Below are 102,325 nucleotides of genomic sequence, written 5' to 3'. Positions count from 1 at the left end.
GGACCGACCCCTGGGTATTTGCTGAGTTTTCAGGATAGGGCCTGGCCTCTTCCATAGACAGGGCAAATCCTTAACAGGACCAGGAGAGAAGGGTTGAGAAGAGATAAGGGTAGTTATGAGTGGGAGGCAAATGGCAGCCGGGGGCCCAGGGTGGGGAGCCCCTTGGTGCCACCTGGAACCCTAGGTCGGGGAGGTTTCACTGGAAGAGGGGCCAGGGCTCAAGTGAGAAGCGAGACACGAGCGTGAGTTTCCTGTGAAACGAAACACACCTCTGTTTGCTGCTCAGATGAGGTGTCAGAAAACACTGCAAGTCACCTCAGGGGTTTCTCTGAGGCTGGCCCCTGCAGGCTCAGGATGAGGAGGAGCAGGACCAGGGGACTAGGCCAGCATCTGTGTCCTGTGGCAGAGGATCAGCCTGAAGGCTGGGGTTATCAGTCTATCAGCTTATCACGTTTTCATTATGGTCAATGGGGAGGTGTCTTCGGCTCAGTCTCTCCAGTCAGTGAGCCGGTCAGTTGTAACAAACCCAAACCCTGCTCCTCCCTCAGCCTGGCCCCCTTCTGGGATGGCCATCGGTGGAGGCTGACGGTGCTCCAGGAGGTATGCCCAGCCTGGACACTAGGGCCATGTCAAGCTCCCGGAGATCCAGGCTGGCCAGGACAAGGCGTATGTCCACAGTCGGCCTCCCACACAATGCCCTCTCTACCCTGAAAAATAAAAGTCATGAGGCATCATTATCTTCATTCATTTCTCAGCTCCACCCAAAAGCGACAGGGTACATGGTTTGCAACGAACTTTCCCAGATCAACTGATTTCTCAGCAGCCAGGGAGGGCCCCATGACGAAGCCATTTGAAATCCCAGAAGCAATTTTCTACTTACGACCTCACTTTCTGTTGCGCTCTCTCCCTTCCCTTCCCCGGGGCCTTTTCTTGTGGAAAGTGGTTCTCTCTCAGTGTAGCTCAGAAACGCCTCCAGCCCAGTGCACTGCCTCGGCTGCTGTGTGGTCAGAGGTGACGCAGACACCCAAATTAAATATAGCAACTCTCGTCAGCTCGTCCTCTACATCACTATGGACAAGACTGCGGGGGCCACACGGCTTTTCCTGAAACCCACGTGGGGAGGAAGGCCCAAGTCAGCCATGGTGGCCCCTATGACCCATTGGCTGCCCAGACCAGAAGATCTATGAACCCTTGCCCAGCCCCAGGCCTACACCAGAGGACCCAAAGTGAACATCACACCAGGAAAAGCAATTTCTCATTGATTTACTCTTCTTTCTTCTACTCTTTGTTTCCCACAAGTTCTATAATAAGCATACATTTATTTCCCAATGGGGAACAAAGAAATTTAAATTTAAAAAAGTGACAAGAACCTGAGATTGGTATCTGATCCCTGGAGAAGCTGATTAGGACTGGGGCAGGTGAAGGGCCCAGCAGGATTCTCCTGACCCTTGGCTCTCCCAGGAGAGGGGCTGGGGACCTGCAGGGGCCTGAGAGGCAGCACCTACAGCCTGGCAAGGGGCCCACCACTTCTACCTGGGCTGGGCCTCTTGGGCCAGTCATAACCCTTCATTGACCTAGAGAGAGAGGAGGGTACTCTATTCCTGGGGATCTTCTCCTGGCCCTGGCCTGCCAGGCTGGGTCAGAGGAGCCAATGGGAGGGAGATGGGAAAGGGTCGGTGGCCAGTCCAGCTCTGAGAGTGATCCTGGGACAGACAGAAGATTTCTGCTGACTCTTCAGCAGACTCCCCTCTCAGGAGAAAGACTTCCACCTGCTTCTCAAAGAACAGAGGACGGCAGCCTGCGAAGCTATGTGTCCACCTGCTCACCGAACCCAGAGGCCAACTGTATCCACCTTAGCTCCTGTGCCCTCGAGCAGGGTCCTCCCTGCATCTGTGCTCAGGGTTCCTTCCCCTGCATTCTTAGGGATGTGGGCAGAACATGCAGCCCAGGGCTTGCAGCAGGGACTCCCCAGTAAAACCAGCCCTGTCTTGGAGTCCCACTGTGACCCTGACTTCTGCTGTTGTCTCTTGGGCCACATCTCAGTTGCCCCTCTGTGAATCGGAGCTCCATCCACTCACTCATTCAACAAGAACTGACTGAGACCTTGCTAGATGGAAGACACTGTTCTAGGTGCTGGGATCCACGATGAACAAAGCAAGGTTACTTCTAGTGGGGGACAGAATACATGAACCAGCAGCACAGGGCGTGTCAGGTGGCCCAAGTGTGCTCCAGAGGCGGCCAGGACGGTCTGGGAGATCCTCCCCCATGAGAAGGATGAGAATAGAGGCCCAGGGAGAGGGAGGGAGGCTGGGAGAGATCCATTTGCATATGGGAGGAAAAGCATCCAGCGAGAGGGCACTGCAAATGGCACCCGTTTCTTCCACGTGGCTGCAGCCCAGGAAGGTGGCCGGCAAGGGCCAGGAGACCCGCCAGGCCTCCCCCCCCCCCCCCCCCCCCCCCCCCCCCCCGTTAGGAATCCCTCTGACTCAGGTTTTGACAGAACCATTCTGGCTGCTGTGAGAAGTAAGGAAGGTGGGCCATGAGGCTCCCAAAGAAATCCAGGCAGGAAATGAGAGGAGACATGGCGGTGGGGGAGTGAGAGGTAGGAACATTCTGGAAGATGTGTGTGTGAGAGTATGTATGGATTAATGTAAATATCAACACACATATTTACATAAATATGTAAGATATTATGGACATAAATACATACAAAGGTGTACATGACATTAAGAAATATTAAATACATTTAAGTTTGCTCTCCATAGAAGTTTTTGTTGTTATTGTTGTTTTGCTTTTTGGGGTGCTGAGGATTGAACCCAGGGCCCGGCCCATGCTCAGCAAGCACACTATCACTGAGCTATGCTCCCAGCCCCTTTAAGGCTTTAAAGTCTCTTATTATAGAAAAGTTGAAGGATTTAAGCCAGGCATGGTGGTGCACGCCTATAATCCCAGGAACTTGGGAGCCTGAGGCGGAAGGATCACAAGTGCGAAGCCAGCCTCAGCATCTTAGCGAGACCCTGCCTCAAAAATTAAAAAGGTTTGGGGATGTGGCTTAGTGGTTAAGCTCCGCTGGGTTTGAGTCCTGGTACCAAAAAAAGAAAGGAAAAAAGAAAAGTTAAAACATTTACAAAAGTAACTTCCTGGCGTCCATTGTCCTACCTCATCAGTTAGTGACTGAAGGCCAATTTCGTCTCATCCCTCCACCCTCATATCCCTCCAACAATATTATATCATTAAGTCTGAACACAGTGCAGAGGCTGTGAGGAGGTTGGATGTGGGTGCGTGAGATTTTTAGGAGCAACTTGAAGGATAGAGTTGCCATTTGCTGAGCTGGGGAGGCCTGTGTTCCAGAGGATTCCATCGAAATGCAACTATAAACCAGGCCTCCATCCCCCTTGCTGCCTGAACCCCAGCAAAGTCTGCCTTTCACACACCACAGGCTCCTTCCAGCCTGCATCTGTTCCCACTGCACTCGGAAACCATCTCACAGATGTCACCACTTATCAGTTCATCGCTGAATCCAGCTGACAGTCTTGTGCCTTATCTTGCCTCACCTATGAGGACCATCTGATGTGCTGACCACTTGCTTCTCCTTTCTGAGACTCTCATATCTGGGTTCTTAGCCTGCCCTGCCCAGGGCCTCTTGTCAGGTCTCCTGCCCCCTCTTCTGCCTCGTTACCTCCCAGTGTTCTGGTGTATCTTACGTCATTTCTTGTCCTGCTCTTCCCTTGACCCCTGACGATACATTTTCCCCCTGTAGCTTAGTCTATAGACTAAGAATTTCCTCCATGCTCAGATCTGTGGTCACACCTCAATTTACCATTCCAAACCACCACCTGCCCTCCTAAACCACCATCTTTTTGAAGGGCAGCTCCCAGAGCCAGGAACCTGGGGCCCCATGATTCTCCACTCTTCCTCACCCTGGGTGAATCTGGATTCAGCTGATTCCAAATGCTGCTGCTTATATCAACAGCTGGCTTTTTTGATTCGCCAGGCACCATGCAAATAGTTTCTATGTCTTACCTCACACAATCGCCCCATACCCCAATAATTAGGCCAGGTTATTTATTTATTTATTTATTTATTTATTTTTTAATACCAGAGATTAGGTACCCAGGGGTGTTTAACTACTGACCCACACCCCCAGCCCTATTTTGTATTTTTCTTAGAGATAGGGTCTCACTGAGTTGCTTAGGGCCTCGATAAATTGCTGGGGCTGGTTCTGAACTTGTGATCCTCCTGCCTCAGCCTCCTGAGCCACTGGGATTATAGCCCAGTTTTATAGAGATGCTTGGACGGGGTAGCTTTTCCAAGGACAGAACTAGCTGGGTGCCCTCAATCCTAGACACTATATAACTGCTCATTGACAAATCCACAGTATTCTTTCCTACAGCGCTTTTTCCAGTCCGGCCATGCCAGCTTCTCTGTCCAGGGATGACTCCCTGCCATGGCTCCAGTCCCCACCCTGCCAGCCCTCTACTTCTAACAGAAATACATTTATTCCAATCTCCACTTAAACATCATTCATGCACAGAATTATCATTTCTTCAATAAGCCTGTTAGGAGCTGAACAGGGTTCTTGCCACCTAAGTAAGGGAAGAGGAAGGAAGGTGAGAGCCACAGGGCACAGGTTGGGCAGGGGCTGTGGGGATGGCTGCCTAGGCAAGCCTGAGCCGCCCAGGTGCAGGGAAACAGCTGCCTTGCTGAACCTCAGTTCTTCTCCCCTTCTAGGGTGCCTTCCAATACTGCAGACTTGAATGAGCACAGTGACATTTCTCAGACTCCCTGAAGCGAGGGTCTGGATGCAAACTGGCTTCTCTAACGAGCTGTGGATGGGAGAGGAGAGGTCATCACCATCTTCCTTTTCCTTTGGGCTGTGGGGAGATAAGATTTTCTCCTGGAGCAGTTTTGTAGGTGATGGGAGGCTGTTGGGGCAGCATCCCCACATTGCAGCCCTGTAGGGTGGGGTAAATGACATAGCCTCAGAGGCAGGGCACCCCCCGTGGGTCAGCTCTTTAGAATCCAGAGCCCAGGCTGGAGACTGCTCCTTTCCCTCCCAACACAGTTATAGCACCTGCTTAAGTCCTGTTCTGACTAAAGCATCCATGGCAGTGTCTATTTCCTGTCTGGAATCCAGCAACAAGAGTCTGAGGGCTGCAGAGTAACAATCATAACTCACCAGAAACAAGGACAGGGATCCACAGGCTAACAAGGAGACACCTGGGAGGGACAAGTGTGGGTAGCATCCATGAGGCTCCGTTGCCCAGTCCAGCCTTGGATTTGCTAACATCTGGCCAACCAAGAGAGGACTAATGATAACAATCTTGCCACTCCTGGAGGGCTCACGTATGTGGGCACTTTTCTAAGTACTTTAAGTTTTAACTTATTTATTCTTCATAACAACCTCAAGAGCCAAGTACAGCTGCCCCTCCCCCACACTGTACAGAAGATGCTGAGGGCATGCTCAAGGTCATCTTGGGAGGACACAGTGCAATCAGGCCTGATGGGCTGTGGAGCTGAGTCCCCTCTCTTAGCCATGTGAGCTGGGGCAGCCTCTGGGAACAGCCACCCTTTAAAGAGTGACCTGTGCCAAGTGCTAATCTTTCCTTCACTCCTCAAAGGAATCCAAAAGGAAGAGCGAAACCATTCCTGAGGAAACTGAGGCCCAAGGTTAGTGATCCGCCCATGTCACAGAATCAATAACTGACTGCTGTTTCAGGGTCTGAGTGGAAAGTTCTTTGGCCAGGGAGAGGCTAGTGCTGGTTCTCAGCTTGTCTGAAGGGCAAGGGCAAGGGCAAGGGTCTGAGATGGATACTGCCAGAGCCCAGGAGCGTCTTTCCGCTTCTCTCCTAAACTTTGGTGCCCACCTGCCCACCAGTCACTGCCCACAACTCCCGCTGGCGTGGTGGTTCCTTCATGGTGATAGCTGCTGCTGTCCTCTCTGTCTGTGATGGTGCAGACATCCATCTTCCCAACCTCTGCCTGGCCGGCCACACTCACAGGTGCCATGGTGCTGTCACTGCAGGGCAGGACAGCCACTTTCTTCCCTTTGAGAAGGGAAACTTCTGGTTACTTTCCAAAGTTCATCCTTTTTTCTCTTGCCTCATTCAACAAACAGAACAGTCAGTATTCTGCTTCTGAGCTAAAGGCTCCCATATTATATTCCTTTTCTGACTCACCTCCCACTGCCTCTGAGATGCTCCAGAACCCAGACTGCCTCCAGCTCTGGCTCTGCCGCCTGGCCTTTCCTTGAGAATCTGAGTTATTTAGCAGGACTCCTCCAGCGTGGCAGTGCTCTGAACAGACTTCCTCTGCTCACTCTGAGCCGCTACCCTGCCTCACTCCACACAAGGGTTAATCTGAGCTGATGTCCCCACCTGTCCTGCAAGAAACCTCATGTTCTTCTCACAGACTCTCCCCTGACTTCACTCAGAGAGGTCTGGCTCTTGGTCCAATGGCTACGCCCCTTGGAATAAGGAATGCAGTTATTCTTTTTCACTAGTGCCTGGAAAAAATCCTAAATCCATGGGATTTCCTGAGCAATAGGCATATCTTTGTTATTCATGGTGGGACCTGATCATTTGCACCAGTCAAGAGACTCCTGATGGACCCCGAGATACTTTTTGCTAATGAGACGAATCAGGATGAGGTTGGCCACACCACTGAGAGACTATGGTCTTGGTCTGGCCTCTGCCAGTGGAGGGGGCCCAGAGAATGGGTTCAACTGAGTGACCAGTGGTCCAATCAACCATGCCTGCACAGCACAACCCCAGGAAAAACTCTGGACACCAACACTCAGGGAAGTCTCCCTGATTCAGAAATACTCTGAATTCTGTCACACACTGAGGAGCTGAGAAAGTGGGGCTCTGGGACTTCATGGGGGAGAAGATAACGGAAGCTGAGTTTGGGTTCCTCCCAGACTTCACCCTCCACTTCTCCTCTTTGGGCTTGTTCTCATTTACATTTTTGTTCTAAAGGAAAAAAAATTGTGCCAGATGCAGTGGTGCACACCTGTAATCCCAGCAGCTCGGAGGGTGAGGCAGGAGGATTGCAAGTTCAAAGCCAGCTTCAGCAACTTAGGACCTAAACAACTCAGTGAGACCCTGTCTCAAAATAAAAATTAAAAAGTGCTGGGAGGTAGCCTGTGGTAGAGTGCTTGCCTTGCATGTGCAAGGCACTGGGTTTGGTCTCTAGCATCAAAAAAAAAAAAAAAAAAAAAATCGAAACAACAACAATTTCATATGCCATAAATACACAATTTTTGTCTTTAGGCTGACTAACAGTGTGAGGCAATGTTCACCTCACCAGAGCCACAAGAATTAGATTAAGACAGCATGTGGGTGACGGGGTATTCACAAAGAGAACTGATGGGTGACTTGGAAGATGGTAGTCCCTTTTCCTAAGTAGCTGGGAATGTGTTCAAGTTTCTCTTAAAAAGTGGTCACTCCTGAAGCCTCAGGATAGACAACCTTCAACCTTGCCCAGGGCCTTCTTCTTGGTATAGACCTTAAAGGACCTGGTGGGACCCAACCTGGGCCCCACCTGATGTTACTTGTCCCTCACTGAAGACATCCACTTGCAAAAACAGCAGGTCCTGTACTAGGACAGGAGAAGGCCTGGGCCTGTTATTCTTCCACTCAGAGAAGAACCCAGGTCAGCTTTCCCATGACAGGAGAGTTTCCAAGATTCCCCCCATACCTGGAAGAAGCCAGGTAGAAATACCATGCAAGTCAAACTTTCCTGACATTACTCGATCTTTCCCCAGGAGGATGGCACTAACACAAATTCGGACACCTGTGGCCTCTTCCTTCTATGCAAAGTAAAAAGCCAGCAACAACCCCAAGCTGATAAGATTAATCTACAGAGCAAATTATGGTGTAATTTCCTATGCTGAAACTTTGTAGTTAATTTTAAAAAAAGGTTTCATTTTCCTACTGGTCTGATTTCACAGGAACATTTTACCTGTTTTTATGAAGTATTTTTTCTCCTGGAAGAGAGGCGCTGATTGGCCTCAAATAACTGACAATCTGGTGTAACGAAAATTTCCAATGTAAACTTATTTTCCTTTGGTTTCAGCAATTTTAAATCTATATATAGAGATATCTTTGTCAGAATTGCATTGTTAGCCTCCCCTGATAAACTAATCGTCTCACATTGTCACTGCCAAAAGACACCTATTGATGGGTCTCACCCCCCTGCTGATTGCCACTCTCTTCTGTCTCCTAGTATGCCCTGGCAACTTCACCCACGGATGCAACGTTACCTTAGAAGAGATCATCAAAACTTTGAACACACTCTCAGGGAAAAAGGTGAGTAGCCTATCTGGTACCATCTCTCCAGATGTTCTGGTGATGCCGTGGGTAGTTCCAGATTATGAGAAAGACATAGTTTGTGGGAGAAATTGATAGTGGATGTTGGTGGCCAGGCAGGGAGCATAGCAAGACTTTTCCCTGGCACTTTCTTCTGGGGAAGTCTGGGAAGTTTTCCCAATGTGAGGGAGTAGGAAATGCTTATCAGGGATTTCTCTGTCCTGTTGGAGGCTAACTCTGTCTCTTGCTCTCTCGTTCCTGCTTGTGCCAAAGACTACATGCATGGAGGTGATGGTAGCAGACGTCTTTGCTGTCCCCAAGGTAAGAAGCTGTTCTATGGTCTGCTTTGGCAGATGAGTGACTTGGGAGAGGAGGGCTATCCACAAAAGTTTGAATGGAACATTTCTTTAATGAAAAATGAACAGACGCAAATTAATTATAGGGTGTTAAATGTTTTCATATAATCGGAATTCTGATTTTTTACTCTTAAGCGTGTTTTGAAGTTTTCGGTTTCACTTGATTTAGAAGATACCTAATAGAAAACTTGGAGTTTGTAATCCTAATTTAGATCTTGTCAAAGAAAAGCTCTCTAGGGTTTAACTCAGCATTGGGTATAATACCTGGAACACAGGAGGCACTCAATACATGCCTGCTGAATGGGAGAATTTTTTTTGGCCCATGCAGTTTTGAGAACCAAATACTCTCACAAAAACAGATATTGAGATTACAGGTTGAGGGCGCTTTCACTTTGTCTAAGAGACTTCCTATGGCAACAGAGAAGGTATTGCCAGAGCCCCTTCTCTCTCACAGCCTGGTCACCTAGCAGTCTGCTGGGATCTGGGGCTGGCTCTCCAAAGACCTCAGCTTACTTGGTAACCTGCCAAAGCTCCTGCAGCCTGGTCTACCGCCATCCTGCCAGATAGAGTCCAACATATTCCTGCTTCTTACTGCTTGGGCATCTCGCCTTTCTGCCTCCTGCAGTCTCACCACCCCCCATCTGTAGTGGGAGGAGATAGATGTGACAGCTGATAGTGCATTTTCTCTGACAAACACATGACTACAGCCATATCAATAGCTTTGTGCACTTCAGTTCCTGTTTTCATGGAAACACACAACTGAGAAGGAAAGCCCCAAAGCCTCAATTCACCAGTGGTCCCTTAGCTACCTGCTTGCCATGTGAACTAAGGGCTGACTTGGCCAGCACGGAAGCCCCTGTTCAGCACCCAGGCCATGAACAGGGCCCATCCTACTCCACAAGGAAAACTCTTCTTCAGCCTTTTATCTGGACTATCTCATTTCACTAAAGATTATTCTGAACTCTGATGCAGGATAAGATTCTGAAGGATAATACACACACACACACACACACACACATATATATATATAATTTTATATATATATAAAATCTCTAAGTCCTTCCAACCCATATGGTACCCACTGGAAGCCAAGAGTCCCTGGATTGTGCCTTGGGTTCTCCCATGGCTTGCTGCATGTGGAGAGGGCTGTACCAAAGCCAAGGAAAGGGACCAGCTCATCAGCATCTGGCCCTCATGGAGGTAGGAGGGTCTAGAAGTAAGAGAGCCTGAGATTTTAGCCTCAGTTCTGCCATTAACTATTTGTATGGTCTGTGATAAGTCTTCACACCTCTCAGAGCCTCAGCTTCCACATTTAAGGATATGAAAGTGATCTTGAAGGTGATTTGAAGGTTGATTGGAATGTAGCTCTTGAGTTAGTGGAGAGTGTTAATATAAGATAATATAACCATGATTAAAGTCACAGATTGGATTGTAGAGAAGTGATGATTCTGAGGAGGCCCAGCAGTTGGAAAAAAACTTAAAATATAATCTGCACTTCTGAGGAGGTCCAGCAGTCACAGGAGGTCCCCCTGTGACTCTGGGCTGCATCTAGATGACCCCTCCCCACCTGCTGACTCCTAGTTCTCACACACAGGGTGTCCTGTGTGGCTGCTTTCATGCTCACCCATCTCACAACCTTACCCCAGACTGTGTCTCGTCCTGCTGGAATTGACAACCTCACTTTTCCATTCTTTTCTTTCCCTCAAACACTCAGCACTGCCTACTTATATATTAAGATGTTTCTAAATGGAGAAAGAGTGTTATTTTCAAAATCCCACAAAGTGGTATATGGTAGGAAAAGCTACTTCTTTGTGTTCCCCAAACACAATATCTTTCTAAAACCAAGCATATTCATTTGATTTCTTTTGGGAATCAAGAATTCCAGTAGCTTGGCCAGGTATGATGGTGCACACCTGTAATTCCAGCAACTCAAAAGGCTAAGGCAAGAGGATCGGAAGTTCAAAGTCAAACTCAGCAACTTAGTGAGGTGCTAAGCAACTTAGAGAGACCATATCTCAAAATAAATAAATAAAAGGACTGAAGATGTAGCTCAGTGGAAAAGTGCCCTTGGGGCCAGTGGTCACATTTTGAGTCTCTTTTTTAGCAGATCTGAGCTACAAAGTGTGCTGGGTTGTCAAAGTATGCTCTGTGAGCCACTGCCAGACCCACTGAGGCAGAAAGTGCCACAGGCAGATGACAAGAAGTCAGGGATGGGGTGGAGTGTTGTTCTTTGGCGGCAAAACCAATAAGCTAAAATTTAAGGTCTTTAACCAAAACTGCCTTTAGAATTAGTTCCTTTAAAATTTTTCCATTTGATGCAGATTCTTTTCAATTACAATTTTATCTTAATTACTTTTAGAAAGTTCTTTGAAAACATATTGTTAGAGGGTTTTTTTTTTTTCCTATATGATGTAGCTATAGACTGGTTTAAACTAATAGGCAATTTAATTCCCAGGTTCCAAGCCAAAGTTCCAGAAAAGTCTCACTAGGTTTTGATGAGGAAATAAGCAGAGGGGCTCTTCTTTCTGCCCTCTCGGATCTCAGGTTCTCTCTCCAGCAGCAAGGGTGTTGCCCCTCTTTGCTCACCACACAGCCCTGAGCCCCTGGCACTGCTCTCAGTTTGCAACTAGAGTCAGAGACCAGGAGTGACTTGCAGCTGGTTCACTAAGTGTTCTTCCATCTGCCTGGCCCTGGGACCCCAACCCCCACATGGCAAAGGAGAAGCCTGTGTAGTCTGGGGTTCTGGTGCCTCAGTCTGGGTCTAAGTCTTCTTGGAAAAACCTTAAAATATAATCTGCACTTCTAGAATTTAGTCTTCAGAAATGAGATGAACGCAGAATCACTCACTGCTACATTATTTACAGAAGCAAAAAACCTGCTACCTTAGAAGATTGACAAATCATGGTACAAATACATGGGAACAGTGGGTTCCTATGTAGTTCTCGGTCCCACTTATTATTATTATTTTTTTTAGCAGTACTGGGGTTTGAATCTGGGAGTTCTTCACCAATGAGATTCATCTCGAGTCCTTTTTGTTTTTATATTTTAAATTTTGAGACAGGGCCTCACTAAGTTGCTCAGGCTGATCTCGGTCTTTCTATCCTCTTGCTTTGGCCTCCCAAATCGCGGGTATTACAGGCATGTGTCAGCGCACCCTTCCTAATCCCACTTTCTTAAAAGACTTAAATGGCTTTAGAAAATGTTTTTAGTGTATATTGTGTGAAAAGATTATGAAACAGTTAGTTCCTGTTTGGGGAAAAATGTGTTTAAAAAAAACCTGGGAAGATATTTACCAAAATATATTAGTAGTTATATCTGGCTGGTGGGTTGAATGAATTTAATTTTGTTAATGAATGAGGTAATGTTACATTACCTTGATAATTAGGGGGGTAAACACAACTGTAAGAACTCAGATGCTTCTCATGTAAATTCCGAGGGGATCTTGTCATCGCACACTCTGACTCAGTGGGTCCAGGATAGGGGACGGGGAGTTGTGTTTCTAAAAAGTTCCCAGATGATGTTCATGCTGCTGGTTCATGGACCGCACTTTGAGTAACAGGGGCCCCAGGCATGTCCTGGCAGAGGCTAGAAGCAGCTTTTCATCAGACTCGGTTAAAGAAACTGGGCCCAAGCTAAGACCACTCTGGGTTCTGTGCCTGTGTTCTTTAATGGAAAATGGGAGAACACTCAGGCCTGGTATAGACTAAAACACAGTTCCTCTCCCAGGTTCCCAGCAAGAGCTTCTCTAGCTTCTCTGCTGCTTGTACATTCCCTTTTCTAAGGCTCAATGTCCCCAAGAAGAGCCATGTGGCCAGACCCACATCAGCACTGCCAGCATCCACTCTATACCATTTTATGTCCAAGCCTTGTTATAGCAACTCTTTCCAAGGCCTAGCTCAATGGTGTCTTTCCAAGAAGCCTCCCTGATCTCCCCAGACCAGACTCCTGGGCACCTTTCCCAGAACTGGGCACCTACCTCATGCTGCATGGGGACATGCCTGAACTCCTCACTTGGACCATGCCTTTTACACACACACACTCTATCTCACAGGGAGGGTCACGTGGAAAAGGCTATGCAGTGCAGGCCAAGGACCAGGCATTTGTTTATCCAACAAGTATGTTGGGTTCCAGGGAAAGCTGGATTTTAACCCCTTGTAAGAATGAAAGCACCTAAGAACTCACGTGGGCATCTCTCATGGTGCATAGACGCCGCACCAGATGGCCCTGCATTCAAATCCCCACTGCCATATACCTACTTGGTGACTTTATTCAGGTACCCCTTCAGCAAAACTCTCCAAGGGAAGAGAAACTTGGAGGTTCAGAGGAGAAGGTTGCTGCATTTCCAGGTAATAAATAGAGGTTATTTATAGAGATTTATGACTGATACCAGCCTTTATTCATGTCACAGAAAGACTTGAATGTAGCTCCACAGTTGAGCAAATTCATCTCCATGTGTTTTCCTAGGAGGAGGAAACAAGGAGGAAAAATCTCTCTCCCATGCTCAAAATAGTGTAGCACATGGCTCATCTAGGCCATTTCTCGTCCTAGAACACAACTGAGAAGGAAATCCTCTGCACGGCTACAACTGTGCTTCGGCAGACCTATCAAGACCACCCGGTGTCTAGGTGTTTGAACAAAAATGGAAAACTTGACATTCTCAAACTCCTGAGAGGACTCTACAGGAACCTCCGAAGCATGGCCCAGTTGGTAAGCTACACTGTCCTACTGGTGGGTTGAGATTGTGGCTGCTGGTGGACAGCAGCCTCTCTTGTAAATGACTCTCCTTATTAGTTGTAATGCCCTTGATCAATGAACCCATTCATTCAGCAAGTATTTGTTGAGGCTTTACAAGTGCCAGGTGCTGGCCTAGGCATTGGGGATGCAGCATTAAAGATTGGGGGGCAGAGTAGGGACTCATGAAATATTCTAGTGGGGGAATTAGACAAAAGAATCAGATGTCTGGTTGTAACACTGGCTATGAACTAAAATATAGGAATAAAGAACGTAGGTCATAGGAGCAGGGGGGTTAATTTAGGAGTCAGTGATATATTCTGAGCAGATACTTGAATTAAGTGCGGGAACAGGCCACATGACTTACATGCAGAAGGAATAGCTATGCAAAGGCCCTAAGGTGAAAATAAGCTTCAAGTGTGGCTGGAGCAGAGCAAGTGAGGGGAGGTTTACTAGATCAGCTCACACAGGCCTTTGGATCCTGCCCCAGGTATGGTGGAAACACCTGTACGGGTTCAGGCAGGTCACTCTGGCTCCCATGTGAATACACTGAGTAGGAAGTGAAGAGCCAAGGGCCTGCTGGGAGGCTGCCACAGTAGACCAGGCTGGAGATAACAGTGGCCTAGTGAGGCTGAGACCAGGGAGGTGGTTCAATGTGGGGTATAATGAAAAATAGACCCCAAAGGATTTGCTGACAGGTCAATTGTGAGGGTTGAGGGAAAGAAATAAAAGGTACCCCCTTGGTTCCCACCTGAACTCCTTTGGGGATGGCTGGGACTGTTTACAGAGACATGGAAGACCTGGGGCAAAGCAGGGTTGGAGACTGAGCAGAGAAAGAGTTCAACATTGTTCATAATGAATGCAAGGTACCGAGTAGAGAATATGGCTCAGAGGTAGAGTACTTGCCTAGCATGTGCAGGGTCCTGGGTTCAAACCCCAGTACTATGCCTCATCCCCCCAAAACTGAGTGGATAACAAAGTGGAAATGGTTAAAAAGGCTGGAGCTTAGGGGAGAAGTCAGAGCTCATAACATAAAATGGAGAGTCCTCTGATAAGTGCTAAAGTACAAATGAAAGAAAATAGAGAAAGCAAGAGATCCAAGGCCCCATCCCAGAGGCATATATAGAGTTCAGGGAAGAGGAGGACTGAAGATTATTACCAGTGAAGTGGGAGAAAATCAGAGTGTGGTTTCATCCCTGAAGGGAAATGAAAAAACCCCTGGGCAGGGGATGGACCTTGTCCAACATCCTGACAAATCAAGTGAGATGGAGGGAGAGTGATGGCCACAGGTCTGGCGTGATGGAGGCCATCAGTGATGCTTATGTAAATGGAGAGGAGGGATGAAAGCCCACCTGGAGTAAGCTCAGTAGAGGATGGGTGGGCAGAGGTAATAAAGAAGTCACAGTGTGTATGGAAAACTCTTTTGGGGTGTTTTGCTATAAGGTTGCAGAGAAATGGAATCGCAGTTGAAGGGCAGTTGCAGAATGAGGAAAGTTCTTGAAGGTGGGGTCTGTTCAGCATGTTAGTATCCCAATGGGAATAATCCAGTAAGAAGAGAGAATGGATGCCACAGGAAAGAGGGAGAGTGGGACCAGAAGTCTTGCAGCCACGGTGGGTGTTGTCTAATGCCAAGTGGAGGACCTGACTTTCGAGAAGGGCAGGGACATTCATCCCCACCCTGCCTACTGCTGCATTTAAAAGGAAAGCTAATGAATAGGAGCTGGCACAACACACATTTTCTTTTAATCCTCTTAATTAACTTATGAAGTAAGCACTATTGTCTCCACCTTACAAAAAGAGGAACTGAAGCTTTTATAAATTAAGTCGTTTGTCCTAAGCTATGCAATTAATAAGTGGTAGAGCTGAGATTCATACTGGACTGGAGGCCGAGCGGTAGTGGCTGCAGCTGTTCCGTGGGCAGGAGGGTAACATGACTTGTCTTGTCACCATCCAGGTGGCCAGGCAGTGGCACCGGGCAGGTCTGAGCCTGCACATCACATTACTCTCTCTGAGCCTCTGCTAGCTGTGACACACTGTTCAGAGACTGTAGCACACCCTGAAGGCAGGCAGGGGTTGGTGCTACAGTAACCAGCTCTGGAAGTGGAAGTAGCATCCTGCTGGACTCCCAATCAAGCTAGACGACGGGAGGTCCCAGTTTGCCAATTGTTCAGGCCACGTGAGCTTGACCAAGCAGACAGACGTAGTGGAGAGACTTGGATGCCTACTCATGCAAGCTAATGCAATGTTTCTTTTGTAGCACAACTGTCCCGTGAGTGAATCCAAGCAGAGAACATTGAAAGACTTCTTGGAAAGCCTAAAAAACACCATGCAAAAGAAATATTCACAGTGTGGAAGGTCCAAGTTTTAATTTATAAGTTTTTAATGGCTTTATTTTTTTAAATATTTATATATTTATAATTCATTATAAAATAAAGTATATGTAGAACCTAAAATGACGTTTAATGGTATTGGCTATGTTTACTCAGCAAATGAAGTTATGGTTTGCAACTTTTAGGGAAACTGATTTAATTTTTACTGAGAAGCAACAAATGGTGTAGCAACAAAACAGACCACTTTCTTTTCAAGGAGTTCTCTGTCTAGTTGGGGACATAAGGCACAAGATAGCTAAAGAATAAAAGGTCACACGAGATATAAGTGATTAGAGTGAGTCCATGATTCCTCCTAACTACCACATTTTTCTGAGTCACAAAAGTATCAAAGGGATGCTTAGAACATTCTTCTCCCATTGGGACAAGAAGCATTTTATTGAATCTGTAGGAAAAACAAGTAATCCTTACACAACATATGGCTCTGAGGTGAATAATAGTTAAAGTCATAATAACGCACTCTCTTGATTTTCAAATCCAAGAACCAACCAACAGACAAAGCCCAGAAGACTTACGGTTAGAGAACAGGCTCTACCTGACAACACAAAAGGCATAGCCCAACATGGTCAGAGCAGAAGCAAAGAAAGAGGTGCAGCACTAACACCCCCAGCCTCAGCAGGGAGGAGCTCAGTTAAACAATAAAGTTGATGAAACCAGACCAAGAGATTAAGGTGCTCAAAACTGCAGAGATAATAGAACTAAAAATAATTTACTCAAAAAAATTTGGAAAGGAAGTCAGGCATGGTGGTGCATCCCTGTGGTTCAGCTCCTCAAAGTCTGAAGAGGGATGATCACTTGAGCCCAGCCTGGGCAACACGGTGAGATCCCATCTCAAAAACAAAACAAAAGCAAACAGAAAAATACTTGGAAGAGGTAAATTAGGGGTAAAGCCTCATTCTTTCAATGGGGGAAATATATAATATTTGAAGTTGACAAAAATAGAAAGAGTGGTCCTGGGTTGACAATTGTCGTAGCTGGGGATGGGGATATGGGTCTGCTTTTAAATCTACTTGAAATTTTTGTTTAAAAAAGTGAAAAAAAAATGAATCAAGAAATCTTTGGATTATGATGATAACCACTAGAACAAAAACAAAGGTAGGATGATGGTTCGCTTGGAAAGCTATTTAGATGGGAGAATATTGCCTTTCTTGTGTGTGTGTGTGTGTGTGTGTGTGTGTGTGTGTATGTGCACGCATATACATAAATGATTGCATGTATTTTAAAATAAAAGAAGAAATAAAAACCTAACAATAACTAGTATGGGTGAAAATGTGGAAAAACTGGAACACATAGCTGGTGTGATTGGAAAGTGGTGTGGCCACTTTGGAAAAACAGTTTGGCAGTTCATCAAATGCTTAAACCTAGTTGATGGGCTAGCAATTTCAATCCTATACCTCCCCCAGAGACCTGAAAACATATGTCCACACAAATTCCTCTACACAAATATTCACGGTAACATTATTAACAGCAGCAAAAGGGTAGAAGTAACCCAAATGCCATCAACTGAGGAATGGATAAGCAAAATGTGATATATCCATACAATGGAAGATTATTTGATGATAAAAAGAAATGAAGTACTGAGACATGCCCAAAATGGATAAACCCTGGAAACATTACGTCAAGTGAAAGTTGCCCAGGTCCAGAAGGCCATGCCTGGTAAGATTCTATTTATACAGAACAGGAAAATACACAGTGGCAAATAGGAGGTGGAGCAGTAGATGGAAGAAGGGGGAGTGACTGCTAACAGGTATGGAGTTTCTCTGGGGGGTGATGATGATGTTCTGATATAAGACAGTGGTATAGGATGTACAATTCTATAATAGAATAAAAACCACTGAGAATGTGAGTTATATCCCAACAAAATTCTTTATTTAAAGAAATTAAAGGGAGAGAAAAACAAAATCAAGTGTCAAGACATCAAAATTTTCCTTTTGATGCATTCTTTGCAAGAGTATGGATCTTTTAACAGTGATTGAGCGCTTTTCATCCTCGCTTACACATGTGACAAAATTAATACTAGTTCTAAAATTACACCAAAATATACAACATCTTTTTAACCCTTTCAAAATAAGGGGAAAAAAATCAAAAGCTTAAAGTCTCACCCTGACCACAGCCAGTTTCACCCTGCCCACATAAAATACCAGCATGCCAAGGGCAATAAGTAATAGAGAGAGTCATGGAGGCTTGTAAGGCCAATCGGAGAAGATACACGCTGAAAATTTTAATTTCCTTTCTCCTTTGATTGAGGCTCATTTGCATTCAATGGCTAATGTGAGCTGTAGTCTGCCACAGGATATGAATTGTGGGTTACACTTTGGGTATGAGGCCAGGATGATAAAGGAGAGGCTGTCAAAAAGAAAGAATTAGAATAGGCCACAGAAAGGACACGAGCGCTCGAGCCAGGGCTGTGATAAGATGAACTTGGATGGTCAAGGCGTAACTAACATTCCTATTTACTTCCGGACAGGAAGTCCTGGAATCTGGATTTAAACATCCAACAATGTCTTTCAATTTACCAAGAATACGAATCAAGGATACACATTTTTTAAAAAGTGAGTGAAGACAAATTGGATTAAGATGGCATTTGAGTAGTTACTTAGGCAACTTAGTGGCAGCCAGTGCCTGCTCCATGGGACGAACCTCTTGTCTGTGCAGTCTGTGACATTGACAGCAAAGACCAAACTCCATCCCCGACTGGGCTACCTCTACCTTTGGCCCAGGAAGTATTTACCTCTGAAGTCTGGCAGTAAGTATTTATTGAATGAATGAATGAAAAAAAACCATCGGGATCATATCTATAACTACATGTCTCCCTGAAATATTCTTGAGTTACAATTAGAAATGCTGTCCTCTAATAAAAATGCCACAGGGACTTTGTTTTGGATCTGTCCATTCCATGGACTCTGACTTTGGTTTTCCTCTGCCCTCTGCCAAGAGTCTTAGCTAGCTGCCAGAGAAGAACACTGAAAATTCACCTTCCTTTACCTCAGCCCTCAATGTGTTCATTCTCCAGTTTTGAGGCCACCTGCCCTCTGAGGGAGGCTGAGTTTTGCAAGGGCTGGCATTCCTGTGTTCACAAAGACATTCTACTCAGCATAGGGCAGGTGCCTAGTAAGTAAAGAGGAGATGTACATGTACAACATAATGGGCCAAAGCAGAAGAGACACATTAAAAAGAGGACAACTTTTAAGTAGAAATCAAGGCAATACATACTTGTAAAGCAAAACACAGTTTGTAAGGCAATACACAGTTTCTGTAATGACTCTGGCACTTTTGGATTGGATTAAGCAATATCCTCTTGCTAAGATACGTATCGACCCTGAGAAATTTTATTCAGTTTGTAAAGTCCCAGTTAAATTCTTTTGTACAATTGGAGAAATAAAAGCCTTTGATTACAAACTAAAATTTCCCCAGCCCTCTTAAAAAGGGATGGGGGAGGGGAACAGGTGTGGAAGAATGTCTGATCTGTCATATTCTGTAGTCAGAGCCATAAACGTGTTTGGGCAAGGCAATCTGATGTTCTGATAACGTTGATAGAAGTAACATGAAGATTGGGTCACAGGAAGCCCAAGATAAATGCTGAGAGGAAACAGGTTCTTTTTGAAGTAGCCTCTTCATAATCATTTTCCCACACATTTGTTCAACTTCCGAAGGAAGAATGAATACCTGATTTGCTTTGCAAATCAAAGAGCTTAAGAACAAGATATTCAGCTAATATTATAACAAGTGTGTTTGGAGGCTGCTCCAGCTCCCTTTGAATTCAGGCTGGGGCTTCAGAGCTGTGCTAACTGTTCCCATAAGACAAAGGCTGTGGTCTTCATTTATTTGGATATACTTGTTTGATAGTTGGATTCAAAATGACTTATTGAAAAAGATTAGAGCAGAAAAATAACAAAAATGTTATTAGGGGAGTAGAAGTAGAAAGGGAGTAGAAGTGATGATCCAGGGTGACACAGATGGTACAAGAGGCTACCAAATTTTATTGTCCCATCAGCCAAAGCAAAATTCTCATCATTTTACCTAATTCTTGCTTTTACCTAATACTTAGCTTTTAGAGATATTAATTTAATGAGATGACACGATGGACAATGTGCTCAGCCACCGCCCAACGAAACTGGCAGTTGCAGAAAGGAGCACCTTCGTGGTATTGCATGAAGCTCTGAAATTGAGGGAGGGGCAAAGCTGCAAAGGTGGCCCTACTTTTTACCTTGCTAAGGCCATGGCAAGCTTTTAATTTATTGTCATGTTCTGCATGCATCTAGGAGTTTTATGTAAGCTGACCATTGTGAAAAGAAAGAGAGCAAGCTCTAGAAAGGCCAGAGGAATCTCCTCCTCTACATGCAAAAAAAAAAAAAAAAAAATACACTTAAAAAAATCCTTTGATACTAGCCATGGGAGGCTCAGGAGTCTGAGGCAGGAGGATCACGAATTCTAAGCCAGCCTTAACAACTTAATGAGGCCCTAAACAATTCAGTGAGACCCTGTCTCTAAATAAAACACAAAAAAGGGATGGGGATGTGACTCAGTGGTTAAGCGCCCTTGAGTTCAATACCAGGTACCAAAAAAAAAAAAAGTCCTCCTTTGAAACTAGTCCACAAATCCAAAATTTCTCCAGACCCACTTTGAATTTCTGATAGCTGCCTGGCACAGTGCCTAGTAATTGGTGTTTGTCAAAAGAACATGTGATTGATAATATAATTGATAATATATAATCCAAGAACTATGATTATTTTGGAGATGCTCTAAGCTTATGAAGAGTTTTGAAATGAGATCATGGTCTTGTTACCAGTAGGTAACACTGCCCCTGACTTTCCATGGGATACTTTCTACATACACATTTCTTTACGTTATGACCTAAAAACTGGTTTTTGTTCTCCATAACCTAATGAAAAGGATAACAAAAATTGGCTAAAATATTTTTGGTGAAAAGGAAATTTTATCAATGAGAAAAAGTACATTTAAAAATACTTCTGCCAGGTGTGGTGGCGTATTCCTATAGTCCCAGTGGCTCAGGAGGCTGAGGAAGAAGGAAGGATCACGAGTTCAAAGCCAGCCTCAGCAAAAGCAAGATGCTAAGCAACTCAGTGAGACCCTGCCCCTAAATAAAATACAAAATAGGGCTGGGCATGTGGTTCAGTGGCCAAGTGCCCCTGAGTTCAACCCCAGTATTCCTCCCCCCAAAAAATTTCTTCCTAATTTGTTTCATGACTTCTGTTTAAAAGACCTACAACATTAAGAATTTCTGGGTGTGAAATTAAAAACACAGGCCTCTTTTAACCACACAAAATTGAGATGTTAAGCACAAAGAAACTGCTCATTAATATCAGGCTCAAAGTAAACATAAAAGTAGTTCAGAAAAAAAGACCATCACTACAGGCTTTATAAAGGTAAAAGATTTTATTTCTTATCTAACCATGCTGCATGTGTACATACAATATTGATATATACAACTTGAACAAATACAATTTATACATGAAATACCATGAAAGTGTGGCTTTTAAATTTAACACAACAAACTTGTACAATTTGTAATTTTGGCCAGTATACAGTATTGTTAGTAATGCTATTGAAGTTATTAAGGATTTAAATTACACTAAAGTTAAGTTCAAAGGCACTAGAAAAGATCTATGTTTTCTTGTAGTATTTTACGAAAAAAGAAAAGTTAAAAAGGAAAATAAATGCATACATTAAGAAATTGGGCAGACACTGGCGTGCTTAAATGTAAACTCTACCCATTCCTTAATTCACAGCCCTGTAGGAAAGAGAGGGACTTTCCTTAAAAATTAAGGGGAACACATGTGCCACTACATAATGACTATATACTGTATAATTACTTATGTTCTAATTTTAAAAAAGGAATTAAGGGGAAAGATATTAAAACAGACTAAAAAAAGAAGCAAAAACAAAACCCCCAAGCTATAATAATTTAAGAAACATGTTACAGATGATATTATAACACTTCCTTCCCCCAAAGTAATGTTAAATTTTTTAAAGAAAAAATTCTTCTTTTTCTAAAAAGTACATGAAATAGCTTATCAAATGAATTCTTACTAGTGCAATAAATGTGTAGATGCAGAAGTCCCCCACCCCCCTTAAGGAATCTTACACTTCACAAGAATCTAAGCACAAATGGGGAATACCATTTTATATTTTAAATTACAACTATCTATATATATATAATTACAAGGTTTACTGAAGACCATACTTAAACTAAACATGGTAGCAAGGCCCCTTTTAATAAATAAATATTACTTTTTAAATTAAAGGGAAAGAGAATATTTGTTCAATAACCTATTATATATTTGTGATATTTTAAATCTGCACATTTACTTCAAATAATGAGCAAATTTTGTTCGTGTATATTCTTTTAGGAAATTAACACTGAATTTATAAAATATTTCATTTGTGAAATAAAACACAGTAAATGTGAAAAAAACAGAACTACTGTGACTGGAGCTAAATGAATACCTCTGAAGTCAGTGTCCTATATATTCAAATGGATATTCAGACCTGGCTTGAATATTTGATTTTGGTATATTTAAATATTTAATGTCCATCTAGCAGAATCAGTTCTAGCATTAATTCCTTTTTTAATAAATTGCTAAAGCAGGCTGCTCAAGAATTTCTCAACATTTGACACTTCATAGATTTCTTTTTGTTCTTGTGTTGGGGTGGGATAGAAAAAATATTTTACACACTGTGGCTTAAATTTCTATAATGTTTTAAGCTTAATTCAAAAGGTATTCCTTTCCTATTAAATAAACTGTTGAAGGCTAGAAACATGGACTTTTAAAAAGAAAGAGCACTGGTCACTTTTTTCCTACAGGTAAAGATATCTGTAGACTAATTACTAAAGTTAAGTGTGCATCATCAAAAACATTTTACAATTACCAAGATATTCTACTCACATAAAGTCTTGACAAGACATACTCACCTCAAGTCTTCACAGTACCTAAACAATGCCCCTCGGAGCAAAGTTATATACTTCTAACTCTCTCATACACTACAAAGAAAATGCTGCCAAGTGAAATGCAGTTCTCATTACCTAGCAAATACCACACAGGACATTCAGGACTCCACTTCCAAAAAGTACTTCAAACATATGGACACATTTTTACTACCACCTCACCAGTATTCTACCTCCACTTACCACCACTCTAACACAACTCTAACACCCCAGTATAATTATTAAACTAATGTTTAATCAAACTTATTTAAATAATGTTAATTTAATAAATCCTAACTTGAGAAGTCTCAAAACCTTTGCAACTCACACATGTCAGGGTTGATTATGAAATTTTAAAACTCACAGAACAGAAGACTAAGTGGTTTAAGAATAGAAAAACTTTTACAAAAAAAAAATTAAAATTTTGTTAAGTAGCCAACCAAAAACAAATTATCTATTACTTAGATTACTATGAAATAAATAAATAAATATAATTTTTATATTGAGAGGAATATGGTCCAACTGGGTTTATCAATAGAAGAAATTTAGAAAATATTTTCTTTTATATAATATTTTAAAAAATAATAAAGTGGTGTTTAGTTTTTGTTTTGCGGTACTGGGATCTAATCCAGGGGCACTCTACTACTGAGCTACCTCCCCAGCCCTTTTTATTTACTTTTTAAAATTTTGTGACAGGGTCTTGCTAGGTTGCTGAGGCTGGCCTCAAACTTATGATCCTCCTGCTGCAGACTCCTGAGTCATTGAGATTACAGGTGTGCACCACAACACTTGGAAAAATAAAATGTTTTAAAGGTCAAGGATTCAAAAAGATTTTTCTGACTTAGTTGCATTTTCTGGAAAATAAAAGCCCTTTTCAATTGGGATATAGGTAATTTCCATCAAAATTTAAAACTTATACAAGGGAAAGCATACACAAATCATACTTCAAAGAGAATTTTTAAAAATAGACAATACAGGCAAAGATACTCCTTTACGTTTGTACAATTCAATGTTTCAAGAGAAGATGAAGCCAGAACAACAAAAAAAGTGTATTTAATTGAACTCAAAGTAGTAAAAAAGGTCAGAAGAGATTGAAATGAAATATATTTTCAATATTTGGTTTTAAAATGTATACTTGCGAGGACTGACCATTGAATTACAAAATTTTCTACAGAACATGAATAAGATCAGTCATCTCATACTTAAATTCAATGGATATTAATATAAAAAATAAAATATATATGAACAGGCCAACAGGGTTGGTGTTAGGACAGAGTCATTTCTTACATGTGCAGCCCAACATTCACATACAGCAGCACAACATAGGGTAATTCAACCTGCTACTTTCTACATGCAAAACAGGACATACTTTTTTTTTCCCTGTACTTTGAAATTATTTATCTAAATATAGAGTAGTTGGGTAAATAGCTAACAGACTTACATTACATCAAATTGCAACTCTATAGCATGAACTGCTCCCCCAACTTTCTGGTACAGTACAGTTCAAGAGTAGTATAACAATCTGAACAATCATCAATTGTACAATTTTAATATGTTAACTTAATGTATATGTTTAAAAATTATGCAAATCATCGTTTCCAAGTCTTATATCATGATAGTTTTCATTATATGAAATTACACAGAAGTCTTCAGTGTTTTAATTAAAGATTTGTCCAGGCATAGGAACATCACTAATTTTTATTGTGACTTTGACTCTATAACATTTACTGAAGTAAAGAATCAATTACTGTCTCAGGCTTTGCAGAACGCTTTCTGTTTGAAGAAGAAAAAAAGAAAACATGAATGCTTTTAAAAAGACAAAAATGCAAACACTTTACAACATGTAGTAGAAAAATAATGGGGTGGCTATAGAATCTGGAAATTGGCTGACATCACACCCTAATATACAGAGTAGTGAGAGATTGGGGAGATGCTAGTGTCCAAAACTGGACTAGACGATGTGGCCACGTAAAGTGGGTTGCACGCTACCAGTTTGGAATCTCTTACTAATCTCTTTTGGGCTATGCTAATGGCACAGGTGGATTGTGTAAGAATTAGACACAAATCATCTTAAGCAACAACTCACAGATACCTATGTAGGGACTGATGGAAATGCTATATTATTGTACTGTTTATGCAATTAAGCCCAGCACAATGAATTATGTATTTCTAATGAGGACTATCACATTGAACATATCATGTAATATAATATCGATGAACCATTTATTGTGTATATTTGCCTAGATTTATGGCTATCTACAATTTTTATGATACAACAGGATATTTCTGGTATACAAAGATGCTGATTTTGGCTCACATAATGTTAGCCCACACTGTTTTTTTTTAGCTTAACCTAAAGCTAAGCTAAAAAAAAAAAAAAAAAAAGGTACATATTTATAAATGAACATTATGGAAGCCATATCCAAAGAGCTCATCAAATTTGATGTTTTAGGTCTACAAAATAAAAAAGTAACTAAAAACTGAGGGATCTCATGTAAATAATCTGAATTTCTTGCTTCTCCTTAGAAAAGAGAAGATTCAGAAACAACAGGCCCACTATTCCCACAACTAATTAGGAACTTTTAAAAGCACAGCTCTCCAGCTTGCCCCAGTCCCCTCCACTAGCTACTTTCTACTATGCCAGGACCAACTATCTTACCATCATATTTGTAGTGTCATATTTCCTAGTAACTGCAGAGTTAAGAGGAAAATATTTCTAGTAAAAGTGGAAAAGTAAAACACAAGATCTAAAAGAACTTGTGTTTCTTAGAACTGATTTGCTTCATTCCTTAATATTGCATGTGTGTCTTCGGTGGGCACATGAAAGTTTTTAAACTGCTTATCTAAATGCTGAAGAATGCAAAAATTTGTATACTAAAGAAGTTGGAAGACCTTAATTCTTTAGTCAGATTTTACTTGCTCAAATTGTGACTACATAAGAAATTTGATTTTTAACTTATTAACCAAAATATTTATCATGCTAGATAAATTTTAGTTTCCTCTAAGTGTATTAATCATCATTTTATTGGATTCAAGGATGGTCCTTACCTTCTCCCTGTTTTTGGCCTTGTTTTCCCCTTTGATGTCCGTGGCCTTTCTAATTTCATCAAAGACTGACGCAAACTCTCCTCAGTATAGGCAAGATACACATGGGAAAGATCTACTTCAAAGGGCTAGTGAAAGAAAAAGTTAAACCAGATACTCTTTAAAAAGTTAAACCAGATTTAGGGGAAGATGTAAAATACTGAACAAACACCTAGCAAAAAAAAAACCAGAGAAGATAAAACTAAATAAATATTTAAAGACTTCTTCTAATTCCAATATCTGAAATGTATTCACCAAAGTTTGGTGAATTAGAACATCTGAAACACTATAAATTTCCTCAGACATAAAGAAAAACTGTTACTAACTTCCCTAAACCTTGTTCCTCTTCTTGTTGACCTACAACTAGAACAAACTTTGAAAGGGAAGGCAGATGCATTCTTGTCTTTCACCATATCCCCATGACCTAGAGAGGTGAAAAGAAGATTCCAAAGAGTGTCTCCAGGCCATTCTTATGACAGAAATAAGCTGGCCATCAGGATAAGCCTGAGAGTGAGCAGAACTGTCCTAACAACCGCTCCATCCTAGAGGAGCCCACTTTTCAGCAGAGCTGATTAACAGATACCAGGTTAATAGCACACTGTAATGACCCACATTCCTATAAAGAAATATGTGTAATTTTTTTAAAAAAGTATTCTTACATCTTTCTCCTTTTTATCAGGTACTGGTGTTTGCTTCCTCATGTTATTTCCTGTATAGGCAACACATTTCTCAAAAAAAGGAAAGGGTGGGGAAGAAATGTCTTGATTAGTAATTAGTACTGTGAATTAGGCAAACTACTGTGAGATATCCTGATGTTTCAATAGTAAAACATGATTTGAATATTGATACAGAAAAGGAACCAGAGGTCAATCAGTTCCATATCTCCCAATCTAGGCCATTTCTACCACATGATCTCTGTTACAGTTAATTAGAAAACCATCTTAAATGCCCTACTAAATTCTCATCTGATTGATCCTCTGGACCACTTCCCACCTCACGGCAGCCAGCACAATTTCTAGTCCAGAGAAAGTAGTTCACATTATTTCATGAAAGGATGAAGATAATACTCACTAGCTGCCATTCTCCTATGTCTTCATTCCAGTGTACATAGTTTTCAATCATTTCCTTTTAAAAGTCAAGGACAGTTCATTTTTAATATTTAATAGCATTTAAATTATTGAAAAATAGTCATAGAATGCTTAAGTGACAAAAGTTTCAAGACATTATATTACTGCATGATACCATTTCTATTAAGTTTTAAAATATACATTCTTTTTTTTTTTTTTTAATATTTATTGTTTAGTTATTGGCAGACACAACATCTTCGTTTGTATGTGGTGCTGAGGATCGAACCCGGGCCGCACGCATGCCAGTCGAGTGCGCTACCGCTTGAGCCACATCCCCAGCCCTTAAAATATACATTCTTAGGAACATGTGTAGGAACTATTAAACTATATAAAAATAGGGCCGGGGATATTATTATTCAGTGGTACAGCACTTGCTGAGCATGTATGAGGCCCTAGGTTTCATTCCCAGCACCACACACACACTCTCACACACACACAAATATGTTATACTGTATGTGTACACTATTGTGTGTGTGTGTGTGTGTATATATATACACACACATACATTTACATATATACATATGTCAAGAGAATGAGAACACAGGAATCAGAATGATGGGTACATTTGGTTGGAAGAAGCATGGATGGAAGAGTGTGGGAAACCATTTGGTTAAAAGTAGGTTACTGTCAAGGTCCTAGCTTTTGTTTTGGGTGATGAATTCACTACAAAATAACTAACTAAATTAAAGCAGACCATCCAAGGACAAATAAAGAGAGTGGGCTATGTATCCAGTATTAATTTTATACACCTGAGGTCCAAAGGAAAAAGTACTAAGGCTTATTTTCAGACAAATTCAAATTTGTCTGAAATTCAAAACAGATTTTTAAGAAAATCATGTTCAAAGTTGATTAAAATGAATTGGAAAGAGAATTTTTGGTTATGAAAAAGAGGATAAGATTTTTAAATTATACTTGACTAAGAATTATCATACATTTGGAGATGAATGGTGGTGATGGCTAAACAACATTATGAATATTCTTAACATTGCTGATCTGTACACATTAAGGATGGTTAAAATGATAAATTTCATGTATGCTCATTTTACCAACCAGACACACAAAAATTAACATCCATAAACAAGGCAAAATAGCCTAGGGGTTCTATTTACTGGACCTATACCTTGATTCTGATTGCATTTACATGAATCCGAGTTCTCCAAATGGAAGAGAAATTCTTAGATACTTACATATTAAGGGAACCTTAATTAGATATTTAGATATTAAGGGAAGTTAACCGAAGTTAACTGGCATTGTTCAAGAAACTTTTATAGATAATAGCTAAATTAAATTACAAATTTTATTTCCTTTTTTTAACCCAAGTCCAGTGACTAACATCTAGATTAGAGAACTTCCTGCTTACCTGATAGTCCTGAGGTATAAAGTTATCAATAATAAGCATTTGAAGTCGAAGCTCCCGGCTAAGTTGCCGAATGTTTTCCAGTAGGCCTTCAATTTCCCTCTGATGTTCTTGTTGGAGATCTGCCATCTACCAGAAAATCCATAAAAATATTATAAATAAATAAGATTTTGAGTACAAAAGTTCCTCTGACATAGGACATTGGCTTGTCAAACCTTATGCAGTTCTTTTATAAAAATAAAATAGACTGACACTATCACTATGTCAAGTTATTAGTCAAAATTGGGGAAAAAATTAGTTTGATAGCTAAAACTAAAAATTGCACATAAAGGCAAAGTATTTTATTTATTTCTTTAAAACTGTAAGCTCATGTTATGATTACGTATGCATTCTTAATCAAAGGAATTTCTTCTTTAAAAATTCAGAACTAGGGCTGGGGCTGTGGCTTAGTGATAGAGCACTTGCCTAGCATGTGTGAGGCATTAGGTTCGATTCTCAGCATCACATATAAAAATAAATAAAATAAAGGTCCATCAACAACAATAAATATTTTTTAAAAATTCAGAACTACATTTGTAGATCATTCTAAGAAACCAACCTCTGACTTTGCAGCCATCAGCATAGTCCAAACTTTCTTTAATTTCTTGGTCTTTCCCTGTGCTTCCTCTTGTAAACTGGTATATTTTTCTTCAATATCTAAGCGTTCTTGCTATGATAAAAATTGGTAAACTTCAGAATCATTTTAAGACACAAATTTAAATTATTTTAAAAAGTTAGTGACTATTATCCTCAAAGTAAACCATAAATCTGCTTTTAGTGCCTGTCTCCCAGTTATTTAGGAGGCTAAGGCAGAAAGATCACAAGTTCAAGGTCAATTCAGGCAACTTAGTGAGGGCCCATCTCAAAATAAAAAATAAAAAGGGCTGGAAATGTAGCTCAGCACTCTGGTTCAATCCCTAAACCCCCTAACACACACCCTATTTCAAAATTTTATTAAGATTATAGATATTAAAAGATAAATAACTTAGGCAACAAATATTAAACTTAAAGCAAAAAGTCACATCACCTCTTTTTCCTCAAGTTCTCTGCGAAGCTGCTCTGCTCTTTTCCTCCTTTCTTCCAGCTCCATGTTAGATTCTTCAAGAAGTTTTTCTTGTTCCTCAGCTTTGGCCAACAAGTCAACACCACCAACAATTACCTTCTTCTCCAGAGCAGATAATTTTTCCAGCAAAGATTGATGCTCTTGTCTATTGATTCAAATGAGAATACTCTAAATTCACTGATCAGCTACTGTTCTAATAATAGCATTTCCCAAAATTTGATAAGAATTTTAGATGTACAATTTCAAAATTAAAAAATAATTATATAACATCTCTATAAAACTATACCTCTGTGTAGTTTTAATTCATTAACCTCTAATTCAAACTCACCAATATTTTTCCTCCCACAGAGATTAAATAATTGAAACAGATTTAATCTTTAGAAATATATCACATACATGGCATTTTCTACCCCAGAACAGCTATACTTGAAACAACAATCAAGCTTTTAGTTACTATTCAATTTTCCTGCTTATATATCTTATGAAAACTATTAGAAATTTAAATCATGAATTCATCTCAATTCAATAAAACTCACTGAGCTTTAAGAAGATCTTTTTCCCGCTTCTCTAATTCAGCTCTAGCCTTGTTTCTTTCTTCTTCTTCCATGTCAAGCTTTGTTTCAAGTGCTTTTCTCTCCTCATCAATTTTTGCTTGCATTTCAACCATCTTATCTGGAGAAACTTTCTTTTTACCTATTTGAGTCATTTAATTGCAACAATCACTAAAACAAGTGAGTGTTTCAGACATGTAAATTATCTTTGATACAGAACTAACTAGACTCCTCAATAATACAAAATATCAACATTTTAAGAAAATCAAACTGATAGTATCACTCATTTCCATTTATGTTCTAGAAGAACTTTTTTAATATATATTTTTTAGTTGCCAATGGATTTTTCATTTTATTTATTTATATGTGATACTGAGGATCAAACCCAGGGAGGGCCTCACACATGCCAGGCAAGTGCTCTATAACTGAGCCACAACTCCAGTCCTAGAAGAACTTTTTAATTCACTGCTAAATTCAAATTGTTGTTCAACTGTACAATGATATCTAAGAACAAAAGTAGGTTAAAGAGAAGCAAAACAGATGGGCTGAAAATAGGGAAAGAAAGAGTAATAGGAAAGCCAAATAAAACAGCAAAAATTTCTGTGTCCCCAAATAATACATATAGGATAAAAAAGAAAGCAAAATGATTCTTCAGTTTCTTTCTCCTGATAATTAAGTACAATCACAAGTGGCTTCTCAAAAACCGTCTCCCAAATAACATAAATTAAAGACACATATAGATATAAAATACAGATAAAAATATCAGAATTTGTATCAGGTAGTTTTTAATTTATTCTTGAGAGTTTTAAAATTTTATTATTCAGGGTTTTTCTAAAACTTTTGTTTAATAAAATTATTAGAAAGTATTTTCTACCACATAGTATATTTCTAAAGAAAGAAATTCTATAATAATTATACAACAGTTACATAGTATTAACCAAGCATTTTATAGCTGATTAGCTGTCATGATTATCATCAGATCCTAAATGAGCAACTAAAATGCTCATTACTATGACAAACTCAGGATCCTAAATCTCCCTAATTCAGATTAAATAAGTGTCAAATATAATCAAAAATACTACCAAATAATAAAGCTGGAACATAACTTCCAGTTGATTATTTTGATTATAATGTCTAATAGTGTTCTATATACATATAATAGGTATTCAATGAAAGTTTACTGATGAATTTCAAAAATCATGAAATTCATATGAAAAATCAAAAAGAAAATAAAAACTAGCTTACTAAAATGGTTATGGAACTGAATCAATGACAATTCATTTCTGGCAACTATTTCTCAGAATCATATGTTCCTTCAGAAAACCAATCAAACTTTTCACAGAATTGGTCTGAGGCTCTCCTGAAAGCTTTGTCATTCTTAACTTCCTTCCCAAAGGACTGTAGAAGAAAAGGGTAAACCAGAAGAGTTTATAAATTGTTAATGCCTCTACCCCAATCCAACCCCTTCTGCTAATAATGAGGAAAAAAACTGAAAATAATTATGATGGTAACATATATCTGAATATATTCTTTGAAGAACCATGAGAAGAAGAATCATTCATAGGCTTCATTTAACTCTTCAGGCCAAAATTATATTAAAAACAAACAAACAAGGGTTTAAAATACAATATCCTTCATTTCTAAGATGTGTAAATTCAAAGCAAAATCTAAGCCACAAAACAAATTAAAATAAAAGCACTGATCCAAATTCATGCTTTGGTATGGTGTGATTCATTGCATTCCAAAAGTCAGGATGTGGACCTGAATCTGTTGGCTTGTTTATCACAGTCCCCTGTATGGTACCTTCTGGGTTATATGGTTAAAAAATAACTTTTAAAAATAATTTAACTCCTTTTCTCAATGAATACTTAGAAAGAATTTCCCATAAGTAATTCAATTTCTCAGAAATTTGAGGGACAAAAGATAAATTTAGGTGTGTGCATTTAAAAACCTGTAACTTCCTTTCCACCTCAGAATTACAAATATTTAAAGAAAAAATGGCAAATATGTTAAAAGGAAAACAACACAGGTATGAAGACATGGATGCTTGACATATGAACATGAATATTTTTAGGCCTTTAGGATTCTAATTGTTTTTGTTAATAGTTAAAAATAGTTTTTACAGGGCCTGGTGGCACACAGGTAATCCCAGCTACTTGGGAGGCTGAGGCAGAAGGATCACAAGTTCAAGCTTAAAGTCAGCCTCAGCAACTCAGTGAGACCCTGACTGGGGATGTAGCTCAGTGGTAAAGCACCACTGGTTTTAATCCAAACAAAACAAAACAAATAAAAATAGTTTCAAAACCTACAAAGTGGTAAAAAAATAAAAAGATTGAATATGTAGAAATATAAAAATGCATGCCTCTTGATGAATTAATACTATGCCTGAATTATATTAGTAAAAACCATCTGGTAATGTTTTTCAAAGTGATGCTTTCGCAGCAAAAAACACTACTATGCTGCTCTTGTAACATTTTCATGAAGATGACCATGCATATATAATTAGTATAGCTAGAATCAATTTCAAAAGTCTGATATTTACCATGTTAGTCTAGCCAGAATCACTTTGATAAATCATTATATTTCTTCAAATAATACTTTAAGCTAACCTTGAATATGTTCCAACTTTCCTAACCAATCATTTTAAAATGGGGCATTACTAATAGTCACTTTTACATGTACTTTTAAAATTAATTTATTTATTTTTACCCTGTTCTTTATGATACAAATAAGGTTTAGTCTCCAGGGGGCTGGCCTGTGGACTCCTGGGTTAGGGTTAAGGTGCTTTAGTCTGGGGGAAGGTGGATACCAGGGGCAAGAGCCTGGTATCCAGGAGCACAAAGGTGATCTCCCCTCATCACCGTCACCGTTAAGTAAGAACTTTGATTCTTCTAACTACAAATATTTTAAAAGACTTTTTTAAAGGGTAGGGGAGTAAGGCTGGGAAGTAAAGCACTTGCTTAGCATTGGTAAGGCCCTGGGTTTGATCCCTAACAACATACACACATAGCCTCTTTTAAACAAAGCCAGTTAATTAAAAAAACAACAACCACCACCCCATAACAACATAGTTTCTAATATTACATGATAAAATTTCAGCACAAAATTTCAGGTAAGTAAATTTTAATAATGCCAGAATAAAGAGTATTTAATTAAGACAAACAGAACTAGTAACATTTTCCAGTTGCACTTTGTCATGTGTTCTAACCAAAACTGTGATGGTGAACTGGCAAGGAAAGTCTGAGGGGAAGAACTTCAGGGAAGTATTAACTGAATTCATTTCATATTATTAAATGAGTACCCACCAGCATAGCTCACAGGCACGTTATTCTTGGCTTTAAAAGAAAAGAGTGGAAAATGTTTGTGAAATCATTTATAATTGTATTTCTAAAATATGACTTTAAGAATTTAGGAAAAAAGAAAGTTTTATTTTGTTTTTGGTATCTGGGCTTGAAACCCATAGTGCTGAGCTACATCCTCAGTACTTTTTTTTTTTTTTTCATTTTGATACAGGTTTTGCTAAGTTGTTTAGGGACTCACTAAGGTTGCTAAGGCTAGCCTTGAACCTGTGATCCTCCTGCCTTAGTCTCCCAAGTGTTTTTTTTTTTTTTTAAGTTGAAGTTGAAAGAGTTTTTGAATACAAAAAAATGGATACTTACCTTGCAAAAAAATATTAAATTAAAAAATGCTGTTTAATTAACAAAGTTCTTTATAAGATAAATAACTACCAAGTGGAGTGCAAATCAATCACACCAACCTGCTTGATCTTGCAATAAGAAGTGGTAAGCAAATCGTAGACAGGAAGCATATGCACAGAGATGAGGAAGAAAAAAAGGAAAACATTATTTCCTTTGTAAAACAAAAAAAAATGTATAATAGCATTTACAGTATAAGTAGAGAAATAAATCAAATCATTATTAAAACGGAAATAAGAGCCCATGTAAAAAGAAAGCATATTGAATATAATGAGAGATACAATTTAAGCAAAGAGAAGATTACTTTACTCTAAGATTACAACTCAAGGAGCTCACACTGACTCCCAAATTCCTGCAAATTTAACAATTCAGCATCATGTGGTTATGTTAAATGGTAGACAAAGAATTGGGAACCTGTTAAGACCTGGGAAATTCCAAAAGAACAAAGCAGAAAATTAAGCCAATTTTTAAAATTAATAAGTTGAAAGTAACAAAATTCACATTGTCCATTTCCAAAATTTCCCAATTCAATGTGTCTCCTAGTACAAAGATCCATTACAGGTGTGCCCCATTTTAAGAAAATCCAACTCAAAACCCTGAACCAAAAAGAGATAAAAGTTTATAATTTTCACTATTTGACAAAAAAATTTTATGAAGAATTTTTAAAGACAGCAAGTTCACAATACACTGTTTTCCAACTTGATTTATAAGCAATGTTTTCAGAGGAAAAAATTTACTACATAAAATGGAGTACACCTGTATAACAAACTTACATTCAACCTATTAGTAGATTATAGAAGTAAATGACAACTGATGATTCAAGCAAGGGACACCTAAAAAAAAAAAAAGGCCACTCGGGTTTTATAAAGGGAGGGTACAAACATAACAAGTTACACACAGCAACCACATGCTTGGGACAACTATCTCTCCACTTCACCAATCTACCCATGTTACAACAACAACATATTTTATGTGCTAAGTATGTAAATAGCAATGAAAACTTCTTGAATTGAACAAAGTACAACTCATTTCACACTGTAAGTTCATGTAACTATTCTTTAAGAACTAAGATAAGTTTTGCATTAGAAAAAATGCAATGTTACCTATTCAGATATTTCTCATATTTTAGTTTATAAAATAAAATTAACCTCTATATGGTCTCTAAAGCAACATCATGTATTTTTTTCAAATTATCCTCTGAAGTGAATCATTTTGGTAAATTGCTTAAGAATCGTCAATAGACAGATTTTTGCTATTCTTGGATTCTTCCTCTAAAAAGCTAAATGCATAAGAACAATAAGCAATTATTTTGTTATTAGTTTGGGAAAGGTAAGAATATAGATAATGCTTTAAAAAGACAGTAAGCTGCAAGCTGGTACAAGAAGGTATCATCTCCCTTCTGAGAATAAAATATGAATAGATAAAATTAAATAATATTTTTCAACTTAATTAAAGTTTAAGAAAAAGTCTTTAAGTCTGAAATAAGTCTAGACAGATCCTGAGTAAACTTCATGTGGTTCTTAATTCTTTAATCACATCTTGGAAAAATTCTTAAAACCTATCAGGTAATTAGAAATGGAGATAAAGTCCATTTGAAATAAAATACTACTCAATTTATTTTTACTTGCTTGAAACACTCCATTTTTCTTTATTTGGGAGACTTTAATCTTAAGCTACTGCTAAGAATAGGACACCAAAGTGTAAAATTTTTATAACTGTATGACATGTTATAATGGGTACTGATATACTGCCAAATGTAATTGGTACTTTTAGAAATTCAGGATTTGTTGTTACATGTCCCTTATACTGACCAAGATTAAACATTTATAATGAAACATAAAAAACAACCATAAGAATTTTTCTTTTATACAGCTTACTAGCTCTCTTTACATTATCTCAACTGCAAAAGCATGAATCTCTCTTCCATTGTCTCAAACATAAGCTAAAGCATATGTTTTAACAATTATGGTTAACTGGAAGCAATGAAGGGGCATAGGGGATCATCAACATGCTTTGTTCTACTGAGAAGTCCAACATGTATTCTTCAAATAATGACAGGGAGCGGTGCAGCATTGCTCAAATGAAGCCCATGGGTTATGGAGAAGCCAAAGCTCTGTTAGAGAATTTAAGAGCTACCACTCACTAGTCAAGAACTTATCCAGAGGTTTCTCTATGACAGAACATGTGGAGTCTGAACTACTGCTGCTGCTACTGCCTGGAAGACAAAGAAATGAGCCCAACGCCAACCAAAGAAAGAAAAAACAGGAATATGAACACACATATAGAGAAAAATTCAGTTCCAGAGAAAGAATTTTAAAGGACAAACAAGCTTTGTATTAAAGAATCAAAACTTACTTTCCCTTAAAACCAGTTTTGGTAGTAGTCTATCCAATGTTCTCTACTTCCCAAAGCCATATGGGGGGGATTAAAAACTGTATAAAGATTCACTGTGTGCAAATTTTACTACTCATTTAAAACACTGCATGTTGAAATGACAAGAATAAAAAATATGTTATTTGGTGACATTTAAGTCTATTTAAATTATTTAGGTTATAAGTTAAAGGAAGTTTTAAAACTTAAAGTCAAATTCAACTAACGTTATAGGTCTGTCACCAATTTCCCTCTCTCCCCTCGTGGCATCAAACTATCAAATACAAATATTTATGTTTAAGGTATGACAGCAAAACTGAAAAGGCTCATTGAAAAAATTTAAATTTCTAAGCCTGGAAGGCATATTATCATTAAATATTTTAATATATTAAATAGTGGCATTTTTCTACATAAAGTTTTATTCTTAATAAATCTATTATATGCTTTATAGCTTTCTAAACAACAGTTCATTTTGTTAAAAAAAAAACTAGATATGAACAAAAAATACATTTCTCTAAGTCAGGGTTTGGCAAACATTTTCTACAAAAGGACAAATAATATGTGTTTATAGGCCATAAGCCATGTGAAAGCAGCCACAGAACATATGTAAACAAATGAACATAGTTGTTTTAATAACATTTTACAAAACAGATATGGGCTAGACTTGGCCAGCAGGTTGTATTTTACCAGCTCTTGCTCTAAATCATGCTTTTCCTCTCTTCTGAATTTATACAATCTTTACAGTTTTTAAATTTGGGACTCCTGATCAAAGGGTGATGGGTTTATTTTCAGCAACATCATTTAAATAAGACAAGCAAAATATGCACCAGCTGGAAAACAATGATCCACACTAATGGAAGAGAGTTCTGAAATAAATATTTAGGATAAATAGGCTTGAAATGCAGGCTATTATAATATGTCCATCTCTTTTGCATGTTATCTATAATCTTAGCATGACAAAGTCTTAATTCACACATGATAACATATGCCCCACATTGGGGTGAGAATGAGCACATATTATAAAGAAAAGGAATTAAATTTTAAAATACAATACTTAAACAAATTTATTATTTAAAAATCTAATGAATTCTAAAGATTAACCTTACTTGAGGAAAAACTCCACATTTTCCTAATTTATTAAAATATGTAGGTTCCTAACAGATCCAAGTCCTCACGTAAAATCAAAACTCTACCTAAAATTTCAAAATGTTATATCCACTCTCATAGTTTTATAATTCTAAAAAAAAAAAAAAATCCAAACTATTCTGAGTAAGCTAAGAACAGGTTAGTGGAGAAAAAAACAATGCAAAGTTAACCAGGTATATGGCATACATCCTCTGTTCTAATTGTTACCATAACTATAAAAGCAAAATAGAAGGCATGCACTCTATTGTCTTAGAAATGTGAAAGCATTATTAGGTAGCAATCCTAATTATTTCTACCAATTAGAACACTTAACAGAACTTACCCCTTCTCTTTTTTCTTTTCTCTCCATCTTCTCCAACCTCACCCTCTTCATCCTCTTCCTCCTCTGACCCACTGATATCAGAGCCTGATATTTCTTCTCCTTGGATAGAAATTTAATGCAATGATTTTAGTCTGTACGAGTCATTGGTTATTTCAGAAGTACTTATACCAATTTTCTTCATTAAGCTTTTTTTTGACTCAAATATACTTATACTTTTTGCAGTACTGGGATTGAACCTGGGCAGGGGTGCTCTATCACCCCAGCCCTCTTAATTTTTAATTTGAAGATAGGGTCTCAATAAGTTGCCCAAGCTGGCCTCAAGTTTGTGATCTTCCTGCCTTAGCCTCTTGAATAGCTAGAATTACAGGAGTGTATCACTGTGCCTTGCTCAAAATATAAATTTAAATGTTTCAGGGCTCCTAGATAGTATATCAGTTGTGCTAATCTCAGAAATAGCTAAGATGTACACACAGACTTTATTTTTCCAAAGTTCCTAAAAAAGTTAAAATCTGACCCATTTAAAAATTCAAATAATTACTTTAAATAGAGTTCTAAACATATACAAAAGATTATGTGTTAGAATTATTAGTTCAGTCTTTTTAAATGTGATGTCTTTGGGGAGTATCTTCTCCTTGTTTCCTGCTTAAGATTTCAAATAATTCAATCTGTATATTTTTTGAACCACAAAACTGTCAGTTAACACAGTGATCCCATATCTAGGATTATATCACAAAAAAATTTCAAAGACAGCTTTATCTGTACAAAGATAATATTAACTACATATTCTCTTAAAGACAAAAAGTCAATAAAATGGAACCATTAAATAGTAATACAGAGAAGCACTAAATTAACTTCAAATTAGTTATTTAAAAACATCATTGTCCATACATGAAGATTTTAAGAAAGCAAAGGTGATTGGGGGAAAAAAGTAAAATACATACAAATTGCAACTAGATTATATAGTTATAAATAAAGGCTGGAAAGAGAATAGTGTCTTAGGTAAAGAAATCATTTAAAATATTTTATTCTTTGAGACTAGAAACAATGATTCTTATCAGCAATGACCATACATAGTGTCCCATTCTATATACCATTCTCCAATAAAAGGAACCAGGGAGAAATGTATTTTAAGATTATGGTAGGGAAGATACAAAATGAGCCTAAAACATTATCTTGCAGGACCAGAAAAACAAGCAGGTGCCTAAAAATAACTTGATGAGAACACCCTGAAAGAATATAGGAACTACCCCACTAGAGCTCCTAATAGCCAAAACTGTGACAATATGAGCAACCTAATAAATGATAAAATACTGGATTGTAACACACAGGCTAAATAAAATAAAAATTTGAATAAATAAATGGAGATTCCTCTTCCTAGTAACAGAATTCCAAACACTAAAAAAAATGAATGATGAGAATAGAAAATCATCATTGAACAAATGCAACAGAATTATAGTCACAGGCAAGAACCACTGATACATGCTAAAATTAGGAATAAGGTACTTATTTTCTCCTACTATCTCTTAGTAGGAGAACCAGGATATTTACAGAATCTCAAAGTATCTCCCCACAAGATACATATTAATTGCAAATGAAAAAAATAGTAGGTTTACAGTGGAGGAGGCTTCAGAGTAACTATGAGAGAACTGCAGACTAGTCCAAATTAAAGGACAATCTAAACATTCAGGATCAGCACTTTTCAGGAAAGTCAAGATTCTTCATTTTCTTTTTCTTTTGCAGTGCTGAGAATCAAACCCAGGGCCTTGAACATGCTGGACACATGCTCTACCACTGAGCCATATTACTACTACTGAAGTGTCAAGATTTTGAAAAACAAAAGGAACTAAGGCAATTGGAGGAGATTTAAAAGACAGAAAAAAAAATAGACTAATAAAATTATTGTGTGTGATCCTGGATTGAGTCATAGACTAAAATAAGAAAAAAAAGAGGGGGGGGGGCTGGGGATGTGGCTCAACTGATAGCGCGCTCGCCTCACGTTTGTGTGGCCCGGGTTCGATCCTCAGCACCACATACCAACAAAGATGTTGTGTCTAAACTAAAAAATAAATATTAACAAAAATTCTCTCTCTCTTAAAAAAAAAAAGGAGGCATTGGAAAGATAACTGGCAAAATTTGAAACAGCATATAGATTAGTTGGTGAGATTGTACTGATGTAAATTTCCTGGTTTCAATAATGGTACTGTGACAGATGTTAACATTAGGTAGCTGGATAAGGGTAATGAAGGGTATCATAGAAACTCTCTGTACTATATAAATTTTCTGTAAGTCTAAAATAATTTTAAAATAAAAAGTTTAAAAATTACTTTAATGCTTTTATCTACTTTTTTATTGTTTATATGATCAACTCTATTAACTAAGTTATAAAAACAAAAGTGCAGAGCAAATAAAATAAAATGTGCTAAAAATAGTATTACCATATGATCCAGCAATTCTACTGTTGTTTTTTACCCAAAACATTTAAAACAAGGACTGTCTGCATCCATGAACACAAAGTAAGCCACACAGGCCAAAAGGTGAAAGCAATCCAAATATCCACCAATAGATAAATTGATAAACAAAGTGCAGTGTGTGTGTGTGTGTGTGTGTGTGTACACATACATACATACACACACATTGGAATACTTTTCAGCCTTAAAAAGAAAATAAATTGTGACATGCTACAAACATGGATGAATCTTTAAGGTATTATGCTAAGTGAATAAACTTACATAAAAATTAAACTTAGATAAAAAATCATTATTTAACAAGTAGACATAGGAAATCTACAAAATACTGTATGGTTTTACATATCTAAAGTACCTAGAATGGTTAAATTCATAGAAAGTAGTACAGTGGTCCCCAGGGACTTGGAGGAGAAAGGAATGGAGAATTAGTATTTAATGGGTACAGAATTTCTGTATATGGGATGATAAAAAAGTTCTGGAGATGAAGAGTAATAATAGTTTGCACAACAATATGAATGTATTTAATGCCACTAAACTGGTTAAAATGATACATTTTATGTTTCATATATTTTTGCCTCCTAATAATGTTAAAAATAAAGACAGCAAAATAAAGGTATGCACTGAAAATCAACATAACCAAGAAATTTAAACTCTTTAAAGCATAGTGGCTATAAATACCACCTAGTGGTCACATTTAAAACACCAAATTTCATTAGTTCACTCATTGCTTTTTCTCAATTATCTTACTCTAGTTGATTGAATTAGCACCTTCTCCAAACATATGTGATGGGGTTAGCATCTCTAAATTTCACCTGTGATGGAACTAGTTTCCTTCCCCAAAGACTGCACAAGTGCAGTTTCTAAGCCCTCTATTTACGTGATACACAGAGGAGTTCCTTGCCAATAAGAAGGACCTATCTGTCCCTAACAATGAAGGTGCAGGGAGTGACTAGGTACTTAATGATGACTGAGATGAATAAGATCTTTAAATTTCCCAACCATTTTGCATTATCATGTTAGAAAATAATTTCCAGCCAGGTGCAGTGACACATACCTATAACTCTAGCATCTTAGGAGGCTGAGGCAGGAGGATCACAAAAGTTCAAGGCTAGCCTTAGCAACTCAGTGAGACCCTAAGCAACTCGGTGAGATCCTGTCTCAAAATAAAAAATAAAAAAGGCTGGGGCTACAGATCAATGGTAAAGCACCCCTGGGTTCAATCCGTGCTTTAAAAAAAGAAAGAAAGAAAGAAAGAAAAAAAATTTCCAAAATAGAATCTCACATTCAAATTTGAGTATGAAAGCATATTTTAAGGCTATGCAATGCGCTTTTATTGATAGCAAAAACAACTACTATCTTTCCTTAACAATAGTGAGAGGACTGGGGCTGTAGCTCAGTGGTAGAGCACTTGCCTAGCATGTGTGAGGCCCTGGGTTCAATCCTCAGCACCACATAAAAATAAATAAATAGAATAAAGGTATTGTGAAAAAAAAATCTTAAAAAAATAATAATAGTGATACTAATCACAAAGCCAGAACTCTGATCTTTTTCACAATACACACACAGTAGAATGTGCTTCTATACATAGATAAAAATTTATTATTTCATATGTAAACATAGGAAATTTACAAAAGGTCATGGGAATAAAGATGACAGCTTTAATTTAAAAAAATACAAATGTTATATAATTTATTTATTTATTTATTTTTTTAATTTATTTTTTGTATTGGTTGTTCAAAACATTACAAAGCTCATGATATATCATCTTTCATACATTATATAATTTATACTTAATTGAAAATGCTAGGTATTAATTGTTTTCAGAAATATTCTTTTAAAAATTAATGTTAGAAGCTCAAAAAAGTTTAATAGGTGATTTCTGTTAGAATGCTTCTCCGTTAACCAACATACTTTTAGCCAAAATTAAGATTTATATTTTTCAAAGAATTTACCTTCTTCCAGCTTTTTCTTCAGTTCTTCTATTTCTTTCTGAAACTGGCGAAGCAGAGCATCTTTTGGATCTTCATTAATTCTAGCTTTATTTTTAATATTCTTAGCACGGTTGGCGTACCGTAATGTACTAATAGTTTCATCATAATTATAATCTGCTGGCCCAATATTTGCACACTGTTGAATTAGAAATGCAAATCATTTTACACTACCATTAATTAATAGTACAACTACAAATATATCAGAATAGATGTCTGAAGTACATAGGCACTTTGACCTTTTTAAAAAAGAAAGTGTCAATTATATGGGTTTCCAAGTGATACTACTGCAAACTAATACACATGATATATTACAAAAAGGATAATCAAAAATCAAAGAAGTAAAATAGTTAATTTTTTAAAAATGAACATAATATCCTTTTTATGTATTTATTTTTATATGGTGCTGAGATTGAACTCAGTGTCTCACATGTGAGAAGTAAGTGCTCTACCACTGAGCAATAGCCCCAGTCCATAATAGTCAATTTTAAAAATGTTATTTATATTACTATGGACAAATTAGAATCTTAAATTTGCTGGATGTTAACGATACCACAAATGAAGTCTTACCATCATGGTTTTTGAGTTTCCTCCTAAAGAATCCTGAAGAAGACGAGTCAATTTAGAGTTACGATAAGGCACATGAGTGCTTTTTCCATCAACCAAGGCAGAAATTACATTACCAAGGGTGGAAAGTGAAAGATTGATTTTTGTAGCTTCCTTCAGGCGCTGTCCAGTAGCTCCAGTTTTTGCTTGTCTTTCTGAGCCCTAGCAATATACAGAGACAAAACTCAAGCTAAAATTATAATAATAATACAGAATATCCTTTTAAGGATTTTTTAAAAACGCAATTTAACAGCAATATACCTGATATAACACCCGAGATTCACTTCAAAATAATTAAGGAAAGGAAAAAGTGAGCAAGAAAAGATGAAACAAGACTGACAACGAGTTGATAACTGTTAAAAGTTGGGTGACAAGAATATAAGGAATCATTATGCTAGTCTACTTTCATATACATTTGAAATACTCCATAATGAGTAGTAAGTTAAACACAAGTCACAATTTTAAAATCTCATGTAAATCACACCTTTCCACATTAATTCTTATTTATGAGATAAATGTAAGTCATAGTACAAGTTATTCCTTAAGTAGGATCCTGTTACTTACAGCAAGATCTACAAGATGAAGCTTCCCCATCCTGACATGCATATTACCATCGACACCTTTTTCACTGCACTCTATAGTAATTGTAAAGATGGCATGCGAACGGGAACTATGTTCATTCATATTAGTTGCACCAACAGAACCTTTAATAAAGGAAGGAAATCCTTAAAAACTGTAACAGAGAGTGCGTACAGTAATAATTAAATACCCAGAATAGTTCAAAATACTTAATATCATTATAATAAAAGCCAGAGAACATGGCTAGACCATAAAAGTAAAGGTGTGCATTTAGCCATTATATGAAGTTTCCTTTACATTTTTTTTTTTTTTTTTTGGTGGTGCTGGGGATTGAACCCAGGGCCTTGTGCATTCGAGGCAAGCACTCTACCAACTGAGCTATAGCCCATCCCTCTCTTACAATTTTTGTTGAAATAAATAATTTACAAAGCCAGACAGGGTGGTATGGTGCCTATATAATCTCAAGTACTTGGGAGGTTGAGAGAGGAGGATCCCTGATACCAGTAGTTTAAGACCAGCCTAGGTAATATAGTGAGAACCCCCTTCCTCCCACTCTTAAAAAAAAAAAAAATTACACATAAAGAAGAAACGTGTTAAATAACTGGAACAATTATTGCTGATTCAGCTCTCTCTAAAGATAATTATGGATGGGCTATAGCTCAGTTGGTAGAGTGCTTGCCTCGAATGCACAAGGCCCTGGGTTCAATCCCCAGCACCACAGAAAAAAAAAAAAAATGTAAGGGAAACTTTAGTTCTAGCAAACTAAACCACGGAAATACTTGCAAATGTGCTTTAGGAATATATAGTGTAACATTGTTTGCAACAACGAAAGACCAGAAACAACAAATAGGATAATGGCTAATCAATTATAGAATAGTCGCACTTTGGACAACTAAGCAGTCATTTAAAAAAAAAATAGGCAGAATTGTATCCAATGATGTGAAAGATGCCCACAGCATTTAAATTAGGGTGTGGAGCGTATCGAAGATTGAATCCAGGGGCACTTAACATTAAGCCACATCCCCAGTCCTTTCATTTTTTCCTTTTTTTAAAAAAAATTATTATTTATTTTTATTTTGAGACAGGGTCTCACTAAGTTGCTTAGGGCCTCACTAAATTGCTGATGCTGAGTTGAAACTTGTCTTGCCTCAGCCTCCCAAACTGCGGGGATTACAGGTATGCACCACCATGCCCAGCTAGCATCTGACTTTTTAAAAGTAAGAGAGGAATATATAGTTTGATCTCATTTATATGAAGCAAAAACAAAAGCATCCACTTAAAATATACAAAATATTCATGTACTTATACAATTTTACATGAATATATTGCATAAACATGCTTTTTTTACAATAGTCACGTGCTAATTTTTTTCTTAAATTCCAAAGTATTTTAAAGCATTAATTTCTATCTTCCTACTATTTATGCAGAACTTCTCTGTGCAAACATTGATTTTAGAAATGAGACATTAAAAGAGTATATTAGCGTGTGGCTATATTAGAAGTCATATAACTGGAATGTAAACTGCATTGATAAAGTTCAATGAAAGAAAGTACATGAAAAATCAGTGAAAGAACAAAGAAATAATTTATATGAGGAATAGATAGAATTAATCAAAGAAAACACAGGGATCTGCAATTCTATATTTTTCTATTTTCTTTTAAATTAAAATATGAATTTTCTCCAAAAAATACAACCATTAAATTTGATACCACTTTTCAAAAATCATCTAATCAGTCAGTAGCAATATACAAGCCTCTACAGTGTGTTAGGTCTCACTTTATCTTGTTTTTCCCTCACTTAACATTATCTCTTATGTATATAGTATTTTTGTACCATAATTATAAAAAAAATAGTGATTTATTGATGGTTAGATTGTTTACATCTAAAAATATTTTTCTAGACTATATATCAAGAGTTAGAAATACTAGATCAAAATGAACATTTTTTTAAATGTCAACAGATATTGTTAATATTGTCCTTCAAAAATGCCATATCAATTTCCACTCCCACCCCAGTGCCCATTTCTTCAAAGCATAAAATAATCTGGAGCTGGGAGAAGTGGCACATGCCTGTAATCCCAGTGGCTCAGGAGGCCGAGGATGGCAAGTTCCAAACCAGCCTCAGCAACTTATCGAAGACCTAAGTAACTTAACAAGACTCTGTCTCAAAATAATAAGGGTTGAGAATGTTGCTTAGTGGTTAGGTGTCACTGAGTTCAATCCCCTGCCACCTGCCCCCTGCCAAAAGAATATCTCTTACTATAGTTTTAATCTGCATTATCCTGATTACTTATGAAGTAATTTCATGTGATCATTGCTCTGTATGATTTTTCTGTGAATAACACATTATCTTTTGCTCATCTTTCTGTTGAGATTTGGTCATTTTCTTATTGATCATTTTTCTGTTAGTTTATGTATAAAAATTGAATAATGTTTAATTTCTTTGTGTTTGCTAGATCTATAGTCAAGACACAGAAACTTAATATTTTCACTTTCTATGTTCTTGTCATTTATTTCTAACTTCTAATTGCTATTGGTAACATCACTAGTACTAGGCTTTGGGCACCTATATTTTAAATATTGCTGAAGTTTCTTATTCTTTAGATTAAAAACATAAAACAACTACTAAGATAAATGTAATTTTGATAAGATTTTGTTTTGCTTTCCCTCTCAACAAAAGGGAAGCAGTATAGTGCCTGGTTAATACTAATAGCCTACATTCAAATACTCACTCTGCCACTTAGGAACTATACTACCATAGAAAAGTTACTTAAACTAAGTCTCAGTTGGTCATTCAAAAAGTAGGACTTTAGTATCTCCACAGACTACAGTGAGAATTAAGAGATCATCTTCATGAAGCACTGAGCACAAGTGCTTCCCACTTATTAAGTGCTCAAAAAATGCTCTCAATATTTAGTGTAACTAATAAAAGACAATTATATGAGAGTTTCAAAGATTAGCATAATTAAAAAGAAAAATTTTGGTCAGCATGGAAAACAATCTGATATCTTTCATTCATTTATATTCTCTACATAGTAATCATCAAAGGGAAAGAATTTTCAAGAAACCTTAAAGTTCAGTCTCTATAGAGCAAAGAATCACACTGTTTTTGTCTCTCAACCAATCTACTCAACACATAGACATTTAATCACAATTATGCACTATACTTACGATTTTTATGGCCTAGTGTCATAATTCTATCCATATCATCAGCATTATTTACCACATAAGCTGATAAATCTTTGATATAAACTCCCACATCAGGCCTTTCTTTAACCTAAAAAAAAAAGTAAGACTTTACTTACATTTATCATAATAATTCTTCCACAATTTGTTATTTATCATTTGACTCTCAAAAAAAAAAAAAAAAAAACTATGGTAGAGGACATGTACATTTCTAATCTGGCAAACTAAAATCTTTGTAAAATACAAAAATACTTGGATGCAATGTCAATGTCAAATTGCTATGGAAGTTTTTAAGCACTTTCTATGTTCACATTACTGCTAACTGGAAACATTCTTCAAGTTCACATCTGTTCGTGAACTATTGGTCTTCATGAACTTTAAGGTCTTTTCCAATCACATATTAATTCAAAATTCAATTAATAACTGATTAGCTACGAAAGATGAAGAAATAAAATACAATCTCGAATTTGTTAAGGTTTAAAAACTGAGAATTTGTTAAGGTTTTAAAAATATGCTTAATATGCATAAGGCCTTGGGTTCTATTCTCAGCACCAAAAAAAAAAAAAAAAATTTTTATTGTCAGGAGCTATCCATGGGTTGCATGTGAGTCACCAGGCATAGAAGCCTCATGGTAGAGACGTCTGGTGTCTGGGAATGACCAGTGGACATTCTTTTGGTCAATTACCCAGGGACAATGTGAATCTCTATCTGGCTCTGCAGTGACCCACCACAGCACCTGAGATGAGTGTGACCTGCGAAGACGTCAATCAACCTGCTGACTGCAAGATATCACCAAGCAAGACTCTGCCCCTGAAACCTTATCCCTGCTTTTGATGTACCCCCTAAAATAAACCACCAGAGCCATTTTTGTCATGTCTAGTTCCAGAACCCATGAGCACTAGATCTATCAGGGACTTTACTTTCTGAGTATTTGTGCTTTGTTATTCACTAATTATTTTGAGATTGATTATAAATCTTAGGGTGGCTTGGATTATCCTGGGCAGGAAGAAGAACCCCTTAATGAGATGTTGGCCGTTATCCCCTTGAAAATTTATCATAAAAAATTTAATTTCTATAACAATATAGTTATAGTGGGGGCGTTTATGGTTTACTTGAAATACAATTAGTATTTATAGGCAAGGAGCAAGGATACTAAACATTCTGAAATGGGTGGGAGGGCTCACCCAAAGAACAACTGTCCCATATAAATTTCAATGTCCTAGTAGATATTTACATGGATTAAAAAACTATTCATAATTATCTGAGACTAAGATATAAAGACAAAGGTCTTTTCCATAATAATAATAACAATAATATAAAAATACAGAAAAACTGAGGAAAGAATTGTACTTAATTTTTCTCAGAACTCTACCAAAAGCTAATCACTCTTTTAAAAGACCAGGTCATTGACAACGATACCAATCAAGTGTTCCGATTACTATTACAACATACTTGTATGTTATAATATTCTATATCTGTAGTTCTTGCAGTCATGGTGATTCTCCATGCCTCTAACTATTTCATTACATCCTCAACTGTGGTCCCCCATCTAATCATTTCCACAATGAAGTACTAGCATTTTATTTTTAAATTACTGTTATTCTCCTTTTTATTACAGTAGGGCAGTATACTAACTTTTTTAAAATTACGTGTGTTGGTAGATTTTATCACCTGTGAATTTCATTTCAGGATAGTCAAAAGGGCATTACAAAATGTTATTAAAAAAAGAGCACAAGGTCTAACAGGGTTGAGAACCACTGGTAAGAATGTTCCTGAGAATAAATCTGATCTATAATTTAAAGTACAAAAACAGAAGTGTTCCTTCTAAATAATTTTTTTCCCAAAAGTTTGAAAAATAAAACAATAAACTTTTCAGAGGCAAAAACACTAAAAGATAAGAAAACTAAAGATGACAACTAGCAACAAAAAAAAATTATTTCTACAGTTTGCTATGTACATGTTATCATTACAGAATAGCCTTCATTATTACAAATAATTATTTTTTTAATATTTTTAGTTGTAGATGAACACAATACCTTTATTTTACTTATTTATTTTTATGTGGTGCTGAGACTCAAACCTAATGCCTCACACATGCTAGGCAAGCTGAGCTACAACCCCAGCCCAACAAATAATTCTTAATGCTCCAATATGCTGTACCAAAACTCTATTTATATAAGCTTAAAATGAAAAATGCTAACAAATATTATTACATGTCAGACACTGACTTAAACACTTTAATTTGTTAATGTTGGCATCAATCCTATGAAGTAGATCCTATTATTATTTCCATTTTCATGTGACAGAACTAAGACTCACAGAGGTTAAGTAATTTGATCAAGATCAGAGCTAGAATTCAAGCTAAGATAGTAGGACCCCAGAAACCATCCTCTTAATCCTAAATGATATTACAATTCACTTGCTACATGACCTTGAGCAATGGATGAAACCCCTGTAAATTTCAGTTACCACATCAGGAAAAGTAAACTGCTGGGAAGATTAAATGAAATGAAATATCACTACTACCAACTGCCATTGACTACATCAAATGTCTACACAATTGGAAAGGCTCAGTAATGGTGGCTGCTGCAATGCTGCATATATTCTTCACCATCCTACAATGGTGGCTATTGTAATTCTACCCCATTCTACTGTTATTCTGCATATGTTATTCACCTCTATTTTACTGAAAATGCAATTTCAACAAAAAATTTTAATATTAATATTTAAAGGCTATTCTTTCCTTGTTATTTGTCTCATATTTTATAGGGTTAAAAATTTGACAGTATCTAACAAACTGACATCATTTACTACTTGACTCACAAGTCTTGCTTCAGTAACTCCCCATCTCCTTTGTCTAAATTTAATAAGAAATAAATGTACAAGGTTATTTAAAACATTAAAAGTATTTTTTATACAAAAAGATTCTTAACTTAGTAAATATTCTATTGCTTTGGAAAGTATTCCAATTTCAGTTACCCTTACCTCTAATCTCTGTGTCTGATCCTTGCCCAAAAGGTCACGAACTTCTTCATTATATATTTCCAAATATGACACTCGAACCAAAAATCTATAAATAAAATATTTTAAGCACATAAAAAGCAGTGAAATGTTTATGGGACCCATTTTAAAATGAGTTTATAACTGTAAAACTTTCTTGTGTTTGTATTTCTTATTAATAGAAAATAAAAGAATTCCCTTTTACCTTGTATCACCCTCTGCTTTTGCAATATGACCAAATATGTGAGCAAATGAATTGGGAATGATTCCTCTAAGTTCAGGAACAGCTCGAACACCTTCCATGGTAAAAGTTTTGCCTGTTCCAGTTTGTCCATATGCAAAAATAGTTCCTGAAAATGATCAAGATAATCAGCCACTTTTTACAACCTGATGCGACAGAACAATAACTCTTAAAATTAATTAAAAGGAACTCTTAATTCCTTTGATATTGTGATGTAATTTCTTCCATGAATTCAAAATTTGCTCTAGTACAGATTCCATCTTTATTATCAACATGTACAATATGAACTCCGTGCCACATAAATAAAACACTGCTAAAGCACTAATCAATAAGATATTACTAATTAATAAAAAAATCTTAAACCCCAAATGCAAGAATCTTATTCTTAATTATAAGAAATTTCTTTTAATATGTATTATTTATTGTAGACATTAAATTGTAGAAGGCAGCAGAAGAACACAGGATCTGGAGCAAAAAGACTTCAATCTGAATCCATATCTGCCCATTTTTAGCTACTTGACTTTGGACAATTTATCTACCCAGAGATTGTCTCCCTGATGGTAAAACAGGGTTGAGAATATTCTATATTGATAGTTAAGAATCAAATGAAACAATTCAATTCAAATAACCAGGGCTGGGGTTGTAGCTCAGTGGTAGAGCACTTGCCTAGCATGTGTGAGGCACTGGGTTCGATTCTCAGCACCACATATAAATCAATTAAAGTCCATCAATAACTAATAAAAATATTTTTAAAAACACAAATAACCAACACTGTGCCTGGTAGAAAGTACCAGTAAATGGTGGGGTTTTTTTCCCTTATTAATCCTGAATAAATTCATTTTTTTAAAATTGTTTTAAAGTAACATTTATAAGAAATATGGGGTGTTAACTAAAAAAGTGACAATGCAATTCTTACAGATTAACTAGAGACACAACTTAAAACCTTCTAAATACTTAAACTTTTTCATCCCACAAATATTTACAACACACCTGAGTGTGGCATTGTGCTAGGCACCAGGGCCAGAGTCACAAACAAGACTAATAAAATCCTTAATCTTAAAGTGCTTATAATCTTAGGAAAAAGATACTGGCAAAACAATTTTTAGCCTGATGAGTACTGAGAAAACTGTTCCAGATGAGAGTAGGATATAAACCAGACCAGGGAATGGCTAGGAGTAGCGGTCAGAAAAGGCTTTCCAGAAGAGGTATGGTTTAAGATAAGATCTGAAACACAAATGAGATGGGAATAGAGTAGAAGAGGCAAAAGGGAAGAAAGAGAATGGAGGTTTTCAGACACTGAAATGAGATCAGAAAGAAAGAAACATGTAAAATGTAAGGTAGATACATAGAGAGCAAGAGAAACTAAACTAGCAATGTCCTAATCACACAGGGTCATGAAAACTGTATTAAAGTTTTTAGGCCTTATCCTGAAGCAGAGTGAAGCCATAGAATGATTTTTCTATGGTTATATTGTGGACAGTTGGAATAAAGCAACGGTAGACATAGAGAAACCAGTTAGAGAGTTAGTGTCAGGAGATGATATGGCATGAGAAGATAGCCTAGGATGTACAGCATAAATGAAAAAAAGTTCCTTAACTATGAATACTCTATTCAGTTAACCTCAAAGGACACCATCATTTTCAGACATTTTAAAAAATAAATCAATCACACCAGAAATAATTTTTTACACATTGGAATATAAAGTCTCAGTTTTTTCAAACTGGCTATTTCAAATTCTGCCATTAGGAATGTAACTTATTACATTCAAAGGATCTGAAAATATTGTAACTTATAGAGACACAATGAATTACTAAATAATAAGCTCTATCATGATATAGCTACTATTTACTGATCATTTCCTATGTACTAGGCCATGCACTTTACATGCAATTATATTTCTTTTTTTCACCCCAATCCTAAGGGATAGACACTATTTGTATTTCCATGATTTATTTAGGGAAATAGAGGCTTAAGTTTAGTAATTTGGTCAATGTTATAAATGCAGAGACAAGGTGTGAACATAGTCCATCTGGCTACAGAGCCCATATTTTTTCAACAGTATGCAATGGCCAAAAATTTTTTTAACTCAAAATTAGTTCCTATTTCAATTTCTGTGACTGCATTAAATACTTAAAATTTACTAATTAAAAAAAAAACTATTAATCTATACTTTTTACACCTGAGAAAAGAAGACCATGGATTTCCTATAATAAGAGAATCTCATCTCAATTTTAGAGAGTCAGAATTTCTGGTTTTAAAATGTCAAACTTAAACAATTCTAATGGCATATAGTTTTCTTCAACATGCATCTCTTAAAACTTTACTTGTTAATATCGAAAACTGTGCTCAGGAGGCTGAGGTAGGAGGATCACAAGTTCAAAGTCAGCCTAGGCAACATTAGTAAGACCTTGTCTCAAAGAAAGAAAAGAGGAAAAGCCAGGTATGGTGGCACATGTACCAATAAACCCAGCTAGCTACTCAGGAGGCTAAAGCAGGATTGTGAGTTCAGGGCAGCCTAGGCAACTTAGCAAAACCCTATCTCAAAATAAAAAATGAAAAGGGTAGATGATTGGTAGAACACTCCTAGGTTCAATCTGTAGCACCGCAAAAAAAAAATACAAAAAAACTAAAACTGGATTGAGGTTTTTACTCAGTCTTCTCATTACCGTCATATATTAAAAATGGTAAAAGATCCACATAAAAACATGAACATTAATGTTCGTGGCAGCTTTATTCATAATTGCTAAAACGTGGAAGAAACCAACATATCTTCAGTAGGCATAAGGATATAATACCATCCAGACAATGAATTATTATTTATCACTAAAAAAATGAGTTATTATCAAACTATAAAAGAGAGTATGGAAACTTAAAAGCATATTACTAAATAAAAGAAATGACTATATACTATATGATTACAATTTTATCGCATTCTGAAAAATACAAAAGTATAGAGGCAGTAAAACAATCAGTGGCTGCCAAGGTTAAAAGGGAGGGTGGGATGAACAGGCAGAGAGCACAGAGAATTTTTAGGGTGATGAAACTACTATGCATAAAACAAGAGTAGGTAGATATTAGCATTAATTTATCTAAACCATAGAATATACAACAGCAAGAGGGAACCCTAATATGAGCTATGGAGTTTGGATATAATGATGTATTGACACAGGCTCATCATTTTAACACATATGCCAACCTGGAAGGGGATAATCGATTCAGAAGGAGACTGTGAATGTATGGGGATGAGAGTTATATGGAAACTCTCTACTTTCTGCTGGGAATTTTGCTATGAACTTAAAAACACTTAAAATAACATTTATTAATTTCTTTAAATTGTTTTATTTATTTATTTATTTTGGGACTCATTATGTTGTCCAAGCTGGTCTCAAATTCCTAGGCTCAAGAAACCCTCACGTCCCACCCTCCACAGTGGCTGTGATTACAGAAGCATGCCACTGTCCCTGGACAAAATTATTTTAAAATGGTAAAAAGATTATGTACTTGTCATTGAGAATCCAAGAAGTTATAGCTAAATCATATTTCAATAATGGAGAGTACACTGCATTACATATTATTTTGGTCCTTTTTTTATGTTTTCTCTTGTTAATGACAATTTTCAGTCAGACATTGAAAAGTAGGTATAAACTCTTGATAGTCGAATACTATTCTCTCTATATATTTATTTTTAAAACACATAATTCTGTTATTTCAAAATTAAACTAGTGATATTTCAGTTTCCAACCAAGATAAACAAGGACTAAATTAACCTACCTTCTTGGCTAAAACTAAAAGTATACAAAAGTACACAAAATCACAGTTTAATTTTTTTACACAATACCTTTATTCTTATTTTTATTATTTTTTTATGTGGTGCTGAGAATCGAACCCAGTGCCTCTCACATGCTAAGCAAGCATTCTATCACTGAGCTACAAACACAGCCCCCAAACCACAGTTTCAAAAACAATGAACATTCATAAACAAAGGACTGTGATTTCTAAAAAATGAGACACAAATGAGGTGGGTCTCTTGATTTCCCATCTTACTGCCTTAAGAGAAAATCCAAGCCATGGAGCAGGAGGGAGAACTCGCAGACCAGAAGATACCCTGAGCTAAGAAGAAGGTGCTGAGAAGCTACAAAATAAGTCAGAAGAGGCAAGAGTTTGGAGGACACAGTACCAGAGAAGAGAGAACTGAATAGAGCGAGCTCTGTGCATCTGCCCAGGGTCCTCCGCAAGTATTCTGCTGAAACTGATAGGCTTATATGAGGAAACTATCTAAATAGGGGGGATGGGAGGATCAGCTAGACAGATTGTAAAAAAGAATACTCAGCATTCACACAGGCCAGGAATAGTATCTATTTCCACAGGCAGACTGGAAAAGCCCATGACAGGACATTAGGTACAAGTATGCAAAAGGGTCTTTGCCTCAGTGGGGAACAGGTTTTAACCTCAGATTAAACACTGCTCTGATACTTACTAACAAGTATTAAAAGAGTGATCTGAATGAATCAAATTGTTTTCAAGTCACTGCAAAACTCATAAATATTTATAGGAATAAAAAAAATCCAAGACCCAAGGTAAATTCAGAATGTCTTGCATCCAACCAGAAATTGCCAACTTTGCAAAAAAGCAAAACTATATTAGCCATAATGAAGAAATGAATCCATCAATCAAAACTAATGCATAGGGTTGGGGTTGTGGCTCAGAGGTAGAGTGTTTGCCTCGCACTTGTGAAACATTGGGTTCTATCCTCAGCACACATAAAAATAAACAAAATAAAGGTATTGTGTCCATCTACAACTAAAAGAAATTTTTTAAAAAAACTAACGCATAAATGATACAGATGTGAGAATTAGCAGACAAGTACATTCAAATAGTTATAAAAATTGTATTTCATAGGTTAACAGGCCAAGTAGAAACATGGATGGAAAACATAAAGTCCAAATGAAACTTCGAGAGATGAAACCTACAATGTGTGAAATGAAAAATAAAATAAACAGTATTAATAGCACATTAGGTACTATAGAAGAAAAGACTGGTAAACTAGGAAACACACTAACAGAAACAACCCAGAGAGAAAACAGAAAAAAAAAAAAAACAGAAGAGAATATTAGTGAGCTGTGCTATAATTTCTAACAGCCTACTTTTTTTTTTTTTTTGGTTTTAATTTATTTTATTTATTTTATTTTTTTTTTAATTTTTTATTGTTGGCTGTTCAAAACATTACATAGTTCTTGATATATCATATTTCACACTTTGATTCAAGTGGGTTATGAGCTCCCATTTTTACCCCATATACAGATTGCAGAATTACATCAGTTACACATCCATTGATTTACATATTGCCATACTAGTGTCTGTTGTGTTCTGCTGCCTTTCCTATCCTCTACTATCCCCCCTCCCCTCCCCTCCCCTCTTCTCTCTCTGCCCCCTCTACTGACATTCATTTGTCCCCCTTAACAGCCTACTTTTTAAAAATATTTTTTTAGTTGTCAATTGACCTTCCTTTATTTATTTATTTATTTACTTATGGTGCTAAAAATCAAACCCAGTGCCTTGCACATGCTAGGCAAGCACTCCACCACTGAGCCACAACCCCAACCCCAAACAGCCTAATTTTTAGCCTTCCTACATGTCTTTGGAATTCCCCCAAAAGGTTGGAGGCAAGGAAAGAAAAAATGTCAAGAAATAATGGTTGAAATTTGTCCAAATTTGATGAAAACTACAAACTACAAATTCAAAATGCTATTTAACAAACCACACACACAAGAACACAAAGAAAAACATACCAAAGCATACCATAATCAAATACCACATAACCAACAACAAAGAACAAAAACTTTAAAACAACCAGAGACCTACTATTTACATATAACTATAATGCACTAATAAAAACAGTTTTAAAAAATAGAGGAAGAGGGGCTGGGGTTATAGCTCAGTGGCAGAGCGCTTGCCTCATACTTGTGAGGCACGAGGTTTGATCCTCAGCACCACATTAAAAAATAAATAAAAATAAAGTAAAGACATTGTGTCCATATTAAAAAAAAATAGAGGAAGAAGGACATGCTATGTACAGAAGAACAAAAATGAGAATGAAAGCAGCTTTTGGATCAGAAACAATGCAAGTGAGAGGACAAGAGCACAATTCTTTAAAGCACTAAAAAAAGAAACCGTCAACCTAGATTGTATAGTGAACATATTTTTTTCTTTTGGGCACTGGGGATTTAACACTGGGGTGCTTTACCACTGAGTTACATTCCCAGTCATTTATATATTTATTTTTTGAGATAGGGTCTCACTAAGTTGCTGACCTTGATTCAAGAGAGTAAAGTAGGAGAATTGCAAGTTCAAGATCAGCCTGGGCAATTAGCAAGGCCCTCAGCAACTTAGTGAGAGTCTGTGTCAAAATAAAATAAAAAGGGTTGAGAAGTAGTTCAGTGTAGAATCCCCAGTGTTCAATGCCTGTACAACATAGACACACACACACACACACACACACAAAAAAAAAAAAGTGAAATAAATGCTTTTTTTTGACTATAGGAGCTGAAAGAATTCATACGCAGTAAATCTACACTATTACAAATGTTAAAGTTTTTCAAGCAGAAGGAAAACAGTATTAGATGGAAATATAAATCTGCATAAAGCAATGAGTACCAAAAATGATACTATATAAAATTTTTTCTTGGGCTGGGATTGTGGCTCAGTGGTAGAGCGCTCACCTAGCACGGGCGGGAACCGGGTTCGATCCTCAGCACCACATAAAAAAATAAAAATAAAATAAAAAATAAAATTTTTTCTTATTATTTAAGTACCTTTAAAGGATAACTAATGGTTTAAACAAAAATAACAATATGTTATGGAATTTACGATATGTAGAAGTAAAATATGTGAAAATAACAACACAAAATTTGAGAGGAAAGAAATAAAATCTACTGTTAAAAATTTCTTATACATTGTGGTATAATATCATTTGAAGGTATACCATAATATATTAAAAATTTATATCATAAATCTTAACACAACCACAGATTAAAACAATTGTGTATTCCTATAAACCAACAAAAATAAAACAAAATGATAAGAATACTTAATAAAAAAAAAAAGAAGAACAAACAACAAATGAGACAAAAAGAAATAGCAAGATGATAGGTTGCAGCCCAAACACATAATCCCACTAAATGTAAATACTCTTAAAAAACACAATACCCCAAATAAAAATCAAAAAATATAATAAAACAAAACAAACACAAAAAAGAGATGATAGATCTGGAGTGTACCTCAGTGGCAGAGTATCTGCCTAGCATGCGTGAGGCCTTGGGTTTGATCTCCAGCACCACACACACACACACACACACACACACACACAAACAAAGACAGCAAAACTGAATTTAAAAAGCAAGACTAACTATATGCTGTTGTGCAGAAAAAAACAAAGCCAACCTGAGGCTGCTGCTGTTTGAAAGCCCTGCTTGCAAGACTGGCCCTTGGGAATTTGAAGTTAGGGGGTTTCCATCATTCCCTAGCTGAAAAGAGTGCCTCATCTTGCCTAAATAGTTTATACAAAACAATGTCATTTATATATTTATTTTTTGAGATAGGGTCTCACTAAGACCCTATCTCAGCTTTCCTGCTAAGAGTCTGGGATGCTGGCATGTTCTGGGCTCACGGTTCCTATGTGACCAGTGCCCAGTAAAAGCAATGGGCACTGAGTCTCTAATGAGCTTCCTCAGATAGACAATACTTTATATGTATTTTCATACTGAAAGCCAAAAAAATTAAGCACATTGTATATCCTGGGTGACCAATAGGAAAGAACTCTTAAAAATTTGCATCTAGTTTCCTGGAAATTTTGCTCCAAGCACATTTTACCTTTTCTAATCTTTTTTTCTTTTTATAAGTACAACTATATGATCGTCTTGTGAGTCCTCTGAACAATCACTGAATCTAGGGTGATCATGAGGGTCTCCACTGCACTTACCTAATAGAAATGGACTTCCAATATAAAAACACATAAAGATTAAAAGAATGGAAAAGAGTCATGCATGTTAACACTAATCAAAAAAAAGCTGAAGTATCTATATTAATATCAGACAAAGCAGGTTCCAGAGCAAAGAATATTACCAGAGAAGAAGAGGTAATTTCATAAAGAGGTTTTTTCATCAAGATAACCTAAAAATCCTAAGCATCTATGCATGTACACACGGAATTTCAAAACACATGAAACAAAAACTGATAGAAAAAGGCTAATCTGAAAATATGTTCAGAAACTTCAATACTCCTCTGTCAATAAATGACAGACCAAAAACACATGAAACAAAAACTGATAGAAAAAGGCTAATCTGAAAATATGTTCAGAAACTTCAATACTCCTCTGTCAATAATTGACAGACCAAGTAGATTGAAGATAAGTAAGTACACAGATGATTTGAATAGCACTATCAAATTGACCAAATAGACATTTACAGAATTCTCTATCCAAGAACAGAAAAATGTACATGCATTTTCAAGTACACACAAAGATCTAATAATAAATTACATTCTAGTACATAAAACAAGTCTCAATAAATTTAAAAAGATTCAAGTCAAACAAAGTATGTTCTCTGACTAAAATAAAATTAAACTAGAACCAACAAAAAATTTTCTGAAAAATTTCAAAAAATATAAAAACTAAGCAACATATTTCTAAATAAGTCAGAGATTAAAAAAGGAAATCCAGGGGTGAAGTAAAAAAGTATTTTGAACAGAATGAAAATGAAAACAGTTATAGTTTGGATATGCTCCTGTTAATGCATGAATATTCAGAGGTGAAATGACTGGATTGTGAAATGACTGGACCTGTTCATTGTAGTTTGAATGGACTCATTGGGTAGTAACTATAGGCAGGTGGGGTGTGATTGGAGAAGATGAGCCACTGGGGTATGTTCTGAAAGGGTGCATCTTCCCTGGAGCCCCTCTCAGTTTCCTGACCCACCATAAGCTGAGCAGCTTTGCTTACTGAGCCCTTCTGTCAAGGCATGCTGCCTCACTTGAGCCCAGAATGGACTGAGATCTCTGACACCCAAGCCTCAAATAAACTTTTCCTCCTCTAAGTTATTCATGTCAGGTGTTTTGGTCACAGTGATAGAATAGCTAACTAAAACACACAGTATGACAAAATCTGTGAGATGCCACTAAAACAGAACTTGGGGAACAATTTATGCCATTGAACTCCTATATTAGAAAGGAAGAAAGTTCTCAATTATCTCAGCTTCCACCTTAAAAACAGTAGAAAATAAAGAGCAAATTAAACCTAAAGTAAGTAGGAGAAAAGAAACAATAAAGATCAGAACAGAAATCAATGAAATAAAAACAAGCCAGATACCATGGAGTACATGGATAATCCCAGCAACTTCAGAGGCTAATGCAAAAGTATCACAAGTTCAAAGACAGCCTGGGCAATTTGACAAGATCTATCTCAAAATTTTTGAAAGAGGACTGGAGGAGACATTGGGTGGTTCAATTACCAGTATCACTCGCCACCCCTGCCAACCAAAAAGAAAGAAAGAAAATAGAAAAAATTAAACCAAAAGCTGGTTCTCTCAGAAGATAATCAAATTGATATAGCTCTTATCAGTGTAATCGGTAAAAAAAAGAGAGAGGAGATACAAATTACAAATATACCAATATCATGAATAAGAAAGGTTGTATCACTATATTTTAACATACTAAGAATAATAAAAGAATAATATGAACAATTTTTTGCCAATAAATTAACTTCAATGAAACGGACGAATTCCATGAAAGACAAACCACTAAAACTCAATAAAAAAATGCACAACCAGAAAAGCCCTATATCTATTACAGAAACTTGATCTGTGGCAAAACTTACAAATCTTCCCACAAGAAAACTCCAAGACCAGATGGCTTCACTGATGGATTCTATCAAATATTTAAAGTAGAAATAATGCTAATTCTAGACAAATTCTTATAAAATTTGAAAAGAAGGGAATACTTCCTACCTCATTCTATAAAACTAGAATTGTTCTGATATTTAAACCAGATAAAGACATTACAAGAAAACAACATTCTTATATGCCTCATGAACACATATACAAACATTTTAAACAAAATTTTGGCAAACAAAATCTAACAATATTTGAAAAGGGTATTACTTCCTGACCAAGTGGCAAAGCTGGTTTCACACTGAAAAACTAGTAATGTAATTGACCACATCAACACACAGAAAAAAAGATTATTTCATTAGTTGCACAAAGTAGGATATAGTGGTGCACACTTGTAATCCCAGCTGTTCAAGAAGCTAAGACAGGAGGACTGCTAAATTCAAGACCAGTCTTGGAAACTTAGACCTGTTTCAAAAAAGAGGGTGGAGGGCAGAGGCAGAGGATGAGGCTCCGTGGTAAAGTGCCCCTGGGCTCAATCCCCAGTATTTAAATAAATATTTAAAAATATAAAAAGGGCTGGGGTTATTAGCTCAGTGGTAGAGCATTCCTGAGTTCAATACCCAGTACTGGAAAACTTTTTTAAAGTTTCCACATTTGAAAAAATTCAATATACTTTCCTTAAAAAAAAAAAAAAAATCAGCAAACTAAGAACAAGGGAGACCTACCTCAATCTGATAAAGGATATTTATTTTAAAAATCTATATGTAATATCACATTTATTAGTGAAAAAATAAATGTTATATGAATACATAACCAGTAAAACTCCACATCATGTACAACCACAAGAATGGGATCCTAATTAGAATAAGCTACACTCCATGTATTAGGTAAAAAAACACTCATCATGTATACCTAAAAAGAACAAAAAACCAAAGAAGAATGCATTTTCCTTAAGATCATCAACTAAACAAAATGTCCACTCTCACCATTTCTATTCAGTGGAAGTTCCAGTCAGTGTAATCAGGCAACAAAAAGAAATTAAAGTCATTAAGATTGGAAAGAAATAAAAAAACACCTTTATTTGCAGACAACATAATATTATATGCAAAAAAAATCCTACAGAATTAAAAAAAAAGCAGCAACAAAATATAGTGGCTAGTAGTGTAGCCCAGTGGTAGAGCACTTGCCTAGCATATGCAAGGTACTGGTTCCATCACCAGCACTGCAAAAAGAAAAAAGCAAAACAAAAAATCTACTAGAATTAAAGAGCAATTTTAGCAAGGTTGCAAGATACAAGGTCAATATAAAAAAAATCTATTGCAAATCCTAATGAAATACCACCTTATGCCCCTTGGAATGACACTATCAAAAAGACAAGTAAAATTGTTGACAAGGATGTGGAGCAGTTGAAAACCTCACACATTGTTGGTGGGAATATAAAATGATGCAGCCACTCTGGAAAAGTTTGACAGTTACTCAAAATGTTAAACAGAGTTGCCACATGACTCAGTAATTCCACTCCTCCTTATATATTCAAGAGAATTAAAAGCGTATATTCACACCAAAAGTTGCATAAGAATGTTCAAAGCAACATTATTCATAATAGTTAAAAAGTACAAACAATCCAAATGTTAATCCAAAAGAATGGATTAACAAAATGTTATATCTATATAACATATAAGAGAATATTTGGCCATAAAAAGGAATAAAATACTGATACATTCTTATGACATGGGAGAATTTTGAAAACTGTATGTTAGAGAAACTTTGAAATATGTTTGTGCATAGATGTATAAATGAATGTTCACAGCTGTGTTATTTATCATAGCCAAACATCTAGATGCATAAACAAAATTGTTGTATTCATACACTGGAAGGCAATTCAGTAATAAAAGGCTACAAACTACTGGTATATGCAAAACATGGGTGAACTTCAAAACATTATGCCAAGTAAAAGAAAAAAGATTAAAAAGATGACATTTCATTTATGTGAAATTTTGAGAAAAGGTAAAGATTATAGCGACAGAAGCAGACCAATGGTTGCCTGGGGGTGGAACTGCAAAATGGCACAAAATAATTTTGGTGGATGATGGAAGTGCTCTAAAACTGTATTATAGTGATGGTTTCACAACTGTATATATTTACTACAACTCATCTAACTGTACTATTACAAGAGATAACTTTATGGGACATTAATTATGCCTTAATAAAGTTTTTTAAAAATAAACTATATATTCACTTACCATTGTAGCCTTCAAGAACAGAATCAATAATAGGTCTTGCAGTTAAGTTATAAACATCAAGTTGTTTACTCTCTGGTCCAAAAACAGTATCAAAAGTAAATGTTTTTGGAGGTTCATTGGAAGAATCAGTCTTATGTACAGTGATAGTTCCCCTCATCTCATCCACACTGACAGCCTGTTTGTAACACATGGATTTTTCTCTCTCATTGAGGGGACGGCACCTAACAACAACCTTCACATTATCGCAGCTTTCCGGCTTCTCTGATTTATTGATCTGTGGAGACAATATTTACAAATAATGAAAAGAACATTTGCTTTTGCCATCAACCTATTAAATTTATAACTTAAAAAGGACTGTGTTGCCATCTCAGTGTTCTGCATATGTTAGGACTTCATAAGTCTTCATTAAATGCAATTAAAGATCTCATATATATATACAGCAAAAGCTTATTAAAAAGATATTAAGGGGCTGGGGTTGTGGCTCAGTGACACATGCGGTGCCCTGGGTTCAATCCTCAGAACCACATTAAAACAATAAATAAATAAAATAAAGGTATTGTGTCCAACTACAACTAATAAATAAATTATATATATATATATATATATATATATATATATATATTTTTTTTTTTTTTTTTTTTTTTTTTTTTTAAAGATATTAAGTGGGGCTGGGATTGTAGCTCAGTGTTAGAACATTTGCCTGGCACTCATGAGGCACTGGGTTCAATCCTCAGCACCATGTAAAAATAAAAGCATTGTGTGCATCCACAACTAAAAAAAGACTTCAAAAAAATATATTAAGCTATGGGGCTGGGCTGTTGGTAGAGTGCTTGCCTAGCATGTATGAAACACTGGGTTTGATCCTCAGTACCACATAAAAATAAAATAAAGGTATTGTGTCCATCTTTACTATTTTAAAATTTTTTTTTAAGATATTAAACTAGCCTGGTGGTATACACCTGCAATCCAAGCAACTTGGGAGGCTGAGGCAAGAGGATTGCGATTCCAAGACACACCTCTGCAATTTATGGGGGCCCTAAGCAACTTAGTGAGACCTATTCAAAATAAAAAATAAAAAGGGCTGGGGACATTGCTCAGTTGTAACATGCCTCTAGCTTTAATACTCAGTACCAAAATAAATAAATTTTAAAAATATTTTCTTTACAATGCAAAAGATGGGATAGAAAAACTAATTTACTTCTATAGTAAGTGCAGAAAATGAACTAGTATATTATTGACTGTCTTTCTGCACAAAGTCCCTGACAGCCGGGAGCAGCGGCACTTGCCTATAATCCCAGCAGCTTGGGAGGCTGAGACAGGAGAATCTTGAATTCAAAGTCAGCCTCAGCAATTGTGAGGCACTAAGCAATTCAGAGTGACCCTATCTCTAAATAAAATACAAAATAGGGCTGGGGATGTGGCTCAGTGGTTGAGTGCCCCTGAGTTCAATCCCCAGTAACAAACAAACAAACAAAAAGTCCCTGACATTCTGAGTTTCCTGCTTATAAGAAAACACAAGTGAGCATGGTTAATAAATTTAATTCAAGATGTGGGGGCGGGGGGCAGGCCTGGGGTTGTGGCTCAGTGGTAGAGCACTTGCCTCATACGCATGAGGCACTGGGTTCCATCCTCATTATCACATACAAATTAATAAATAAAATAAAGATATTGTGTCCATCTACAACTAAAAAAAATTTTAAAAAAGAATATAGTCAGTCCTTAGTTCCCCTGACACATCTAGTTTTATTTTCTATAACACATTAGTAAAATTACTTTTAAAATATAGCTCCATGCATGGTTTATCTTCTCTATATAAGACAACAGAAAGAGTGAAAAAAAAAAGTACAATAGCAGACAGAGAAACATGTCTTAGAATGACCTAAACTCATGAAAATTGTATATACAAAGTTTCAATTTTTGAAATTTTATAAATCAAAATACAATTCTATTACTGAAATGAAGCTTAACATTTCCATTGAACATATACTTATCAAATTCCTGTTTTTGATACTCTTATAAACATTAAAAGAAACATGTAAGCCATTGACTTTGAAATTGTCATTGACAAGTTAACAGATAATACCAATACAACACATTTCTCTCCATCTCTACCTTCATTACCACAATCTAGGTCCCCATCATGTAGTCCCTTTACTCCTGTAGGATGTCAAATTAGATTGTCCTACAGTCTGTACTCCTGGAAGTCAGTATCAACACAGATCTAATCATGTTGACTCCTCTACTTTAAATTCTTCAATAGTTTCTCATAGATCTTAGGATAAAAATAAAAATTTTTAAGGTGGTCTGTAAGATCTGTCTGTTGCCCATGTCTACTTCTTCTGCAGGCTTATTTCACAAGATACTTCACCTGCTCTCAACTACATCCACCCTGGGTTTTATGGTCTTTTCTAATCATCATGCTTCTCCTTTACCACTGGCTTTTCCTTGTGGTATTCCTTCTGCCTAGAACATTCCTTACCCCCCTCTTCATTTAGATAACATCTACTTATCTTTCAGAACTCAACTCAATAGCCACTTAATCTGGGAACACTTCTTTAATTAGGTCAAATGCTTTTATAGGCTCTCAGAGCACCCTGCTCTCTTTTCCAAGGACAAAATTTTACTCCCTTCCTTATTTGATTAATGTCTTTCCCTCTGTCTACATCAGAAATGCAAATGAATAGTCAAGGGACTGAATTCAGCCCATAAATATCTTTTATCTCACAGTACTTTAAAATATTAGTTGGTAAAATTTCACAAGCACACAATTTCTAAAGTCTCTTAAAAAACAGTTGATCCATCTCTAATAAAAAATACATGATTTGATATCAACGTAGGCTAGCATTCCTACATGGTAACACTTTCCAATCACTAGTATACACTAGTTTCTACTTTATGCCACCCACTCACTTCATGCTTTAAGAATGTGTATTATCTCTGTAAATGTGTATGATTTTCACCTCTACCTAAGAAAGCAAGTCTTTTTTTTTTTTCCAAATTCAAAAATGTGTCTGGTTTTGCTCAATACTGTATCTTAAGTGCTTAACATGTGGTTGATGCCCAGCATTGACTGAATTAATAACTTGAAAACAATAAAAAAAGATATAGAGTAATGAATGCTAAATGTCAAAACTGTCCTTCGTCTCCTGTGTATTATCTTATTTCGCCCTAATAAAAACCCCATGAAGAAAAGTTTCATTAGGCAGCAACTAAGAACCCAGACAGATTAAATAATTACCCGAGGCCGCATAACCAATAAATAATTCTCCAAGGCTCAAGTTTTCTCCATGACCCTTTATTGGACTTAAAAAAAAAAAAACAAAAAACCTTATTAAGAGAACGGTAACTATGTATATCCACCACATACACACACAAAGACACCTACAGGTTACATTCTGCACGGTAACTACAGCGCCACAAGAGGAATGACAGCTCAAACCTGGGAAAACGCAAGTCAGGGCCCTAAAACAGCGACTGGCAACCTTCGCCCGGCCACTTTCCGGGGCGTGCCTCCGCTGCGCAGACCCCACCTGGCGCGGAGCGCACGAACGACCCTCGGTGGCCGCCCCCAAACGCCCTACCCAGCGGGCCGGGCTGGGAGCCAGGACGCATCCTCTGGCACAGTGCCTTTATGTCAAACAGCGCAGGCCCCATGGGATGCAGCAAGGACAAAGGCAACAGGGCCTGCTCCCGAGTGCTTCCACAAGAGGGCTGGACCCCCACGGGCCCTGGGCCCATCTACCAGTTCCCTTAACGGCCGAGACCCACGGGGTCCGGCCCTGCCCCGCCCCACCCGGGCCTCCCGCCTGCTCCGCGCTTCTATGGCAACGGCCGCGCCCCCGAGCCAGGCCGCTGGGATAAGGAACCCTAGCGGCTGAGTGGCTCTCCTCACCGGCATCGTGGCCCACTCCCGTGCCCGGGAGACGTCCCCAACCGGGGTGTAGCCCAACGACACCGGGTCCACAGGAGAGGCTGGCCAGAGTCTACTGAAACACCTCCTGGGCGCTCTCGAGACTGCGGCTTCTTCGACTAGAGTCTGCAGTGCGCAAGCGCACTCCAAGTTCGCCCCGCCCAATCCCAGATTTCGGGCTCCCTCGGCCTCTTGAACTACGCATGCGCGGAGGCGTTTCAAGTCCATCTCCTAGGACGCCAGACTGAGGCCGCGCCTGCGCAATGGTGACAATCCCCTGCGCTAAAGAATCGGTTAGCCCTAAGGAAGGATACCTGGCAGGTCCCCGCTGGGAGAAGGAGGCGCTCCTAGGTCGCATGGCTCATTTATCTTCTGAGACTTATAATATCCCGAATATTGAAAACAACAGTAGCATTTGTACATTGTCCCATCTGGAGAGCTGAAGACCTTACATACGTTACCTCGCTTGATTGCTAACTTGTTTATGATCTGTTTTACCATTAGGAGGTGAGCTTACAAGAGTCAGTATTCCTGCGTTTATTTCCAGAACCTAACAATAAAACTTGGCACAGGGTGGGATATCAATAAATATTTGTGAAAGAACCAATGATTTGTTCTTTTTCTGGTCCGAAACTCTCCTCTCCCCTGAGCATCAGTTTACTTGGATGTGTAACAAACATTTGGAGTTTAGCACAATCAAAAATGTAAATCCTCATCCCCTCTCCACTTGCCTCCCCGACTCTTTATCTTAAGCCCCTAAAAAAACAGATAAAATAAAATAAAAATAAAAATAAAAAAGGCTCCTCTGACTCATCTCAACAACTAGACAATTGCTCAGATTAAACTGCAGTCTCTTTCTCACACCCAATATCCAGTCTACTGGACCTATCTTCAAATTTAAGAACCAGAATATGACCACTTACCACCAACATCTTTCATGTGCATTATTACAACATCTCAGAACTAATTAATGTCCTTGATTGCATCCTTGACCTCTTTTAGTATACAGTCAGGCCTCCATATTTGTGGATTCTGCATCGTTGATTCAACCACCAGCAAATCAAAAGCATTTGGGAAAAAAAAATTCGCATCTATACTGAACATATACAAACATTTTCTGTCATTATTCCCTAAAAAGTATAGTATAACAATTCTTTACATAGCATTTGCTTTGGACTAGGTATCTAGAGATGATTTAAAGTATATGGGTATGTAGGCTATATGCAAATACTATGTTATTTTATATGAGACTCAAACATCCAAAGATTTTTATACAGAACCAATCACCCACAGATACAGAGGGATGACTATATTTTCACCACAGGAGCCAGAGTGATGGTGTTGAAATATGAATCAGATCTTTTCTCTCCCCCAAATCCTCCATTGATTTCTCATCTCACAGAGTAAAAACCACAAACCCTCCCTCCACCTCCTACCATTTTTATTCTTGCTTCTTCACCAGCCCCACCAGGCCTCCTTAAACATTCCAGGCATGCTTCTATCTTAGCATGCAAAGGCTGTGTGCTTGCAGCAGAAACTAATGAAAATAACTATAAAGCATTTTCTTACTGCCAGTGTAATGTTCGAAGTGCTTTATTTTCTTTTTTAATCACTTAAGCCACACAATAATCTTTCAAAATAGGTAGTATTTATTATCTTTATTTTACAAATAAAGAAAGTGAGGCACAAGGCCAATAAATAACTTTTCCAAGGTCACACATGTGGGCCATGATGAAGTCCAGCTTCAAACTTAAGCAGCCCAGAAGCTCTTCTCCTTGATACCTCACTTGCTTGCTCCCTCACCTCCTTTAGAAAGATTTTGTTCACAAGATACCTTCTCAGTGAGCCCTAACACGACCACCCTATTTAAAATTTCAAAATTTAGCCCCAGTTTTTCTTATTTCCCCTCTCGACTGTATAGTTCTCCATATTACTTATCATCATCTGATATTTTATATATACTGGTTATACATGCCAACTTCATTTTGTTTTCAGGCACTGGAGATCAAACCCAGCACTCTATACATGCTAAATGAGTTCTCCACCACTGAACTACATTCCCAGCACTTGAACATATGTTTTTATTTCCCTCGGGTATGTATACCTAGAATTTTTGCATCATTTCATAACTTTAATGTTTATAACATTTTGAAGAACTTCCAAGTTGTTTTCTACAGTAGTTGCACCATTTTAAATTCCCATCAGCAATGTATCAGGTTTTCAATTCTCTATACACTTACCAACACTGTGTAAAATAGTATCTCATTTTGGTTTTAAATTTTTCATTTCCCAGGTGACTAATGGTGTTCAGCATTTTTTCATGTATTTATTGACCATTTATAAAACGTTTTTGGAAAAATATCTGTTCAAATCCTTTACCCATTTTATTTGTCTTTTCATTGAATTCTTTATATATATTCTGAGTGCAAATCTCTTTTCCGATATATGATATACAAATATTTTCCCCATTCTGTGGGTTGTCGTTTTACTTTACGATGATGTCCTTTGAGGTGCAAAAGTTTTCAATTTTGATCAAGTTCAATTTCTATATATTTTCTTTTGTCCTTGTGATTTTGTTGCAAATTTAAGAACCCATTCCCTAACCCAAGCTTGTGAAGATTTTCTCTCCTCTGGGTTTTCCATTTTTAGCTCTTATATTCAGGTCTATGATCTATCTCAAAGTAGTTTTTTGTTTGTTTGTTTCATTTTGTTTGTGGCACTGGGGAATCAAATTCATAGGCTTGTACATGCTAGGCAAGTGCTTTACTATTGAGCTACAGCCCCAGCCCTCAACTTACTGTTGTATATTGATAGACATGGGGTTCTAACTTCATTCTTCTGCATGGTTCTCTTCCAGCTATCCCAGTACAGTTTGCTGAAAAGAATATTCTTTTCCCTACTGAACTGGCACTTCTGTTGAAAACCAATTAATCATTCCTAAACTCTTGGATCTAGTTCACTGACCTATACATCTGTCCAAATGCCAGTACCACACTGTCTAGAGGAATGTAGCTAAGATTTTAAATCACACAGTGTGAGTCTCCAACTTTGCTCTTCTTTTTCAAGATTGTTTTGGCCATTTGATTCAGGGATTCACCTTGCATCTCCAAAGGAATTTTAGGAACACATTTGTCAATTTCTGCAAATAGGCAACTGAAAATTGAACAGTGATTCTGTTGAATCCATATATCAAGAAGTTTCGCCTAAAACAATTTAAGTCTTCCAATGCATGAACACAGAGTGTCTTTCCCTTTAGTTATGGAAAAAATATATATAATGTTCCACTTAATTTTAGCAATGTTTTCTAGTTTTCAATGTACAGAATTTGCATTTTTATTACATTTACTTCTAAATATTTTATTTATTTTTATGCTGTTGTAAATGGAATTTTTAAAAATTTCATTTTCAGATTATTCTCTGGTAATGTACAGAAATCAAATTGACTTTTTTTTATTCTTTTGGTACCAGGGGTTGAACCCAAGGTGCTTAAACACTGAGCAACATACCCAGCCCCCACCCCTTTTTTTTCAAACAGGATCTTGCTAAATTGCTTAGGATCTCATTAAATTGCTGAGGCTGTCTTTGAACTTGTGTTCCTCTTGCCTTAGCTTCCTGAGCCACTGGGATCACAGGCGTATACTACACCTGGCTCAAACTGACTTTTTAAATATATTGATCTTATGCTTTGCAACTTTCCCACCTTCTTTATTCTTCTAATAGTAGTTTGTGTGTGTATTCTATCCTTAAGATTTTCTATGTACAAAATCATAATCCAAAAGTAGTGTTTGTTTTACTTCTTTCTGTTTAGTATGGATCCAAACCTTTTCTTTCTTTTTATGATCTAATTGCCTCCTATACAATGTTAAACAGAAGTAATGAGAATAGACATCCTTGTCTTTTTCCTGATCTTAGTTGGGAAGCATTTGGTCACTGTTAGGCATGATGTTAGCAGTAGGTTTTTCGTAGATGCTTTTTATCAAGTTAGAGAAGTTCCTAATTTGTGGAGTGTGTTTTATTATGAAACAGTATTGGATTTGTCAAATGCTTTTTCTGGCTCTATTGTGATGCTTGTGTATCTCAGTTGTCCTTTATCAGATAGGTGTACATGTGTGCATGTATGTGCGCACGTGCGCGCGCACGCACACATTTTGGGATATTAAACCAAGCTTGTAGTTTTTGTTTTTAGAAGAATCTTTTATTCATTGGTTATAGTATCAGGGTGATCCTGGCCTCATAGAATAATCTGAGGGTATGGAGCAGGTTCTTTTTAGAAGGGCACCAATCTTACCATGACAGCTCTACCCTTATGACCTCATCAAACTCTAATTACCTCTCTGAAGCCTCATGTCCATATACTATAAAATTGGAGATTAGGGTTTAATTTTATGAATTTTAAAGGGACATAAACTTCCAGTTAATAATACAATCCCTATAGACTAATACAACTGTTTAATCCACTTACAGTTAATATTATTATTAATACTATTCAATTTAAGTCTTCTATTTTGCTTTTTGTTTTCTGTAATGTCATGTCTTTTTTGCTCTGCTATTCGTTTTTCATTTAGTTAATATTGTCTAGTTTAACCTTTGAATTTTTCCATGGTTATTTTACTGTATTTTTAGTTACTTTTATTAGTGGTTGCTCTAGAGTTTTATATATATATATGTATATGTGTGTGTATATATATATATATATACACACATATACATACATATATAGTATTTATCATGAACAACTTCAGTGATATATCTTTTAAATTTATACTTCAGTGATATATCTTTTAAATGGTCTAAAGAAGCTGAGAGGAGAGCTAAGCTTAAATTATAGTTTGTTACATTAACCTTCTTATTTACTATTTTTATTTCTCTTCATTTTTCTGTGGATTCAGGTGACTATCTGGTGTTACTAGTATTTTATGGTGCCATTTCTATCCTTTCTTAGCATGTTATTTACATATTTCAAAAATTGTCTAGTGGTTACCTTAGACTTTTCAATGTATATTTAAAACTAATGCATTTAGGGCTGGAGTTGTGGCTCAGTGGTAGAGCACTGGCCTGACATGTGTGAGGCACTGGGTTCAATCCTTAGCACCACATAAAAATAAATAAAATAAAGGTATTGTGTCCATCTACAACTAAAAAAAATTAAAAACTAATGCATTTAAAATTAATCTACTTCTGACTAACATTTTACTGTTTTACAGATAGTGTGAGTACCTTATTACAAAGTATTCTTTTTTGAAAATATTTTTTAGTTGTCAATGGACTTTTATTTTATTTATTTTTATGTGGTGCTGAGGCTTGAGGCCAGTGCTTCACACATACCAGGCAAGCACTCTACCACTGAGCCACAACTCCAGTCCCACAAAGTATTCTTAATTCTTCCCTTACATGCCTGTATTATTGTTGCCACTTATTTTGCTTACCCATAACCTATAACTATATAGCCTATAAGCTTTAATTTCAATAAATTATTAGATTAGTTAACAACAAAAAGTTTATTTTACCTTCGTGTATTCCTTAATGTTCTTTCTTCCTTTATGTAGATTTGAGTCTATGGTCTATATGATTTTCCTTTTTCTCTGAAAGAAAATCTTTTTAAATATATTTTTTAATATTTATTTTTTTAGTTTTTAGGTGGACACAATATCTTTATTTTCTATTTTATGTGGTGCTGAAGATTGAACCCAGTGCCTCATGCATGCTAGGCGAGCACTCTACCACTAAGCCACAACCCCGCCCCTGAAAAAAATTCTTTTAACATTTTTTTTTTCAGGACAGGTCTACTTGTGACAAATTCCCTCAACTTTATTTGTCTGAGAAAGTCTTTATTGCATTTCACTTTTTAAGGCTAATTTCAGTGAATACAAGAACTCTAGGTTGGTGGGGTTTTTTCCTATCAACACTTCAAATATTTCATTCCACTATCTGGCTTGCATGATTTCTGAAGACAATTCTAATATGATTCATATCCTTGCTCCTCTATAGATAAGGGCTCCCTGCCCCTGGCTTTTTTCAATTTTTTTTTCCTTATATTTGATTTTCTACAAATTTAATGTGAACACCTAGATACTTTTTTTTTTTTTTTTTTTTGCATTCATCCAGCTTGGTGTTCTGTGAGTTTCATAGATTTGTGGTTTGGCATCTGACATTATTTTGGGGAAAATTCTCACTCATCATTACTTTAAATATATCTTCTGTTCCTCTTTTTTCTCCTTTAGTATTCCCACATATTTTAATAATCTCATACATTTAATGGGATTAAATTTTAACAGCATGTAACTTGCATAAGAAAATGTATAAATCACAAGTATAGACCTTGATCTGTTTTCACAAGGTAAACATACCTATGTGATCAGCATCCAGATAAAGAAATAGAGCATTACCAGCCCCCCATGAGCTCCTTGTGTCCCCTTCCAGTCATATTGCATTCATCTCCAAAGGTAACCACTTTCTCCACTTAAACAATGTAATGAGTTTTTCTTGTAAGGCCGGATACAATGGAAGGTAGCTGTCATCTCAGATACTAGGGAGGCTGAGCCAGGAGGTTCATTTGAGCCCAGGAGTTTGGGGGTCAACCCTGGGCAATGTAGCAAGACCCCATCTCTTAAACAAAATCTCATATAAACCAGTCATACAGTGTTTCTGTTCCCTTACACTCAGTATGTTTGTAAGATTCTTCCATCTTGCTAAGCATAGTGAAGTTCATTATTCTTCAACAAAATGCAATATTTCATGGTGTGAATATACCAAAACCTATCTATCTCATTTAGCTCTAGCTCCTGATGAGCATTTCAGCTAGAGTTTGGGCCTTAGCAAATAGTGTGGTTCTAAGCATTATGTGTCTTTTGGTACACACATGAACATTTCTGTTGGGCCTATACCCAAGAGGAGAATTGCTGGTATTTGTGTGTGTGTGTGTGTGTGTGTATTTTGACACCTGGGATTGAAATCAGGGGCACTTAACCACTGAGCCACATCCCCAGCCATTTTTTGTATTTTAGTTAGACACAGGGTCTCACTGAACTGCTTAGGATCTCCATAATTTGCTGAGGCTGGCTTTGAACTTCCTGCTCTAGCCTCCAGAGCCGCTGGGATTACAGGTGTGAGCCACCGTGCCTGGTTTATCTCCATATATTCTACTTTTGTTTTTTGTCTCTCTCTCCTAACTGGAATGTAAGTATCATGCACATTTTGTTCACTGTTATGTTCTGGCACCTAACATATAGCAGTCCTTCTATAAATAACTACTGAAAAGATAAATGCATGCATGGATGATACTTTTGAGGGAGGTATCATCACTTTTTTAGAGAAGGAGACTCCGAGAGGTCAGACACACACTGCAGGTTGGAAATTCCATAGCAAACCTGTCTTATTGAGGAGCTGAGCTCCTGATGCTTCTCTACCTGTATCCCCAAATCTGTACTATGAGATAAGACACAGGATGTGTGCTCGGACACGAATGTTCAGGGTCGGCTTGGTCACTAGCCACCACACGGAGGGCTGAAGACTGCATGAGGCTCAGGCCACAAGTGGGGAAGAAGCGTACAGAAGGTGTAAGTGGAGATGGGAAGGAAAGATGGGGATCTTTCACTTACCTGAGTGAGGTCTGTCTAGTAGTGCCGGGTGTGCGCCGCCCATCCCCCCGGGCTAGTGCCAAGACCCTGCGCCTCCCCTGCGAGGGCTGGGGGTGGGGCCCGCCGAGCCCGCCCCTACCCAGGAGCTCCGGCTGCAGAGTCCCTTGCACTGGGCTATAAAAAACCGGGTTAAGCCACGACTCAGACCTAGGATCCTTCCCACGCCATGGCCTCAGACGCGAGGCTCCCACCGGAGCGGTCGGCCTCGGAGGAAAGCGCCTTGCAGAGCTCTGGGGGATTTAGCCTTCTCCCGCCTTCTTCTAGCAAAGCCTCTCCTGCCGCGCCGCCGACCTCCAGCGAGTTGCAGGCGACCCTTAAGCCTGGGGAGGCGTCCTTCTCCGCGCCGTCGGCGAGCGGACCCCTGCTGTCCCAGCACCCGGCAGCGGTAGCTCAGCAAGCCGCAGGCGGGGTCCCTGCTACCGCTCCGGCCGAGTCCCCGCCACCCACACAGCAGTCCTCCCAGCGCGATCATGGTGTGCCCTCCGACTGGAGTGGCCTGTTGGACGAGCGCAGGCTGCTCGTTCACCTGCATCTGGCCCAGCTTCGCGAAGAACGTCTGTGGCGGGGCGGCAACCTCCAGGTACAGGTTCTCGGGGCGGGGCCCTTCTCACTGGCGGATCCGCTCCATCCGCAATCAGGTGTCTAAAACTCAGGAGGCCCGGCCCTTCAGGTGCGTCTCCATGCGAGGCACTAGGCGGGATTCCCTGACTTCCCGCACCAGGAAGGAATTTTGTTAATAGTTGCCTCCTAACCGGCCCTATTGCATTTGGGGAATTAGAACGAAAAGCAGGTGCCCTTGGAGTTGGGGTACCAATGGGTGAGACGCCGGGCCACCGAGAGGCACTTAATCCCATCCCGGGATTAAGGTGATGGGGCTTCTCATAGCCCTTCTGTTCACCTTAAGCAGGCAGCTCGTGCTACCGGTGGACACGGGCTGCCCCAAACTCGGAAATACTTCTGCCCTCCCTGCCCACCTTTTCAATCAGGCTGAGATCTGCAATGACTACCAGAAAGTCGTGTTGTGGCTCCTGAAACGTGAGAACATCTTTCACTTCTCTCAGACCACTTTTAACCTGGCTCTCACCATCCTCAACCGCCTCCTGGTTTCAGTGAAGGTAGGGAGGCCTCTAAGGGATGATGAGAGATAGTGGGACACGAAACTAACCTTTGTTTCCTATTGCTACCTGAGAAGTGAGTGCTCCATATGCATAAACCAATGCATATAAACTAAGTCACATGCCCCAAGTGGTAAAGCTGGGATTAGAACCTCTCCATGGACATTTGTCTGGGTGTCCTGTGATCCTCAGGATTGGACTTGAGGACCTATTTGGGGAAGGGCTTCCTGTTGAAGTAGGAAGTCCTTGTCTGGACCTGTCAAGCTGGGCTTGAGGCAGGACAGGATGGTATCCCTGAAAAAGTACCATATTTCCTAACTCCTTTCATCCCCTAACAAAGGAATTACTGACTAGTCACCAGTGATTCTGAAATCAGAAACATCTTTGTTGGTAATATTTAAAAGTGACACCAACTGGGTGCCTGATGGTAGAGGCCTGTGATTCCAGCTACTTAAGAGGTTGAGGCAAGAGGATGACAAGTTTAAGGCCAGCCTTAGCTCAGTGGTAGAGTGCCCCTGGGTTCAATCTCCAGTATCACAAAAGTAGGGGGAAAAGTTTGTTTTAATTAAAGAAAATATCCCCACAGATGCTTTGCAGTTTATTTCTGGCATTCATAGTCTTCTCAAATGTGTTCATACTGCAGATAAAAGAGAGGTTACTCCAAATTATCACAATTACCTCCTTGAGACTTGCTGTAAAAATGAATGAAGAGGAGGAGGTATGCATCCCTGGAAGTCTGCACTGGGCCACATTTGAAGGATAGAGATGTGACACTAGAGCACATGGGTTTCCTGAAAGGCTGTACCCTTGGGAATGATGAGCATTTTGGGAAAATCACTTGGGATCTCTTCTGGCCCCCACCCCAACTCCTGCCTTTTGGCTTGTCAGGCTCAACCTTCACAAATGGGGAAGTACAAACACCTGAACTCTCCTGACCCAGCAAACCCAGAGGCCTGACCTCCTGGCACATACTTCTGATATTATTGGTAAATGCCATGTGTCACGCCCACTAAATAGAGGCATCTGCTAATGAGGAAAAAAAGTCTTCCAAAACCATGTGGCTTAAAGTCTACTCCCAGAAACTATGTCTAAGAAAGATGCTTGATGCTTAAGGACTTGGTTATGCCAATGAACTTAGTCCTTGGGGACTCTGGGATCCTTCTTCTGAGAGGGGCAGGAAGGCTATGTGCTGGAGGTAAGGAGAGTCCCTGCTGAGTGCTTCAAGTTTGCTTGCTTGGCCACCTTAGTTTCACCATGTTTTTCTGTTTTGGAGGAGACTGTCTTTCAGTACCCTTCCCAGACCTCCCCACCACCTTCTGAGCCCTCCTACTTCGGGATGGGGAAACTGCTGTCCTTTCCAAGGGTCTCCTTTAGCTGATCTCAAAGTCTGAGGAAGCAGGAACAAAAGGCTTGTGTGTCCAGTTCCAAACTTTCAATAAAAATGTTTTTAACCCTTATTTATTATAATTTATGCTCCCTGAACTTTTTTTTGCCCAATGAAAAAATCAAGTAAATAACCCTTAAAAGAAGTATTTCTGAAAGTTATAGCAATATTTTAAATACCTGAAAAAGTAGGACCAAATTTTTAATGCACTTGATACATCAGTGTTTACTCATAGACAAGTTTTATTATTCCTCTGGACTAAGAAGTCCCTCTGAAGAAAAGTCATATTTTTCCCAGAACTAAACCACCTTCAATGCAGGTTGAAGGGAAGTGTGTCCAGCTGTAGTGGTACAAAAACCACAGGAGGTTTTGTCAATGTGCCTGCCTGGTGTGGACCAGGAAGCTCATAAGCAGAAACTTTCTATAAGAAACCATGGTAGGGATCAGGAACAAGAACAGTCCAAACCCATGGCTCATGAAAACCTTTGAGGAGTTCTTGTAGCTGAACACAGGAACTGGAACAGCCCCACCCAGTCTCCAAAGCACCTTTGGGTCTGAGCTGGCATGCAGTTGGGGGATCAAGACCTGTTTGCAGAGGGTGACCATGTGACATGCACTACAGTGTCATAACTTCTGGGGACTTGATAGATAGCCAAGGTCTGATTTGGTTTTTCTTTTAGAAGCATTTTCTGTGGCATGCCATTGGAAGACAACTCTGCTCAGGTCGTATATGCCCAATCCCCCACGGATAAGAAAACAAAAGCTACTATGACATAATGTAGGGCTTTGGCCTCTTTATTTTCTTTTTACAGTTGATTCCACGCATAAAAGACTTCATAAAGCACTATGGCTTTGGCTACACCCCGAATGAGCTGCTGAGGATGGAGCTGGCTATTCTGGACAGACTGCACTGGGACCTACACACTGGGACGCCGCTGGAATTCTTGACTATAGTAAGCATGAGGAGTTTGCCGAGTCTCCCTGAGACTCATTTGTGCCTTTGGAACAGCTGTTCACAACATAGGACAGCAAAGCACAGGCGTGCACACGTCCTTGCACATGCACCACGGTGAGGTGACCCACAAGGCTCACAACATACGGGAGTGAAAATGTATCCAACACCATTCCACCAGACTCCCATTTCTGAAGGACATTAAGTTTACTTGACAAAGATTTTTAAACGGCACTATTATGGTGAACTTCTCTTTTAAATACACACTGCAAAAATATTTAACTTTCCATTCTATGAATATTGTACATAAATATCTGTCTGCTTTTGCTACACTTTACACACATTCACTTAGCTGTCTTTATTCACCTACACACAATCCTTATTGAGGCTTTAGACCATATTGATCTGGCACTTAAAAAAATATCATACATTAGTTTGGGTTTGTTTTAGTTAGGGGAATGATCATCATTTTCAAGGATATGATTCTGTTAGTAAGGCAAAATTATGCAATGTGACAATGTCATGGGATTTTGGTCTGTTATGAAGCATGAAGATTAAATTACTAAGGGATGTTTCATTATGAAAACTGACCACTGTTGCCAAGTTGAGTTTCTTCTAGTATCAAGCAGATACAAGTAACTTTTCTGCTACTTTGATCTTGAATAGTATGTTTCTATTTTTCAGATTCAAAACATTGTCATCTAAGTACTTTAGGCCTTCAAAGACTGTCACAAAGCAGACTGTCTTTTTTCTCTCCAGGGTTGAGGCTCAGGTTGGCCACAGAATGGGCATTAAGCCTCAAGCCCCTCATGGGGCCATGGATGAGAAGGGTTGGGCCACATTTGATGCTCCCTGAAGGAAACGGAGATTGTTTGCACTTTTGGTCATTGATATATGAAAAGTATGGGGTTTTCTGTTCTAACATTAAAAACCATGGTCTCCAGTTCCACTCCCTGGTGGTCCTGAGCCGGCCCCATGTGGTGGAGCTGCTGCCTCAGAGGAATCCTTCCCTCCACGTCGCGTCCCTGACCAGGCAGCTGCAGCACTGTATGGCGGGCCACCAGCTGCTGCAGTTCAAGGGCTCCACACTGGCTTTGGTCATCATCACCTTAGAGTTGGAGAGGCTCATGCCCGACTGGTGGACTCCTATATCTGATCTGCTAAAGAAAGCACAGGTAGACATCAACTTTGCCCCAAGCCTGACTCTGAGTTTTGCCCCTTTAGAAGATATACTGTGCCCCTGAAAGAGTACTCATGGCCCTTCTTGGCCCTTGTGAGCTCCAGAAGATGCTCTGGCCTTCATGACTCTGGCAAGAGTCTGCCTAAGGGCTATGCATTCCACACTTGGCCACACTCTGTGGACATCAGTATGAACACCTGCACCTTCACTGGATCAATGCAGGTGGGTCCCTGGCAATGAGAAATTTTATCTCAATGGCAATCCTTAGTGCCAAGAAGATTGGGTATGTGTTGGGGGGAATGCCCAGCTCAGAAGGAAGCAAACTTGAGCTTAATATTGGGAATTGTAAATAGCAGACCCCACCCCCACCCCAATCTGTCTGAATCTATGGCACCAGGCCCTGGAGGGTCAGAATCCCTGCAGACAGATAGGTCAGGATGGAGCTGTGCAATTAGACTCCTGACAGTTTACTGAGGTTGGAGAGGGACGTCGCTGACCCAATGGGGTTAATGCTGGCGGGTTGAGTGGTTGGATCCTGCTTGGGTATTCAATTGCCTAAACAGGCTGGCCACTGTTTTAACACAGGTCATCTGTACCGAGCAGTATAGCTGCTGCAAGGAACTTGTAAAGCAGCACCTGGGAAGTTTGAATCAGCCTCCCGCATAGGCAGCTCCGTTCCACCTGCCACCCAGCCTCTCTGCCAGGACCCTGGTTCCTTCACAGCCTAATGGGAACCCTCCATGCATGGACTCTTATAAATTCTTTGGCTTTATGAATCCTGTAACAAGACAGGAAGAAGGCCCAGAAGAGTAACTGAGAAAGATCCTCTGGCCCTAAGAGAAAAATTTCAGGAGAGGGGAAGGGTGGGTCATGATCAACAGTAGCAAGGGTGGTCTGACAGATACTATCTTGCCTTCTCCCTTCTCCCCCCAACCTAGCAGGTAATAAATGCATGCTTCAATGGCACTTGTTTTTCCTTCCTTCTCCAGCAAGGGCTGATATTGGCCCCTCAGAGAGCTGAGGCCAAAGGGTGGGCCCTGCTTAAGCCTGAAAGGCTGGGGCTGGTCCAGATCCTGACTGACCAGTTTTTGCTGTTCTACATGCCAGAGCCAGCCAGGTCCATGTGTCCCAGTCTCAGCTGCCATGCAGCCCCTTCAAAACTGGGACAGTCTCTCCAGACTCATTTACCTTGATGGGTCTTAGCTTAAGTCTTCTCCACAAGGTCATGATCTTAGAGTAGACCTTATTTAAGGAACAGTAACTCAAAAATGCTTTAAGCACTGTTTTCCCTTTGTTACTGTGAACCAAAGTAGTTTTTTAATCTAAGTAGAGGAATTTCATGCTAATTAATGGAGATTACTGGGTGACACCTGTGAGGGGAAGGCAGCAGTTCTGAGCGCTTTTGTTGGGGTAGACAGGTTTTGAGGCCCAGCCTGCTCCAACCACTGTGCTGCCAGGAAGAGGAGGATGTTACTTGTGTGGCTGAGAGAAAGACCAGCTGCCTCTCTGAAGCCATGATACTATAGGGCCATTCTCTAAGCAGTAGAGCCCAGCTGGCCCAGAGGCCAGCTGGAGCTGTGAAAGCAGTGTTGGGGATTTGAATGACTAGGGCACACATTTAGAGGTGGTTTGTGAAGTCTCTCCACTGTGAACGGTTGTTTTCAGGAATGTGCTAAGCCATGGTGGGTAGGGATATGGTCTACTACTAGGGGCAATTTGGTAAGAACCAGATACACTATAATCACTAAAGTCAGTATACATCTGTATCTTTTCTTGACACAAGTTTGCCTATTGGAGCTTCTGTAAAAAATAGACTTTAATTGCTTTCAACACTGTCTTGAATCTTATCTTGCACTTACGGAGTACTGTGCATTCAGACTTCTAGAGTCAAATACACTAGGAACACACTCTCCTGGATCCTATTCATAACTATCCTCCAAGTAGATCCTGGAAGGACCAAAGTGAGAAAATAGGGACTGAGGTTGGGGAGTTGAGAGGCCTAAAAAAAGGCTGGTATGCAAACATCTCCCATGAGGGTGTAGGTCAGTTCTACATCTGGTAGGCAGGTGGCAGAGAGGCAGAACATCCAGTACCCATTTTACAGATGAAGATGCCGAGCAGCTGCATGGCCACCACTGCCCTCCACCTCCTTGCCTCAATGTGAGTGAGCACTGCAGTGGATGAGGCAGGAGTTCATCCTGAGGACCCACACCAGGCTTTGGGGAACTGCTGGGAGGCATCTGGGCCTCGTAACCAAGTGGCTCTACATGTAAATCTTAGTGAAAGAAGACAGACCTGTGATCCCCGCCTTGTTGTTCAGCTGTTCTATAAATGACGTAACCCTCATTAGGAAGCTAACACTTGCATTGCCAAAGTACCAATTGTACATTTTTAAAAGTCTGTGCTGGTCACCCTTGCCTCAGAGTACCAGATCTGTGCTAGTCCCCTCTAACATTTTCCCCTCCTGACATTAGGAATTCACATTCCACTTTGGAGCAGACACTAGGGATCCTCTGAAGGGGGATTAATATGGACACAATCCATCTTTTGTCTCCACCCATACAGAAAGGCGGGGGTTGGTAAAGGACTGAGGCTGCAGAAAATGGAGATGGGAGAAAGCCCAGAGGAAGATGCCATAGCAGTGGGAAAGGTCAACGGGCTAAGGGAGGTGGTGGTGGGGGGAGTGTCATGGATCTTTCTTAAACATGTTCAAATGGTACTTCCCCCACATGGGTGAGTCAAGTTTGTATGATATTGCTCCTTCCACCAAGGAGGCCCAGCTCCCTCTGGCTTCCTGGAGAGTCTATCCTTCAAAGTCTGGTGAAGACTTTGCCTCCCTTAGGTAGAGTTGAACTACACCTTCAGCAGGGGTATCAGCATCCAGTCTTCCCGTTGGGCTGTCAACAACCCAACCTCAGTCCCTATTTTCTCATTTTGGTCTTTTCAGGATCTGACTAGGTCCTAGAAAGAAAGCTTCTCAACAAATGGACAACCATGTGCTTGTTATTTTCTCCAAACACAGTTTTCTCTTTCTCAGCCATTTACCTGTATCCGAAGGCTTTCCACTCTACAAAACCTTCCCAGGTCCAGCAGCCCACACTGTCAAACTATATACCCTAACAATGACCACATTTCCAGTCTTCTTACATGAGCCTACTGGAACGCCAAGAGGCGGTTGCAGCTTGGGACTTAGGGGTACAGACAACTAATGTTCCAATCCCAACTCTTCCATTACTTGCTTTGTGACCTTAGGTGCCTCACCTGTGGAATATGGAGAATAATGGTATCTAATTATAGGAAACTGATGAAGATTAGAGGAGTTAATGCATGTAATGCAGTTGAGAGCACACAAATGTTAGTTGTCCCGGGTCAAGGCTCCTTATAAACTCCTTGAGGGAGTTTCAGTCTCATTTCCTTAACCCAGTTGCCCAATAAATATTCATGCCACAGACTTCATTTTCTTTTTCTTGCAATTCTTTCCTCCACCCCGCACCATACAAAAGCCCTTCAGAGATGTCAATAGCAGGATTCACTACTGAAACATAACTTCTGCAGAAGTAACTCTCATGAAGTTCACAGAAAAGACAAGCTGTATCTTAACACCACTGTAGCGTATTAATAGGCTCAGGAAACTTGTTAAATCAAAAATTCTGTCCAAAAAAGACACCATAAAAACTCAAATAAATGCAAAATTTAATGGGAAAAAAAAGTACAAAGTGAACTGAAAGGAACAAAAACAGTCAATGAATGGAGTAAATGAATTAACAAGTGAAGCAGTTTTAGAAAAGCATGTTAACATAACAGACTAGCAAGCCACACTTCCCTCAGGCCTCTTATCTAGTAAACAAAACAAAACAAAACAAAATAAACAAACAAACAAAAAAAAAAAAACCCCGCCAAACAGGGAACCCACACATGGACAAATAAAAACATAAATGCAATCAATCTGAACAATTACAAGCCTCCTATGCTGATGAGGGATACCACACATTCTGGTTTGCCTGGGATGGTTCTGGTTTATGGATGTTGACCTGGCTTAATTATTGACAGCATCCCCTTTCTCTTTCAAAAGTCCTAGTTTGGACAATAAATTTTATGGTGATTCTACCCCAAACCAATAGTTCAGGAGACATAACAGTAAATGCCAACATGATCCTATATGACATCCCTAGTAATACCAACGAATAATAACAAAAAATAAAAAAGAGGGGAAAATCAGATCTGCACATGGAGGCCATATTACATGAGGGGTAGATTAAATAATCATGCATTATGCTCACCTTGTATACCAAGGATTCATTTGGTCTCAGCTAAAGATGACAAAATCCCAAACACAAACAGGAGCAGGAGAGCACAGTAAGACTTGCTAAAGCTGATGACTGTGGGGGCAGCTCAGACCCCAGAAAATGCAAGTCTATCAGGTCTCCCCAGAGATGTTGGGAAGTCTTGGGCCTACGGGCAAGCAACTGGCCACAAGTATGGCTTTCCAGTATGCCTGGGGTGTGGCCAGCAGGTGTGGTGGACGGGTGGCAGAATCTTCCTTTTCCAGAAGCCTCAGGTTGGCCATGAGCCAGGAGTCCTCATTTCTTACATAACCAATGAACCTGTTGGGTCACTGAACCTCATCGTCAGATATATATTAGCTTCAAGAAGATATTTTAAAGGTCATGCTTTGACCCAACTGAATACACTTTCAGATATACAATTACCCCAAGGAGGAGTCGCTCACCATCCACATCTGCCTTAGATCTGCAGTTGACCTTTTCAGATACCCAGAATGAAGTATCCCTTTCCACTCACAACCAGAGGTGGATTAACTGCAAAGCTGATAAGGCTTAATCTTCAGGGTCCCTTCCAAGGCCCTGTGCCTAATTTTTCATTCACATTCTTTTTCTTAAACCAATCGTCCTAAATAGTTCAAGCTTCCAGCTCAGTAAAAAAGTCAGAATCCACCCCTGGTCATAGCATAACACTTGGAGGATTTTCATAACATTTACAGCATAAATAAAACCTGCTCTACTCTTGGCATATGGAGCCCCCCATATGTACAAACTGCCCCTTTCTGGCTGTGGCTCAGTTAGACATACAACAGCTCCCTACCTCCACCTCACTTGGAATGGAACATCATTTTACAAGGGCAGGAGGAATCCCCAACTTGGTCCTGGAAATCAATCAAGCAGGCCAGGGCCAGGTAGAAAGGGGGAAAGAGTGATGGAAGATGGGGGCATGAAAAACTGCCAGCCCAGCAATAAATCAACACAGCTTCCTAAGACTTCTGGTGAGGGAGTGCCTTGAGGAGAGGGCTGGGCTTTCCTCCAGGTGGCACCAGGCTGCACAGTGCTGCAGCAACCTTGAGGCTAGTCTTCCTCTCATCTCCTCATTTTTTCACCAACCAATTTTCCCGGCCATGATTTTTAACATTCATATATCCTGGTGGTGCAAACCATCAGAAGCCAAGAAGAATCAGTGCTGCCCGAACTTTAGAAAATGTTCTGCTGTAGAATGCAGCTGAAGTGGGGAAGGCTCCTTGACTGCTAATTTGTTCTCAAATTGTCCTAAATACACCAGAGACCTTCATTCTGTCCTGTGACTCAGCCAGGAAAAAAGAAACAATGAGTTTGGGGCAATAGCTTTTTCCCCACTGGAAATAACTCATTTGGAACACGCAGGATTGGCTTGAGAGCCTTATTTGAAGTCGAACACTTAACACACACACACATGGAGTTGGTCCCTGGTTACAGCACCTTGGGGGCACAGAGACAATGGCTTTGGGCTGCTGTTCCATTTACATTCACAGTAAAAACGCTGGACGTGGTCTCGTTCATGTTCACTTTCATTCCGTAAAGAAATTCCAAACACTGTCATTACAGGAAGTTTATTACCCCCTCTCCCTTTATATTATAGGGGTACTTTTTTACATAAGAAGGTTTAGAGATATTTTTAGTTTTTAAAAAACCAGGAAGTCTGTGTTACTTATGAAAATAACGGGAGAGGATATTATTTGTCTTTACGCTGGTGCCAAAATAAAAATTTAGAAGTGTTTCAAAGTTATTATTGAAATTAAACTCTAGGTTAGAAAAATTAAACTGAAAGGGAATTGGGCAAATTTTGCAGCATGTATACCAGACCACAGGCCACACCTAGGCACCACGTGAGCTGCCATCTTGACGCTGAACAGTTAGGCCTAGCATCGCCGGCAGGGGCCTTCACTAGAGCGGCACATAACTGCTCCATCAAGGAATAGTGACACTGTAAATGGAAGACCAGCCACTGGCTCTGAAAAAAATAAACCTCATCAGTTTTGGATTCCAGCATTCATGGCTTTTAGGTATTTGCATAGAGAGGGGTGACAGGCCAGGCCCAGGGGCAGCCTGGAGCCAGATTGGGGTAGGGGCAAAGCAAGGCTGTAAACACTGGAGTCTGTACCGGCTCCCAGTCCGTCCTCACACCATGTTATGGGAGAAGGGTCACAAGGTGTAACTCAAGCAACTTAACACATGAAAGTCTAAAGTCCGCTCTTGACATGTAAGTCTGTGCGTGCGTTAACTGAAAAATAAAAATAAAACAAACAAAACAAAAACAGACATATTAAAAGATACACAGACCAAATCAAACAGAAGCAAAAGACAGCAAGATGGACACTGGGAAAGGGCAGTCAGTTTGGCATTTGTGACGGGCAAAGCAGAGAATTCGCTTCAGTTTGTGACGTTCCAGGCTGAGGGTCAAGATCTGATTGGGAAGTAATTTTCGCAAAAACGGATTAAAATCTGAAGAATAAGTACAACCAATCAAAGCTGTTCAACTAAATGGTCATGAAAAATACCCACCCGTAAAATGCACTCCCAACCCACCCTATCCCCTTGACCAGGGCAAGAGGAAAACATGCCCCCAGCCACCCAGCCCACCCACTCCAGCCTCTTTAGGCCAACACGGGAGGAGTTCTCTCTCCCAGGGCCAAACCGACTGAAACTTTCTGGCATATCCAGCAGACAGGAAGAGCCTGTCTTCCAGGCTTCTGCCTGGACAACAATGTACCACGGAGACCAGACACCAGGGACAAGCCCCCACTGAGAGCTCTGCTGGTCCCCTGCAGCCAGTCTGCACCCCACCCCCACTGACCCTCAGGCCTGAACTGGTCCTTGTCTTCAATGTCTGTGGTTTCTCCACAGCATGTTTCCTAGGGGATCATGCCTACTTTTTCTTTAACAAGATGACCTGGGCCAAGCTGTCAGAGAGAAGGGCAAAGTAACTTGGGTGCCAAAGACTTCACCCACCGCCCCCCAGAATGAAGTCCAAGATGGTTAAACTTGCTTATTTCCTGAGGTGGTAAGAAAATAATGGTACCAGATCCAGGCTGGGGAAAGGGAGATGTAAGGACAGATAAGAGCTCCACAGTGTCGCATGGCATGGGACTCTGAATGAAGTAGGGTAGGTGAGGGAGAGCCAGGGCATCTGGACTGAAGTTAAGGGTGTATAAATAGGACATGAAAAATATCAAGGAGAGCTAGGGGTATAACAAAGTGGTAAAGCACTGGCATAATATGTGTGAGGCCCTGGGTTTGATCTCTAATACCTCAAAAAACAAAACAAAAGACAACAAACAAAAAGCCAAGAAGTGACTCAGAATTGCCCCAGTTAGCTGATAAATTGACAGCACTTGTGGATTGGCAAAAATTTGGCATCCTTTTCTCTTCCTTCCCTACTCTATATGAACAGCTCTAACCTCTCCTGGAGGGGCAGCCCAGTTACCTGGCAAAACCAGAGTCCTGCAGAGAGCTGCTATCCTTTCAACCCCACACGCCCTTCAAAACAGCTGAGTAGTAATCACAGTGTCCAGGTCAGTGCTAGCTGGCCTTGAGTCCGGCTGCTCTTGGTTACCATCTGCAGCCAATATGGGTCCCACACCCACCATCTCAGAGGCCGAGGATGGACAGCTATGGCTGTCTAAGCAGAAACCACGGGAAGTTTTGGAATCTGGCTAGAAATGCTGACAGTACTAGGCCTGGTTCCTCTCCTGGCCCCAGAGACTTCCCTAAGACCCCAGCAGCTCCACCCAGGGCTGGGGGGTCAGCCTTCCCCATGTGCAGCAAGCAGGCCCCAGCTGCTGTGGGCGCTGCAGGAAAAGAAACGAGTGAGCAGAAGAGTGAGGGGGAAGGGTGATAAAAAGAAAGGCAGAGCCAGGAAAGGAGAGGGCAAGATCACTATGCAAGAGAGCACAGGCCATGAGAGAGAGATGCAGATTATGGTGCATCGAGAGCACTAGTGCAGAAACAAGAATAAGGTGCAAGAAGAGGTGGCAGAACAAGTGAACATGAGGGAGAACAAGACAAGGATGAAGCAGAGAGAAGGCCAGGTGAGCCAGAGATGAGCAGGAACAGCAGAAGCCAGATCCCAGGGTGAGTGCACAGGGTAGAGAGAAGCCAGTGTAGCGGGGGAGCCCACCACCTACTTCTTCTTGTCCTTGTCCTTCCTCAGGGGCTGCTGTGAGGTGGCATGCAAGGCCTGGGACTGCAGAGCCTCCATGGCAGCCTTCCTGCAGTTGAAGGCACTCGTCTCCTCCTCCAGTTCCCGGCGCTTTTCCTCCACCTTGCGCTTCTCCTCCTGGTGGATCCGCTTCAGGTGCTCAAACTTCTCCTGGAGCTGGGACAGAAGGAGAGGCACTTTGGCATGAAGAGGGAAGGAGCTGGGCCCCCACATCTAGGCCTAGCCAGTGTCCCCTCGCTTTCCTCACCACTGCCCCATCCTGGCACACACACCTCCCTTTCCTTCTCCTTCAACTCCAGCTCGGTCTCCTTCACTTTGTTCACAAACATCTGCCTCATTTCTTCCTCCTTTCTCTGCAGCTCACTCAGGAACTCCTTCCTCTTGGCCTCGTATGTTTCTTGTAGGCTGTGGAGACCCAAAGGAGAGAGACTCAGGGTAGGATTATGGAGAGAACGGGTGGGACAGGGCCAGAGAAGTACAATCAGGGGGACGCTGGGGTGAAGAGGAGGCTGGGCTTCCAATAGCCTCTGCCTGGCTCATAAGACCATGGAGGTTAGAGGCCGGTGCGGCAAGAGTAGCTGTGGCTATGAAGCTCAGGCTGTCACCTGAAGGGCTGGCTGTCACCATCGCTGTCCTGGAAGCCCATTTCCTCCAACTTGCAGCGCCGGTAGAGCTCATAGTGCCGACTGTGGGTCTGCTCACGGAGGTCCTCCATGTTCACCCGGATCAACATCTCCCTTAGCTTCACAAAGTCACAGTGATTCTCGTTCTCCACTGAAAGCAGGGGGCATGTGGGGCATGTGGCAGGCACACAGTTGGACAGGGGAAGGGCAGCATGCAGAAACGTGGTCAGAGTGCCACAGGTGGCAGGACAGGATGGGGACTAAGTTCACATCACCAGATGGGAATGTGCTCTCTCCTCACACTCACCCTGCACCACACCCCAGGGGTACTGCCGTGCTCGGACCAGCTTGTTCCCCACCTTCACCTCCTCGGTGCTGCCCACCACGGCAAAGGGCAGGTGAGCCTAGAAAGGGACCCAAGTATGTGTGAGTGCTGCATTATAGAGGGGGACACACAGACTCTCCCTCACTGCCCCTGGGTCCCAGGGAGGGGTTGCCAGACCTGAACAAAGGCCCTGGGCCCAGATGCTCATTTTCTGGCTCTCTTTGGATAAATGTTCTCTTCCAAACAGGGTAGTGGGCTGAAGCCTCAACCCCCCTCCCTGATGTTACTAACTCTCTAGGGTGTTCTTTTCAGGGCTCCACAAATGGACTTATGGACCTGGTTCCTTTTAAGGTTCCCATACTTTGGCCTCATGTCTGCTCACTCCTATAGGCTTTAAGTTCCTACTCTGAGTAAAAATATTTTAGCACTCAAACCTAGGAGAACTCCAGTGTGGGTCCAATATCCAAGTCCTCTTGTCCCCTGCCCACAGGAAATAGGAATGGCTCGTGCCAAATACTCATCTGCCTGTCCTGGAGAAGCTAATGCTGGAATCCTGGGAAACAAAGGTCTCCTGGGGCTGTCTGAGATTTGTGCTGGCTCCAAGCCCTCTGGCCCCAGAGCCCGGAGACCCTTGAGCATCACTCACATTCATGACTGCATTAATCTCTGCAACAGCCTCATCATCAGTGGGAAATTGGTAGATCTGGACTCCATTGCTGACCAGCTCACCCATGATCTTGATCTTGAACTTGTGGAGCTCACTCTTGGAGATAGTGTCAGCCTTGGCGATGATGGGAATTATATTCACCTGCCAGACCATAGGGGTGTGGGGCACACAGCAAGTTAGTTAGTCTGAGCAATGGTCCCGGACTATGGACAGCTCTAAATAGAGGAACAGGAAGCCAAGAAGATGGAACTATCCCACAGACAGTACCAGCCCAAATCCAGCCATCATAATTGGCTGTGATGCTTCTTACAGTCCTGGTCTCTGAAACAACCATCCAGCCTCCTAGGCATAATAAGCTTTGACCCAGAATGCTCTGAAGGTCATAACCAGAATAGAATCTGACAGAAGCACTGATGGGGAACCAAGCTCCCCACTAAGCAGGTAAGATGACTTTTATATCAGCAGAAGATATGGAAAGATATCAAAATCTCCCAGGACAAGGTTATCATATTTTTCACATTAATTCCTAAGAGGGGGAGGTCACCTGAGAGCTGACAGGTTGACTAGAGTCACAGGCCTTCCAGGATCTCCAACCCTTCCTGACATCCCCATGAAGATGCTCTTACGGTCTCACAGTACCCACTCCTTGTGCATATCCCAATTCTGGGGCTTCACTCTCCTCCCCCTAGAGGGCTCAGGATCCATGTTGTAGAAGAAAGAGGAAGTGAAAGTGGGAAGTAGGAAAACGGAAATGAGAGACAAAATAAGCAGAAAAAAGGCTGAGACAGGAAGGGGAAACAAAGATCCCCTGGGCTCTGCCCCAGGTGGAAGTCATTCTAGAAGGAGGGAATGAGCTAGCAGGGGAACAAAGAATGATTCAGCTGGAAGGGGCTCAGGGCCAGACTCAGGGGATAGGATCCTGAAGAAAGAGCCCAGAGCAAGTGTGGACCCACTGGAGTAGAAGAGACAGTTGCAAAATAAAATATAGAGAGGACAGCGAAGGGAGCTGCGTGCAAGGTCCTTAAGGACCACAGTGGACTGCCCAGCTGCAGCTGCCATATCACACCTTAGTGGATAATGAGAGAGGGAATAAGGAGAGGGCACATACCTTGCTGTCTAGTTTCTTCATGGTGACCAGATCCAAGGACTTCAGGGAGTGCCCAGTGGGTGTGATGAAGTAGAGGCAAACGTGAATCCTCGTGTCATGGTAGTCAAAGAGGGAGCGGCGGATCTTCAGCTCCTCTTGTAAATAGTTTTCAAACTGCGCATCAATGTAGTCGACTATAGGCCTGTAACTACAGACAGCTCCATCACCTGGGAGCCAGGTAGCTAAGCTGCTTGGAGGGCTCAGAGCCTAGCCACGCTATACTCTGGCCCTTCCTTTCCTCCATGGACATAAAAGGCTCTACCCTATCTGGTCCAGGTGGCTGACCCCCTTCCCAAGTAAAAACTGGTCAGTTAATGGCCACAATGCTTCAGAAGTCCCTGAGAGGCCCTGCCTTGGCCTCGCTGGAGTGTGGCAGCTCAGCTACTCAAATAGGGGCAGTTTAAGGTGACATGTGCCCAGGCAGTTTTAGAACTGGGGTTAACATGGGAGGGATGGACGAGGCTAGGTGGGGCTGCCCTTCCCATCTCTTGCCTCTCGTCTTTATTGATCTGATCCCCGAAGCCCACAGCATCCACGATGGTCAGCTTGAGCTGCACGTTGCTTTCTTGGAGGTCATAGGTCTGGGGCCGCAGGTGCACACACTCCTCATGGTGACTGGCTTCCTCAGTCTCGAAGGTTGTGTTGAAAAGGGTGTTCATCAGTGTGGACTTGCCAATCCCCGTCTCTCCTAAGGAGAGGCGACAGGAGGGAGAGAGTGGATGTGGAAAGCTAGAATGGGGACTGTCCCTGGCTAATGGCTAGGCCAGGGATGAAGGGGGAGGCTCAGGCACACTTAGGCCTGATACAAGAGAAAGGGGCAGGCCTCCCACTCCATCCCTCTCTGATCCTATTCCCTAGGAATTATCCCTTTTCTTAGTATAATAATGTGGGGGGGCTGGGATGTGCTAGAGTGCTTGCTTAGTTTGTATGAGGTCCTGGGTTTGATCCCCAGCACCCACAAGAACAAAACAAAAAACAAACCAGAAGGTAAAGAAATAATGTGTGGAAGAAAGCTAAAAGGAAGCTTTGGACATAAGACACAGCTGTGCAGAACATGCAACATTTCCTCATAAAGTGGAGAAGCAGAGTCAGACAGCTGTGAGGTCACCACCAGATGCTGGCTTCAGAGGGACCCAATCACCAAACACATATCCTCCCATGCATGCCATCCCCCTAGGTCCCAGATGATTATAAGGACAGCAGGGTCAGGATCTAAAGCCATCAATGGCTTGTCCCACAAACCCTGAGTCACCTCAATTCTATGTAGTCCTTTAAAAAAAAAAAATACTGGGGATTGAACTCAGGGATACTTAATAAATAAGCCACATCCCCAGCCCTTTTTCATATTTTTTATTTTGAGAACAAGTTGCTTAGGTCCTTACTAAATTGCTGAGGCTGGCTTTGAACTTGTGATCCTCCTGCCTCAGCCTCTGGAGTTGCTGGGATTGCAGGCATGCACTACTGCGCTCAGCCAGCTCTGTGTAGTTTAAATGGGGCTGGGGTGTGTGTGTCTGGTAGAGCACTTTGTGCCCTCCTGGGAGTTCCAGGCCTTGAGGCACATGGTTCCTCCCAGAGCTCCTGTTTAAGGATTGTGTTTGTTCAGGCGTATGCTGGAGATTTTATTACATGATACTGCCATGAAGAGCAGGGTCTGGTTCACCATCGTGTCCTTGACACATAGAAGGAATAAGTGCATTTTTTTAAAAAACAAATGAATGAACAAATGAAACTAAATCTCTGTCTAGACACCCACAGTTTACAAAAGCATTTTCCTGTGCCTAATCCTATTTATTCTTCATGACAACTCTGAGTCAGGCCTTGACTCCAATCCTGTCTCCTTGACTCTGGCAGAGACACCAACCAAATCCTCTTCCTCTGCCTCAGAAGCCCCCACATAGTTTGACAGGTAAGGCAGCAATGCCCCATCTCCTAGAAGGTTCCCATTCATCCTCTGTCCGAGGATGCCCCTGATCTGGCCATGACACTCACCCACACAGAGGATGTTGAAACTGAAGCCCTGAGTGACAGACTTGCTGACCAGCTGGTCAGGGAGGCTGTCGAAGCCCACATGGCCACCCAGGGAAAGGGTCCGGGGCTCTGGATCCGCATTCTGCTGAGAGAAGCAAAGCAAGGCTGTGAGCCCAGGGGGGTAAGGCTGTACTGGAGTGAAACAAGCCCTGCCTCTCTTCCCCCAGTGCTCAGCACACCTTGAGGGCCCCACAGCTACAACTCCACACTAATACTCCCACAAAGGGAGCCCAGCAATACTCGGAGACCCTGAATCGGCTTTGGGAAAGGCAAGGCCCTTTCCCTCTGAGGCTCTGCTCCATGTGGCATGGCCAGGGACACTTGGGTCTCAGGCTCCATCTCTCTTAACATGGGTAGTCCCAAAGCCTATGACTGATACCTCAGAGGGCTCACCTGTCCTCCTGCCTAGGAGGAGACCCCAGATTATCCCTGGATCTTAAATAAAGAGTCCAAGAGTCCAGAGTGCAGAATGTATGTTCCTGTGGCCGGCTCTGAGGAGACAGTGATGCTGCTGCCCGCTCCCAGATCCTCCTTTTCCCAACCCCTCACACTCATGCTCCATTAGAGAGGACTACCCCATCAGTCTGGGCTCATGTTCCTCCACGTCCACCCCCTACTCCTTGTGCACTCAAGTATGTAATGCACACATGGGTCCTGTTAAAGGGGCTGGTAATCATGAAGACAATCCCACCCCTTAGGCTCAGAGAAAGCCTCTTACCTCCTTCTCAGTGATATTCTCTAGAGACCTCCAGGCTCTGGCTCCTGTCATCCTCCCAACCCAATCCAAGCTATGGTTGTTTACACAGAAGATTCTGGATGAGAATGTGGGGCCTGGCTTTAGCAGAAAGATGGACAGCAGGCCCCAAGTGAGCAGGGGTCACAGGAGCTGGCCCATAGCACCACAACAAGAAATCAATCATGAGAATATGAAGCAGAGGGTCAAGGTCAGATTCCCCTTTGTGTAGATGATCTCTCTGGCTTCTCTGGGAATGAAGGCAAAATGCTCAGCCCCACTGAAGGGAAGGCCCCACACAACTCCATGCTGGGCAGAAACATGGAGCTCCTTCCTGAGCTCCTCTGCTCTGACCACCAGCTAAAGACAGGAAAGGGCAATAGGTTCAGAGTCCCACCTTCCCAGAGCTCCCAAGGGGAGGAAGCAGGCCCAGCGGAGGTCAGTACAAGAGCTACTGCTCAGCACCATGGCTGCTCTCATACAAATGTAGATACAGGTAGAGTGGGCAGAGGTATAGAGGACTGGACAGGAGGGCCCTGCTCCTGCTCTGCGGAGGGATCTCCTCTGTACCTGAGTGTCTGACTCTGCAACAACAGCCTGTTGCCTCTGCCCCTCGCAGCAGTCTTTCCTCACAACCAGAGCCATCTGGCACTCAAACCCAACTTCCTTCCCCATTTACGCCCACCTCCCCATGGCAGCCCTGCACCACTGGTTCCTAAGTATGTCTCTTGACAGGCTATACCCCACTTGGCCTCTTTGGGCAGTGTACTATGCCCTCTGAAATAAGTCCAGGTTACCCCCTAAACTTGTTTTCTCCAGTGACTCTCTCTTCGTGGAGCCTCTTTTCTTACAGCTGAAACTTCCTCCCCCGGCTAACCCCAGGGCATCATGGTCCAAGCTCCCCACTAAGCCCAGGCTCCTTTAGGGCTGGAAACATAACCTGACAAAGAGTCCCCAGGCAGCATCTACATCAAGAACAGTGCATGGAGCCTCAGACGTGGCTGCCAGGAACAACCCCCTTGGTGTGGCATTCCAGGCCTTCTTCACAGGCTCAGCTTCCGCCCCACTGGTTACTTCTCAATTCACTTTATAAGCTCTGCCCTTCCCTAGGCTCCAGAGCTCTAGCTTTTCCCTGGTGCTGCTGTCGCCTGGCCTGCACTGTTATTTATCCTTTTATGCATCTTGGTTCTCCACCTATTCCATAAGCTTCCGGAAGTTGGCTGCAGGTTGGGGGAGATCATGTTTCCCATTCTTCTCACCAGCATGCTCAGTGCTAGACAACACTACCCATTTATTACTTAACTCTATGGGCATCTGCCCACCTGACAGAGGGCTTCATTATTTGGTCTATTTTCCCCTTGCTCTTGGCAGTTTGAGGATCAAATGGAGGACAGAACAGTCAGTCTGGAGCTTTCTTCTTTTTGGGTGAGACAGAAAATCTCTAAAATTTAAGGCGTGCTGTGCTTGCAGAGAAGGCTATGTGTTTATTCATCCTCCTGTTCCAAGGGTGACACAATCAGGATGCAATCCAACATCCTGTAGTCTGCCGCCAAAACCCACCAAGTCAGCTGTGTCTGGAAACCACACACACACACACACACACACACACACTCGACAGCAGAATACTTGCAGAGAAATAGAGACCATCCTGTGCCTCAGATCCCCACCCCCACCCGGCATACAGTTCCAGGTTTCAGAGGCTTAGAGGAGCACTGGGAGACTCACATAAGCCCACCTACCCAGGCTCCTGCCTGCCTGCCCTTCACTCATTCAGCTCAGCTCTCTCTGTGGAAGTGTGTGGAGGATGGAGGTCGTTATCCCCCAGTTGTTGCACAGTCTTCATATCACCAAGGTCACACACCTGGGACAATTGCTGCCAGAGAGCTTCAGGGTCAGTGGGGGTATTTAGTTTATGGAGCACATGCACATACATGGCCCTAATAGAAATAGTGTTCTTCCCTGGTCTCGGGAGGCTGATGTGATCTCTCAATTTTATCAATGGTGGTGCTCACTGATGCCAGCCTCCCTGATCATATATTTGACATCAACAACATGTGATCCAAGATACATGGCTGGCTCCGAGGTGCTCACCACAGGTGTCCACTAATCTGAGCAGGGTCACAGCCTATAAGAAGCCAGCAGCCCCCAAGGCATCTCCTGCAAGTCTCAGAAATAAAATTGGGTCTCCCATTGGCTACCAGCCTTGCCATTTGGTGGGAATCGCTCAGCATGATTCCATGATTGGCTCAGACACAGGCAGGTGACCCATGGAGCCTTTATAGCCATCTCAAGATGGCTATAAAGAGCCAATGTCTGCCCTACTTCTGGGCCTTCCCCTTTACCCCTGGCTGTATATGCCCTTAATTGCTTAAGCCAGTTGGGTGAAGTACTCTAATACTTGCAACTGAAAATACCTTGACTGCTGCTGTGAAATTCTGGATGCACAGGAATGGGGAGGTGGCGGTGAGCAGAGAGACCTCAGAGTGGAAAGATGTAGGAGGTCAAGTGTCACAGAGTTCACAACCACAGGAAGGAATGGGTATCAAAGATGACACCAGCACCACACTGAGGACCACTATGGGTGAACTTGACCAAGTGTGTTACACGATCTCTCCCTTAGTCTATGCAGCAGGCATCACTTTACCAGTGAAGGAAACTGAGGCACATGATGTGGGAACTAATCAGGGCACAGCAGGGATGTGAGAGTAAACCAAGCCCTTGCCCCTAACCATGCTGGTACATCAGTGTCACTCATCGCATACCTACTGGACACACCTGCTGTGTGCCAGGCACTGGGATGGCTGGCAATGAAAAGAGGGCACCAGATCCTTTGCCTTCAAAAGACTCATTCTAAACTCAAGTGCTTAGAGGCCAGACAGGTAATGTAAATGTATGAAGAGAAGCAATACAGTAATAATGATGATAAGAACAAGCTAACATTCATCGGGCACTTGCTGTTAATGGCTCTGATTTAATATCATTTAATTCACATATCGGTCCTGTGAGATTGGCCGTAACATAGTTTGCACTGAACAGATGAGACCACTGAGGCAACGCTAGCTTAAATAATTTGCACACAAACATGCTGCTCAGGAGGGTGAGGCCAGGCTCTCAATGGAGACAGCATGATGGAGAAACGCACACAGCTGGCTGCATGGCAACCCTGCATGCTGGAGGAAAGATGCCACTGACATGGCCAAGTGTGGGATCCCCCAGGGAGACTAAGAATATTGGGGAGCTGCAGAGCCCATGTGTACACATGGCCTTTGGTGGTCACAGTTCCATGACTCCAGCCAACTGTGGGAATGCAAATCTAGTGTTGCCAAACCTTATTTTTCAAGAGAATTCAGAAATCTAGATCTTTGCGTGAAATCCTCTAAATTTTAAAGGTTGGCAACAAATACAATCTGAGAATCCTGGGAGGGCCCAACACGACATATCAGGGGCCTGGTCTAGACCAAAGGCCTGACGGTCTGCAACCTGGCCTAGAAGGAGAATGAGCTGGAGCTACGATGCACCTGCCTCTGTTCTCAAGCGTGGAGACTGACAGGACACTGTTCCACAGGGAGGAGCCTGGGTGAATGGTCAACTTGGACCCTGGAGAAAGGCAGACCCTGCTGCCTCTGGACCTTTCCACATGCCCAGTGACTTGGGGTGTCATTCAGGGACCTCTTAATGTCTTCAAAGCCCAGGACAGTGAGAGTTGGCAGCTTGGGGCTCTACACATACAATGAGAAACTCTATGGGGACATTATCTCCTCTCTAATCACTAACAAGCTTTTGGCTCCTGAGCCAAGCCCCTGGCTTCTGTGTCATCATTTCTTTGGCATATCAAAGACAAACAACCAAAATAATAACTACTCAGTCGGCTGTGTTCCTCCATGCCTGGCCATCCAAAACAAAGTGGAGAACTGTATTTTGTTATGCAGGCCAGCGGATAACTAGGACGTCCTATTCCTGATCAGGAAGTGTTCTCTGAGTCTCCTGGATCAACCCTAACTTAACTGCCAGCCAAAAGGAGCTGCCCACTTTACCAAGAAGCAAGATGGGATTTAGGGGAGAAACTACAGTTTGTGGCTTAGCCACACACAAATAATAGCCTTTTATCCAGATTTAAAAAAAAAGAAAGAAAAAAAACCAGAAATCTGATCAATGTCCAAACCAACACAGCCAGGAAAGCTGTGGGTAAATAAAGACCCCCCAAACCAGGGTGGAAATAGAGGGGATACCCTACACAGTGGCATGTGGCCTTCCACAGAGTTCTTTATGCCTTGGGCTTGGGACACTTGTCTTCACCTGAGTTCTCATGCCTAGCATCCACTGGCCTGTGCACCCTGCCAGACAGAAAGGAGGCCTTCACCTCAGGAGAGCTCCAGCCCTGGGAGAGGCCCTGTTAGGAACCAGGAGTCACTGCACCACTGGGGGCCTTCTCTACCAGTGTTCCTGGCCCAAACCATCCTACACCAGTTCCAGCTACTTCTAGGAGATAGGGCCTTAAATAGCCAGAGCAGAGGCCTCTGGCTGGAACTCGGGGTCTGGTAATAAGCACAACTGTCCTTGAGCCCAAGAGGAATCTTAGGAATTTTCCCAGGAAAGGCTTAGGCTCTGGTCCCAGGATTCCACAATAAGCCTCTAAAGCCCAGGTCAGAGGTTACGGGAAATAACCAAAAGGACTACATGTGGAGGGGGGCGGGGTGTGTGTGGAGATGCTGCTACCCTGGGCAGAGAGGGAAGAATAGAGGCAGGACATACCTGTCCCAAATCAACAGGACACTTAGGAACCAAAGTGTCTCTCTCCTACACCACAGAAAACCAGAGAAGACTCAAACAGGGATCAACCTTCCTAGCATCACAGTGGTGGCAGATGGGATAATAACAGGGATATAGGAGCTGGACCACCAGTCACTCCACAAACCAGCTGTTCCCCCCCTACCCCATTCTCAGAAGACAAGGAACTCTGGAGCAAAACTATCTGCGGGAGTCTAAGACCATCCCTCCACTGATACTAGTACTCTGTCTTCTCTGCTTCCCTGTCTCCAGAAGGTACGTTCTCCTGCTTCCTGCACATCAGTCAGGTGGCAGCTTATTAATTGGGAATGATTTGATTTCCTATCAAAATCAGGTTTCCAGGAACCAAGGGCATACTTGCTGATTCCTGGGCCCATACCTGTCACCTTCAGTGCCCAGGCCTAGGACACAGCCCCATTCTTGGGCTTCGATGTGCTAAGAGGTTGTCTGTCCTACAGCTGTGCAGATGGGAAAGGCTCTCTGGGCTACAGAAAGCACTGAAACCCAGGTGTTCCTATTTATTCACTTGGCTCAGGGCAGATGTCACTTACAACAGGGAAAGTCATGAGGGGTCTGACAATGCTGGAAGGAGGGGGCAGTCTTTGCTCCACAGAAAATGAGACCCTAGACATGGAAGGTGGAACATGGGTAGCAAAGGTGCCTCTTCTTTCCTCTCAGGACAGATGCCAGTGCTGGCAAAGAACAGAGGAATTCATGAGCACCAACATGGAGAACGGAAGTGTGGGTGGCACTGCTACATGTCTCTGATGCTTGTTCATTCACCCCAGCACCAGGCAGAGGGTCAGGCTTGTGATCAACCCCATAGCCAGGTCTGGGGAGTACACTTAGGTCCATAACCACTGCTCCTCCTGAACTTCCCTGGTGGCCCAGAAGGTCCCTCAGAGAACAGCCAACTGCCACAATCAGAAATGGACCCTTACTCCCTCTTCTCCTTGTTCTAACCCTGTTAAGTCTCTAAGGTGGGGCTAAGAAGCACCTAAAAGCTATGTTCTGAGTATGAGAACATCTAACTTGTCCCAAGACCTTCAGGGCAATTGCAATCACTGCCAAGATGCCCCCTGCCCTGTCTTCCAATGCCTCTGCCCAACCACGGTTCCTCAAGAGCCATGCGGGTGACAGCTCCTAAGGCACCCAGTCAAGAGCACCCAGCTCTACTATGAAGGCATTCTGACCTTGAGAAGCATCCTTTCACCAGGCAGAGGTGTCTCCCTCCTGCCTGCATAGCTCCACATCCTGTTGTCTGGCAAAGCTTGTGCCTTGGGGGCTATGTCTGGGAATCCCCAGACCCAAGAAGCAGCACAGAGGTAGGAAGACAGGAACGCATGGAGACCAGCTGTCCCTTAGGTCCTTTGCTCTGTCATCCTACAGCTGCTCGCCTTGCCTCAGGGTAGCTGGACTGGAGTCACAGGGACACTTGTAGTAGTCACTGCATTAAATATGCTCCTCCACCTGGTCAATCCTAGAACTCAAAACACAGAGGGCTGCCCTCTTGGTCATCTCAAGGGGTCCTTAGTTGCTAGTCTGGGCTTTGAGCCCTCTCTTCACTGGCCAATGACCAAAGTTGGCTTCCTCACCTATTAGTATCAAAAAGATGATGGACACAAAGCATCCAGTGCTGTCCCTGTCTCCAGTTTCAGACACAGGTCCAATCCTTGGGTGCTCAGCTTCCATCCATTCTCCTTGGCACTGAGATCAGTCTCTTCTCACCACCCTCTCTGTTCTTACCCTGGTCAGTCCCTTATGGAGTGCACCCTTGAACTGTCACTGCCTCCCCGACCAGCCTCACAGCCCTCAACCATTCCAACCAAGATCCCACACAGACCCTCCTAGGGCAGGCACCATAGCATGGCATGATGCAATGAGAGAGAAGGGCAGGGCAGACCCACTGCTGGGGAAGACCCACTACAAAGAGCTGCGGCTTTGCCCAGGGTGCTCACATGTGACCCCTCAAAGTCATCAGGCATTGATGGTTGCAGAGACATCTCTTGCTCAACTCTCATTTCTCCCTCAGAAAGGGAGGTCAATGGCCATGTTTACAGGACAGGGAGATACAACACTGTGACAGAGGCCTTGAAACACCACCTGGGTGAGAGGGCTGCTTCCCACATCCCTGCTTCAGGGAAGAAGAGGCACTCTCAGATAGTCTGCTTCTTGGGGAAGTGTCAAGATTACAGGGGTGACAACGGAAGCAACAGATGGTGCTGGGGATAAAGCCGAGATGGGGGGGTGGGGTGACTGGCTGGGAAGAATGCCAAGCATGAGGCTGCCTCACGTTTCTTCCTCCCCCCTCACATCTCACTTTCCCCAGGCCTGATAAGGTCCCTCACCATGGAGTCTGAATCTTGCATCATGAGGTTCTGATAGGATTAAACAGGAACTGGCCCTCAGGGCAGGAAGAGGTTAGCTTCAGAGTCAGGGACCAGTAAGGAAAAGAGACCAAGCAAGAGTGGACAGGAGTCTGACGCACAAGGAGAAAGAGGCAACAGAAACTCCTGAGGTGTTTCCTGCCCCCGACATGCACATACTTCAGGCATCAACCCAAACCCCATGGTTGATCTAGAGCTGAGCAGGGCCCAGTCAAGGGTAAAGGCTGCTGAGGATGTGGGACACACAATCCTGCTACATCTTGATCTCAAAGGAACCCAGCACATCTTGATCTCAAAGCACAATTCTGTATGCTCTTCTGAGCTCCAGGTCAAGACAGTGCCCAAGCCCTTCAGGGCTGTTCTAACCACTGTGCTAACCAGAGGGGCAGTGCAGACCTACCATAGCTACATCCAGACCCTGGAGCTGGTAAGACACCTGAGACATCTCCAAACACACCAAGACTACAATTAACCTTCCACAAACTCTTTGACAAGTCAGTGTGGTGGTGCCCAATTTGCAGCAGGATAAGGAAAAAGCAAGATAAGAGATTATTTTCCTGGAATGACAAGACATGAGGGGGAGAATGGAGTCCAGGCTCCAAAATTCAGGCCAAACTCCACCCAAGATCTCCACCTAAATTCAACCCTGTCCAAGTCTTCCCAAGAAGCTGATGACCCAGAGCAGAGGGTGTGGTAAGCAGCCATCCCTCCAGTTCAACCTGGCACAGTACTTAGGCTCCATGCTCTTAGCTCACAGTGCACTCTCAGTGCCTCGTGCACTGAGAGATAATAACACCCAAGCTTCTCACAGGAATGGTCCAAGAGCAAACATAAAGAGGCCCTTCCAGATCACTGCTGTGTAGGCAGGCCTCTCAGTTGATCCTCTAAGAACTATCTGGACAAACATCAATGGAAGGAAGCCCTTCTAGAAAGTGCAACATGGGGCAAACATGTTCTCTGCTGCCTTCTCACACACAGAGGATCAGTCTTTATGTCCACATAAATAGTAAGTATCATGTGTCATTTATTGTGTCCTTACCATGTACCCAACACTGCTCAAGTTCTTCATCTGAATTCTCTCACTGAATCCTCACAATAACCCAATAAGAAATAATGTCTTTTATCCTTTTATACAGCTAAGATCAACAAGGGGTTAATAACTTGCTCAAGGTCAGATGACCAACACATAGCATATAAGATTCAAATCAGGCCGTCTGATTCTGGTTACCCTACATACCACTCCCACCTACAAGATCAACTGCTAGAGCAACCTCTAGCAACAGACAAGAACCAGACATAACTTTCTGGTCAGCTGGGCACAGAAAATGCACACAGACACGTACAAGTACACATTGGTCTCAGCCTCCAGCGGGTCTATCAGGATTCAGGAACTGCCTTCCTCCAGTATATAAATTCCAATTCACTACACAGGGGTGAAGTGGATTTCAGATTCACCCAGCCTCTGAATCTTAGTTAAATTTACTTAACTGATACATGCCTCCCCCCCACCAAGGGAAATAAAACACCCAGTCTATACATTATGAAACCATGAGCTCCTGCTTAGTTATGCATATTTCCAAAGTAGACCAACAAATGTATTTTCAGATTAAAGGGGAAATTTACATATATAAATTCAGATGACAGTATTTATAGCATTAATTACATAAGTCCTGGCTCCCTTATTTAGCCCCAGAACCAATTCGTTATCGGTCACATAGTCAGAATTCCCCCCGGCCCTCCCCTCCCTCCCTTTCCTCTCATCTCCCTCCTCCCGTTCCAGCCGACCAGGGCCTCACTTGCTGGCCAAGAGGACACAGCTCCCTTCACTGTCACAGCCTAGCCTCTCAGACACACCCAGATCCAGCCTTAGACACCAAGGGACGTACAGACACAACCCCCAAGGGCCTCCCTCCCCCGGATGAATTATAAAAACCTTTAGGAAGTTGACTCTGGCCTGACTCAGGTCCAGAGAGACCCCTGCAGGGACCACCAAAAATGTTAGCCCAAGAGAAGGCAGACCCAGACTGAGCCCAAACACCCAATGGGCTGAATCTGGAATCACTCCCATTCCAGGGGAATGGCTGCCGCAGACCCGACCACTGAGGCCTGACCTGTCGGGGTCGCATCCAGGATCCCGACGCGGGGAGGAAAGTGGAGGGGAGAAGAGGAAGAAAAGTGGGCGCAGGGTCTTCAGGATCCAAGTGTGCAACTACCCTGAGCGCTTTGGGGGGACTCCCTGGATCCTTAGGGCTTCATCCCCACCGTTTGTGTCCATCCAACAGCACCTGCGCGGCTAGGAATCTTTCCCAGTTGTGCAGAAAGAAAAACCCTGGGAGATGGGGGTAGAGAGTACCCCGGATCCTTTCCTCTGGCCTCCGGGATCCAGGTCTATCTTCACACCTGCCCAGAGCCAGGCGGGTCTTTGCTTCTTCCCAAGAAGGGGGTTTGCCTCGCCAGCCACCGGGCGAATCGCCCCCGCCCGACTCCCCGAGACCCCGGGCTAGCGCGGCCGAGAGCCGGCTCCAGTGTTCCCGAGCCCGCTGGGCGTCGAGGCCCGGCCGCGCGGCGCTGACAGCCCGCCTAGCGCCCCCCGGCCAGCTGCAGGGCGGCCCCCTTCAGCGCCTCCCGCGCGCGCCGCTGCCACCAGGGCCCTCACCGAGAAGCGTTCCAGGTCAGTGGCAGCCATGGTGAGCTCCGCACCGGGCGGGCGGGCTGCAGAGAGCGCCGGGGCCGCGAAGGGGACAAGCCGGCTGCGGGACGCGCTCCGCCCGGGCGGCTGCGGCTGAATGGATCCAATATGGCCACTTCCTGGAAACTCCCCTTGGCGGCGGCGGCGGGAGAAGCTGCGGAGCCGCCCCCGCCCCCGCCCGCGGGACCGGCCTCTCCGCCCGGCCCGGCCACGAGCGCAGCGGAGCCCAGTCGCTGGGACCGCCGGGGGTCTCCGCGGCGAGGCGGGAGGTGCCAACTGCGGGGGCTGCTGGGACTTGTAGTCCGCGATTTGGGGGGCCCGGACGTCTGTCTGGGGGGCTGGGGCGGGTGCCCAGTGGCCTGCCGCGTGTCCCTGGGAGCCTGGGGTCGAGTCGCGGTGGGAAGTGTCTTGGGCCCCCGCGCTAGGAAGCCCGCAGTGTGGGGAATAGAGAGGAGTGTTGTGCGCTTCCTGGGGGCTCCCCGCTCCTAGCTGCCTAGGCACGCTGGACCTGCGAATGTACTGGAACCACCCACCAGAGTGCAGACGGGCTGCAAGCGGCCGTCTGGGTCCTGGAGGGGCCGCTTCAGCCTCGTCTGCCAGTATCT

The 102,325-nt window shown here is 40.7% G+C and overlaps 4 protein-coding genes across 10 annotated transcripts; 2 read left to right on the top strand and 2 right to left on the bottom strand.

Moving 5' to 3' along the window:
* The first annotated feature begins 7,956 nt into the window (after positions 1-7,956).
* Il4 (interleukin 4) lies at positions 7,957-15,774 on the top strand. Its single transcript, XM_027949659.2, has 4 exons — positions 7,957-8,309; positions 8,583-8,630; positions 13,214-13,372; positions 15,654-15,774. The coding sequence occupies exons 1-4, from the start codon at positions 8,181-8,183 to the stop codon at positions 15,762-15,764; spliced, it is 447 nt and encodes a 148-aa protein (XP_027805460.1). The 5' UTR covers positions 7,957-8,180; the 3' UTR covers positions 15,765-15,774.
* Positions 15,775-21,161: 5,387 nt separating this feature from the next.
* Positions 21,162-65,644, bottom strand: Kif3a (kinesin family member 3A). 2 transcript variants are annotated; one of them, XM_071612103.1, is made up of 19 exons: positions 65,564-65,644; positions 61,672-61,945; positions 49,512-49,656; positions 49,292-49,376; positions 46,292-46,397; positions 43,107-43,246; positions 42,507-42,704; positions 41,901-42,075; positions 37,484-37,582; positions 35,789-35,860; positions 33,708-33,716; positions 29,936-30,092; positions 29,364-29,544; positions 28,896-29,006; positions 28,301-28,426; positions 26,885-26,938; positions 26,473-26,541; positions 25,778-25,902; positions 21,162-24,502 (listed from the first exon to the last, which is right to left on the bottom strand). In XM_071612103.1, exons 1-19 carry the CDS (start codon positions 65,567-65,569, stop codon positions 24,454-24,456), a joined length of 2,181 nt encoding a protein of 726 aa, XP_071468204.1. In that variant the 5' UTR covers positions 65,570-65,644; the 3' UTR covers positions 21,162-24,453. The 2 variants fall into 2 exon arrangements, with proteins under 2 accessions (XP_071468204.1, XP_071468203.1); XM_071612102.1 differs by lacking the exons at positions 33,708-33,716; positions 35,789-35,860.
* Positions 65,645-73,384: 7,740 nt separating this feature from the next.
* Ccni2 (cyclin I family member 2) lies at positions 73,385-77,374 on the top strand. The gene is made up of 4 exons (XM_027949639.1): positions 73,385-73,798; positions 74,205-74,333; positions 76,530-76,670; positions 77,354-77,374. The coding sequence occupies exons 1-4, from the start codon at positions 73,385-73,387 to the stop codon at positions 77,372-77,374; spliced, it is 705 nt and encodes a 234-aa protein (XP_027805440.1).
* Septin8 (septin 8) lies at positions 76,497-101,903 on the bottom strand. 6 transcript variants are annotated; one of them, XM_027949630.2, is made up of 10 exons: positions 101,688-101,903; positions 91,085-91,208; positions 89,588-89,783; positions 89,057-89,243; positions 87,928-88,089; positions 87,264-87,360; positions 86,939-87,107; positions 86,606-86,738; positions 86,299-86,489; positions 76,497-77,829 (listed from the first exon to the last, which is right to left on the bottom strand). In XM_027949630.2, exons 1-10 carry the CDS (start codon positions 101,715-101,717, stop codon positions 77,664-77,666), a joined length of 1,455 nt encoding a protein of 484 aa, XP_027805431.1. In that variant the 5' UTR covers positions 101,718-101,903; the 3' UTR covers positions 76,497-77,663. The 6 variants fall into 6 exon arrangements, with proteins under 6 accessions (XP_027805431.1, XP_027805432.1, XP_071468201.1 ...); XM_027949631.2 differs by having other exon boundaries at positions 76,497-77,826; positions 101,688-101,802; XM_071612100.1 differs by having other exon boundaries at positions 89,057-89,237; positions 101,688-101,802.
* Between the last annotated feature and the right edge of the window lie 422 nt (positions 101,904-102,325).

Source organism: Marmota flaviventris, chromosome 5, assembly GCF_047511675.1.
Source record: "Marmota flaviventris isolate mMarFla1 chromosome 5, mMarFla1.hap1, whole genome shotgun sequence".
Classification (NCBI taxonomy): domain Eukaryota; kingdom Metazoa; phylum Chordata; class Mammalia; order Rodentia; family Sciuridae; genus Marmota; species Marmota flaviventris.
Note: the sequence above shows the minus strand (reverse complement) of the source record. Positions and strands in the feature narration are given on the sequence as shown.

Bases quoted from the DNA above. Each gene is read 5' to 3' on its own strand.
- Septin8 (XM_027949630.2), bottom strand. From the start codon at position 101,717: ATGGCTGCCACTGACCTGGAACGCTTCTCG. The intron at 88,090-89,056 runs GTATGTGCCCTC...ATGGTCTGGCAG, and splicing joins TGAAGAAACTAGACAGCAAG to GTGAATATAATTCCCATCAT. The intron at 77,830-86,298 runs GTAGGTGGTGGG...TGCTTTCTTTAG, and splicing joins AAGGACAAGGACAAGAAGAA to CAGATCAGATATAGGAGTCC.
- Ccni2 (XM_027949639.1), top strand. From the start codon at position 73,385: ATGGCCTCAGACGCGAGGCTCCCACCGGAGCGGTCGGCCTCGGAGGAA. The intron at 73,799-74,204 runs GTACAGGTTCTC...CTTTTCAATCAG, and splicing joins GGCGGGGCGGCAACCTCCAG to GCTGAGATCTGCAATGACTA. The intron at 74,334-76,529 runs GTAGGGAGGCCT...TTCTTTTTACAG, and splicing joins GCCTCCTGGTTTCAGTGAAG to TTGATTCCACGCATAAAAGA.
- Il4 (XM_027949659.2), top strand. From the start codon at position 8,181: ATGGGTCTCACCCCCCTGCTGATTGCCACTCTCTTCTGTCTCCTAGTA. The intron at 8,310-8,582 runs GTGAGTAGCCTA...CTTGTGCCAAAG, and splicing joins ACACACTCTCAGGGAAAAAG to ACTACATGCATGGAGGTGAT. The intron at 13,373-15,653 runs GTAAGCTACACT...TTTCTTTTGTAG, and splicing joins TCCGAAGCATGGCCCAGTTG to CACAACTGTCCCGTGAGTGA.
- Kif3a (XM_071612103.1), bottom strand. The intron at 49,377-49,511 runs GTAAAAGGGAAT...TTTTATTTATAG, and splicing joins AAAGCAGAGGGTGATACAAG to ATTTTTGGTTCGAGTGTCAT. The intron at 42,705-43,106 runs GTAAGTAACAGG...GTATATTGCTAG, and splicing joins TTCATCTTGTAGATCTTGCT to GGCTCAGAAAGACAAGCAAA.